The sequence below is a fragment of the Corapipo altera genome, unplaced genomic scaffold, assembly GCF_003945725.1.
Source record: "Corapipo altera isolate COAL_440 unplaced genomic scaffold, ASM394572v1 61, whole genome shotgun sequence".
Classification (NCBI taxonomy): domain Eukaryota; kingdom Metazoa; phylum Chordata; class Aves; order Passeriformes; family Pipridae; genus Corapipo; species Corapipo altera.
Window position 1 is genome coordinate 7,531,811 of NW_020884910.1, and position 138,715 is coordinate 7,670,525.

Here is a 138,715-nt window from a genome sequence, read left to right on the forward strand (position 1 = left end):
AACAGACTCGAAAGACAATGGTTGTTGATCAAAGTCTGCATGAGTTCTTGAAGGGAAAGTTATGACTTACTAACAATACATTCACAACAAGGTTACCACCTAGTAGTCAAAGGGAAGGCAAATGAGGGTGTTTTTTTTTTATTTTAGCAAAACTTTTGATTCTCTCTCTCACTGTATCCTGAGCAGTGCTCAGCATGCAGCTAGACATGCATATAATACAGTGGGGGAACAACTGGCTGAGGGGTCAGGCTCAAAGGGTTGTAGTAAAAGGGGTAACATCTAGCTGGTGGTCAGTCACTAGCAGTGCTCCCCAGGGTTTTAGGGCCTGTTCTCTTCGAAGCTTCTCTCACTGACCTGGACACAGGAGTCAGCCGTGCATTAAACTTGCTGATAACACTGAATTAGGAGAAGCTGTTGATTCCCTCAAGGGGACAGAGGCCTGACAGAGAGATCTTGATAGACGAGCATGCTCAGCAATCATCAGCCATGTGAAATTTAACAAGAGCAAATGCTAAGTTCTGCACCCAAAACAGTGTAACCCCAGATGTAAATACAGACTGGGGGACAAGAGACTGGAGTGCAGCTCTGTAGAAAGGGATCTGGGCATTTTGGCTGATGGCAGGCTCTGTGAGCCAGCAGGGTGCCCTGCCAGGCAAAAGGGTCAATGTTATCCCAGGGTGCATTAGGCACAGGATAGTTAACCAGCCAAAGGAAGCGACAGTCCCACTGTACTCAACACTGGTCCAGCCTCACTATGAATACTGTGTGCAGTTCCAAGCTCCAGGATAAAAGGATATAAAAAACATTACAATATGTCCAAAGGAGGGCAACAAAGACTGCAAAAGGCAGCGTGATTTACAAGGAGCAGCTAAGGATACAAGGCTAGTTCAGCTTAGAGGAGACGAGGGGCTGACCTCATTTCTCATCACCGGGAGCAGAGATGGAGGTGCTGAACTCTTCTCCTTGGTGTCCAGCAACAGGACATGATGGAATGCCTTGAAGCTGCATCGGGGGAAGTTCAGATTGGGTATTAGGAAAAAGGACTTCACTTACAGGGTGGTCAAGCTCCCCCAGGAAGCAGTCATCACCCCAAGACTGGTCTCTGTTCAAGATGTGTTTAGACAATGCTCTTACAACTTTTAGGTTGCCCTGTGTGCAGTGAAGAGTTGGACTTGATCATATTTGTGGACTCAGGATATTGTATGATTCTATGAATGTGATACCTCCAAGTCCTAAATCTTAGTATAGGGCAGCCCAGTGAGACAGGGAGGAAGCTAGCTCTTAAAGCAGACAAGATCTTGCTGTTGAAACCCAAGCAAAAAGAGAGTTAAGTCAGTGGAGGAAAATTTGTCTTATATTTTTGGCCAGGAAAGCAGTATGCATACATACACACATACATAGATATATATATCTACACACACAGTGTATACATATATATGCTTCTGTGACCTGGAAAAGCAGGTAAACCTACACTCAACTCTAGCACTTACAGTTGGCTAAGAAACCAGCCCTGGTCACCCACGCAGTTGTATGAGCATCCACACCTCCTCATTGTCTTCCCACCCTGTGATCAACCAGTGAACAGGAGAGTATTTCTCTTGTTCCTTTCCCTTCAAAATCCTCATTCTGTTTGCAACCAAGTAAAATCTCCATTCCACCTCCCCCTTTGCAACATCTTTTTTCAGGCACTAAGCACACTTAGACACAATATAAATTTGTTTTTCTTTTAATTTTTACAAATGTTTGAAAGCATCACTGAGCAGGCAGTGACACAAATAGATATTCCAGCAGTGACAGGCACCCAATGAATGGCATTTTCCTGAATTCAGTCCCAGGTTCTCTTGGGATCAAGAGTGAAACAAAATTTACTACAAAAAAAAGCCTGGTGCTGATGGCAGCAGAACTCCCTCACTTGACCAAAAGAGAATTCTGATATCCTACAGAAATCTAAAGATTAATGAAGATTAGAGGCAAATTACTATATCCACATGGGTTAATACCAGTCCCTTGTCTCCTCTCCAAACTTAACCAGTGGGGTGAGGAAGGAATTACAGCTGCCTACAGGCAAAGCCCATTCCTGTAACAGGAATCACCACAGATGGAGCAAGGGTACAGGGACCAAATCTGGCTACTGGATTAAAAACTTCAAAGTGAGGGCAAACAATGCTAGTGGAGGGAGTTCAAAGATCCTCACTCTTATCTTCTGCTGGTCAGCAACGCTGGTTCTAGGAGTCTTTAGCTTCTTTCATTTCTTTCCTTTGAGTAGGAGACTGTCACTGAAAGGGAGACAGACAGGAGTCATTAGTTAGAAAGCACAAACAAAGCCAAACCAGCCCCTCACTATGGATTTTAGGGTGTGGGATGTCACACCAAAGGATCTGGACTTTCAAGTCCTTCCTACAAGTATTTTTTTTTCAAAGCCCCTTAAGCCTTCTGGAATGAGTAAGACAGAATCTCATCAGAGGTGACAAAGAAGGATCTTCTCAGAGATCTCACAGAGAAGAAACCAGCTCTGGTTTCCCTTCTCGATTCTAAGAAATCTAAGCTTTCAGCTACATCTTATTTTAGCTCAGCTGGCACTGCCTTTTTCAGTAAACACTGGATAGATTAGGCAAAGCCATGAAATTCCTGCCAGCTCTGAAAGCAGGAAATGGAGATTTCTAGCATGGACTGGAAAGTTTTTGGAGAGTAATAAAAGCATCTTTCCTAGAGATCATTACCCCAAACTAACACAAATTCCTATGATCATCAGCCTGCCTTCTTACAGCCCTCTTTGCCACAAACACAGGATGTCCTGTAGACGCGTGATAGATCAGAGAACACTCCTCACTCCTGCCTTTGCCATGCAAGGTTCCTTATGGGACACACATGGAGCTCCAATTACTGAGTATCTCCTACTTGATGTAGATGTTTGTGTGGCCTCTGCAAGGAAAGCTTCAAGCTTCACATCACAAATGGGAAACGAGGTAGAGATGGAATAAACCTCCTGGGGCCAAAAAAGCCCAAGCTAGAAACATCCCAGGCACCAGGCAAAACAGCAACATCCTTGTTCCAAGTACTAACAAAATTATCAAAATATATAGAGTCTTACCTTCCTCTGTGTCAGCAGATGCAGTAAGGGGTGGAGGGTGGGGAAGAAGAAAAACAAGAATAAGTTGATTAGATTTAACAAAAATCTCCATTTCCACAGTAAGAATGACTGCTCCCTACTTGGCTGTGTCCTCTGGCATCAGGCTCCTCTCAGAGGAAAGATCCTGAGGGAGCTCCAGAGAGGGGACCAGCTTCCCAGGTAGGGTGCAGACAAATCCAGCCATCCAGTCCCTTTACCTGGTGAAGCCCTCATCCTGCAGGTTCAGTACCAAGTTATCTGCTGTGAGATACACACGGTTTTGTGAGGCAGCAATCTGAAAGAGAAATCCATTACGGAGACGGCATAAGGGACTATAAACGCACATGGGGGAACAGCACTAGGAACCTATCTCCCCCTTCAGATACAGAACTCCTGTTTTATTTCAATCGATGCAATTCCCCAAAACAACTCTGTAACTTCCTGACTTCCATCCCAGAAGCCATCAGACTTTCCAGAAGAAGTGCTCATTCTGTCTCTGCCACAAAGACCTTCGATCCCACACTTATCTGTCCCCCCTTCTCAGCCTGCAGGGAACCAGGAGCTTTTGGTGGTTGCAGCTGAGTGTGGGTGATGGAATCTGATGTGGATCTGGCTTTATCATATGAAGGGCATGAACTCTTAGCCTCACATCTAATTGCAGATCATCTTAAGCTCTATCTGAGCAAAAACAGCTGGGCAGGAACAAAGACCAGGACAGGGCAAATCACATTCGCCTTAAATTCATCACGTGGCCACTGGGCTGGGGGGACAGCACAAGGACTGCAAAGGACAAAGGGAATTCCGTGCTCACCGTTTTTGAGATGTTTTGAGCAGCTCGGATCTTACGTAGCTTGATGTAGCCTGGATTCCTGCTGAGAGCTTCCCCAAGGTGCAGAGGAACAAAGTTAAGGAAAACCTGCAAACAGAAGCTGCCTGCCCCCCAGGAATTCTTCCTAAGCCATGTTAAAAAACATCTTGAAGGCTAAAAAGAAATCTCTATCCAAATAACATGGGCCTTTGGGCAGGCATGTTTTTCCTTCCCCAAATCAAGAACATTATGGGTTATGGTCCAACACAGCCAATAAAAGTTAAACCTCATAGCAGGGAGTGAAGGCTCATGACCTTCTCTGCTCTGACCTGCAACCTCAGGTGAACCTCACTCCAGCCAACTGGAGAAGTGGGGGGAAAAAATAACAGTGACCTACTTGAAGCTTTCATCCGATCACAGTCTCCTGAGCGTGAGCTCAGTGTGACGGACTCTCAGGACTGTCAAGCTCAAAAGCCACGTCCCACAAAATCTCCCGAAGCAGGATATCATCTTGGCAGCTGTCGCTTCCCCCTCAGCCTGAACTATCTTCTGCTTCTGCTCCTGCTTGGCCTTCTCCACCAGGAACTGGGCGCGCTGTGCCTCCTGCTGGGCTGCAGGGAGAAGGGACACACGCATTGGAACCACATCTTGTCTTCTGAGCCATCAGAACCTGAGAGTGGAGGCCCAGGGGCTCTGCTTCCGAAAGAACCTATGGCATTCTGGGACCATATCCACAAGTACAAAACGTATTTGAGTGCACCTTACCTTAAGTAAAATCCACAGCATCCAGACCCTCCACAGGTAACCCCCACAGGAAGAAACATATTCCCGGCCTGAAGAGAAACCCTAGCCTTGGGAACTCAGTCCCTCCAACAGTCTATCCTATCAGCTATGGTCCAAAGCTTTCTGATAATACTTATAACGTAAACCTGTTCAGCTCCATTACTAAGGAGGCTGGAATTTATAACTCTGTACCTGTACTGATACAAAAGCAGCAACACAGTAGCCCAAATTCCACCTCCTTTTTTAATAATTCAGTGAAAGGGAAAAGGCAATCCACCCTTTTCAGGCACAAACAGAACTCACCCACTTGCTTAGCCTCCACAGCTGCTGTGTATTCACGACTGAAACTAAGCTCTGTGATAGCCACATCATCCAGGATGAGGCTGAAATCCTTGGCTCTCTCTGTCAGTTCTCGCCTAATGAGCAGGGACACCTGAAACACAAATACAGCAAGAAGAGTAGTACCAAGCACAGGGTGTTCCTGTGCACTCCAGAAGTGAAGGACAACTGCTCTTCAAGGTGTGGGGGGAGACATTGTCTAAGCCCAGCTCCAAACCACGAACATCAATACCGCCTCTGAATAACACTGTGTATCCATAGCTACACATCACATTTTCAAAACTACATTACAGCTTATTTATAGTCACTACTATGCAATTAACATTGCAGAAATAAAAAACCTTGAAAGCATCTTTGGCCTTCACATCCTACCACATCTAGTTCCACAGTTCCCATACGTTTTGGCAACAAGCATTTCCTTCTCCACCTTGAACCTGTCACTGTTTGCAGGCTGTCTTCTCATAATTGTATTCCAACATGGAAAAAAAGTGACCACACAATTTGTTACTTCTCTACTGTGGCTACTCCACTCTTTTTAGCCACTTTGGATGGGTGTTGCTGCAAGATATTTTGATTTATTACACGTTTAACTTGCCAGCACCTTTTTCAGGCAGGTTGACAAGTCCTGCACTAAATATTAACTTAAACAGAAACTATTGCTACAGTATCACATGCTTGGCCGGTCTAGTATTTGCTTTTACTCTTGCCACAGCTGTTTCTGAGCAGAACTTGAAAATAATGACACAAACCTTCACTGTGTGAACTGCGAGTGCCTAACTACATAAAGGCACTTCATTTTCTCCTGATTATCAACCCCCGCAACACACATCATTTCACAGTGACAAACACTAGTAAGGATATGTGAAAAGAAGGCAAATCCAATTCAGTTTGTTCAAAAGTTTCAGAGATCGTAGAACTACTCTTCTCAAAGATCACAGATGCTTAACAGCCTTTGCTTCCAATAAACCTGAACCCCTCACAGATACTCTTTGCTGTCACATCATTTCCACTCATTCCCTCTACACGTGAGGATGAACAAATCCCCCCAAGTGCACACCGTGTGGATGAGCACAAAACCCTGAAGTCCCTGCTACGGGTCAGTTCTCATAACAAAACCTGGACACTTAGTTCCTATCTTTGCTTCTTTTGTCACGGATCAGAAACTACCTAAGAGATGCTTTGTACTTCCACTGACAACTTTTCCTTTTTAGCACTCTACTGATCCTGCAGTATCTCCTGTAAAGCCTTTGAAAAGAAAAGCAGCACCTCCTCTCTCCCTCAGCTACCATAGGTGATGAGCACTCTCAGAATCCCTGGCAATCAAATTACCACAACACAAACTTTCAGACACAGGCATTTTTAAGCTAAATATTTCTATTATTTAGCAACACCCCTCCCTCCAGATGACCCTCTAATCTTTTTCTAATCAGTGTGTGCAGGGGGGGGTTACAAGAGGATGGATCCAGGCTCTTCTTGGTGGTGCCAATCAATAGCACAAGAGCAATGGGCAAAAAGTGATGCACAGGAAGTTCCACCTGAACATGAGGAAGAACTTCTTTCCTGTGCAGGTGACCACGCACTGGAACAGGTTGTCCAGAGAGGCTGTGGAGTCTCCCTCACTGGAGATACTCCAGAACCATCTAGACACAATCCTGTGCCACGGATGAAGCAAGATGACCCTGCTTGGGCAGGGAGGTTGGACCAGATTAATCACTGTGGTCCCTTCCAACCTGGCACATTCTGGGATTCTGCGCAGAAGTACTTGTTACCCTTTTGTAGCATCCATCACTGACAGGTTAGTGCTGTAACTGCTCATCCCCTTCATTTTTCAGACCCTTCAAAACTGTTTAACTTGCTCTGACAGACATTCTGAGACCCATAAATAGCCAGGTAATTTTTTTTTTAAAGCCAATTCTACTGTGAACTGTGATGTAAATCAGCTCTCCCTCCCCCACCTCTCCCACTGCGGTACAGTTTTGTCCTCATGTACCAATGGGTTCAGTCTTCTTCAGAAGCAAATGATACAACCTTAGTATTTGCACTGGAATTGAGCTGCAAGCAGGGCACAGCACCATGCTCTTTCCACTTGGACGCGTCATCCACCAGCCTGAGACATTCCTCCTTTACCTGTTACAACACTCCCCACATCCACAGCGGGGAGTGTTCAGCAGTTTCTTTGTGACCTGAGTGCAAGCCTGCCCCAGGCAGGGCTCACCTGTGCTCTCTGTGTGATGAGCTGGGAGGCATTGAACTTGGCCACAACGCTCTTGAGCACCTCGTTGACAATGGAGGGCAGGACCCGCTCCTCATAGTCCAGCCCCAGGCGCTGGTACATGCTGGGCAGCTCAGCCGCGTTGGGGCGCGTCAGCACCCGCAGGGAGATGTTCACCATCTGCAGGTCTGAGAGGGAGGAGAAGGGGAGAGGTGAGGGGCCTACAGGGAAACCAGAGAGCAGCCCTTCATTAGGGACTGTGATTCACATTTCATGGCTAGGCTTCGCAAATGAAGACTTGGGAAAAAAATTTAGGGCAGAACGACGCTCAGGACGTCCGCTATCCACAGAATCGAGCATGGTTCTGATGTTCCAGCACGCTACAGTTCATTTGGATGCACCTTTGGAGGCAGGTGTATATACCTTTGTCTTTTGATCTTTGTTTTACTATATTTGTAGAAGATGGCCGTTTTGACCCTCGCCCAGCTCTGTAAATGTGGGTAAGGCCTTCAAGCCTGCGCAGTAGATTTTTTTAGGTGAGACACAGTATGCGCGGAACTGAATACACCCTTTAATCCTAAGGTTAGGAAGGAATTCTTTATGGGAGGTTGGTGAGACGCTGGCACAGGTTGCCCAGGGAGATCGTAGATGCCCCATCCCTACCAGTATTCAAAGCCAGGCTGGATAAGGCCTTTGAGCAACCTGGTCTAGTGGAAGGTGCCCCTGCCACGGGCAGGGAATTTCAGATCCATTCTAACCCCCTATCATCCCTTGATCCCATGAAGGGGACTGGTGCCCCGGCAGGACTCCCGTCGCCTCCCTCCCTCCCGCCTCGTGGCCTCTCTCTCACCTTTGGAGCCAGTGGGGGAGGAGATTTTCCGCGGGCGCGCTCGGATGTCGTAGATGATGGGATACTGGAACCAGGGGATCCTGCGGGAGGCGAAGAGGCGTTACGGGCGCGGGCACCCGCGGGGCCAGGGAGGGAGCGGGGGGGGCCGTGCCCTACCTGAAGTGCAGCCCCTCGGCCAGGATGGTGTCCTGCTGCACGCCGCCGATGCGGTTGAAGAAGATGGCGCGCTGGCCGCCCTCCACTGCGAGGAGAGAGCGGGGGCTCGGTCAGCGCGGGCGACAGGCGCGTGGGGCACAGGGGGGCGGGGTGGGCACTCACCGATGAACACGGACTCGCGCACGCCGTAGGCCAGGGCGCCGGCGCCCAGCAGCAGCTTGAGCGCGGTGCCGACGCCGCGGGGCCCGGCCGGCAGCCGGCCCGCCAGGTCCTTCAGGTTCTGCGCCATGGCCGCGCCGCCGCCGCCCCCGCCGGGAAGGACACCGGAAGGAACCACCACCGCCGCGTTCCGGCGAGAAACCGCGGCGCCGGGAGCGCCGCCACCGCCCCCTCCCGCCCCCGGCGCCCGCCTTCCGGCGCGGCGGGCGAGCGCTCCGGAAGCGGGTCCGGCCGGAGCCAGATAGAGGGCGCGCCCCGGGCGCCATCTTGGGTGGCCGCGGCGGACGGGGCGGGGCTAGGGCGGGGCCGGCGGGGCGGAGTGGCAAAATGGCGGCGCCCAGGCGGCCACGTGGGAACGCGCAGGGGGATGAGAAGGATGAAGGGCTCCCGCTGGAAGCGAAGCGGCCCCGCGGGCAGCGGCGGCTCCTGGTGGTGCTGGAGGGGGCGAGTCTGGAGACTGTGAAGGTGCGGGCGGCGAGGGGGTCCGGCCGCGCCGCGGGCGCCCTCGTCCCTCGCCGCCCAACCTGTCCGTGCTTTGGCCGTAGGTGGGGAAGACGTTCGAGCTGCTCAACTGCGACAAGCACAAGGCGCTGCTGCTGCGGATCGGCCGGGACCCCGGGGAGGTGCGGCCCGACATCACGCACCAGGTACTCGCTGGGCCCGGCAGCGCCTGTGCCATCGGGGCAGCCCTGCAGGCGGCCTGGGGACATCGCTCCTCGGGGCTGCGGGCCTGCTTGTGCTGCCGAACAGGCTGTATTTCTTTAAAAAGGAGTCTATGCAGCAGCGGGGGAAAACGTTGACCTAATCAGCAAGCAGGGAGATTCAGTCCGTGAAACAGATAGCATCTAATAATTAAGCTCTAAGTGATGTCCATGTGTTAGGAAAACAAATTTTAGGCCTTGACGTGCTTCAGTGATCTCAGTCTTGGTGGGGGAAGTTAATATAGCTCGGGGAGAAGGATGTACCACTGATAATGGTTAGAATTTACTGGCGACAAGGGCATTTGGCAGGACTCCCAAGATAACGAAGAAACTAATAAAACCAGCTCAAAAATTTTGTTGAAATCAGCTCTGAGTGGGTAGAAGGTAATTCTGCCGTGGAGATCTGCGACCACCGACCCAGAGACCACTGACCCAACAGAAGACAGAAACTGAGCATGGGGACTAATTGGCATGAGAAGTGGGGGAATAATTAACCAATAGAAACTAGAATACCGGGTAATAAGAGAACTATGTAACTTGTAGCCAATGAACACTAATTCTGCTGTTTGCTAAAACGTGTAAATAGTTAAAATTTTTGATAACTGGCACATGTGTTGAGGGGTACCCCATGTGCCTCAGCAGTGAATACAGTAATGTCTGCTTTCTAACCTAGTAAATGGGTTGGAGGGTTTATTTCCTGGTTTTCAGTGACACTTGTGCCCTTGGAACCCAGGGGGTGAGTTTGGGCTCTTGTGTTGTGCATGTGGTTTTTGGGTTTAGTCGCTGTTTGAGTCTGGGCTTGCTTTCTTAGCATTACAGTAGAACTCCAGTAGTCAGATGAATTTTCAGCCTTAACATCGGTCTCTTCTGCAGTCATGGGAGCTAACCCTCAATTTACCCAAGAATCCTTTCTTGTGCCTTTCTGTTTCCACTTCTGTGTGTTTTTCACTTTCAGAGTCTCCTGATGCTCATGGACAGCCCCCTAAATCGGGCTGGTCTCCTGCAGGTTTATATCCATACCCAGAAGAACGTTCTAATTGAAGTCAATCCCCAGACCAGAATCCCAAGAACCTTTGATCGGTTCTGCGGTCTTATGGGTAAGTGATTCAAAATTTATACCATCCACAGAATAATGCAGGAAGCTGGCTAAGAGAGGAAGAACTTTGGGAAAAGTCAAAAAGTGGCACCAACCTTAAAACGTGAAACTGAGAAAAAAAGCAGAGAAATGAAACCATTTGTCTGTGATGTTCCAGGGTGCATACTCCCAGCTGTGTGTTCCTTAGCGCAGTGGTGAGTGCCTGCAGGAGACTGTGCTACCAGCAAAATAACTTGCTGCTCAGTACTTCTTAAGACTGCTTCAGGCAGTGCTGGGAAGTCTAAAGGTAGACTTCTTGTGTACCTCAGCTCTGATCTCCAGGCAGAGCATGGGATTCCTTCAGTAAAAGAACTGTCAGCTTAAGTAATTTTCTTCTCTTGTTTTCTCTTGTCAGTTCAGCTGCTGCATAAGCTCAGTGTTCGAGCAGCTGATGGGCCTCAGAAGCTGCTGAAGGTAAGCATTCTTTAACTATTCACAGCTAATGTTGCGACATTGTAGCTCTGCATCCTACAGCGATTTAGGAGGGATTTTTGGGGAGTTTTTTTGGTTGGTGTCCTGTTTGCAGAGAGGGGATGGAGCTTAGAGGTGCGTGGGCATGGTCACTATTCCATACCACCCCATCATTGCATGGGGCTGGCATCTGCTGTGGGAGCTGCTGCAGGAAAGGAACCCCAAACACTGCTGTCCTTGGAGCTGAGTGATCTGTTTCCTTGTGAGAGCCTGACTGCCATGGCTGGGCACTGACACTGGATAAACTGCAGGGACGAAGGTCTTGTCATGATATCGGATTCCTTGGATGGAGAATTACCTTTGTTGCTGGAAACACAGAGAAGCAGCAACCTAAGGAAGATGGTGATGATAATGTCGTCATCTTGGCAGAGAATGCTTTGCCCCAGCCAGCACATCTCCCTGAGGAAATGGGTCAGCAGGCAAGGATAGACAACAAGCAGCCATGCTTGGCCTTCCTCGCTCAGGGCTCTCTCAAACTTGGCTCAAGTATTATGCCAGAACAAGGAGCTGCTGGGTAGGAGCAGGACCTTACTGCGCTGCTCATCAGAGACAGAAGCAAGATTTCCAGGTGAGGAAGGAATATACTGAACAATATATTGAAGAATTAATCATGATCAAGAACTGCTGTGACATAAATGAACTTTGTACATCCAGATTACCCAAAAAAGGTAGAGTGGTCTTAGATCCCAGCGGCATCCTGCTTGCCAGCCAAGATGAGACAAAGGTGCCTAAAGTGGATTACTTCAACTTTTCCAAACTCATGACCCCTGGTACCCATCTTGGCAAGCTCCAGTTGTGCCTGTTCCTGGAGGAGAAGGGGGACTAAGGACCAGCTGGCATGGCCAGTGCTGAGGACCTGCCATGTCCAGTAGCCTGTGAGGAGGAGGAGGTGGTGCAAGTACTGACTCTGCCCCTACAGGCTCACCACGCCATGGAGAACATGGAAGAGTCTGTGTACAAGATTTGGGAATGGCAGTGGCTCATACAATGTGCTGTCTGACTGGCTCAAGGCCAAAAGTTACCTCCTGCATGGAGAGAGGCCCCCTATGCCCTCCTTCCACACCTGCTTCAAGAGCATCTTCCAGATACACACTGAAGGTGGCAACACACCTGCTGGGATTGTTCTGTTCCTCTGCCTGGGGATCCTGACCATGTTGCTGCCCAATGTGTACTTCATGGCTCCTCTCCAGGAGAAGGTGGTGTTCAGGATATTTTTCCTAGAAGCAGTGCTCTGCCTCAGCTTCTCCTGGATTTTCAGCACTGTCTATAGTTATTCAGGTGGTCTCACAGACTTTTTTGAAGTCAGATTATTCAGGAATTGCAGTGCTGATCACAGGGAGCTTCACTCTGTGGCTCTACTACTTGTCTTCTGCTCCCCTCAGCCAAGACTCACCTACTCCTCCATCATCTGTGTCTTGGGCATCTCTGCCCAAGCAGAGATGGCCTCAAGCACTTTTGCTCAAGGACCTGGGTGCAACTGGTGAGTAATGCAGAGGAACACGGAAACATGATGTGTACCTCAAGGGCATTTGATTTTTGAGTAAGAACAGTCTGTAATGTTGAATTGTGTATGTAATATTGGTTGCTGAATGACATATGTTACATCGTAACTACTGTGGACAGTGAGGATGGGCTGTTCCAGTCGCACTAGTTGTGAGCTCCTAGTGCAGTTTGCAAACAGTTGACAACAGCTGTTTGTTTGTTTGTTTGAAACAAACAATGGACCTAGCTATGTGGCCTTACCTCTACATCCCTGTGAACTTTCTGCTTTCTGTAGGTGATTAAGAATCCAGTCAGTGACCATCTGCCCGTGGGCTGTATGAAGATTGGTACCTCCTTTGCAGCGTCAAAGGTGACGGATCTGCGTGAGCTGGTTCCTGCAGCGGAGCCAGTTGCCATTGTAGTGGGAGCTTTTGCCCATGGTTCGGTAAGTGTGTGTATCCCTTATTTGGAGTTGTAAAGATCTTTATCAGCATAGATTTCAGTCTTGTTCTGAGTATGGAGGATTTACCTGCCCCTTTTTTCAGCTTGGCTTCCCCCCTGCCCAGCCCCCCATTTTCCCTCCAGACAGGCTTGTCAAAAAAGGCCCAATACTGTAACACTTGGGACTGTTCTCCCTCTCAAGAGAGGGCATTAGTGAGAGCTAACAGTTGTCCTGCTGGAGAAATACTGTGCCTCCCCAATTAATGGAATCACAGAATTGTTAGGGTTGGAAGGGACCTCTGGAGATCATGTAGACCAACCCCCCTGCCAAGGCAGGGTCACCTAGAGCCGGTTACACAGGAGCATGTTCAGTTGGGTTTTGAATGTCTCCAGAGAGGGAGACTCCACAGTTCTCCCTGGGCAACCTGTTCCAGTGCTGTGCCACCCTCAATGTAAAGAAATTCTTCCTCATGTTGAGGTGGAACTTCTTGTGTTTTAGTTTACGGCCATTACCCCTGGTCCTGTCGCTGGGCACCACTTAAAAGAGTCTAGCACCATCCCCTTGGCACCCACTTTTGAGATATTTATATGCATTGATGAGATCCCCTCTGAGTTTCTCTTTTCTAGACTAAACAGGCCCAGCTCCCACAGTCTCTCCTCATAAGAGAGATGCTCCAGACCCCTAATCATCTTTGTGGCCCTCCACTGGACCCTGTCCAGTAGCTCCTTCTTTTTCTTGTACTAATGGAGATAGATGGGGCTCAAGGAAAACTTGCAGCTTGATGGGGTTTTTTTCTATTTTTTTTTTAATCCCTCTTTTCTCTCAGGTCAATGTTGACTATACAGAAAAGATGGTCTCCATCAGCAACTATCCCCTCTCTGCTGCCCTGACGTGTGCTAAAATTACTACTGCCTTTGAGGAAGTCTGGGGAGTAGTATGAGCTGCTGCTGCTACTGCTGTCATGGTGGACTTCTGTACAGTGACTCCATGTTCCAGAAAGGCTCTCTTACTTGAGTGTGGACCTGGTGCAACTTTCTGCTCTTGGAAAGGAAAAGGCTTCAACTTTGTCCTTGTAGCTTCTGGAGCACTGAGACTTTAAACGGACTGCCTCACTGACCCTTTTTTCCTCCTATTAAATGTATCTTTTGATTTAAAAGTGCTTGTGAATTTTACTTTCTCATGCTTCATACGTGGGCAGGCCATATCCCTTTATAGCAGGGACTTGGCCCAAATTTGTCAAGGAACTGAAATTCTTAGCTGTGCCCTGCTCACCCTAGTGTCAGTCAGTCCCGCAGAATCACCTTGCTCAGTGGCATGTGACAGTTCACACTCCCACACCGAGGCACCTAAGAGGAAAGGAGCTGAAGCCGATGTGAAAAAGACCAGGAGCAATTTTTATCTTAGATGACAAACGTAGAAAAGTCAGAAGGTGGCTCCAATCCAACGCAGCACCTGCCGTAAGTGTGGTACAATCATCTGGTATCAGCGGAGAGACACGAGTGTCGGCCGCAGGGCGGCAAAGATAAGGCAACGGACAGAAGGTTGAGGGTCTCAAGGAGGCTTACTCGGATCCCCTCCTTCCAGGTCTCTGACCCTGTGCTTTCTCCTTCCCCCTCCTCGCATTGAAAAAAGTCATACTTCAACACAGCAAACTTGGCAGGTGATGCTTTGCTTCCGGAGTGTTAAATCGACTCCTACAAATGCACAGGTGGTACAATCTGAAAAAGAGAGGTGCTATATTTGTTTTGGTTGATTTTATGTTTGCCTTTTGCCTTGGGCTGTAACATTGCTGCCCCACTTCACCTCCTAGTCCAAGCACAGAATTCTGTCAACCTAGCACAACCTTACCTTTTGGCTGTTATTCTGCTCTTTTTAGCTTTTCTTTTCGTGGCACAATTAATCTGCGAATGTAAGGCAACACCAACAGTAAGGTGAAGAACAACACGTGGCCAAAGAAATAAATAGACCTGTACACCTGTAAAGAGAAGGGGAGGGTTGAGGATCAGCAAGGAGCTTTGAGCCAAGAACGTATTAGAGGGGATGGAGGGAAAAGGGTTACCACATGGGTCCTCTGTTCGTGGCTACTAAATACCTTCATCCATTTGTCCCAGGTGAAAAGGCAAAATGGCACCAGAGAGTAACCCATAAACATCCAGTGATTAGTCTGCTGCAGCACGTAGAAGATGGGCCGCAAGACAGTGATGGAGGCCAAAGTGCTTAGGAAAGGACTGTCCCGAACAAGGTTTATGAACTAATTTAAAGAAAAAAAACAGAATTCTCATCAGTTCGATGTCCTGTGGCTGTATATGTGGGCTCTGGGGCCGAAGTTCTCTATCCAGCTGTCTAAAATGAATTTTTAGTAAGTAAAGAAGTAGCTAAATACCTCACCTGGCTAAAGTTTTAATTAAGGAAATAAATTTTAATAAGCAATACTGTTCTCTCAGTACTGGGAGATTAGCAGAGGCATTCAGTTCATGTACTTGTGCTCCAATCTTTTCCAGCTGCCAAGTACTTCAGCTGCCCTCTGCTCATATGCCAAGTTCTCCACTTTTCTTCCCGTCAGCTTCTGCAATATATTTACGGTTTGCCCACGCAGAAGCCAGCAACCTACTGAACTCTTTAAGAACAAAACCCTATCATGTTTGAAAATCAATTCCAAAGCAAGCAGCTATTTTTCATATTTAATCCAAGTAAAGCCTTCACAGTTTCCAGACTCAGGGGGAAGGACTGGTGCAGGCCACCCCATTCTGGTAAGTCGTACAAAGCATACCTGTCTTTCAACGATGACTATCAGCAACTCCATTTGAAAGCACACCAGGTAGCCAGAGTGCAGCCCGTGCCAAATGGCCAGGAAGAACAGGGCCAGTGCCTGTGACACCAGTTTGTTACCCAGGAACTTCAGACGCTTGAAGATGTAGCTAGATCAGAAAAAGAAACAAAGTGCTTCCAGGTTATTGTCTGTCCCTCCCTGTTTGTGTCAGAGAGGCAGGGCCTGGGGGACCATATGCCTTTGCACACCATGTGGTGACAGAAAACAGCAAGACCAGAGCAAAACATACATCAGAACAGTCCTTAAGAAATCCCAGCTATAAGGGGGAGAAGGGGTTCATTATGTACAATTTAGTTGTGTCCCAGCAAATGCTGAACCAAAACCCAGTTGAGTTTGGCACAGGAGCATCAAGAGCCATGATGCGGGAACCAGCTGTGAGAGCAGTTCTGAGGCTGGCTGAGCAGGCAGGCAGCTCAAGGGCTTGCTGTAGTTCTGTTCTAGTCTCTGCTGCCATCAACTGCTTGCCTTTATTAATAAACTCCCCCTCCAGGTGAATTAAAAGATCTCTCTAACCCAGTAACCCCATAACCTGTTTCTAATGGCACAGCAGCAAAACATGAAAGAAAGTGCAAGAAACGGCAGATTCTTCCTCTAATGCTCCCGCTCAGCCGAGGATCTTGGTTCTGTCGACACAGGTGTTGCCAACACATTATAGAAGGGGAATTTTGTCCTGCTCACCGGGCTACCCAAGCATTGGTGTTGATGTTGAAAGAAGCAATGGTCCCTGTGAACAAAGGTGTTGTCTCATACAGCCAGACCTTCATGTTGGCACAGGCATTCCACAAAGGCTTCCCATTCTGGTCCTTCCCATTGTACCCCAGACCAACAAGGATGCAGACACCTTCCTATCAAAAAATACACGAGTAAGATAAGAGGAAAATATTGCCCTTTTTTTGTTGGAAAGGCAGAGCTGAGAAAGCTCTGACTCTCACTGTGTTGAGTGGAGAGCACCACTGCAGATGGAACAAATGGCTTAAAAACTGCCTGCTTTTTAGTTATCTAGTCTTGGCTAACTTGGAGCAAGCTGAATTGACTTGTACTGATCTCCAGATATTTGAATTTCTTCCATTTAGTGCTAAGTCCAAGAGCATACTAAGTACCTGCAAGGGTGTGACCTTTATTCATTCGTCTTTTGCCTCTGGAACAACATGTAGACTCACCGTAACAAGCCAGCAAGTTACATATTTGTAGAGTATAATTTTGCCCCAGATCAATATGTAACCACAACGGAACCAGAAAGGCTTCTCCTGCAGAGACAAGAGCGAAACAGAATAAAAATAAAAATGGGAGTTGAGTGGCCATAATGGGACAAGGTAGATGAGATCTCATCACTGTCTTTTGTTTTTATCTGATGTATGTGTTGAGACTGCTGTAGGGAGTAGGCTGCCAGGCTTATGCAAACTTATACATCGTTCTCCTTCCTTTGGTAATATGTGGCTGTACTGAAATAGCTACAGTTTGGGAAGACTCTGGGATTAGCATAATCATTGTGAAATTTACACTCTTATTTAGTCACATTGACACAGAAATGCTGATAATCTGCAAGTAGGAATTATTTGTTAGGAGTTTTCTAAGCACCTCCAAGATTCTGATGAGCATTGCAAGTTACTCTAGTGAAGTTCTTTGCATGTAATTGTTATTAGGAGGGTAATTAAAATATCATAAAATACATAGGTTTCCAAAACCAGCAGTAGCATCTAAGATTAATTATCTATTTGTAAAAGTTTTCATTTGGTTCAGTTCCCCATAACACATTCCTGTTCTGCATCAAAGAGAATCCACCAGATAGGCAGTAAAGCCAAATCAATTGTGGAAAGGCTTATCACTATTGAATGACTGAATTGCTGAATTGCTTTTAAATTGAGGGAAAGCTAAAAAAAAAATTTAAAAATTAACAAATTCTACTCTTGTGCCCACACCCCACACAACCAAGTCAATACATACCATATAGTCATCTGAGATGAGGTATTCATCAAAGACGTACAGACTTGATAAGGTATAGGTTACTAGAAACACAAGACCCAAACTCAGGCGCTTGAGAGCAGGCACAAAACTGAGAAAGAAAAATACGAAGGTCAAAGAAATGCCTTGGAAAGAGACCATCAAATCCATAATTTTAAAAACAGGTGGAGAAGAGGAGGTGGGGGGACAGCAATAGGGGGGTACCACATTCCACTGCAGCAGCTGCCTCCATTTGGAAGCTGGGATGCAAATATTACCAGTTTGGAACCGAGTCTGTACTAAAGATGTCAAATAATTGTTGACATTCATGCCCTGGAACAATGCTGGGACATTAAGTGGAGAGTTACAAGCAACTTTTTAAAGACTGCCTTGTCTTATAAATCACTTTTGGTCACAGTACTCCTGTGTCCAGGCAAGAAGGCAGTTTGCTGCAGGGAACATAGAGGATTCAGTGGAGGATTCAGCATTCTAGGATCGCAGGAAGGTGAGAAGCCAAGTCGCTTTATATTACCTATTGGGTCTCTGGCCTGGGACGTCAGTCATCTCACCCCTTGCCAATTTCTGATAGTCTGTCATGGAGAACTGAGGCCCAACCATGAAGGCACCATAGAAATAGGAGAATCCTGAGACCTCCAGGAAGGTAGGAACTCCCCGGACAGCAAATCGCCGCTGCTCAGGGGTCAGGAACTCCTGCACCAAAGGGAGTGGCATTAACATCATCCCAGGGAATTCATACTAGCTCTGGATGTTATGTTTTCAGCCTGCCTCCTTACTGGTCTCAGTTCTTGCTCTCCAGGTACACAGAACTTTAGACTTTGTATTTCTCATCCATTCCTCTCCCCAGCCCTCTCTATCCCCTCTCCCTCTAAACAGGAAGAAGATCCAATGGTTGAGATGAGTTGCACAGATCTCTATTCCCAAATAAGCTCAAAACATGGAAGGGATCTATTGACATGCATCCCTGTCAGCACAGTAGGCATAGCAAAAGGACTGTATCTGACTTATTCCGGTTCCTGACTGCAGTTGCATGTACTCTCAAGACCTTATCATACTACAATTCCTACTTCTTGATGAAAGAATTCATCATCTTTATATACTTGAAACTTCAGCTTGGGAAATTTCAGCTTGACCTTGTTTTCTTGCAGTCAGCAGTGATTCTATGGATGCTAAAGACTAGGTCAAGCCTCAAACACGAGGTGGCAGATCAAGACACTTGAAGTAGGATTAAGAGACTGTATCAAGTGCAATGCCCTCTCCCACACACTGTGCTGCACAACTTCTGTCACTGTTTTATCTGCTCTAAAAAGAGGGCCCTAACAAATGGTGAAGGGCAACTGTTCACCAGGGTATGCTAAAACTAATCAAAGAAAAGGAAGATGGGAACTGAGACCCAGTACTGATGGTGTGCAAGTTCAAAATGCACTACCCACAAGACACAGAGCATCAGGGATTGGGAATCTAACGCAACACATTTGGGGGAAAGAGATGGTGGGGAATTTGGAAGGGAGCAGGGTAATATTATGACATAATTGAAACAACTTTTGTCCATCTCTAATCACTACTGTCTCTGTTCCAAATTATTTCTTTCCACTCCAGAATTCAGTGCCCTCAGACACTCACAGAGGCTCCCCTCTCAGCTGTGGCTTTTACCAAACAATGCAGCCTGCTAACTCACATTCTTTGAACTTCATTTTCTGACCTCTAGCTTACTGAAGCAGCATGGAATGATGGAGAAATGGTCTTACTCACCAGATCTTTTCCTCCATCATAGTAATCGATGGCCAGACCTAGAGGTGAGAAACAGTTATTTGAATCCCTGGGATGGGCTGAATAAGCAAGTCCTCTCTTCCCTGAAGCACAGCTTGCAGAGTGCAAGAGATAGAAGAGAGGTGTCACTCACCAATTAACTTAAGTGTCAAGACACAATGTGGCATTGTCCACTTGATGTCATAATGTTCTGTGGCTGTGAAGTAATATCCAGCCATAAGGTATGTCTGAAAGAAACCATTGTTTGGGTTATTCAAACTAATTCCTCCAGCTGGTTTTGATCTGCCTCCACTTTTCCACCCACAGTTGCTACTGGGAAGTGCAAAACTGAACAGAGGGCTCCCTTCTACAAACCGAATGAGTAAGAAAGGGAGTTTTACCATCTGAAAGAAGAACGTGGTGAAGACAGCAGTGATTGTGCGACCCATTAGTCTCAGTATGAGGAACTGGATTAGGACACATATCAGGGAATGAAAAAACTGCATCCCTGTGGGACAGGAAAAGAGAGAGAGATAAGAAGTAGAAATTACATTTACAGGTTCTCCTAAACTGCAGCTCGCCCTGGGCCAGGCAGCTCTCTTTTCCCAAACTCATCTTACCAAAATTGAAGTAAGCAATTGACAGTCCTGTGAACACATTGTAGAGATGAATGAGGTAGGTCTCCTTCTGGAAGAGGAAATAGCGCTGGAACAAGGCAAAAGGATATCCTGAGTAGAGAAGAAAGGAAAAAAAAAAACAAAGGAAGAGTTAATAAGTTTAGACAAGTATTGGTAATGATCCGAACTACAGCTTTCTTGAACATGTTACTAGGAACATGTACTTTACATGGATACATTATCAACAAAGATCATGGTGTTAATTCCCGATACAGTATTTCCATCTTGGGAGACAGATGCCAGATAAATTACTCTGTATAGAAGAAAATACTTTAACAGGAACACGATCATATCAAAATTGACATTGAAGTGCAAGAAATTACAGGATTACAGTTTCTGGCCTCATTCAATACAGATGAATAATGCTTAAATACATGAATCAGACTTTAGTCTCTAATTCATTTCCAAATTCTGCAACAAAAACATTGAACATAGCAAGAAGCTATATTAAAAAAAAAAGGGGGGGGAGGGAGAAACTTTATGGTTAATACCATTATAATGTGCTGAAAAATTCAATCCTGCTCCCACCTCAATGAGTTCTTTCAGCTTTAATTTTGGAATTCCTCAAGTGACCTCCAGTAAGATAGATACTCTTGCTTTTCTAACTCTGCAACTTCAGATTTGCATCTGATTTGTGAACTGTTGAGTACACATCTGTAACTAAAATCCACTGGTACTATGCATGTAGTATTTTTTGAAAGAAAAAAACAGTCAGAAGCATATCATATGGAGCAGCTAAAATAAGTGGATGGAGTTTTTTCCTTGCGTTTTCTGTGTATTAACTCCTAGCCTAAATTAAGAATGCCTCCAGATTATTCATGTGTGGCTCAAGTGAGAAGCAAACATTTGTAAAACACTCTGGTAGTACAGTGAGAAGTGTCACACAGAACACCATGAGTCAACTAAATTCTGTTGTCTAGGTGAGTTCACATAGCATGCAATAAACACTGCCACTCATTAGACAATAAATATGTTATGTTTTAATACACAGTGACACAGGAAGAGTTGCCCATCTCATGGGTACATGAAGCCCATTCACGCAATTAGTGTTTCTAAAGGCACATGCACAAGGAGCTGAATTGGGATACCAGAAGCCACCTTAATTCTAGCATTTTATTGCTTTACTTTGCAAGACTGTGTTCTTTTGTCCTGCTTAAAAATAAACAAAAGAAAAAGGAAATTCATCACGTACCACAATACTGGCATCCATGCTACTTATTATCCTAGCTGAAATCTGTAGCAGTGGATAGATCTCTTATACTTCCACTAATGGAGTACTAGGAGCAGGAGATAGTCATGTTTTATATGGAGCAGTAATAAAAGGTGACGACATGCACATTCTGCCGAGAAGTGTATGATGGATGGAAGGTTTCCAATAAGCGAGGCCAAATCTAGTCACTGCTGTGAGAGGAAATGAGAAACTCTGTCATGCTATGTAAAATATATGTCTGGCAGTCTGTCAGTGGAGCCATTTTAAGGTCCTCTCCGTCCCCAAAAATCCCTTGGGAGGGAGCCCCAGGGTTTGGGACTTTTGGGCTCCCTTCTAGGTCCCAGATAGCAGCATGCTCTACTGAGTCCAGATGTGTACCTGCTGCTTCTTGAAACCGAACTGCTGCTCCCAATTTCCTCAGCCTCTTGCCACCCCTCTTTCCGTCTTCCCTGCCTCCTTGTTGCTGTTCCTTCCTCCTTTTGTGTCCCACACCGGTTTCCACACCACAGGCTGCTTTCTCAGGCTGAGCAGCCGGCCAGCCCCACATACCACGGCCCTTCACTCACAGAGCCTGGCAACCTCCCTCCTGCACACCCAGCCTGCTCTTCTCTTCCACAACAGCGGCTCCAAGCTCCCCTACAAAATGTCTTACCCAAACCATCCTCTCCCTGCCTGGTCCCCCATGATTTTTACACAGTGTTCTTTTCATTCGCTAACATGGCCTTCTATCCCATTTCCCCCATTGCTGCCCTGAACACCAGCTGATGGGGAAAGAGGGCATTGGCAAAGGGAGTTCATCATACGGGCTCTCTAGGGATACAGGAGTAACTAAAAGAATTAGAGAGCAATTCACATAATCAAAAAAAAAAAAGTTGTGTTTTCTACCAGCCTTTTACTCAGGAACATGCAGACGGGGATTCTTTGTTCATGTGCCAATTTTCCTGCTGAAGTTTAATAAACACAGGAAAAACTGGCTTTGAGAAATGGAAAGTGGTAAAAAAATGTAAAGTGTTACTATCAGATTAGATCAAAAGTTTACTGTGGAAAATGTTTCCCCTTTTTGAACAAGGGGAGAAAAATCAGATTACAATTACAGGCAAAGCACAATTTCTTGCTGTTCGTTGACATGGATGGTCTTAAAACTACATTTTCAAGGCTGTCCCACTCTCTCAAAAATCAGTAATATCTTGCAAAAAAGTCCATTTTCATGAGAATTTTTTTCTCTAGATATCTCTGTAGACAGAATTAAAGTATGACTGAGTACTATAATGTACGGCAAATTTCTAAAATTTCTAAAAGAAATTTTATCTCTTTTCTCCCATGCCCATCTAGAGTTCCTACTCTGAGAGAGCTGTCTCACTTGTCAGGCATACTCCTTTTTAGCTCGACATAGCAAATCACATCATGGTTTGGCTAATGATGCTCTGAAGGGAAAAGAACCCTGGCAAACAGAGAGCTACTAATATGCACAGCATATATGTTTTTAGAAAGCCACAAACAAATCCTGGTCTTGCACTACATGGGTACTGTTCCAGTTCAAAAGTCACAACATCAGCCTAAATTCTTCTGATATCCAGAGTAACTTATTAGTACTCTGGACTGCAATTTACCTCCAGTTCTGCTGCATGAGATAATTTTCTCAGTTTTACAACTGGGCCAGTTCCACACTGCAGATATAAACTTTAACCCCCAAATGGCAGTGGATACTGAATGTCAATGGTCATTCTGCTGTGGCCTGTGCCCTTCTGAACACTCATAAACTCTCTATTAAATAACAGGCAACTTCTACTGATAACAACGGCAGTACTCCTGCCCCACTACCGTGTTCCTGAAGCACAGCAGTTTTTGGAGTTATTTTGGAGTTGGCTGTCACCTTTGGATATGTCAGCAGCAGGACGCTGTGCTGCTTTGCTTCTGCCATTCAGTGCAACAGGACAAGAGTCCCTGGTCCTTGCTGCCAAGAGATCCTGCACAGCAGCTCCCACTCTGCCAACCTCCTCTTTCACAACTCCCTCAGGCAGAGTAGGCTGTAACACTCCTGGAGAAAACAGAAGGGAACCCCTGATCCCAAGTAATTCTTCTTCTCTACCCACCATGGAGTTGAAAAACAGTCTGCATACAGAGTTGGATTTTGCTTCTAGACAGACTTTTTATAGAAGGTAATAAGCAATTGATATAGAAGTGGCAAATTAGACATGAATGCTGCTAATGATAAATCCTTCCTTTTTTTTTTTTTTTTCAAACTTCGCAGCAACAAGAGGATGATCTCTGGTTAAGAGAACCCCTGTGATGAAAAGAAAGGACAAAGTCAGCTTTTTGGCCACAGCCATTTGGGAGAGTAATGGGCCACTGCACATCGCCCAAGTTGTCCAGAGACACAAGAATCTAACTAAGCAAAAGAAGTAAATGATTGAGAAGGTGGATCAGGCAGGATGAAAGTTCTAATATCAAGCAAAAATAGTGCCATCTTCTTGAACGGGTGATTAAGATGCCTGTCTTTTTCCAGATATAAAACTGCAAATAAGAATACCAGAAACATTCTTTTCATCTCTGCTCCCTTTATTTCCCCTTTTATATGCATTAGCTCTGTTTCATCTTCAAGAGAGTAGATCTGACTATTTTTCCCCTTCTTTGCTGATCAGTTAACTCCTCCTTAGTTAACATCTAGCAGGTCAATTGCCTTCATTTTCTTGTAAAAATGCTAAAACTAAAAGGAAGGGAACAACAGGAAAAGAAAGTGGTAAAATACCAGCCTTACCTAATATTTTGACTTCAAAGGTATTCCCTTCTTCTGTCTCTAATACTGCAATACTTGTTTAACACTGGGTGCATAAACATGAGTATTTTAATTCAGCTCAGGACTGCACTTTCAAAGTCCACTTACGATGCTTTAGTTTTCTTTAGTCTCAAAGCATGTGAACAGTGTTCTCTTCAGATGAAACTAAACTGAAAACACACTCCAGTGGGTGCTTAGTCCATATGACCAGACTGAAACAAATTGAAAGTAAATGCTCAAAACCCACAGACAAGTCTGCTCTATAGATCTGCTCATACTGTACCACTGTACCACTTCACTAATGTAGACACGGGCAGTGTGTAACATTACACTCCTTCCTCTATTTTTTTATTATTTAATGAACAAGATGTATTTGAAGTTAGAAGTTTAAACAACGCAGCACATGAGTGCTCTGTGAGAGGGCTGGTTTTAGACCCCGTGACAGGGGAGTGCTGCCTCTTACATCTTCTCCCATCTCTTACCCATCAAAACCAGTTGTTCGCCTTCCCTGCAGTAAGGTTCTTGCTTGTCTGACCAGCTGGGGACTCGGTTTGGGATAAGTCAACAGCTTTGGGTGACCACAGTGAGAATTTCACGGAGCTTAAAAATCTTCAGGATGCAGAGAGCAGGAAGAAACAGAGGATGTAAAAATAATGATGAAAGGTAGAAGAGTAGCAGACGACTGGCAAGCAAAGCAATAGGTTTCTGGCACCTATTAAGTAGGAATGTGTTAATTTCTGCAGGTCCCTGATATGTGTATGGATGAGGGAACACTTCCCCAGTGCTTTTCCTGGCAGGTCTGGGAAAATCAGCAGGGTCAGTTCTGGCTCAGGGGTGTAAACAGCATGTTGGCCCCCCTCCACACTGTGCAGCAGGACATGCCAGGTAGCTTGCAAGCCACTGTGTAATACCATGATCAGATAAATAGCTGTAATTCTTTGGGATCATACAGCCATGCAAGAAATGAGATCAACATAAAGTCTTAAATACACAGTGCCACAGGGCCCCCTGCATCCTGGCTTATGCTTTGAGCAGTGACAGCAGGAAAGAAATCTGTCCCCTCTCATGTGAGGACAGGAGGAGCAGCACAGAAGCCCTGTTCTCTTCTTCACACCATTAAAGGGCTCCTTTTTCCACCAAGGGGCTAGGACAGCATTGGTTCAGACCTCTTATTCCAGCAACTGGAAAGTAACTCTGTAGGGACAGAGCTGAGACCACTGGTGTCTTTGATGCTGACAAAAAGACAGAGTTTCTCCTGTGGGAACAGTGGTCCCTGCACCTACTGAAGAATGCAAGGTAGAGTACATCTCTCAAAGACACCTTCATATCATTGACAGACATTAGTGTACTGACACATCACACTTTTTTTATTGGCAGGGTCCAGAACTATGCTTCAGGTCTTACTGCTGTTGATAAAGCAGCCAAATTGCAGACTAATTTCTTCAAAGGCTGTTTACGCAAATTTTTACATATAGGAAGTCTGCAGTAAGTTTTTAATCTTGTACAATCTGAGTAAAGGACTCTAGTCTAGTTGTATTCTTTGCTTCAAAATTGCAGCATATATAAATGTGTCTGATCTAAATACAAAGCTGTGACTAAAATCCCCATAATTTGCTCAGCAATGTGCCATTACTTGTTCACTAAAACATTGTGGTGCCCTTTAGGACTACTCCAATTTTAGTTCTTGGATGCTCTTCCTTCCTCCTTTCTCATTCTCTCGTTCTCCCCTTTATTTAATTTTTTTCAGTTGTGACAGAATGTTAACAGTTTTATACAACCTCTTTTAGTTATTTCAGATTATGACTAAGTAAACACACTTATTCTGAATCAAGAGAGTCCATTTAGACTTGTTTCCAACAATAATTCAGCTGTCTCCAGAAATTAATGTAAGGAGTTGCAAAGTCCCTTGTGATTCTTCCTCTTTCTCAGAAAACTATTTTTACCAGTTTTGGTGATCTTCTGAACAGTGAAACCCTAGAAACTGTTGTCACAGTGTAGATGGGAAACTGCATCACAGAGCAAGAAAAAGAAACAACTTTTTAGTCCATCTTTGGAACAGAGATCTTTGAACAGCTTTGGAACCAAGTTTCGTCCTCACGGTCTTGTTCTGAAATAATTCAGCAGTATTAGCTGCAGCCAAAAAAATAGTTTTCTTCCTGAATCTATACAAACACCTGAAACAGAGGAAGTGAAGGAAAAGCCATACTTTTTCTGTCCTAATGCCACTTCCAGCTTTCAGAAATGCCTTTCATTTACACCCCATGCCATCCTATGAAGTGGTCATTTCTTTGTGCTGGGCTAAGGAACTCTTCTCACTCTCCTCTCATGTTGCTCTGGAGTACTGTTTGGCCTGTCCAAACAGTAATGGTATAATGCTTTACATTATACCATGTAATGGTATAATGCTTTACCTCCCATCAATTAAGCAGGAAAGCTGAAGTCAATCCCCTCTGCCCGAGTGGTTCAACCTACACGACCTGCAAGAGTGCCAAACTACAGGCAAGGCTATTTTGCATGCCCTGAAGCCTTCTGTCTGAAGTCATGCCTGCCATTGCATGTAATTAAGTGATACTGAGCTAGGGAGAAAGGACAGGGAAAGGCAGGTCTAGCCTCCTCATTTAGTAAATACATTTTAGTATGCAGGGGAGAGATGTGAGTGGTTTCCTAGTCCCTGATCTCCAGACTTTAATACAAATTACAAAAATCCACCAGGACCATGCAAAATAGATAGTGGCCTACCTCAGGAACAGCACTGTGCTATCTCAGTGGCTTAGCGTCAACACTGTACGTGGAACATTTGTAACAGCACACACAGATCTCATGCTTCCTCAATCTACCGACTGCAGCAGGCAGCTCTTCTTATCTTTTTAGGAGAATAACTATCTGTTGTTCATTTCAAAGAAGTGGTTTTGCTCACCCATAAGACACCGAGCAAGAAGCAGCCTTCCAATGTAGTGTACTAGCTTATTATTAATAAGAAGCAAGAAGGAACTCAGAGAGTAAGATCCAGGTGGGAATATTCTGCAGAGGCATCTCTCTACTGTAGCTATCTGCCTCCACACAAGCTTTCTAGGACCTTTTCTGCATAAGCACCTGTTAGACTAGTCCCTTGGTTAATTCAGTTGACTAACCTCGTAGTGAACTATCTGCTTTTTCTGGTTTAGGTTTCTGCCAAGCAAGTAAATTCAATCAGATCGCAACTAAAGTATCAGAGACAGACGCGGGAGAAAGGAAAGCAGGACTTTCCCTGTTCAGTTGTGGGGAGTTGCTAGACTAACTCATGCTGACTTGTGTGCATGTCTTGTATATGTTACCTATTAATTTTTTTTTCTTCTAGAAGAAGTTTGGTTTAACTAACTACTATGTGGAGTTCAAAATGATAATCAGTTCAGCCTCCTATATCTACCCTTGATGTGAGGAATGTTTTGGTTCAGCTTGATCTCGCACATCATAAACTAAATCAGGCAGAAATAAGTCTGGTGGAGACCACAGTTACAAAGTGACATAGTTTTTCTTGCTTGCATCTTTTCTTAAAAATTATACTTCTAGTTAGCCAAAGCAACTTTATTTTGACAGATCACACAGGAGCAGCTGCATCACTTCAAACATATTTTCAGGTTCAGCGGAAAGCTTGTATTTCCTTTCTGCTAGATGACTACACCCCCAAATGCTTTCACAACTTGAAGTTTCACTGAGCATCTGCAGATAGCAAGTATACATACACTTGAATTAATGTTTTGAGAGTCATAACCTCCCCCTCAATGGCTAGCTCACATCATAATGCTAGCCCTGCCTTACCCGTTTCACACGGGACTTAAGTATCTCATGTTTACATAAGCGCAGGCAGTGTGTGTTTTGCAACATGCTTCGCGTCGCAGGTGGAGCGCAGGACATCATCCCAGTTCTCCCCGCCACTGCGCTGGCAGGTTCTGCTCACCCTACCTGGCAGTGCCCGTGATGACACGCCACTCCCTCAGTGCCATCACTGCTGCAGACACCAGCGATATCTCTGGGCCGCGACCGCCCTGCACTCGGACAGGGCAACACCTGGGAGAGGCTGCGGGGATTCCCGAGCGGACACACACTCGCGGGGTGCGGGATGAACACGGGGCCTCGGGGCACTCTCACAGAGCCAGCGAGACAATCGCTAACAAAGTTCCTGTGCCCGGGATACGGGCCCCAAGAGGGGTCTTCCGCTGGCACCCCGCGCTCCTCCCTGCCCCACTCCTACAGGCGGTCTGACAGAACCGCGCCCCGACTTCCCGCGGAGAAACCGGGCGGAGTCCCCTCTCCGCCGGGACGGCTGGGGGCTCGTCCCGGGCGGCTGCTGCGGGGCACGTCCCGCGTTCCCCGGGCGAGGCGGGCGGTGCCGGTAGCGGCGGGGGCTCGCCCGCCGGCTCGCCGCGCACACGTGGCCTGGTGCGGCGACGCGAGCACAGGTGCGGCTCCGCGCCGGCGGGGCGATGCCCGGCCCCGGCCGCCGCGCAGCGTGGCACAGTGGTTGAGCGGCGGGGTCGCCCGTGCCCACGGCGGGCGCGGAGCCCCGCCCGGGGCGTCAGCCCCGTTTCCCCCCCCCGCCCTGTCTTACCCATGAGGATGGACAGGATGAGGCGCAGCGCCTGCTCCGACGAGCCCAGCGCCTCGGCCAGGCGCGCCAGGCTCCAGCCGGCCGCCGCCACCGCCATGTTCACCGCCGGCCGCCCCGGCGGCCGCTTGCGCCCCGAACCCGGCAGCTGCACCAGCCAGCGCGGCCCCCGCACCGCGCACCGCCCCCAGCCCGCCCATTGGCTGCGCTGCGCCCGGCCCCGCCCCGCCGTGCCGGCGATTGGACCGTCGGTGGCAGCGGGGCCGGGCCCCAGCGCACTAAGGCAAAGGTTACCCGCGGGTGGGCGGGGCCGCGGCCCGGCTCCGCCGGCCAGTGATTGGTGGAAGTACGGCAGGGGGCGGGGCGAGAGAGCGGCGGGCGGGGCGGGGCGGGCGCGCGGGGCGGGGCCCGACTCCCCATTGGCTGTGACGGGACAGGAGAGCGGCGGGGCGGGGTCGGGGTTATTCGCGGACACGAGGCGCGAGCGGAGGGCGGGAGAGCGCGTGGGGAGGGCGGGAGAGCGGGGTGGTGGCCTAGGCCTGGCTTTGGCCTTGACCTCAGCCATGGCCTCGGCCGCAGCCCCAGCCCTGTTCTTAGCCTCAGCCTCGGCCTTAGCTTCGGCGTGGGGCACTGCTTGAGCTTCCCCAGCGCTGCCAGGTCCACCATCCCATTTGTCCCTGGAGGACAGACCCCTGGTGCTTGACTCTTGTGGCCCAGAGGGATCCGTTTCCCATACCAGCGTTATGGCAACACCTGTTCCTTGCCCTGTCCCTGTAGCCACAGGGTGGCTGAGTGTGCCACAGTGCCAGGCACAGTTTCAGTGGTTCCCAGTGACAGGACAAGGAGCAATGGCCACAAACCAAAACACAGGAAGTTTCACCTCAGCATGAGGAAGAACTTCTTTACACTGAGGGTGGCAGAGCACTGGAACAAGCTGCCCAGGGCGGTTGTGGAGTCTCCCTCTTTGGAGACATTCAAAACCTACCTGGACACATTCCTGTCTCACCTGTTCCAGATGACCTTGCCTTGGCATGGGTGATTGGACTGGATGATCTCCAGAGGTCCCTTCCAATCCTAACAATTCTGTGACTCTTGTCACTGGGCAACTCTGCCCACACAGCCTCCTCATAACTGATCTACTGGATGACCTTCTCCTAGGTTAGGTTAGATATTAGAAAAAGGTTCTTCACCCAGAGGGTGGTTGGGCACTGGAACAGGCTCCCCAGAAAAGTGGTCACAGCACCAAGTCTGAGTTCAAGAAGTGCTTGGATGATACTCTCAGGCACATGGTGTGACTTGAGGATGGTCCTGTGCAGAGCCAGGAGTTCAATTCGATGATCCTTGTGGGTACCTTCCAACCCAGCATATTCTGTGATTCTATGTGATGTGTCCCTTTGTGCAGTCGTACGTGTGTGCACCCCAAGTTCTCCTCAGCTAAAGCTTTGGGTGTAGCATATGTGATCCTGTTTCCCTTGTTTGTTACCATTTTCCTGCTGGGTCATTCAGGTGAGCAGTAGCACCAGAATTTAGCTGGAGGGGCAAACTCAGGCTCACACAAAGATTCACATGAAAAGGGACCTCTGGAGGTCTCTGATCCAAGCCCCAGCTCACAAGCTGGACTCCAAACCTGGATCAGATTGCTCAGGGTGTTGCCTGGGCAATTTCTGTACATTTTTATGGGTGAAGATCTCCGAGCCTCCCCGGCGTCCCGAGCCAGTGCTAAATCATCCTCTTTATCCTGCTCTATCCTCTTTATCATCACCATTTAGACAGCAGCCCCAATGAGATCCCATTTCTTGTCAAATCTGACTGGAAGAGGGACTGTCTGGCAACATGCCCATCTGGACCTCACTTATATAGAAGACCAGGCTAAAGACCTTGCCTCCTCTTGCCCTTCTTTTTTTCCAGGCTAAACAAATCCAGAATCCTCAGTATCGAAGCTCTAGTCACCTATCCAGTGGTCCTCCACTGGGCTCTTTCTAGTTGGTTCACACCTCTCTTGTGCTGGAGAGTCCATAGTGAACGCAGCAAAGCAAATACAGCTATATCTGTACCACAGAGGGGAATAATTGCTTCTCTCCACCTGTTGACTCTGCTGCCATCCGTGTCACCCAGTGTGTTGTTAGGGTGTATCATGGGCTGGTGTGCCAACACCTCCAGGATCTTTTCTGCTGAGCTGCTCCTTAGCCCATTGTCTCCCAATCTGTGCTGGCACATATGATTACTTCAGGTGCAGGTCTGGCCATGAGGTTATGGTGTGGCTGTGGGGTGGGCTCACCTGCTGGGAACAGGCCCTCGTCGCCACAGTTTTCACTTTAAATGATGTGGATTTTCTCCTATCCTCCATTTCTTAATGGGAAAGGCACAGATCAAGAGAAGGAAGAGGATAAAGTCTTGAAAGAGCAGCTAAACTGCACATTGGGCTGTGCAGCAGAAGATGTAGTGAGTGTAGAGAATAGAACAGACAAGGGATGAAAAGAATGAAGGAGTGATCTGACAGAAACCTCAAAAAGTTCAGAAAACAAATGCATTCAAAATAATATGGGACTTGAAGTGAAGCTAAGGGAGAACTGAGCCAGAATAATTTCAGAGGTCCACAGTGAAACTGTGAAAAGCAATGACTTCAAGCTGCTGCAAAGGAAAGTTCAGTTGGACCAAAGGGTGGTTCACCATGGGAACAGGTGCTTAGAGAGGCTGGGACATCTTCATCCTTGGAGATGTTCAGAAGATGACTTTTTCTCACAGAAAATGAGAAAAATGGAAATGAAGAGTAATCAGTGCAGTAAGGAAGTGAATGAAGAAGGTGAGATCTCGGCCTTGATCTCCAGAGGTCCCCTGAAGACAGTGTAAGGTGCAGAGTGGCAGGTCAAGATGTTCAGTGGGGGTTTAAAAACCCTTCTGACTCCATCAAGTTAGACTTTACAAATAGGTTACTGTGTTTGTCCACCCTAACTGGTTACTGTTTGCCAGTTGACTTTCCAAGGAATATCTGTCTCTCATTTCCACATTCAATTGTGTGTTTATGGTGTTTAGGCCAGTTTCCTGAGTGAGTCCTATGTGATCATGATGACTGTCTATTCCTCCCCCTGTCATGTTTTACAAGGAATGATCCTCTCAAATTTCAACATTTGTAGAAGTGTAATGAAAGTGGAGAGCCAGATTACAGAAAGGCCTCTTAGCATCACCACTGAAGGAATCCACTCCATAACCAAGCTTCATCCCTGGTTTGGTATAATTAAATTATCCCACAGATTTAACACTCTGAGGGGATAACCTCTTAAAGTCTCTATCTTGCTCAGTTGTGCTGTTGTCCGACAGGTGACTATAGTTGTTATCATTATATTAAAAGTCCATGAATGAGTTAAAGAGTGATGAGAATATTCATGTAAAAAAGATCCACTGAGGACACGTTAACAGTAACATACAGATATAACTTCTGGCTCAGTAAGTCGCTACATTTTAGATAGCCAAAAATGGGAGAATATACCAGGGAAATGTCTCCATACACTTGCCTTCTCCCTTAAACCTCCACATAAGGTTTCTCCTCCCTTCATCCTTCCCGTTCCCTTCTCTTCCTCTTTTCATAAAAGCTTAGGTCATGCCTGGAGGATTACTTAGATTCTGTGGGCAATGACCTTGCTTTGAAGGTCAGACTGCTGTAACCTGGCACCAACCATGCCACTGTTGCTGCAGCCACTGGTACTCTGTTGGGCTTGGCACGAGAGCTTACAGCACTGGGCTTAGCTTTCTGCATGTTCTGCTGGTACACGTCCTGCCCAAGAAGACCTCTGTCTCCTGCAGACGCAGACTCCTGCTTTTCGAAAGGCAAGGTGCTCCGTCTGGTTTTGGAGGACACATTTGTAGCAGGAAAAATGGATTTGGACCACAGTCTCTCTCAAGTGGTGTCCTCCCGTAGACCCGAGGTTGCAGAAAAAAGGGAGAGTTAGAGGCTGTATGCTGGGCTAGCCAAATTCTGGTCTAGGACCTTTGTGTTCTGGAATAGCTGAGGCAACAACCCCCTGACACACTTTTTTTTGTGCAAAGAGGAACTTACTAGAAATGTCCACTATTTGTGAAATGAATTTTTTAAATACTGTAGTATTTTAATACACTTGAGGTTAGCTACATGTATGGTGAGACAGAGTGCATATGAACTTTCATTCTGTAATTTACTGCTGTCAGAGATGGGTTTCAGAAGCAGCATCTGCTCCTAACAATTTCCATTGCAAGATTCTGTTTTCAGTTGCTTGAAATGTTGCTATATTTGACCTGTCTAGATTAAATGCTAGATAGCCATTTCGGGTCAGAGCATAGTAGCTGGTTTTGAGACTTGAATCATGATGAGTGTACTGCTATCTTTCAGTAGTATTATTATTTTAATAATCATAGTGGTGTCATGCTGGAGAGGAGGGGGTGTAGCCAAAAATATTTATTTACTGTCCTGGAGATACACCGTGGTTTCATAACATTACACAGGTATTAATATGAAACTTGAGGTTCACATGAGCTCAGTGAGGCAATATGGGAATGGAGCTACTGCAGCTTCTGTAAATTCATTTCCATTGACTGTGTTCCAGTGGTTCATGCAGCTTTCCCACACACCACAACTGCACGAGACCCCAGATGGTTCCTCAAGAACTCTTGCAGTACGTTCTTTCCGGGACCATTTCTTGTACGCTGAGGAAATGAAACAGGAATCTTGTGCTCTGCCTCACTAGTGCCTCTTCTCCCAGGCAGGCACAGGTGCCTACCCTGATTGAAATGGCCATGGGAAAGGAGTGAGTTACCTGGGACAAGGTGACTATCTGGGGAGTGGGTTTAGGGTTGAACACTGTTGGAGAGGAGGAAGATACTATAAGAGCAAGAGTCAGAATAAAAATAGATAGGACAGAATGCTGCTGGCAATCATTGTGTCAAGAGAGAAGCACAGGGAGGATGGGGAGAGAAATAACCACTAGGAAGAGATGGAGTATAGAGGGAGAAGGGTGACTGCTTGGAATAACGGCAGGAGAAGACATGAAAATAAGTTTTCATTAGATGGATGAATAGGAGGCCTGGGAGCCAGTAGGGGAAAATTTCAGGAGTGGGTGAATGCAAACCAGAGAGACAGAGAAACTAGGACTCTGTGGTTTTGGAGGTGGAGAGAGAATAGTATGCTTGAAATCATGTCACCTTTTCACTCTGGAGATTATTGCACAAATTAATCTTAGAAGGAAAAAGTCTCTAAGGTCATTGAGTCTAACCATCATTCTAACATGGCCAGGTCCACCACTAAACCATGTCACTAAGTGCCACATCTACATGTTTTCTGAACACTTCCAGGGATGGTGATTCCACCACTTCTCTGGGCAGCCTCTTCCAATGCTTGAACACCCTTTCAGAGAAGAATTTTTTCCTAATGGCCGATCTAAACCTTGGCAGCTTGAGGCCAAGGTCTCAAGGTCTCCTCTTGTCCCATGCAATGTCAGAGCCTGATTCTCAGGCACCACCGGCTCCGCACCTGAAATCCCCCTCCACGAAACGGGGGAGCTGCAGTTCGTGGCCCCTGGTCCTAGTGGGAGGGCTCGGACACGCCGTGCCGGGCACGGGGCGTGTCACCCAGGGGAGTCACCCCCCGATATCCACTGCGGGGCCGGGCGCGGCAGCTCCCCAGTGTCTCCCCGGGGCCGGCCGGTCTCTGCTGCCGCCCCTCGGTGCCGCCGGGACCGGCGAGCTGTGTCTGCACTGATGGCTTCAGTCCGGCGGGGTCTCCTGCCGCAGGAATGTCGCCTTTCCTCTCATAGCAGCGGCTTCACCACGACGTTTTACAGCGTTGTGGTTTAAGGGCTGAGGGAGCTGGGGTTGTCCAACGTGGAGAAGAGAAAGGTGCGGGGAGACCTTATAGCACCTTCCAGTACCTAAATGGGGCTGTAATACCTGAAGAGAGCTGGAGAAGGACTTTTTACAAGGGCAAGTAGTGATAGGACAAGAGGCAGTGGCCTTAACCTGAAGAAAGGTAGGTTTAGACTGGATATTAGGAAGAAATTCTTTACAGTGAGGGCGTTGAGACACTGGCACAGGTCACCCAGAGAAGCTGTGGATGCCCCATGCCTGGAAGTGTTCAAGGCCAGGTTGGAGCAACCTGATCTAGTGGAAGATGTTCCCGCCCATTGCTGGGGACTGAAACTAGGTGATCTTTAAGGTCTCTTCCAACCCAAACCATTCCATGATTAAGTGGAAGTAAGCCAAAGTATTTAGGAAATTTTACTCTAATAGATGCAACTACTCCTCTTTAGCCACAGTTTCAGCTCTGGAACGCCACGTGTGACATGAAGATGGATATCCCTTGGAAGGTCGCAGCAGAACCCACACCAGTCATCCCATGGTGAGACATCTCAGCTGTGAGTCACAATAGGGAAAAGTAGGCATGACTATAGGGCTTCCATTTGTAGGAAATGTAGTGAGTGCATTGCTTGTACAGGCATTGCTTGTGCTTAACAGTCACAGCTGCTTGAAGCTACAGCCAGGGGTATAGGGGAAGGGAGCCAGGAGGCAGCACGCATCTCAGTGTGGTATAGTGCACAGAGCAGAGGCTCCCAGCTCCCAGGTTTTACTGGGACCTTTGCATTCAGACTTGGTGATGGAGGGAGTAAAAGAGGTGAACAGATTGGTGAAAATGCCCCCGGTACAGTAAGCAGAGATGGAAATCTATGGGTTATACTGAGAGGTTCTGAACACACCCGCACTGGCAGGTTTTCCTGGGGTTTACACAAGGCTACAAATTTAGTGACTGGTAACAAAACTGCCCTGGATCACAAGAGGGAAGTGGGAAGTGTAGTGAGCAAGAAACCCACTGAATCCTCTTATTGGCAGAACAGGAAACAGGCAAATTACTGCCAGGGTCTTGGTAGCTGGAGCATATTTTACTTGTTACTTACATATCCTTGACTCCCTCATGAAGGATTTCACTTAGTTAATGTTGTTTTCTCTTTTGATATTTACTCCCTTTACTTTAGGCACTGACTCAATGTTTCCAGATGGGAAAGTGTGGCTTTTCTTTAGAACTTGGGAAAAGCTTTTTTCCCCCCCAGTTTCCTGGGGGAAGACAAGCCAGTCAGGGCTGTTTTAGATGGTAATTTTGTGAAACCTGGAACGCTACTGTGCTTCATAACATCTGGCAGAAAGGTTGCAGCTACTCAACTCTGAGTCATCTTAAGAAAAGGTTTATCTTATGCTATTTGGGAAAAGTAGTATGTGGTCATGTAATTTAGGAATTTAAGAGAATGCATGTGCCTCTGAGCAGAATTATATTGTATTGACAAACTTAATATTATCATTTATTAAACTTAATGGCACAATTTTGCCTCTTTTAAATTGTTACCTGACGTAGTTGCAGTGAATTGTGAAATATATTACCTAGCTGTTTCATTTTACAAGTTGTAAAACCAACACAGATCTAAGCAAATGGAATCAAACGCTGTATATGTATTCAGTGTAAACATATACATAGATATTACCAGTCTTCTGCATAAATAGTTAGCATTATGCAGATATGTGACCAGAGAAAATGCAGCTATTTTTTTACTTAACTAACTTCAGCAATCTTTTTCTTAATTAATAGGTATATGTCTTCTAAAGAATTATTAATATTCACACATATTAATCTACCACTGCTACAGACAAGTTGAGTCAGGTTTATATGAAAATATACAATTCCCCTACGATGAAATGACATGCATAATATATCCGTCCGCACTCATTTGATTTCTGCCATGCCCATTCTAAAATATGATTGTGGCTCAAAGAGTCACTGACAGGGTTTTTACTTTGCTCAGCTCGCAGGAGAAAACATCTCCCCATGATTTGTTGTGTATCTTTCATCACTGTTTTCCTGATTCTCAAAATTCCAGTTAGAAACATCAAGCTGTGCTCCCAAGAGATATCAGAAGTGAGATGACACTGTTTTCTCTCTCTCTCCATTCTCAATTTGACATTGAAAACAGATAAGTCATGTTCTTTAAGCAAAACCTTTATCCTGACTACAATGAAGTCAGTTATGATTCATCTGTAGGTGTTTCTCTCCCTTGACAATATAAAAAACTTTCAGCCAGGCTTTGCTAATGCACTTTGCCTATGGTCTGCTAAAACTTGAAGCACTTTTTTCCTGGCTATAACAAGCCTTAGGGTGTGCTGTGCCGATTGTAAAGAGTAGAGGCTGTAATGGAGTTTTACATTTTCATTTATAGTCCAATCCTAGTGCAGCTGGTTTGTGAGGCGAGGGGGTTTCTGGAGTATTAGTGAAAGGGATTTTAGTTTGTATTTTAGTCTTGGCTTGTGGGCACTGTCTGGATTAAGGGTCCTACCTGGTGTAGCCTTTAAACTCCTTTCTGTAAGGGTCTTGGATCTACCTTGTTCTGGGGCTAAGTCTGATGAATGTGAATATGATGAACATGCTCTTACATGAAGTGCACTTGACAAATAAAGAGGTAGTTATGAATTCCTGGTCCTAAACCCTTACATGAGTGTTCCATACCAAATCCAGCAAAACCATGCACTCCCACTCCTACTGGTAGCCTCAGAGAGGCATAACATTAAATAGGCCACTATCTTTTGGGTTTTTTTTCCTCTTTAAAAGGGTCTCTGAAGCATCAAATTAGGAGCAGTGGGAGCAGCCCTATGGCCATCAGGTTGCAGTAAGAATGAACTTCAGCAAAGTGATCTCTGGACAGGATGATCAAACAAGTTTTCTATGCAGAAGCATTGGACTCTCCCTTTTCTACACCCTTTGGATGTTGTTCCCAACTTTTAAAAGGGAGGGGAAAGAGGAAGAGAGGGACAGCAACCGAAAACTCTATACTCCACCCTTTTCCCAAAAGTCATCTGATTTCCCGAAAATAGAGACGAGACCTGTGCACTCCCCCTGGCAGCCTGGGCCAGCAGGATTGTGCAACTATTTCTGGGAATTCCCCTTCCTGCCGAGAGCTGACAAGGCTAGCATCTCACCCGAGAGGGAAGGCTGGGAAGCCGCATCCCACAGATAGAGGGTGCTGCGATGTTGCGAATTAGAGCTCCCTTCCCCAAACCCTGCTTGGGTGCGTTTGGAGGAGGGTGTGCACAGGCAGAAAAAGCGAAAGGTTAGAAAGAGAAGCGAAGAGAGAAGAAAACCAGACACGAACTAGGGAGAGAAGGTAAATATTGCAAACATTAGAAATGAGAAAGGAAAATATTTCCGAGCATTGCTGTCTGACAGCCGGAAGAGTCAGGACAAGCCGCTCCCCAACCCCAGGGTCTTAGAATGATTTTTGAAGTGCTGAGAAGAAAGAATTGGGTGCCTGGGGGGGGGACGGGACGGGACATGTTTCTGTCTTAATTTGCTGTGCACCAGCATGGTGTCTGGACACCCTGATGGTCACAAAGACAGAGTGTGAGTACTGATGAGTACCAAGATAGAGATCATCTCTCCATTTTGTCAATATGGAGCTTAAGCATTCCTTCTTGATGCTTGGGATTGCTATATGCAGGAAGAGACAGAGATACAAACTTGCTTCTGAAGCAAAACATTGACCTGGTCTCCACAAGCTGGAGTTTTAGGGTTTTTGACCTACTTAGCAGACACGCAGAAGCACAGGCAACATTAATCAGTTACACTGTTTTTTGTCCCAGATCGTAACTCCAAAGTCCAGTTCGTGAAAGTTTGCAGAAAGGAAGAACTGCTTTTTCCAGATGTGGTGAGTTATTAAATCTCCAAGGGGAACTCAGGTTTATTAGTAATCTCATTTTATAAATTAGGTGTTTTTCCTGTAATGCTGTACTGATTGTCAGATCTGAATGTATCTATAGCCCAAGTAGCTTCAAGAACAGGACAATGAAGTAGGGAATAGGATTTAAGACCCTTGTGTTCAGCTCTTGCAGCATTACCAGCTCTTACAGAGCTTGAGAGAACCAGAGAGCACCACTGAGGTTGTACTCCTGTGTGAAAAGTCACAGGAGAAAGACAATCCCCACACAGGCCCAGCACTGGTCATTAAAACTCCAGAGCCAGGAGCCCTGCTGCATGCTGCATACAGTTGAAGACTAGCTTTTTCACTGGGGACTGTGCACGTATGTGGATGGAGAAGCCTTCTGCAATGCCATCTTCCTCTTTTCTCAGGTACCTTATCTTCTTCTCTCTCCCTGCCTGGGCTGATGCGGCCTCCATGTATGGAGAGATCTTGTCACCCAATTATCCTCAGCTGTATCCCAATGATGTGAAGGAATCTTGGGAAATCCAGGTCCCTTCGGGATACGGTATCCACCTTTATTTCACGCATCTGGATCTTGAACCATCACAGAACTGCGAATATGACTTTGTGAAGGTACTGTCCCTGTCCTTGAGTGAGAAAAAGACATGAAGATGGGTTAGAGCACAGAACAGCAAAACTGTGTACAAAGCTCAGAGCTGGAAAAGGAGTTAAGCACATCCTTCATGTTCCGAGCTCCAAGAAGCCCAAATAACTGAGTATATCTCCACTAACAGTCACTAAAGGATTTGAGTTTGCCTCATAACCACATGAGTGTTGTCTGCTAACTGATTGTCCCATTTATGTCCCCCCTCCCCATGTTTCTCCTGTATTCATAGGAAAAGCCTTCTTAGGCATTTCTGACACTTCCCTATTGCAAGGCATATTCTTACCCAGTGAACTGTAGATGTAAAATGACCGTTTTCCTAGGATAATGGTTGTCTGTGCCTGAAATCATACAGAATTAATCCATGAGTGGACATAGATGGTTCAATGAAATCAGAGATTGATTGGAAAGGATGGAGGTTAGAAACAATCCATCTGTTACGGACAGCGGGCACTCAGATAAAGTGCTGTGGTCCCTTCCACCATAGTTTTCTATGATCTATGTACCACAGACTTCTTAAAACTAGCTCTACTCCACATAAGGCACTAAAGATGGAACATTTCCACACAAACAGGTAGAAACAAGACCATTCTACCCTGCCATATCTCTGTGTGAAAAGGCGCGATAAGATCAGGTGTACTACCAGAAGGAGACCTTCAAGGAGGACTAGGGTGGGACTTGCTCTGTAATAACGTGTCCTTTTGCAACAAACAGATGAACCCGTTGGACTGCTCTTCAGACTGCCAGGGATTGGTTTTACCATTTTGAGTCACGGTGCTCATTTTTTATACAAGTGGCCATGAGGAAAGGATGTTAACAGAGAACTGTCTGGATTAATTTCCATCTGAGAAGTTAAGACAGGTATTTCTCAGCTGGGAAGTCAGTAGGAGGCAGCACTACTCAAGTGTCTCACAAATATCATGCAACTGGTTGTCTAGGGGCTCCATTCAGCTACACCTTAGCACCCATAAGCTGAAAGAATCAAGTGTTGGTAATCACACATGTTCCAGTAGCGAAGCAAGAGGTCTCTGAATTCTTCTGCAGATCCTGTCTGGTGACCATGTTGAGGGCGTGCTTTGTGGGCAGAAGAAACCTCGTGCCCCTGGATCCTCGATTGTGGAGGAATTTCATGTCCCTTACAACACCCTCACTTTGAGCTTCCAATCAGACTTTTCCAATGAGGAGCGCTTCACTGGTTTTGCAGCCTACTATGTTGCAGTAGGTAAGGTTAAAACAGCCTCCTCTGAATCTTTGTAGTGTGCAGGCTGGAGCAGGAAGAAAAACTGATAGAAGGGTTTTCCTTACAAGAATGCCTTATTTAAAAGAGATCCCAGCAGACAGGACTGCATTCCAACATGGCCAGTATAAATACTGTCTTAGAGATACCTTTTCCTTATTATCCTTTAGTGTTTGCTTCACTTTCTAATCTTTCTCTTGCCCTCAGGGCCCTCTCCTAATTTTGGCTGATTCCACTTTTCACACTTGCAGACTTGGATGAGTGCACGGATTTTGTGGAGGAGCCTTGCAGTCATTACTGTAATAATTACATTGGAGGTTACTTCTGTACCTGTCCACCAGATTATTTCCTCTATGAGGATAACAGAACTTGTGGAGGTGAGGCATCTACATGAGCTGTGGTCAAAAGCAAGAGTTAATTTAGGCCAAGTGAGATATTGTACTTGGAAGACCTTCTCTGCCATTTGTTACAGGTATATTTTGGGGAAAAAAACCCAACCCAGTACAAATCTGAACTGCAGTAGACTGTGATTTTGGAAATTTCTATTAACATATTCTTAACATTCTTATTTTTATTTTTGTGTCAAGGGAATTAAGAAACTATTAAATGACATTCTATAAAGACTGTGATGGAGACCCTTAGTGTACTGCTATCTTTGAGTCTTTAAATCTCTAACAAAACAGGGCAGTTCCATAAAGACACAAAAGATGGCCAACGGCCTGCTTGGCTTGAATCAAAAAGTTCCAAGGTCACAAACGGTGCATGTTGAAAGGAGTATAATATGAGGACCAGAGCATGATGAAAGGAGCCTAAATTGCAGGTGGAGGGTAAAAAGGAATTAAAGTCTGGCTAACTGGATAGACAGCGGACCTGGCTTCAGTTTCTTGGAGAGATACAATGTTGTGACATGGTTATTGCATGAAGCAGTTTGTCAGCAGCGCACCTGGACCGTTTCCTTTCTGAATCCTGCTTGCATGCCTTCCTTAATCCTAGTGAACTGCAGTGGAAATGTCTTCACTGAGCTCTCAGGGGAGATTGCCAGCCCCAACTATCCCAACCATTACCCAGAGAACTCACGGTGTGAGTACCGAGTGGCTCTGAGTCCAGGCTACTTCGTGGTGCTGACCATACGCAGCGGGGACTTCGACGTGGAACCAGCCGACTCAAATGGGACTTGCCTCGACAGCTTAACAGTAGGTGTGGGGAGGGAGTCAGGGAGCTCTGGATCTCCCATCAACCTCCTCATATTCAGAAAACTCTCTGACTGTTTAATTTTATTTTCAACTCTGTTGCCTTTTGGAGTTTGTGAGAATGCATTTGAATATGTACATATTGAGCATACATTTTACTCTTTATCTAAATACATTTGATATTTTTCCTTTATTCTTGTTTGTTATTTTCCCAGCTTGTCTCTGGAAAACAACATTTTGGTCCCTATTGCGGCAGCAAATTCCCAGGTCCTCCTGAAATCAAAATTAGGAACAACATTCTTGACATAATCTTCCAGACAGACCATGCTGTACAGCACAAAGGCTGGAAAATACGCTACTATGGGGATCGTGAGTAAACGCTTAGGAATGCCTTCACTCTGCTGCTGAGTTAGGGAGAGGGTTTGTTCCAGGTCAAATTCATGGTACAACACCATATTAACATGGTCACTGCTGCTGATACTGAGTAAAAAAGAGGATACCTGTTTACTAGAGAAAAAAATCACTGGGAGAAAGAAGTTGGGAGCTGGAAGGAAAGTAAATCTTGAACCAAATAATCACTGATTTCCACTTATCTTTTCAAAGCTGTAACCTGTCCTCTGAGTGTCATCCCCAACTCTGTTCTTGACCCAAAGAAGGACAGGTATATCTTAAAGGACAGTGTGAAGGTGACCTGTGTGGAAGGCTATGAGATTGTGAGGGTAAGTTACATAAAAAAGCATGTGTCCACTCTGGCCCTCTCAGCAACATCATGAGGCCATTTCCCATCAGGTGCCCTGAGTACCTTTGGGGACTCAAAGTTTTCAACACAGCAGTAGTAAGCAGAAACCTCTTCCAGCCACAGCAGTATTTTAAGGACACTCCATGGGAGCACCTATATCAGATGTATTTCATGTCCAGAGACTTACATGGATCATGTGTTCTTTTTCCTAGCAACGAGATAGCATCACAAGTTTTCACTCCAGCTGTCAGGACAATGGTGAATGGAGCAACTCCCATTGGAGCTGTGTTCGTAAGTGACCCGTCTCTGTACTGTGGGAAGGAGACTAGAATGGAGTCTTTAGGCTATAGATCCACTATATCTCCAGATTGGGTGAATGCTGAAGGAGTGGGAGGTGAGCATGCTAAAGGGACAGAGAAAGTGAGCACCTATGGCTGTGCAGGGATCAGAGAAGCTGAGTGGTTCCCCATCATACAGAATAATGATATTGTTGAGTGAGGATGCCCCTTTAATAATTTTTGTTTTGTTTCTACAGCTGTGAACTGTGGTGACCCCCCTCCTGTTGACAATGCCCAAGCCTTATATGTCTCTGAACTCCATGAGCCTCTCTATAAAGCTGCTGTCCGGTATCAGTGTGATGCACCTTACTATACCCTAGAAAACAAAGGGGATGGTAAGTATTTCCTCTGCTACACAATCACATTTCTTTGATCAAAGGCCTAAAAAATGGTTCTGGTATTGTCATGGGGCTGGTGTTTTATCCCATCAGGTCAAGACTGGGAAAAAGTTCTTATTGGTGTGGGGTTGCAGGCAGTAGTTTTGTGTTTAATACACTCTAACAATGTCTGTACGTGGACTGTTGACCCTAAATGCATTAACAAGTCCTCTCTCATTTGCCTTGTGAGTGAACCATGGAGGTTTTTGTCACACGTAGCACAGATTTCTGGTAGAAAAGTAAAGGACTCAAGAAATGTATTAAATGAGGTCTCTATAAAAAAAGGGAAAGAAGCACCGTGGTGGGTAGATAACAGCAATGTTTACCAAGCTGTGCTTGCTTAGGAAATGAGAAGGTTAATGCATCATATACAGTAATGCTACTTACCCTCTCTTCATCTTGATTATATCCTTATGGAAGTCCTTTTTTTTCTCATGTTTTCAAAGTGGTGTATCAGTGCTCAGCCAGTGGAGAATGGGTCAATGAAGAGATGGGAACAAAGCTACCAAAATGTGCCCCAGGTACTACCAAGAACTGTGTGTATATATGTGTGGCCTGTGAAGACCACTGCTTCTTTCATCCCTGTGTTTTTAAACTGTTGAGCCTGAAAGTACAGTTGATCCTTTCATGTTTGAGTCACATTGAACAGGGTATTTCTGAAAGTTGTGGGCCCCATGAGGCAGGAGAAAGAAGCTGGAAACAGAAATGGGCAACATAATAAGACATCTGGTATAACAGGGCCTCTTCAAGCATCAGTGTGTGTTTCTGCACCAGTTGCCCCACCTTCAAGTGTGCATATTCTCAAGTTGTTCAGTGCTTTAGATCTCCATCTTCATTGAAAGTAGCAAAAAGGCTGACAGGCCAAAAATGTATCTGACAATGCTGGACCTCTCTGTCTTCAGTCTCTCCAAGGCTACACTGCAGCACTATAGGGAAAGGCCTTTCACTACTCTGACTGGAAGTCATAGCCTAATCCCTTAAGGAAAAAAAAATTAAAGAGCAGTGTTGTATTTCTAAGAAATTAAGCAAATATTTTTTCAAAGACAATTCCTTCATGTAAAGGGCATAATGCAGCAAAGGAAAAATGCCAGCTAGAAAGCAATTAAATGGTGTTACTGGTGGGGTGACAACTGGTTTCCAGAAAAAAGAATTTGAGAAAGAGTATTTTCAGTTTAAATTGAGTATTGATAGTAGTTTTGATAAAATTTTCTTTAATTTCTCTGTAAATACTAGTTGTGACCTCTGTGGCATAGAATATAAAAATTGGTTACTCAGAATCAAAAATGATTTAGAGGACACAGGAAAGAGGCAACTATGGGCTCTTTAGCAGTATCAAAGAACCCCCTGTTTGTAACTGCTAATTCTCCCATCTGGTTCCTCTTTCTTTTTCTTTTCTTTCCAGTCTGTGGGATACCTAGTAATCCCATCCGAGACAAAGCAAGGATTTTTGGAGGCACCCGTGCAGAAAAGGGCAACTTTCCCTGGCAGGTGTATTTCCATGACCCAAGAGCAAGTGGTGTACTCATCTCTGAAAGATGGGTAATGACTGCAGCTCATGTTTTGGAGGGATATGAAGAGCCCACCATGTACGCTGGGGTAGTCGATGTTAGTAAAGAATCTCTGGACTATAATGCCGAACGTCTGATCCCAAAAGCTTCATTCATCCATCCTGGTTGGAAGGAGGAGCCCGAAGAAACCAGGACCGATTTTGATAATGATATTGCACTAGTGAAGCTGAGGGATCCTGTGAAGATGGGTCCAAACATCTCACCCCTCTGTCTTCCCGGTAAATCACCCGAATATGAGCTGCAAGAAGGAACTCTGGGCTACATTGCTGGATGGGGCCAGAGAGAGAGAGGAAAACTACCTAGGGATCTTTGGAAGGCCCAGATTCCCGTGGTTAACATGGACAATTGCCGATCTGTGAAACCAGAGGGCTACGATGATTCTGTTGTTTACCTGTTCACCGACAATATGATCTGTGCTGGTGGGGGCAAGGACAGCTGTCAAGGGGACAGTGGTGGAGCCTATGCTATCCAAGATCCTCTTAATGACACACGGTACTATGTTGCGGGGCTGATCTCCTGGGGACCAAAATGTGGTACCTTTGGTCTTTACACCAAGGTAGTGCGTTATCTGGACTGGATTAGAGAGACCATGAGCAAGCATGAGGATGAAGAAGCTTGGCAGAAATAGCTCTTTTTCAGCACACGTACCCTAGTATGATGGCTATATGTTTGGGTTGGCTGTGATCCTGTTCACTCTGTGTATATAATGGGCAATACATAACACAATGTAACTCATTGTGTCTATGCTGAGTGGAGAGTCAGGAATATGTATCTGTTTCTCTCACTGTCCTCATGTCTGGGAAGGGAAATTCTCTTTTTTCTACTCATAATAGCTTAAGAGCAATATGTTGTTCTGAATAAAGAGCTTCCTTTCAATTTTTTCTGTCCTATTTTTTCCCACTTGGAGAAGACCTGGCCATGGCTCACCTAACGGCGAGATTTCAATGAAGACAAGAAAGAATAATTGTTGGTTCACAATATATGTTCAGAGCCTGGTTTCTGATTTATATATTTCCTTTACTGTTCAGAATATCTAATAGCATTAAAAAATGTCCAAACTGCCTTTTGTGCAATGTGCTATTGTGTGTGTATTGCCTTTCTTAGTCTAGACCTAGTTCTCCTCGAACTCCCTAAATTGTATATCTAGTCACACTCTTGGTGGCAGCTTGCACCAAGCTATAACATGTGCTACCTCACCTCTCTACCTGAGAGTCTTTATGAAGTTCTTCTGAGATGGTTGCATCTCACTGATCAACCATTACCAGCAATGAGGTCTTCAGACTTCTCAATCAAGCTAAACAGAACAGACATCTTTCAAAATCCTTTCATTCACCGGTCCTCGGGCTTTATTTTTTCAAACTTTATGGAGTTAGATAAGAAATGAAGTTTGACTTTTCTCCCACAACACTCCTTCCCTTGATTTATGGCAGGTAGTGTTGTGGGAAAAGATTACCTGACATGTGTTAGGGGTATTTTCTGCTCCAGAAGATCCCATATTACTCAGTTCAGGACAGCAGAGGACAAGAAAAACAGAAATATAGCTGAATGGTCCAGGAGGAAGAGACAGGAAAAATACTTATTTAGCTAGGATTGCTATTCCTAGGAGGTTTTCAGATTCCTATGGGGATTTTAGGCAAACAATCTATTCTCCATGCCTCAGCTTCCTAAATTTTCCTAGTCTCCTGCAAAGCAAGAGATTCCCTCTCCCAAACCAGGGTTTATCTCTTGGTCCTGTAAAACCCTATTTTTCCCTGCTCTTGTAGCCTCTCATGCTCCCTTACCCAGACAGATGGGAAAAATCAACAGAATCCTGATTCATGGAAATCATGGATGAACTTCTATCACCTGTGCACTTTCACAGATCACTTCCTAGGGCATATTATCTCTAAAGCAAATGAGATATACTGACATCTGAGAAGATCTGTAGCTGGATCTCACAGAAAACAGTGCAAGAAGGTAACTATGACCTTACCCCCAGAGTTCTCCTGTCAAGTTCTTGCAGACTTCATTTCTCTCAGTGACTCACAAGAAAATGGTAGGTTATTCTGCAGTAGTAAAAGTAGACAAGAAGACAACTCCAGAGAATAACCACAACACAAGAGAGGTCACCTTCTCTTTGAGTTAGCATCATTTTAGAGCTGCTGTCCTGCAGTTAAAGCTTTATTTCATATTATATAAAAAATCCACCCTCAAATCTTGATCAGTAAAGGCTCCTAGACTCTTTTCTCCATGAGATTGGTTGTTGTCTTCTCTATCTTTTTGAATGTGGCATCACACAGACAACTTCTTTTCATCTCCCTTGAAGTCACCTGGGGTTTCAGACTGGGTAATCTAACAGTATTTTTTGACAGGTGAGCAGCTGCCACAGGGCATTGTGGAACTGGAAACACTTTAGGGGTAGGTAAAGCAATCCCTGTATAAAGTCCAGAAGTTGCTTTCAGTGGTGGGAATATTCAGTCATCATTAAAAACAAAGACAGAAAACCATAACACACCTGGTTTCTCAATTATTTTAATATTTATAGAATCTCAGTGATGCCAATGGGCAAACACACACTGTACTCAGCGCAAACCACATCTTTCAAGAAAGTCTTCTGCCCTGCAATCTTCCCACACAATAGAGTACAAAAGTAGACAACAATAGTGTCACGATATTGTCAGCATTTCAAACAATAACATGTTTGCTGTCCTGAGATTTCCTGATATTATTAAGGCTTCATCCAGTAATAAGATTTGGAAGAACTAGAACATCCACAAAGGCATCCCACAAGCTGCCAATGGTACCGCAGTTTTGGTAAGTTTTGATGGTGCCACCAAGAATACATCAAACAGTATGATGGCTTTCAGAAGTGCTTATGATGAAGGTTACATGGTTTGCCTGTTTGAAAAGCCTTTAGGATGTCATCAGAAGCTTTGGATATGATTTGCTGTATCTGGAAATTGGTATGCTAGCAGTGATCCTTCAGCTAGTAGGACAGCATCATCTAGAGCTTGTCCTCCTCTACTATCCCTTTGATCCAGTCCAAATAGCTAAGGATCTTGGTGTAGAAGCCATAACCTTGGGCACAGCCAATACCCCAAGAAACTATACCGGTAGCCACCCAACGACCACTTTCCCTGTCTAACGCTGTGAAGACGCTCCCACTATCCCCCTGGCAGGTATCCTGTTTGCCTCTGGGGAAGCCAGCACAGAACATATTCTCAGAGAAAACCATAGGGATGTCTTTCTTACTGTCCAGCCAACTCTGACACTTTTCTCGAGCAACTGCTGGTAGGCTCACGTACTTCAAATCATTTGAGATGATGTTTTTATCCACACCAAAGCCGCTCACATAGCCCATGTGCCCATCCACATAGAACGTGGTGTTGGTGGTATCTGGGAGACAGATGGGCAGCAGGGTAGGGCCCAAGGTTACTGGGTGTTTCAGCTCCAGCAGGGCTATGTCCCCATTGAAGTTATATTCATCTTTAGGGCTGTAATCTGGGTGGATAAAGATCCTACGTACAGGGTGGTTACCCATCTTGTGCAGCTCTTCCACATTGGTGTGGCCGAGGAAAACCTCAGCCTCCTCTGCTATCTGGTCCAGGCTCACGTTGTTCCTTACTGCTCCTTTGGGGAAGATGGTGTGGGCAGCTGTCAGGATCCAGCGATCACCCAGGAGGGCACCACCCCCTCGCCCATTGATGCCAGTCAGAGCCTGCCAAGGAAAATTGCCTGTCTTTGCTGACAAGCCACCCAAGATCCGCTGGACTTTAATAACAGGATGGACCGGTTTCCCACACACTGTAGAGAAATACAAGGAAAAAACATGAAAAACATGACACCCTCTGTTGCCCTAGCTTGTCTCTCTGTTTCCTACACCATCACTGTTTGATTTCACCTTATTTTGGCTTCCCGGATAGACTTCCCTGTCAGCCCTCACTGATACCATTATTCTCACTCCCCTTTCTGCATGTTGTCCCAGTTTTGTACTGATTGTAAGCATGAGATGGTAAACACTAGATGAAGTCAGAGTTCTTACTGACCTGGCAAGCAGGCAGGAATCCTTGCCTGGCCATCTTGGTCCAGCCAGGTTCCCTCAGGAGAACAGGTGAATCTGTCTGTAGGATGAGAGAGAAGGAAATGAGACCCAGGCCTGCAGGGTCTGAGGTGGGAAAATAGAACAGAATGGAACAAAATAGTATAGAATAGAATAGTTTTCAAGAGGTTCCTTTCTCCAAAGTGTCCCACATACTGCACTCAGCCCTTCCATGCCAAAGCATTCTTTCCTGGGAAAAGCTGTCTGTGGTACAGTATGGAATGTTTCTGTCTGTGCGTCTTTAAGCACCTCAGTTCCAGGAGACCAGTAAAGTTCAGACACTGCTTCTGTAGAAGAAAAGCCTGAAGGGCCATCTGAGGGAAGTCTTAACTTCACTCAGTCCACGTGTGTACGGAGCACTGTTTGACCCAATTTATCCCAAAGAAATGAGAAGAAGTAAAGACATGGATTTTAGATTCAAGTTTCTGGTCTTTGTAGTTTGCAGAGAGTAGGACAAGGTGTTTGTTTCAGAAATGGGAACAAGATGTACATGCTCAGTACCTATTTCTGAGCTGATGTTGCAGGTTGGCTAAACTTGCACGTCACCTCTCAACACAAACTTCACTATCTCCAACACTGTTGCTTTTCTTAGAAAGTTTGTTCTGATGACTAAAAATAATTGTTATACAATTTATCTTAACATTGAAGTAAATGCTTCTAAGAAAGTGTTTGCTGTTCTCTTTCAAAATTGACTAAATCACGATGACTCCCCATCAGAATTTGGCCAATGCTGATATTTACTTGCTGCTGATTTTTTTTCTGATGAGACCAAGCTCTGACTCTATATGAAGGAGTTAAACTCAGATGCAAGAATAATCAAATTCAACATTAGTACCAACTTAAAGAACTCCTCAGCTGCTTGCTTCTGGCTGCAGTGGTAGCATGTCACCTCTCTCCAGAATGCTGCGTGTGTGCTGGCAACTGTATCCAGCAAACTGATTCATTTTAAAAAATCTACTGCCTTTTTTTTGGAAGGGGGGGGGGCGAGGAAGGCTAAATGAGCAGCCAAGGGCAAGGAAATCATGAACTCCTTGGGCTGTTCTTGGAATCCAAGGTCCTGCATCATCAAGTTATGTCTTGGGTAGAAAAAGAAGGCGTGTGAATAGTTTTGAACAGTGACTTAATTTTTCTGACCTGCTGCATAAAAACATTTTTCTGTAAGATTTTATTTAGTTCTTAGATATCTCTGCAGCTGAAAAATATTTCAAATATCTAAACAGAGTTATAGGGGAACAGAGTGTGAGTTTATTTATTTGTGCCTGTAGCAATTTTGACCGATGAGGTGAGTTTTTTGAATTTTGATGATTCCCAGACACCATGCCTCAAATTTCAGTGAAAGAATGAAATCCACTACAAAAGAATGAACCATGACTACAGCTGAGAGAATAAGTCCTTCTGCAAATGTTAAGAGGAGCATGAAAGAGGGATGTAATGGACTCTGGGAAAGAAGCAGGGTGGGAATAGGTTGAAACAACAAGCCTCAGGAGATATATGCAGAGTCAAGGAAAAACTGTTGAGTCTTCACAGGAGAAAAACATGAGCCCTAAGCCTGGGGAGAAGAGACAATTCTAAATGGAAACCTGAGAGGGCTCTTCATGCACAGGTTTTCAGTGTGGGATTGGGACTCACCACCGCCTGTTCCAGTGACGATGTGATAATATGGCTCATTGCATCGGTATGAGATAGTTGACTGGTACTTATTGTTTGCAAGTTCATTAACATAGCTGAATGCCCCATTGGTCAGGATTTTAGGGCTGCCACAGTTCACAACTACAAAAAAGGAAAAAAGGGAAAAAAAAAAAAAGAGATGACTCAAACAAACTCATACTGCCTGCAGGTCTAGGCGCAACTTGCATTGTGGCCTTTGTGTGAAGGACCAGTTAGGAGAGTTGGTAGAGAGAGATTGTTCTAAAATGGATCCCAAATTGGAATCTTTTACTTTTAGATGTTACAACATTATTGCAAATTTTGAGTGATATTTTATGCATTTTTGTAAGGGGGGAAAAACATTTAAATTTTTGCAAGTGGAAAAATGTAAGTCAGTGGTGGACCTCCACAGGTCCTTCCAGCCAGCACATCCATAAGTCTATGGCATGGATGAACTGAGTCACAGAGGCTGAACCCCCCATTTTCCTGGAGGGGGAAAGCCACAGCAGAGTACACAGTCTCTGTTCTCAGATCACTCACTTTCACAGCGCGGCATGGATTGATGCCATGTCCCATCAGCCTGGCAGACAGCAGTGAAGGACAGCAGCTTTCGGTTGCCCTACATGGAAGAGGAAAACAACTGTTGTTCGACAGAGCCTTTCATTCCCTTTCCCACATTAAAATATTATTCTATGTTCCCATCTTTTCACTGCCATCCAGCATTTGCCCCTCTGAGGTCTGTTCCAATTGCTGTCTTCTCCCTTTGATGCCTTCCCTCTATCCTGTATTTGCCACAGCCTGCACATTCTTCATAGAGGCCAAGATATCAGCAGCCAGCAACCATAAAACCATGACAAGTATGGGGTGCTATCCAGTCCTGGTAATGGGATGGCAAGGGAGGCAGGTAACATCTTCTGCTTCGAGTCTGATTTTATATCCTTCCAAAGAGGTATCCTTATTTACTAATATTTCCTGGGATTTTTGTTTCTCGTCTTCTACTAGGGTTTCATGAAACAGTAACTGCATAAGGAAGAGAGCTAGGAAAAGAGAAACCACTGGAAGACAGCCAAGAGAAGCAAGGAAGAAACAGAAATTTCAAGAGGTTGTCATGAGTGAAGTCTCCAAAGAAAGTCTTACTGAAAGATGAAAGACACAAACTGAAGAGAAGCCAAAATATGGCTGAAGGGAGTGGAGAAGGAATCTCACCTCCATTAGGTTATACCCAGTCTTGCAGCTGACAACAAAGTAATCCTGAAATTGATACACAGGTTGCAGGTCTCTGATAATGGTAAACTGATCCCGTGGGACAGGCTGTGGACACCGTATTTCTGTGAGAGAGGGACAGTTTAAATTGGGATTAACAAACAGTGTCAGTAAGCTGTAGTAGCCTGTGGGGGAGAAATCTCTTACTCTCCGAGGTGTAGTGGATCTTCCAGCCACGACTGAACCCTGACTCGTCAGTGAGGAAGAGTATGTCCACCTCATTGCTGTTGGTTTCAATGATGCCAGGTGATTCCCTGCCACAGAATTCACCAATCTCTCTCCCTCGTGCTTGGATCTGATGAGAAAAACAGGTATCACAAGGACAGAAACACATAAGCTTCTCTGCCCCAATATCTCTATTTCAATCCAGACCAAGTTTAGCAGAGCGCCTATGACAGTCAATAGGGCTGGTTGTCTGACCCATCTTCACTATGTCTGCACTGACAGATCAGGACTGACCTACCACATGCTCTGCTTCTCCCTTGTCATGGCAATCAGAGTTATCAACCCCTTCAAGTCCTGAGATTAAATCAAAGGGAGATTAAACTGGAAGAAGGAGGGGTATTTTTTTCTCTACTCACAGGGGCCTGTGACCCAGAGTCTCTGACCTGAGGACAGTGGTAATTAAGTGCACTGAGGGAGGGACAAGTGCTCAGTCCTTCCTGCTGGGACATTCTCCTTGTACTGATCCCATATTTCTCATCTGAATAGTGGCATCCACACAATTCCTGTCCAGGTCTGGCAGCAGGGCTGGAAGCAGAGTTTGCTAATCTCCAGTACCTTGAGTTGGTCATAAGGACAGTGGACTTGCTGGTGTTCATCAATCTCAAAGGGTTCCAAGAACGTGAGGGTGATAGACAGGCCCTTTTGCAGACGGATGCTGTAGTTACACCGAAGGTCTTCGGGATAGGGCTGGGGGTACTCAGGACTGCTCAGGTACCCAGATGCCTCTGTGAACAACTCACTGCTGCACTCCACTGGTGAAGAGGAAGAAAGTGGAGGTCACATCATGGGGCTGTGTCTTCTGTAGCCCCATCATCTGCTTGCTAAGTCACTTTTCTCACCCTTCCTGAGTGAAAGGCTCCTTCTCTGGAACCCTCTAATCTTTTAGAATTTCTATTTACCTTGGCAGGAGTGGTGGTCGCTCTGAAGCTGGTAGCCAGTGCGGCAAGAACAAAAGTAGCCACCCACATAGTTGTGACAGAAGTGCTGGCACCAAGGCCTTTCATCATTCTCAGCAGCATTATTAAAGTCACATTCATCCAGATCTGAAGACAAAGGAAATGCAGGGACAAGGGGAGGAAAGTGTTAAACCAATCTGCTTTATACTGGAAGTACTTAGAGATCCAGATCCTTGCTTGAAGCTTCTCTTCATTTGCCTGGCAAGGAGGAAAACTGGTTGGAGCCACACAGGCTTTTCTTTCCACATGTTGAGGATATTTCCTACTCACCCACAGCTTTGTAGTATGCCAGGAAGCCCCTGTAGGGAATCACTGTGCCATTGTCTTCATTGGAGAAATCAGAGTGAAATTCCAGGTGCATCCTGTTCCCCTTAGATACAAACTCCTTTCTTCCTGGGTGACTGCCCGTGGTTGACCCAAGCTGGCCACAATATCGGCCCAAGTCCTTCTTGTCTGCTTTGATCTGTCAAGGTTAAGGAGAAATCAGCCTTGTAAGATTGAGTGTGCTCCATGCACATGTATTACCCAACCATGAGTTGCCAGTACCTGCTCCACCCATTTCTATCTTTAACTCCTTCCCTTTCCTTTGTGGGAAGCATCAGAGGAGGCCTGGTGAATGAAGAGCCATTGCATGTGGTGGCCACTAGATTCCCATCTCCATCCACTCCTTGGTGCAGGTATCTATGCACATACCTTAACATAATCATAGAAGCAGGACTCAGATGGCTCCAGATCAAAGTATTTAAAGGTCAGCTTCACCACATAGCCTTTTGGGACCTGGATGTCCCAGATGCTGATGTTATTGTTTGGATATGGCTTGGGATAACCAGGGGATCTGATCTCCCCATAAAGCTTTTTTGGGAGTGGACTGGAACTGATCGCTCCAAAAAAGAGGAAGGCCCATGGGAGACAGGGAACATGCCTGTGAATATGACAAATAAATGATGACATTGCATAAAATTAGGTCATTCAAAATCAGAAGAGACTTGACAAGTGACTTGTCCACTGTCTAATGGAATGCAAACACAGGAGGTCTAGTTGCAGGACGAACTACCAGGTTGGATCACTCAGGAACAAGGGGGACAGCTGAAGCAAGGACACCAGCATTAGCAAGATTCCAGCAAGACATTGTGATCAAGCCAGAGAAATTTGAAATTCATCAATCCAGGAAGCAGCGTGAAGAAGCATGGGTGAATTCCCTGAGCAAGGTCTGCATGTTCCCAGAAGTTATGGGGCTATTTCTTATAGAACCAGAAGTTTGTTCCCCTTTGGCCCTGGGCCAGCGGGTCATTTCTGGTTATTGCTAGTTTTAGGGTCATTAGTGAGGGTCTGAAAATCTCAAGCTTGGTTTGCTGAGGAGCAATCCTGCCAATGTCTCCTCGGCAGCCCTCTACCCAGTCATGCCTCGATCTCTCTCTGCCAAAAGTTGGAGCTCAGTTTCTTTTTTCTCCTCATGCTGCAGATCCTCCCTCTTCCCCTCTGTGTTCCTCCGAAAGAAGCTCACGGCCCAGATCTCAGGCAAACATCAGTCAGGAGGATTCTTTTATGTGCTAGCAAGGTTTTCAACGAAGGGACAGCGAGCAGCAGCTTACCCCCCTTGACCTCTTCTCCTTCCTGGAGGGGTCTAACCCCCCGATCCCTGCCCGCAAGGCTGTGCCAGCGCGTCCCCCTCCACAGAGCCCCGACTCACATCTCCGTGCGCTCCTGCCCGGCCTGAGCTGCGGAGGGGCAGCCCGCGGGAAGCCGGGGGGCGGGCAGGGAGGGGGGAGGAGGAGGAGGGAGCGAGGCAGTAGCGGGGAATAGAAAGCCGGGCTGCGAACGGCCTGGCACCGGACCAGGTCCGCGGCGCCCGATGTCTGCTGCCCTCTGCTGCCGGGTCCCGGTCCGCGAACAAGGCAGTGGCGTGGGGGGGCTGTCCTGGCCTCGCCACGCAGAGCCGAGTTACCTTTTCTGGGCGAGGAGGCAGCAAAACGATTGTTAGAGACCCCTCCGAGGGTTTGATCTGCAATCCAGTGGCTGCTCTGACTTTGTTCCCCGCGAAAATATCCTCCTAGGAAGTCCACTCCCAATCCTTCTGGGCTGTTTTCTGGTATAGAAGACCAGAAATCTTATAGTCTTCCCAAATTGATTTAAACTTAAAAAAAAAAAAAATCAAACCATCAACCCCTCCAAGTTTTCTCAATTCCGGCCTGCTGAAGAGCACTTCTGAGATTGTTTTGGGGTGGGAAGGGAACTGGGATCTTCTTCAAGGAAAGCAAAAACCTCAGGCACTTGAGTTAAATAAATATTAAGAAAAATGAGAAAGTCTACAGAATTAAAAGCATTCTAAGAAAAAAAAAAATCCCTTTTCAAGGACCCTTCTTGCTGTTTCTTCTGCAAGAATTTTTACAAAAACCAAGATAGATAGATAAGGCCCTCTATTTAACGGGGAAATGAGAAAATATAGCTACTTACAAACCCATTTCAGGCTTTTAACAATGTAGTGCCCAAGACATATATTGTGTGTCCCCAGCTTTATGAAGTTCAAAATTTCTTGGCTTTCAGACTTTTGGTGTAAGAGATAAAATGCCATTTTGGTGTTTTTCCTTAGAATTATGGGTGGCTTCAGAGAAGTTAGCAAGTGTCTTGCATTGAAATCACAGGAAGTAATTCACAGCTACAAAAACATGTGGAATGAAGACGAAAATAGTGCTAAAAAGAATGAAGAAAGCATCTCTGGGATATTTATGGAAGTGTACTACAGAATCTGCTCATCAAACATCTTTGAATTATTATCTGAAAAAGATCACATAAACATGCAATTAGTGCCTCTGTAATAACACCATATGCCCCCATGTAGCAGACATAAGATTGAGTGAGGGGCATTATCCCAGTACTTCTGATGTCCAAATATGCATGATGAACACACTTGGGCAGGATCACTGCTTTGCTGTGTCATGCCAGAGTGGGTTCTGCTGGCTTACTGTCTCATGAGAAGGGAATCTTTTACTCAGAAACCACATCTGGAAAGTAGCTAGGAAATACTGGAAGCTATTGTTTGAGAGATCTGGTATGAGCCAGTCACCAGTGGGAAGAGTGTTCCCTGGCAAAGCACAGGCGGACAGAGGTGCCTGAAGATCATTTGTAAGGAAGCTGATAATTTCACTGTGTCCTTGACAAACAATCTTATGAGTATCCTGTGACACTTTCAAGGCACATCTCCCATGTCTTCATTTCCTTCTCCCACCCCAACAACATAATCTGTGATAACAGGAGAGTACTTCAGCTGGTGAAGCAAGGGTGATTAGCTGGGAATACGCCTAGCCGGAGCAGCCCACCTCTAACACATGTCCCATAGACCCACCTGATTTAGACAATACAGCTGCATCCTCAGTCTTGCTCCAGTGCTCCCACTGGTGGCGTTCCCCTTCAGATGCCCTGTGCGATCTTCATGTGAGATAGGCGCCAGGTAATACCCGGGTACCAAATTTTCCTCGGGAGGATGATGTTTGTGCTTTTCTGTGCTTAAGAGCAGAACTCATGTAGGACCATGGAATACATGTAGGAACACGGAATGCCAAAACTAGTACCTGTTTGCAACCTCCTTGACTCAGCTGGTGACAAGTGGTCTGGACAATAAATCCAGACAATATCAGAGTAAAGTAAAGAAACTGCAGATCTTCAGCATGGTCAAAGGTGCCAACATCCTCTCATGGAGCATGACTCCTACTTTGAATACAGTGTGTTGCAGGAAGTAATTAGAAAGAAACCTGCTCTACAGCCTCAGAAGCAACGAGATTATCCTCTGAAATGCAGACCAGACCCTTTCATCCACTGAGAAGAAGAGTTGGATACTTTACCCTCAGACCTGAAGCAAGGAGGACAGAGAACTACCTCTGTTTGGCCTCCTACACCACCTACCCTACAGCACACCAGGGCCATAGACTCAAGCTCCCTGTAAACACTGAGTTGCTTTCCCAGGGCACTCTACCTTCAACCCCCTTGGCTGACTACCCAAAGTACCCAAATGCTTGGTTTGAGCCATTTGGGGACACTCTGCCACTAGCCATTGGGCTTGGGCTTCACACAGCCAGGTCTGTGCTGTCAAATGGCTCAGACAAATCATGCCACTCCTGCAGCTCTGGCTGATATGGAGAGGATGACCTAGACCAAAATAAGGTTCTTAAAAGACTCTTAAGAGTGGGTCTTTCCCCTGATATGAGAGGGTGAGCAGCTACAGCATCTTGGTAATCTGCTTCTGTGTCTTCTAAATCAAGGAACAAAGCCAAGTGTAATACCCCAGGAGGTACACAGTTCTGCTGCATTACCACTCAGCATGGAGCATGAACAAAGACAGTGTCATCCCAATATCACACTTCATCCCCTGCCTTGCACTGGCACCTCATTTCCCACAGGTTCATGTCTCAGGAATATAGTAATGTTGCATAAAGTCACCATCTGACTTGGGCATCACACCTACAACATGATTACAAAAGAAAAAACAATGAATTACTAGTTCTGGTAGTTACTATCTGAAGCTCTAGAATAGGTTGGAGTACTATCCCTTCTGATTATTATTACTGTGGACCACATCAAGTGTGTATGATTCTTATCTATGGCTCTGGCACAACCAGATGCTTCCTGAAGAAGAGAGGCTGTTGCGGATATATGATAGCTGGCAACCAGTCAGAAGCAATCTACTCAGCATGTCACCTCACAGGCTTGCATGACAATTACATGAATGGTTGGCAGGCCAGTGGAAGAGTCTGGCTAATCACCCGAAGGCAATAGCTGTCTGCCATCCAATCAGAATGTAGGCTCCAGCTTGTGGTCCAGGACCTGAAATGAGTTGATTACTTGTTGATCACACAGTCTGGAAGATACCAGCCTGGACATGGTGAAGTGAGCTTGGTATTGGGGATCAGAAGCAGCCCAGAGGGGCTCTTGTGGTATGGAAGAGTGCGAAGAGGGTGACAGCTGAACCAGCTTCAGCTGCTGTTAGTCAAAGCTCTGCCTTTTGCAACTTCATGATACAACGAAGATCACGCAGAGGCTCCCTGTGATAGAATGATGGATTGAGGAGGTCTGCACAGAGCAGATAAATGACATGCTGGATGGCATGGCTACGGTTGCTCACTGGTTTGATTGTGGCAGTCTTGTCCTGTGGATATTGACAGAGTGCTCCCATCTCGTATGTCCTCAGAGACAACTGTGAAGAGCCAGAGGTTGACATTGTAGGCACAGCTGCAGCTCCCCAACCCTTTACTTATCACATGTTCTGAAGTAATGCTTTTCTCATGGCACTCAACTTTGCAGTTCCCTGAAAAGAAGCTCTTCAGAAAAGACTATTTTTAAATGAGCTGCTGGAGGGGGGAAAATGCATTTTCTCAGCTTGAAAAGGATCTGTATTTTCAAAATCTGCCAATATCTTGGTTCTCTGTGGTGTCAGCAGCAACACATTTTTGCGTCCCCACCCTTTAATCTTTTGTTGGGGGTAATCACAAGGATTGTTCAGAAACAACTGCATGTGGGCTCGTGCCCACCCCATGAGGTGTCATCATTAAAGGACATCTCTCTCTTTGTCCCTGTTCTGGCTTTATCAGGGTACTTCACCTCCTTTGGTTTTGCCCCTTGGTCTCCAATTCCAGACAGCTGTGAACCAGGGGAGCTGTGATGGTCATGGGGAGATGCTACCAAGAATGCCAGAGGGAGTGTTGGGGCTAGAGGGCGTAGCCATGGTTTCTTACCCAGGAAAAGAGCCTGAGCCTTCCTCACCCATGGGACCTTCTCAGGAGTGCAGTGAACATGGGTGTAGTTGCTCCAGCCCTCAGATTTCACAGCATTAAATAAGAATACCTGACTCTGAAGGAGAAGTGCTGTTTTCTACCCATCCAGCTTGAGGATCTCAAGAAGTTGTGGCTACCCCACATCTGGAAGTGTTCAAGGTCAGGTTGGAGGGGGCTTTAAGCAACCTTGTCTAAGGGGAAGGTGTCACAGAATCATTTAGGTTGGAAAAGACCTCCAAGATCATTGAGTGTAACCTTTGACCGATCACCACTTTGTCAACTAGATCATGGCTCTAAGTGCCATGTCCAGTCTATTCCTGAACACCTCCAGGAATGGTGACTCCACCACCTCCCTGGACAGTCTCTTCCAATGCTTGACAACCCCTTCCTTGAAATTCTTCCTGAATTTGTCCCTGCCCATGGTGGGGGTGTTGGAACTAAATGATCTTTAAGGTTCCTTCCAACCCAAACCATTCAGTGATTCTGTAATGCCGGGACTCCAAGAAAAATGTGGCACCCCTGGAAGACAGCAGGTGTTGGTGGCTGCCGAAGAAGGGGCAGCCTGAGCCACCCTTGCCCACTCGGGCACCGACCCCCGCATCCCCGGGGAAGCTGGAGGGCAACGCGGGGTTCGGCTGCGGCGGGGGCGGCAGGAAGGGCGCTGGAGCTGCGGGGGCCGGCCCGGCCGTGGGGCAGCCCCTGCGCCGCTCCTCCCCAACTGCTCTTATTCTGAAAGGAGCCTCCGTGCAGCCGGCGGCCCATCGCCTCCCCCCGCCCCGGCCCATCCCGCTCCCCGCCTCCCGCTCCCCGCTGGCCCGGCCCCGCCGTGACCCCCGGCCCGGCCCGGCCGCTGCTCGGCGGGGGGCGAGGCACAAGAAAACACACTGCTCTGGGGGAACTCGGCTCGCTCGGGTCTTGTTTCGTTTTCTTTCTCATACTGAGGAGCGAGGGTCCCGTCCGGGCATCCCTCCGGGGAACGATCACTTCACCTTCTGGAAAACTTGGACGCAGATCTCATCTTCAGCAGTCATGCGCTGGGGAAAGCGGGGTAAAAGAGGAGTTTAGCCTAGATTCTCTCCTCTCCCTCCCCAGCTGCCTCCGCTGCAGTCCTGCCAGCCCTCCTGCTGCTGGCTGGAGCCTCACAGACCACACGCTGCACAGCCGACCCTCCCAAAACCTCAGTGGGTCCAGCTCCAGAGTAGGGAAGGGACATTGCCTTTGTTGACCTGTTTAACTTTTGAGTTTAATTTTTAAATCCTGGAGGCGGATGTTTGTGTGAAGTGGTGGCTGTTCCCGGGGAGCTGTGGATGAAGTCTGAGAGGAGCTGGAAGGAAGCTGCAGGGCTGGCTCAGAGCCCACAGCACCCGCACTGTGTTCCCCCCACCCGCCACAATTAGGATTTATGAAGTTGTGCTGGACCCCTTCTCACCAGATGCAGCTTGTCCCCCTCCAGCCAGTGCCTCCAGCCTCGGTTCCTCTTCTCTCCTAGCTGCTCACACACCAGCTGATCCCCCTCCCAGGAGACAGTTGTCTGAAAAAAAGGAGGAAAGGAGAAGACACAGTCCAGAGACAAGTGGATCTTGGCAATACAGGTTCCCAGAGATGTCACTGGCTGTTCCTCTCAGACACAATTTCAAATGCAGTCCCTGATCTGGTGTCTCTTTAGTGGCTTCTTGGGACTGATGTTTTCCGTGGGAGGTGAATGACCCTCTGGCTTCCAAGTGCAACAACAGAGTTCCACCAAGTGGGCTGACATTCTGTCTTTTCAGGGCTTTGCTCCAAAGGATAATATCCTCTCGGTCCCAAAGTACTGGCTTTCTGGCTCTGTAGTGATCATCCCCCTTTGCTGTGAGTAATTTACTCATAGAATCACTTACTCCTGGACCTGCAGGGGCATGCCAGCTCTGGGCTGGGCTCTCATCTGGTTTTTGAATCAAAAGCTGAGCAAGTCCCTGAACTTCTAGCACACCCCAGTCCTCTGTGAAACTGCACTTCTTGGGTTTCTCACCTGGCATTTGCGTCCATCCACAGGTCCCAAGTCTTCCTCAAACTGGACTCCCAGGTCAAAATCCATCACGTAGTCCCTCAGGGAGGTGATGGTGCGGATGACCATGTGATCTCCCGTGTGAATGATTTCTTTGTCAGGCTTCAGTAGGCAAACCAGTTTTCGCAGGACCACGTTTATATCTGAAGGACGAGAGGGAGAGAAGATGTGTGGACGACCTGGTCCCTTCCTCCAGGAGAGCTCCTCCACTGTTAGCCAGAGAGCACCAGCCATGGTACCTCCTTCCCCCTACTAGCACAGCTCAAAAGTGATGGTCACAGACAGAAGGACCAGAGGGTTCCCAAATACCTTCCTCCGCTTCCCAACTCCTGACTTTTTGGAGATAGAGGGGAGCGTTACGTGGAGGAGGGAGCGTGGTGGGGAGGGTGGCATTACCTAAAGCGCGCAGGTAATTGTCCATGTTCTCCTGGGAGACGAAGCGGTAATAGCCGGTGAGGTTGGGAGGCATCCTGGGGCAGAGGGACGGGGCGGACGGTGCGGAGGAAAGAGCGCAAGGAGCAGGGCAGACGGGCAGCCGGCACAGAGCTGGCTCGCAGGGCGGCCCGGACCCTCTCCCGCGGGGAGGGGAGCTCTGCGGGGCGGCCCGACTCCCGGGCTCCCCGCCGCAGTAAGAGTCCCCATGCCGGGGGGCGCGGAAAGGGCGGGACGGCCCCTGCTCCAGCATCTCCGCCTCGGCTGGGCAGGACGTAAGGATGGCAGGTTGCTTCCTCACCCTCCGCGCTCCTCGGGGGCTGCTCGTATTAATAAAATCTGGGCTTCCAACCAGCGGCAAGGAACACTTCCCGCCGGCCCTTTCTCACTCCCTTAACACCGGTGGCTGCGAGCTTCCTCGGAGCAGTGCCCCGGCCTGCGCTCCCCCCACGCCCGGACACCCCGTCGAGGAGAGGCGGCGGCAGGCTGGCGGGTCCGCCCTGCCGAGCTCGACCTCGAGCCCGAGCCCGAGCCCGAGGTCCGGATGCGGTCTGCAGCCCCTCGCTCCCGCATCCTCTGATCCTCACACCCCTGCACGTCCCTTGGCAGCCGCCTCGGTTTTGAAGCCCCCCCACCTTCCCAGGCGCGCTCAGCACTCGCCCCTCTCCGCGCCCTGCCCGGACCGCAGTGGGAAGGCGCGGAGCGGCTCCCGCGCCCCGCCCCGCATCCCCATCCCGCAGCACCTGGCGCGGCGGCCCCGCGCATTGGCTGCCGCCCCCCGCCGGCCCGTGACGTCATGCTGCAGTGCGGGGCGGGGCCGGGCGGGGCGCGGAGCGCGGTGCGGGAGGTGCCGGGGGTGCCGCCGTCCCTGCGCGCCGCCGCCGCGGGAGCGAGGGCGTGGGTCGCGCCGGGACCCGCCGCCGCCGCCGCGATGGGCGACCCTCGGCCCCGCGCCGCCGTCCTCCTCCCTCTGCTCTGCCTCTGCGCCGCGCTGCCCGGCAGCGCCTCCAACAAAGGTGAGCGGCGGAGCGCCGTGGGCACGGTCCCAGGCGGCGGCGGCGGCGGCGGCGGCGGCGGGCGCTCCGCTGGAACCCCTCGGTCGCCCCCCGCGCCGGGGCTCTGGAGGGGCACGTTGGCACGTCCGCCCCCGCGGTAGCGGTGAGGCTTCGCGCTGCCCGCCGCCTTCGCCCAACACGTTTTCGTTGCGGCATCTTCGGCATCTTCCGGCGGCTTTGGCGTTCTTCGCCCCTTCGGGCGTCCTCATGCCATGCCATCCCATCCCCATTCTCTACTTTCTCCATCTGTCATCCTACCACCGCGTTTTTCTCCGTTCTTTCATCTCCTTCTAGCGTTCCCTTCGCATTTTCCCCTTTTCCATGCACTTGTCTTGATTTTGTTTAGTTATCGCTTTGTGGATTTACGTTCCCTTCCCTTCCCTTGCATGCTGAGAGAAAATATGTTTCTCCACAGACCCCTGCGATCTCTAAAACACATCTCCTATCTCCACCTTCCAATCCCAGTTCATCCATCTACAGTCTGTCAATAGGAATTATTTTACAGTTATGTGTTAAGGATGCAGGTTGCTTATATAAAAGAATATTTTATGTGATAAAGATAAAAGAAAACCCAAACCACCCCAGTGCTACAGCTGTAATGTTCTGAATGCAGATGTTCTTTGAGCACGTATAGTGATGTACAAAGATGTAGGTTTCTAGATCTGTGGCTGTAGAGACAGGCATGAGAGATTCATCTGAGGGGAGTCAGTGCGTCGGTAATCTGACAGGGTGGGGGAATCTGCAAACATTTAAGGTCTTCAGGGGTCATCAGGGAATGTGACACCTTAGGGTGCTTCCCGTGCTTTGGAAGAGGTAGGGCTACAGGGCGGGTGCACCGCAGAGCTGTGTGTACATTGACATTGGCAGGGGCATTTATTTGCACTGCTCTGGTTCCATGCGGCCCGGTGGCAAGGAAAGGCCCCTCGTGCTCTGGATTCTCTCTCTCCTTTGTGAATTTGCACTTGGAAACATCTACCCACCTTTGGCAAATTTTTTTACATTTACAGGAGCTTTCTTGAAGCTGGTAGGAGTCCATATCCTAAAAATATTCCCGAAATGTTTTTCTATTCTCCAGCAACTCATTTCCTGAGAAATCAGATTGGTGATTCCCAAGTTGCAGGTGGATGCAGCAAAGGATTTATCTCTCTACCATCAGCTTGTTACCCCAGCAACAGGGCACATTTGGCATTTATAGCTATGGATTTCCACCTCGGTGGTGTGGCGCATGGACTAGAGCCGTAGAGAATGGAAGCTGGAGGGGACAATGGAGGGGTAGGGGGAGACGTGGGCACTTGCATACAGGGAGGATTCCACCTGCATACTGAGCAGGATGGATGTTTCTCTGGGTTTCCTACGCAATGCTTTATAATCTCAATCAATACGGTGATGGAGAAGTGCCAACCCACACTCTTCGCTGCTACGCCAGGCTGGGTCTGCCCACTCTGCCCTGCTGGGGACATCCCCACTCTGACCTGTCACCCTGCCTGCTGGCCCACCACCCACCTCTGGCAGCATTCCCTGGCCTTGGAGTGCAGAAGGGCTTGGTTGTTCAGGATACTGCCCCTCTTGAGTCAACACATCAGGCCATGCCAATACGGCATTTCAGAGGACACTGTGCTGCAGAGAATGGGTTCACATATTAGAAGTAGTGCCCTTGAGGGGAATGGCTCTGTATCCTACTCTCCACCAGCTCTAAGCCATGCTATGCTCAAAGTATTGCTGGGTTGTAATAAACCTTGGTCTCCAGGGGGTGGGAGAGTGGGGGATTATCTGGGAATAGGGGTTGTAACTAGGCCATGTAATATAATCTCTGAGGCCCATTTGGCAGGGAGTGGGCATGGGGGAGGGGTTTTTAATTTGTAATGATTTTTTTTTCTCTCTCCCCTCCCTTCCCTCCCCCCACCCCTTTATTTCTCCCTTTCCCTGCCCCGGAGCCTGTGTGATAAAGATTAATTTGCTATTTCTGGGCCTGTGACATTTTTCAGAGCCTCCTGCTGGCTGCTGCCTCCATGCCAAGCCTGGCTGGGCTCCAGCCAACAGGATTAGCAAGGAGGGGCCAAGGGAATATGGTGCTCACCATGGAGTGGGGAAGGAAGGAGCAAGGCACTCTCAGAGGAGGTTATTATGTGCATAGGATGTCTGACTGAAAGTGTACCTGGGTATATGTGTGTAGGTCCTGGGCCTTAGTCTAGAGGATGCACACACAAGTAATAATGGCTGCATGCAAGACTTGTCCCCTGGGAACACCCCAAGGGAAGATGTAGCCTAGATCCTTTAATTATGGCTTCATTGAGCTAAAGGATTTAGCATTTGGAATATGTCTCCAGGGTCAGGCTACTTCTGCCTCTGGAGTTCACTTTCTTTTTTAACTACTCCAGCTTTCCTGGGCACCCATATGCCTCTCTACATATTTCTGATAAGATAGTAATGAGGAGACCAGAAGGAACATGTTGTTTCTAATGAGTCTCCCAAGAGCAGAACTAAATAAAGATAACTTCTTCCTCCCAGCCTATTTTAGACTTCTTTATTTCCGTAGAAGAAGGTGGGGAGGGGTGGTTGTTACTTGCCACTGGATAATTTTCTGCTTGTTTTCCACTGAATCTGCCACTGGTGGCTAATACATTCCTGTCCTCCATCCCTTGCCCCAAATCCACTTCAGCAAACAAGCACAAACCCTGGATTGAAGCCGAGTATCAGGGCATCATCATGGAGAATGACAACACAGTCCTGCTCAACCCACCACTATTTGCTCTGGACAAAGATGCTCCACTGCGCTATGCAGGTAGGTGGATAAGAGCTCTGAAAGGGTGGGAGGTAGGGAAAGACTTATGAAGAGGCAGAGACAGGGTGACATTCATCCCTGTGCTGGATCCTAGCTCTATCCAGGAAACGATCACCTCCAGACCTTGTTCCAAAGGAGGTCCCTAGTGAAGTCTGGAGGCAATTTGGGCACAGCTTGATTTAGGATGCTGTGAGCTGTTTCCTTAGGGAGAGAAATTGAAGGTGGAGTCAGCTACTTTTTGACGCAGTTCTGCTATTTCCAAAGATCACATGCACAGCGCTGTGTCTGTGAGCCCTGGAGAAAGCTGGTAGGGCACACTTGGTTGGCAGTGCTACATCCCCTCACAGTAAGCACAAATGCCTGTTACAACAGATGAGGTTTTACAAGGGTTATATTCCTAATGCTTGCTTAGGCCATGCCTGGAGCTTCCTCACACATCCTCTCGCAGCTTTGGGAGAGGAAAAGTGGTCCCTCTGAGCTGAATTTTAGGATTTAGTGACCCTATCTGCAGTTCCCTGCGGTACTCTGCGCCTCCTGCATGTGTGGGTGGATGAGACATCATGGATCTACATGCTCTGGCTGTCTATTTGCAGTATATGGCCTGTTTTACCTCACTGAGGGCTGCAAAGGAGAGATAAGGTGCTCCCTCAGGACTGTGGCTGTGTAGCACTAACACATGTAGTTTGAGCCTTGTAACCTCTAATCCTTTGTGATGCTGGTCAGTGCTCCTTGCCGTGGGAGTAGTCTCCAGTAGATGGCAATCTGCACCATTAATGGCTGTAGGGGATAGTAGGAGGAACTCCTAGTGAACTAAAAATTGTTCAAAATGAAGGGTGATAATGAGGAAGAATGGAGAGTGCAAGTTAGAAAGGAAGAAAATATGGAAAAGGAAACCAAGGGGTCTGATGTGCTCTCCTCAGTTCTTTTCTTTCTCCCCTTCTTCTCTGCTTTTGTGTGTACCAGGTGAAATCTGTGGCTTCAGGATTCATGGGTCAGGGGTACCTTTTGAAGCTGTGATCCTGGACAAAGCCACAGGTGAAGGGCTCATCCGGGCCAAGGAACCAGTGGATTGTGAAGCACATAAGGAGCACACATTCACCATCCAGGCTTATGACTGTGGAGAGGGACCTGATGGAGCAAATACCAAGAAATCACACAAGTAAGTTCATACAGACATTGCTGCATGTTACAAAGTGTAATCTGTCACAGAAACACAAAGGAAAGTTGCTGTGGAAACACTTTCTTTAGCCAGAAGTATTTTTCTCTATCCATGATACTATAACTCAACATGTTAAGAAGACCCAAAGAAAAATATTCATTGACTGTTACATGACAATATACTAGAAATGAGGGCTTTCTAACAGTGGTGTCTAAGGGTGACGTTTTATGTTGCTGCATATGGACAGGAGGTCCAGATTGCATTATTATTCCTTTACTCTTTCTGTGGGGTTGGAAACCATTGTCCAAGCTCCTGTATGCCAGCATTGCTGCATTGAAACCAAGGTCTCTTTCCTTGTCCTCGTTTTTGACAGATGGAAATCAGACTGGTGCACTTTAGGGGACTGATTTGAAACTTAGGTGTTGTATGGCTCCTAGCAGCCCATCAGTTCTTATTGGTGTCTCTCTGTGTCAGGGCCACAGTGCACGTTCGAGTAAACGATGTGAATGAGTTTGCTCCTGTCTTTGTGGAAAAGTTGTATCGCGTGGCAGTGACTGAGGGAAAGCTGTATGACCGCATCTTGCGTGTGGAGGCCATTGATGGAGACTGCTCACCACAGTACAGCCAGATCTGCTACTATGAGATCCTGACCCCGAATATTCCCTTTCTGATTGACAATGACGGTAAGAATCCACACCCACCATGTGCACATCACTCCCTCTTTCCTGCTTTGCTCCTTCTCTGCCAGTCCCATTTACAGGCAGAGCTGTGCTATGTGAATTTTCTAGCACTGCTGATATATCCTGGTGTAGAGATGCAGCAGCTGTTTTGTGAGATGCTATAGCTTGTTACGGAGTGGCATTGGGCAGGGGGAATCAACCCCTTTTTTGGTTGTTTTTGTCATTGATAAAAAAAGAGTGATTTTTAGAAGGAACATCTTAGAGGAGACTGTCTTTCCTCTCCCTTGATCTCTTTATTTTGCTAACCAGGGAACATTGAGAACACAGAGAAGCTGCAGTACAGTGGAGATCATGTCTACAAATTCACAGTGACAGCCTATGACTGTGGAAAGAAACGAGCTTCAGATGATGCTGAAGTGGAAATCCAGGTGAAACCCACCTGCAAGCCCAGCTGGCAGGGTAAGAAACCTCCAAACACAGATATATCTTCCCTTTGCTTTTGCTTAACTACTACTCAGTTCAGCTCATCGCAAATGTTTGTACATACACCTATAAATTTGTATGCCCTTTGATATGGTTTAGTTTTAGCATCGACCCATCCCCATCAGGGGATACAGCAGACATCTAAGTCTGTTGCAAAGCCATTGAAAGGCAAATTCTGACTTTGGGAAATCATTCCTTGGATCACTGTGAGCTGCTATGTGTTTAATAAGGTTCATAGGCTGTCTTCAACGGGGCTGCTCATCTTGAGGATATTTGGCTTTTCTAGGGGTGTTGTGTGCCTGCAGGCTCACCTTAGTCTGTAGAATTAAGGGGAAATTGAACAGCTAAACACCTACTCTGCCTGATAGGAGAGATTGACCAACCAAGGAGTGATGCCACACCAGTACAAGCTGTAGAAGCAGAGAACTTGGATTCTGTACCTCTAGGAAACCTTCTCTTGCATTGATGCCAGCTGCATAAAACTGTCTTTCCAATGTGAAAAGGGCCAAAAGCATGGACTACTTTTTAGATGCCACTTGTGTGCGTGCCAAGTGTTCTGGCCTTGGGTCCTTGGCAGTACCTAACCCCTCTCTTTTACTCCTCTTCATTAGGCTGGAACAAGAGGATTGAGTACACCCCAGGTGCAGGCAGCCTCGCACTCTTCCCCACCATTCACTTGGAGACATGTGATGAGCCCCTGTGGAACATCCAGGCCACGGTGGAGCTGCAGACAAACCATGTGGCCAAGGGCTGTGACCGGGACAATTACTCTGAGAAGTCACTGCGCAAACTCTGTGGTAAATTGGTTCTTTCCCATTCTGAGAGCAGCTGTGGCACGACACCCTGCCCCTTCCTCTGCAGGGGTTTACACTGGTAGCTCTGTGCCTCACACAACAGAGATGGTGTGGGATGCATTCCTCACATCTGTTGTGGTCAGTGGAGCTGGGAGGACACCTAGCTTGCATGCTGCATTGAGGGGCAATGGGCATTACTGCCTGTATTTCATAGAGTTGTGGAAAGGTGTGGGCTGGAAGGGACCTTAAAGGTCCTCTAGTTCCAACTCCTCTGCTGTGGACGGCAACAATTTCCACTAGATCACGTTGCTCAGAGTCCCATCCAACCTGGCCTTGAACACTTCCAGGGATAGGGCATCCAAACTTCCTTGTTTTATAAGGGGCTGCCTGTGCTTTCCTTGCTGGGAAGCCAGAGGTTTCTGTGCATTGCCCTAGTATACAGAGTCTGCGGGACCTCCTTCAGCATAGATGGAAAAGTCAAAATCCTTCTCCAGGAGAAGGCCTATAGACAAGTCCTCCTCTCCCTATGCACTGGGACATTACGATGAGTCTTCTAGTATCCTCTTCATCTGTTCCCCTGTTCTAAGTCTCCTTATTCTCCTGTGCCAACACTCTTGACTCCTTTCCTTCTCGGTAGGTGCTGCCTCAGGAGAGATTGACCTGCTGCCAGTGCCCAGCCCCACAGCAAACTGGACTGCGCGGCTCTCGGTGCACTACAGCCAGGACAGCAGCCTCATCTACTGGTTCAATGGCAGCCAGGCTGCCCAGGTGCCTGTGGTGAATGGGCCGAATGCCCATGAGGGCCTGAGTGACCACTTCACCTTGTCTGTATGGATGAAGCACGCCGTGGTACCTGGCAAAGGCAGGCGGGAAGAGGAGACAGTGATCTGCAGTACAGTGCAGAGTGGTGAGACACTTCTCCTGGGGTGGTGACACTTCTGCCCTCTGCCTTTGATTTGTTAGAATGGATTGTCCCTGCAGGGGCAAATCTCTTGTGTGGGAGCAGGACCTGAGCAGGGGTCCCTCCTTAGGAACACAGCTTCTTTAGGTGTCAGGTTTTTTCTGGGAGCACTCAAACCTACTGTGAACATATGGTGCTGAGCGCCAGTTGTGCAGGATAGAGTGGGCTGCTGAGTTCTGGCTAGTGATACTGCTCAGAGGTGTGATGTGTAACTCCCTGTGCTTGTCCCTGGCAGAGGAGGGCTACTCGCACTACTCCCTGTCTGTGCATGGCTGCCGGATTGCTTTCCTCTACTGGCCATTGCTAGAAAGTGCAAGGCCTGTGAAATTCCTCTGGAAGCTTGAGCAGGTGAGGAATCATTTGCCTCTTCCCCATGTCCCTACTACTCCTCTGCCCTTTGCTGATCCCTTCCTCTGCTGTTGGCTGTAGGTCTGTGATGATGAGTGGCACCATTATGCCCTCAACCTGGAGTTTCCCACTGTCACGCTCTATGTGGATGGCGTCTCTTATGACCCTGCCCTCATCCATGACAATGGCCTCATTCACCCGCCACGGCAGGAACCCTCGCTCATGATTGGAGCCTGCTGGACTGGTGAGTGCCCACTCCCCAAACCACACTCCTCCCATGTGGGGAAAAAAGGGGAGAAGATGTGAAAGAAACACCACTCAATACTAAATGATGCAAACCACATTGCAGCCAATTTGCCTCCTTGGCACCAAAGCCAATGTGGCTCCTTCCTTCCTTGTGGATCAAGGTTATAACAACTCAGGGAAAGGTGTCACTGGCAGCTTCATGGACAACAGCCATAGAATATGCAATGGGTAACCAACTTTCAGGCAGAGAAGAGTTGAAACTCTATACCTCATTCAGACATGGGCATTTCTATCAAAGCCTTTCACCAGAGAGCAGGCAGTACTATTTATGCTACTGATTGTATTGATGGGGATTTCTGTGTTTTGAAGGTCTATATGAAGAAGACACAAATCATTCTGTACAGGAATTGTGTTGGAAGGCAAAAATCAGGTTAGGAACAAAGTTAGGCCACTATCAGATTAAAACCTGTTCTGTGGAGATGTAAGGCTGCATTTCCCAGGTCTTTCAGGTCTCCTGCAAGACTGAAGCAGAACAGAATAAAGGGAATTTGCCTGCTGCTTGCCTTCACTCTGACAGAAATTTCTAGCAAGATCAAATCTTTCCTGTAGTGCTGCTTCTCCCAGGTCAGGGATCTTCCCACAGCTCTGTGCTCTCGACTGGCCTTTTGCAGACCTCTAAATCAGATACTCATCCTACAGTCTCACTATCCCCTTCACGAGAGAGACTCTGCCTTCTTTCATCTGTGATGTGCTGTCTCTAGGGTTGAAGGGTACACTGCTTGGCACAGAGCTGTTCCTGTGGACTGGCCAATACAGGCATTTGTGTTGGTATTTTCTTGACCCTGTAACTACCATCTTCCAATGCCTTATTGCTTGTCTGGATGTTCTCTTTTTGCAGAGGAGAAAAACAAAGAGAAAATCAAAGGAAGTGAGAACTCCACTGATATTGTACAAGGTAGGGAAAAGAAAGAAGATGGTTCTCTTCTCCTCTTCACTGTGCATGACTGTCACATCTTGCATGGTGCCTTCCTCATACAGCTTCCCCAATCCTGTCCTGCCACCTCCCGCTGCCTTGGGAGGAACCTCCTTATTTGGCAGATTGGTCCTTGATACCTGTGGAGCATGAAAAGGCTGATGGAAGGATTGCAGCCTGCTTTGAGAGATAGAGTATGCTTTTCATGTGGAGAAAGAGTCCTCATGCCTGATCATTAAAGCTACTCTATGAAGAACACAATAGCCATTAGAGACATCAGGAGATGTCACCTCATCCCTAACTATCTGTGGAATGTATAGTTTCTTTTACAAGCCCTCACAGGAAGCAGAATGAGAAGGGGACAAGAAATTGTTTCCATCTGGCATTCAGCAGTGTGGCAGAAACTTCTCTATGCTACCCACTGTTCACTGCCCTAGTCTTTCTGTTGGTCTGTTTTTCTCACTTTCCCCCATCTGGAATTCAAAAACTCATCATCTCTTTTCTTCAGCATCCCTCGTCTTTTTTTTTTTGTCTTTGTCTTTGCTTTTCCTTGTCCTGTGCAACCCTCTGTCTCTCCCTGTTTCCCTTAACATCTGTACGTCCCTCATATTTTGCTTTTGTCGTGTGGGCTTTTCTGTGCCCCATGCACCCCTCTCTCTCTCTCTACCTCCCTTACAGTGTAAGTCCCTCACACTGTTGCTTTTGTGGTTTTGCTCTCTTCCTCGCCATGTCTCTCACACCCTCCACCTCCCATGTTTCCCTCAGGAGATCCTCTGTCGATACACCACTACTTCCATGGTTACTTGGCTGGCTTCACTGTGCGCCCTGGTAGCTTGGAGAGCCGGGAGGTTATTGAATGCCTGTATGCCTGCCGTGAGGGGCTTGATTACAGTGACTTCGACAGTCTGGGCAAAGGGATGAAGGTATGCCCATCTGCCCAGCTTGCATGAGTTTCCTCCACTCTCCTCCCCAGCCTTGCTTCCTAGGACTTTGCCTGCTCCCCCACCTCTGACAAGTCCCCGCCTTTCTCCTTTGTGTCTCACTTAGCCTGGACTCTGGGCATTTGCCAAGGAACCATGAGTATTTTCTCTTCCACTTGTAGGTTCACGTGAACCCCTCTCAGTCCCTGCTGACCTTGGAGGGTGATGATGTCGAAACCTTCAACCATGCAATCCAGCACGTGGCTTACATGAATTCTCTGCGCTTCGCTACCCCTGGGGTCCGGCCTCTCAGGCTCACCACTGCTGTCAAGTGAGTGGACACAGCATAACCTCCAGCTAAGTTCAGCAAGAGTGTTACCTCTTTTTGGACTGAAGTTACACGCACTCACCTTGTATTTTAATTCTAACTGATAGTATCAAAATGGGTAAGAGTCTTCCTGCAAATAAACATTAAAGTATCCAATATCCAAATGAATACTGTAATACTGGTTCCTAGGGTCTATGCATAACTTCTGCTTTCACTCACAATGTTCCAGGCTTGTGGACTGGTTTTAATTTTCTCTGTGGTGTGTTGACGTGACCAAGCCACCTGAAACCCAGTGGTGTCACTCCTACCACATGACTCTGTCTTGCACAGCAGGCTATAGGGAAGCTTTAGGGAGACTACTGGAAAAAGGATATTCCTTTCACTGGAAATAATTGGCAGGAGGCATTGTCCATAATGTTGTTGGTGGAAGCTTGAGCCAACTGATGCTTTCTACTGCTCTCCTTCAGATGTTTCAGTGAAGAGTCCTGTGTCTCCATTCCTGATGTAGAAGGCTATGTTGTGGTGCTACAGCCTGATGCCCCACAGATCCTGCTGAGTGGCAGTGCCCACTTTGCTCATCCTGCATCAGACTTTGAGTCTCCCGATGGGATCCCCCTGTTCCCCAACCTCCAGATCACCTGCTCCATTTCTCACCAGGTGGAGGTCAAGAAGGATGAGAACTGGCACGGTACCGGTGAGTATAGGGCAAGATATAAAAGACAAACTGTAAAGACCTATGAGAGTTGCGGTCCTGCAGAGGAAGTAGAGCCCTATAATTACACCTGAAAGAGAGAGTTTACAAATATAGAAGCAAGGCACATTGTCTGTCAATATGTAGGCTAATCGGCTCTTATCCCTTTCTGCTCCTCCCTGTACTTTTTCTATCCCCTCAGTTCCTTTGCCTCACTCTCTCCTAATTCTTTCCCAGGCTGTTCATTCCTAATCCCTTTTACATTTTACCTACATTTCTCTTTATTGAATCCCACACCAGATGGATGTCCTGCCTGTTACCCTCTCTACTCCTGCACTTACTTAGGGTTCTCCTACTTCCTTCCCTCCTGCTTTCTTCCCTTATTTCTTGCCCCCTCCCTTCTCTTCCTGCATCATTTATATCTGTGAATTCCTCAGTTTCATCACACCCTATAATATCTTGTTCTTCAATTTCTCTCCATCATCCTCAGATTATTTCTCCGCACTCTATGCTCTACGTGTTCTTCCACTTCTTCCGTATCTCTTCTGGTAATGAGATTTTTGGCTCCTAGTTTTCTGTTTAGAAGCTTTGCCTTTCCTTGTGCAATGAGTTTCTCGACTTAGAGCAGATTGGTCTCAGCCCTGCTGAAGGCAGATAATTATTGAATGTGATTGCCATTTTAAAGAAGATAAGATTTCAACTATGGTAACCAGCAGTCATGAGACAGGGAAAAGCATGCAGGGCCTGGGAATGTGTGAGCATTGTTCTTAATTTGCACATTGTCATTGTCAACAGAGTACTTACAGCCAAGATGTGTTATCGTGAACCAGTCTGATACTAGTATGTTGTTCCAAAATAAAGTGACTTTATTAAATGCATAAATAGTGTCATTAGAACCAGGGGGACTCCTGCAACAAGTAATTAGACTGACAGTGATTTTACTCAAGGTCAGTGCTAGCCAGAGCATTACATATGATGTGAGCACTTTTAAGTAAGTGGGTACCACTCTTGAGTAACTCCTGCTTTCACTGATGGTTGTCTGGCTTTCTGGCCGTGTCTTCTTTCCATTTGCATCTCAGTGACAGACACACGAATGTCAGATGAGATTGTGCACAACCTGGATGGCTGCGAGATCTCATTGGTAGGAGATGACTTGGACCCAGAGAGGGAGTATCTGCTCCTGGATGGGGCACTGCTGCAGCAGCGGGGCCTGGAGCTTGTTAACACCTCTGCCTACCTGACCATCACAGGTACATCCTCTCCTCGATCACAGCTGTCTAGTTATGTCTCTCTCACTGCCTGTCAGACATCACTGCAAGGAGCACTTAACCTGATGTTAGAGATGTGTTGGTGTACTTTGTAACACTCTGGGATGTAACCATTTGATGAACTCCTGGCTTTTGGAAGTCCCATGCCATTTCCTTGGGGAGGTGGCTTCTCCTCCACCACATGGTACTGAAGCATAGTGTCCACCACATGGTACTGAAGCATAGTGTCTGAGTGCTCACCCAGGCTTGTATCACTCCTCTGGACTTACTCCTTGGGGTTTGGTGTTCTCAGGTGTCAGCAACATTTTGCATCACGTGACTGAGGGACAACATCCCACAACTTGTGGACTGGTACAACACTATTGTGCTCTCCAGAACTTAACAGGGCTGTTGCTCTTGGTCCTTCCTTCCCTTCCACTTGTTTTATCAGTGCAAGCAGGGATTTCATCATGTCCTTAGCAGCAAGCTCCATCTTGGAGCCCCTCTGAAAATTAATGAACCCAGCATTGCCTTGGATTCCTCTATAGCTTCTAGTTGCTATAGGGTTATGATGCCAGATGACTTTGAAGAAGGAGGTTCCTAACCCCACACTAATTCTCTCTTCTTGTCTCAGGTGTGGAGAGCATTGCAGTTTATGAGGAAATACTACGCCAGGTCTCATACCACATCAACCACGGTGCTGCTCTTTATGAAAGGAAGTTTCACCTGTCCTGCACTGAGATGAATGGGCGCTACTCCAGCAATGAGTTTACTGTTGAGGTACAAGACCAATACATGCACATATAGGTTCTTCTGCAGGCATGGAGAGGACATGGTGGATGGGAATGCACACAGCGTAGAATGTACCATGGACACAGGGCTGAGTCCTCTCACTCTGGTCTTTCTACAGGTGAATGTCCTCCACAACATGAACCGGGCTGCTCATCCTAACCATATTCTGAGTTCTCAGCAATTCGTGCACCGAGGCCATCATTTACCCCCAGAGCTGTCTGGGCACAGTTTGGCAAGCACCCATAGCAACCCAAGTATGTAACACTGTCTTTTGGGTTTATTCCTTTAGGTCAAGATGCTGATTTTCATATATCTTGGCAGAACCTATAGCAGAGGATTCCTTTCAGGCTCCCTATACCCATTACTGGGTTCTCATTATACTGTCCTATCCCACTTGTCATTAGCCAATGGACTGCAGTCTGTGTCAAATTGTATTTTAGAGCACGGTGCAACAATCCTCCTCTTGTGGTGTGTTGTTTTCTTGATGTAGAAGCAGCCTGAAACCTACACCTCAGAGGTCTATAAAGAACAACCGTGAGCTGGATGATTTCATTTGCACACCTTATAAAGGTGTTGTGCATGCTTGTGTAATTTCAGAAAGAAGCTTCAACAGCAGGAGAGAAACAAGTGAGTCAAGACTGCCACTGCTCTAAAAAAGAGATGTGGTGGGCAGAAAGGCAGAAAAATATAGGAAATGGCACTACAAAGACAAGAGGAGGATTCTTGCCCCCAAAACAGAGGAGAAGCCTGAAAGCTACACTGGTTGTTGGTTTGTGCTGGCAGCTCTGTGCCGCAAGCATGAACACAGTCCAGTTGGTTCCTTCCAGGCTGTGAAAGCTCAGGACTTTTTACAGACATTTTGGTCCCATGTTGTAAGGTACAAACAAGGCACCTTTAAGCTATCTTTTGCTGCAGCTTCCTGCAGCAGCTGATTCCAAGCCAGTCCAGTCCTGCAGCTGGCACTTCAGAGACAGCCTATGTATGTGCCAGCCTTTGTCACTCTTCTCCCTAGCTCTGCCTGATGGCAGCAGAAAACTTGTCATTGCTGTACAGAGCCATAACAGTCATGAAGGGCCTGGATAGATTTTGCAGAGAAAGTGGCTATCTGGAGAGTTAAGGCTCAGCCTACAGGCCTAGAACAAACAGGTGGGAGTTGGGTTAAGGGTCTTAGATAAATTTAAAGTTTTATCCTGTGGAGAAGCCAGGCTTTTGCCATGCACTAGCCAGAAATCCATCATAGCCTTGTCATCTTCCCTGTGTGCAATGCAGGCATCTTTTGGCTTCTTGCTTTCTCTACTGCTTGCACAGAAATGACACCCTCTGAAAATCATCCTCAAGCCCTTAAAGGCTGTCCTCAGCATACATTTCTCCCTCCCAAGAGGGGGATACAAATACCTGCTGTGCAACATATTCTGGTGAATTCTGCAGACAAAGACATGCAGAGTCTAAAGGCCAGGCCAATATCAGAGGGTGCCTGGACCTACGCATCCTGGAAAACCATGCAGCCCTCAGGAGAAAACACAGGAGTTGAAGGCAGGAACTGCCTGTGCCCAGGGGATCAGAAAAGTCAGGACATGTTCCTGCCTAGGCCAAAAACCCAAACTTTGCCCAGGAATCTCAGCTCCTGCACGTCAGGTTGGAAATGCATGTTTCTGTGACAGACTCTAACCATACCTTCTCACTTTCTTTCTAAGTGGTCCCCAGTGCTGCCACTGTCATCATTGTGGTGTGTGTGGGCTTCCTGGCACTTATGGTGATCCTCGGCATCCTTCGCATCCACTCTCTGCACCAGCGGGGAGTGGGGCAAGAGGTACCTGGGGCTGCTGAATCAGGGCACACCAGCACTGGAGGCAAAGAGAGCGACATGTTTTGGGATGACTCGGCCCTCACCATCATAGTCAACCCCATGGAGGTGAGGAGCAGCCACAGTGGTTGGGGCTGGGCAGGCAGCTTGGTTGTCAGATCCTTTCACTTACTGCATGTCTCACGTCCCCAGTCCTACCAGAGCTGTCAGGAGAGGGCAGCAGGAAGCACTGAGGGCAGAGCTGGTGAAGGCATGGATGATGAGGACGACAGCACTGACTCGGAGACACCCGACTCCCCGGACAGCAACGACGTGGATGATCGACACATCATCGGCAAAAGCAATGTCTCTCACCGCTACTAGGAGCTTTAAAACACCAGTCCAGTGGATCCCCCCCCAAACATATGGCTGGAAGGAGGAGGTGTCTTACTTTCAACTTCTTCCCCCACTGTGTACACATGTGCTCCTCCCTCATTTGTCATTTCTGCCTCCCGTGTTCCTTCATCTTCTGCCATTCCCGTTGTGGACATTCCCCACATTAATGACCCCCCATCTGGCTCTCTAGAAACATGTGTTAGGGCACTTACACATGATCGTGGCACGGTTCAAACTATGATCCAGATGTTGGAAAGAACAGAAATCTGAAAGGCAGAGCCAGCCATAGGGCTCAGAGTGGGGTCTCTCACAACCCCTACCCAGATATTATATATATATATTGTATATTTTTTCAATGTTGTCATTTGAGGTTTATTCTCGTTTCATGCAAAAAAAAAGAAAAAAAACAACCAACAAACCACTGCAGCTTGTGTCGCTTTGTAAAATTGTCAATACTCCTAAACTAAAGGAATGAAGGTAAGAAAGATGAGGAAACAAAGTGGATTTTAAAATAAATGGATTTCAAATAAAATATTCAGGGCTTTTTCAGTTTTTCACTACAAGCAGAGAAAGAAACAGTGTAGGCTCTAATGTGAGGCTGGAGGTTGTCCAGAGCACTGAAATTACTTATCTTGGGGAAGGGTTACATTTTTTAGCATATGTGATGAAACAAGAAAAAGACATCACTCCTGACTGCACCCTCTGCCTTTCTGAGATTCAAAATACGCTTTGTAAACACAATGTAGCCTTCCCCAGGAAACAGGGTTAGGAACCCACAGAGGAACAGAAGGCATCCAAGCCTGTCACATGCAAATGTAGCACGTGCAGGAAACTGAATTCTTGATTATGGAAAAGAATAAATAAGACTCTTTCATCTCTTGATGATACACTTAGTGTATCATCAACAGAAACAGGCCAAACCTCCTTAGCTTCATCCATCTTCTCACCTGATCTGCTTTTCTTACCAGCATGAAAAAGTATTTTTTCATATTAGAGGTTCCAGCTTGTATAACAGCTGGAACAGAGCATAACAGAGCACTTCTGAGGGAAGGAGTGCCCTCCTCTTTCTGCTGAGAAGGGTGGGGATGGAAACACATCAGATACTGGGAAAGCATGGCTCTGAGCCCAGCAGTAGCATGAGTTTTTAGGGTAGTGCTTCATAGCAGGTTGTGCTTCTTCCCTTGATATACTTGGTCTGTTTTTTCAGACCTTGCAAGACAAAAGCAGGCTGTCAGCTGGCTGACACATCTTGAGGCAATGGCAGCCAAACATTAAGGACCCAAAGGAAAATTCTGCAATTTGTTGGCAGCCAAGGTTGAGAAATCCTCCCGAGGAGCAAGAAGGCAGCACAGTAGGTGAAAGTGGAAGAGCCCCTCTGAGGACATGAAAGGTTGCAGCACAAGATCTCTGCTTGCTGCAGTTCTCAAATGTCTCAGGTCTAGCCTGTCTTCATGCCCCACTGTATCCACATATGCTTGTTACTAGGTCCAAAAGAAGTGAACATGCTAAGGCTAAGATACTTTTATGCTTTCTGCTTTGTCTCCTTCCCAGTAAGTTCCCTGCCCTTGTTTCATGCAGGGAAATTACAATAGGCACTGTCAAACCAGTGCCCCTGACATCTTGAAGCACTGGAATAATTCAAGTGTCCAGAAAGAAAAAAGGCTGCATTGTGCACACTGGAGCAAAAAATTTGGCACAAAATAGTCTTATGTCCTGAGAATGCCTGACCCAGTTCTGATCTGCAACAAACCCCACCACCTCTCAGAACACTGAGAAAGACCGGGTCTCAGGACCACGAGGTCCCTGTACCTCTACAGCAGCCTCAGCCAGGAGCTACAGCATGCTTACAAGGTGGAAGAGGCCAAATGTACAATGACTTCGTAGGTAGCCATCATGATGGCTGCGTTTGGGATCTGGCGGATCAAGTGAGCCAGGAGCCCTCGGTATAAAGCTGAGGGTCCCTCTTCATGGACCACAAGCTGCAGAGTCTGTATAAAAGAACGGTATCGTGACCCTTCTTCTCGCAACCGTGTCCGAATGACCTCTGGAGAGACAGGAAGGGAAGCAATATATTAGCAGATGGATCCTACGGACACAGCATCTCCCATCAAGGGTAACAGAATCAAGGAGAGGGGACCACGAAACACTCACCATGTGGATACGCAATGCATGTAGCACATGTTTTGGAGACAGCAGCAGCACCCATTAGTCCAAAGAAATCATAGTTGTTTGGTGAATGTGTGAATGGTCCGGAATGGGAATGATGGCTGTTTCTCAGCTCCTGTTTCAGTTCTTCATAGATGACAAAGTGTATGATGGTCTCTGACACTCCAGCGTAGGAGGCAGTGACACCACGGTAAAATCCACGAAGGCCTTCAGTGCGGTACACGTGCATGGCACACTGGAGAGCATTGCTGGCCATCTCACCCTTTGCCCTGTCAAGAGGAGGGAGGGTTCGAACGTCACACTGCTCCGCTGACCCAAAATCCTGTTGTGAACACAACCATAAGACTCTTCCCCAGTCTATGACTTACCATGTTCTCATGGCAACTCACAGACCATTCCCTACCCAACCCCACCCCCAAACTAGTCGTGATGTGAGACAGAGTGGCTCTGCATTGCTGGCCTGCCTTACCTGGCTTCCAGCTGCATCCTGGTTTTCACTAACCAAATAGGGTTGGTGAGTGTGGCTGAGCTCATGCCTAGAGAACAGAAGAGGATGACAGGCATGAGCACCAGGATCATGTTGACAGTTTGTGAAGAGGTGCTCATCTATCAGCTCTCTGAACTCTGCTTGGCAAGCTGCAGGCATTTGCAATTTGAGAATGACCTTGAGAAGAGATATTTAGGGCAGACTATTTGATTCTCTTTCTCCCCTCTTCCAGCCATTGTCTGGTGGTAATCAGCCTCCAACAAAACCCTGCTACAGGCCCCGGCGTTACAAAGAGGCAGGAAGCAGCAGGCTAATTTTGCAAGAGTGGAGGATTTTGTTAGAGATCTGGGATATATCAAGAGAAAGATTCTGTGAGTGGTCTAAATTACACACTGCCTTCTCCCTCTCACAGCTGAATGAAGCTCTGATAGCAGCTGAAGACGTAAAGAGTTTGAAGAGGTGAGCCTAAGAAGAACAAAGAGCGAGAAAACACTTTGGTTACCCAAACTCATTTCTCCAAATGTGGAGGGAGAAAACCTCAGAGAGAGAGCAGGACTGATGGGAGCAGCAACAGAGAAGGAATGAAACCTGTTGACACTTAGAGATCAAAGGACCCCTCAGCTCTGATTTGAGACAGAAAAGGCTCACCTGCAAAGGCTGCTGCTAGTATGTGTACCTTCTTGGACTCAGGCACAAGGATAGCATTGAGCCTCTCCTTAATACCAGAATAGGCAGCAAAATATATAGCCCTGGTTGGAAAGAAATACAGAAGAGGTTACAGCTCCTGTATGAAGAGCAGAGACACTGCTGTGGGTCTCACTCCAACTTTTCTTAGTCCCAGCATAGGTTTATCAGGTTTGTTTTGTGACATCAGATAACATTTAATCCAGGCCCACAGCAATCATCTTATCTTAATACTATGATCTGAAGCTCCAGAAAATGTCTGTGTGAAGGCGTCCTATGGCACATAAGCACAAGACTCAGACTGCTTTCAGAATGTGGAGCAATAGCTATCACAGAGATCCCTTAAAAACCGTATAACCTGAGCCATTGTCAAGGAGGAGTACTCACCGGGAAGGAGCAACCCCAGCAAGGTTTGGACCCAGACCTCGGAATAGGGATCGCAGGCCTTCCTTCTCAAGAATGGCCCTACAAAAGGAAATGAACAGAAAAATCAGCAGAATAACTAAGCTAGGGGCTCTCCTGTTTCTCCTCCTTCTTCGTTCTTCAGAATTTTTTGTAGCATCCTCTCCTCACCTCCCATGTTATCCTCCTTCTGCCCTTCTCTCTCTTTCAGTCATAGAATCATACAATGGTTTGGGTTGGAAGAGACCTTAAAGGTCATCTAGTTCCAACCCCCCTACCATGGGCAGGGATACCTTTCAGCAGTCATTTCTTCGTACTCTGGCTGACACCATCTTTCTGGGTCTGATCAAACCACTAGCTCAGAAATTCCTCACAGTCTCCAAAGCTGCCTTGTGGACAGCTTTGTTCAAATTTGTTCAAAGCACAGATCAACAGTGAGAAGAAGATGTACCTGTGCTCTCATGAAATCTTCTGTCACACTCGCAGTATCCAGAGCCTCAGCTCAAATGCTATTTCCATTTCTTTCTCTCTCTCCCCCCCTCAACCCCTTCAACTGATGGCCAACTCTCACCTCCCTGGTGCTAACATGCACATTGCTCTATCCTACTCACCTCAGCAACTTGAGGACTCCAGGAGATGGTGGGGTGGGATTAATCATCCTCACGCTCATCCCCGGCAGCTGTACCTCTGAGAGGCACAGAGGCCGCAGTGCCAGCTGGGATGACTGTAAACGTGTCTTCACCACTTCCAGGGGACAGGTCAGGATGGCTCCAGCTGTGCCACCACATCTAGGGCATAACAGCACACTTAAGAATGACTTCTGTGCCATAATAGGGCAATAATTCTGACCCTGAAGTTGTTCACAACTTCTCCCCTCTAGGAGAAGAGGTAGGCTAGGTATCCCAGCCTGCGTCACACATGACCTCCTGCTCTGACACTGATTAACGTAATAACAGCTGAGCTTGGGACATCATCTGGCAGCCTCACTCTGAAACCTTACTCAGTATTTGACACAAACAGTCCCAAGTCCATTGGGACTCAGCAGTCCCCCAGAGAAAATACTTCTGCTGCCCAACCTCACAGCAATGCTTTCTGCTGAGATCACCAGGCACCATGCCTCGACCTCTCCACAGCTGCACAGGCTCAGAGAGGGGCAGCACAAAACTCCTCCACCCCTCAGCCTACCCGTGTCTTCAATCCATAACCCATTCACATTTCCAAATTTGCAAAGCCCTGCAAGCAAGATCTGTGTTTTCTGCCAATAGCCAGGCTCACCCCAAGCCTGACTTGCTTAATGACCAAGGACCCTGATCTTCAGCAGACAGAAGTTATTTTTGGAACTCGTGAGCCATCATCATCAATCAGTCTAGTCACACTGCAGGAATGCTGGAAGGACACATATTCCTTTTTTCCCTTTCTACCACCCAGGGACTAGTTAGAACCATTGGTTCTCGGCTTCTGCCACTTCAGATCCTTAGACTCCATTCTAGAAGAACTCTGTTCTTCTAGGGGATGCTCAGTACCTGAAAGACCACTTTGAGATGAATTTGCATGTAACAGCCATGCAAAAGGCTTTGACAAATGGACAATTGTTCACATGTGCTACAGCCAAAGCTGCTTTGTTTCACAAGAGATGGAGGCTTAAAAAAAAAGAGCTTACTGTGCTCCAAAGAAAGAAAAGCTAACCAAAGAACTATAAGATATCAGGGAAGAGTCAGGTATATTAACAGAATTACATGTGACCATACAGGACAGCAAATGGCTACAGTTCTGAAGAATTATTTTGAAAAAGTCTATAGAGCAGCTCAACACACATATACATTGTTCTCCCAGGCTTTGCTCCTAGGGCTTCATTTATTATTGCCTACAGGTTAGGGAGGGGAAACAAAAGAAAGAGGCCTGGATGCCTATTGCAATGATGTACAAGAGTTGAAGATCTCACAACTAGAATATTATGCAGATAATGATGTCAGCAAATAGTATGCTATTCCATAACACTCATGCTGCTCTGTCAAGCCCTTGGCAGCGGTGATGAATTGCAGAGCAGCCAATCAGCAGCAATTTCCCTTAGGAGATATGATGAGCAGTGGGAGTCTGGGAACATGAGCCAAGAATTTAACTCCAGCTCAGAAGACAACACAAAGTAGAGCAGTAAACATTCTGGCTTAGATTCTCTGGATGAACAAGCTGATCAAGCACAGACTCCAAGACATAGCCTACATAGCAATTCAAGAGTTGCATGAGGCAAGGTCTCCTTTTACAAAGGTCATGTTGATCCTTCCCATATAGACCATACTCACTCAGGGTCCCAACAGTCCTGTTATTTACCATAGTTTCCACTCATTTGTCTGATACAAGCTCCAGACTTACATGCCTATTGTTTTCCTGATCAGAAGGGTAGTTTCCAGTTCAGGAGAAGATTGAGCATACTGGTGACAGATTAAGATGTCTAAAAGGTCTGAATAGACCAGTTTCAACTTTTTATCTAAAAGCTGAGCAAACACTACAACAGGACAACATTTAGAAAAGCAATTGCTTGGTATACTAAAAATTCTTATCTCTAACAGTCCATAAGAAGGCACAACTGTATGTAATGTTCTTCTAATATCTCGTTTCTTCAAAAAGTCCCTACCTGCGATGGTCAGGATACGAGTTTGAACCCACGCTTCAAGTATGTATAAAAGCTTCCTGAGTTCAAGTTCCTCAAGCTACTGATACATATAGTTAGTCAATAGAGAAGAATTATAAAAGCAATAAGAGTTTAAAAAATTGTTACTCCTTAGCATGGTGGTAATTTAATCAGCAGTAAGAGAGTTCAAGGTGAATGGGGACCTCTGAGCCACTATGGCTCAATGGCAAGACTAAAGAGGAGCAAAGAACACTCAAAGCCAAAGAAATGAGGTGTACTAAAACTAGAACAAATCTCAACTATGTTGTCTTACCATGAACTACATGATGATACAGCTGCTCACAGTGTATGAAAGGCATAGGTCTGCAAAATTCTTCTGTTTCAGGAGAAATGGAAAATTATGTGTCACTCTAGAAGCAGAAACAAAAGCAATTCCTGCAAAATATGACGAAGAGCAGCAGTCGACAACCAGTACAACATGTACTCTCAGAGAAAAGCAGTGGCAAAAAGAGCTAATTGAAGAAGGAAGGTAATTTTACCTTAGAAAATAGTACTTGCCTTAGATATTGCTTTCACATTTTAAAAGGAAACCTGGAAATTCTCAGGTGACAGAAAAAGAAGATTATTTGAGAAATACAAAAAACACCGTCAACATTTTTTCAGTGATCTGAAAAGTGTCTAAGCACATGCACAGAGGTGACAAGGTTTACTCGTAATTCTAAGTTTAGCTCTCTCTTAGACTAGTCAAAAATTGAGATGGCTTGAAGATCTTAATTTAAAAATAACAATGCTAGGTCACACAACTCTATAATTAAACCAGGCTTCTGCCTAGGACATGGGCAAATAAAGGTCACCTAGAGAAGAGTACGAGAAATATTCATCTCCAGAACACTTTCCCAGTTTCCTGCAATTTTCAGTTCAGGGATTTTCCCAGCCAGAAATGTTGCCTTGCTTTTAATAGCCTTCAACACACTCTTTTTCATTCATCTTTTTAAAATGCTTTCTGGACACATAAAAAGCCTTTAGGCCCTACTGTCCTGTGGCCAGGAGTTCCGCAGTTTAGCCACACGCTGTGTTAAGAACTATGTTCTTTCATTAGTTTTGAACAAACCTCTCACAAGTTTTGTTTGATGGTCCCCAGTTCTTGCGCTAAAAGATAAAATGAACAACTGTTCCTCATGAATGAGATCCTGTTTCATTAAGCAAAACAATAATATTAACTATATATGGCAGCAATAAACTGAACTTCTCATTAGTGTCTTACTTTCTTATCCCTTGGGTTTTAATTAATTGTAATTCAAGGATTATTGCTTAATGGAAGAGGACAGGATACAGACTGACAAAGTTCCACTAATGACATTCTTGTCACTACCCAAACTCTCATAGTTTTTCAGTAACCAAGGTGGAAAATGAGGATGAGGAAAGGCTTAAGAAGAAAGCTAAGAAATAAGATTACATTGAGAAAGGCTAAGATGCAGTAACTATATAGTTCAAAGGATAAATTAATAAAAGAGAATAACATATACAAAATAACACTGGGAACAGAGAGGGCAAGTACATATAAACAAAGATTGCCATAGTGTAACAACTGCATTAGCTGCAGAAAACCGAAAATTTGCTAATTAAGAGCAATTAAGTAATCGCGTGTTATTCCATGTGCTGTATCACAGGTTTCACTGTCACAGGGACTCCAGCGGGCTGGTGGGATTTGGAAAGGCATTAGGTGGCTGCCTAAGCGAGGGACTTCTGCAGTTACTCAGCAAAGTCCAGAGGACCACAATTATCTTCTGCTTTAGGGCATCAAAAACTTGAAGCTCGTTGTTTTGAGACTTTAAAGAGAGAAAGGGCGAAACGCCACTTGAGAAGGGACTTGCTCAAGGGCACGCTTCGAATTCGGAGAAGCATTGCTGGGATCCAACCACCTAACTCACCAGAATCAGCCGCACTATTTAAAGCCAGAAAAGACACACAGGAATGTCAGTCATGCAATGCTGGAGAGCTGGCTACTCTCCCAAAGACATGGATGCTCCACCCTTTGCTCCGCTGGAGAGGCCTCGTGGCGCCTGTCATCCCCCCCGTTCAGCCCCTCCCGTTCAGCTTCCCTTGCCCCCCATCCCCGGCAAGCTCAGGCTGGATAAAACTCCACGTCCCACAGGGAGGCTCCCCTTCTTCCCAAACTGAAGAGCCAGACATTCACCCCGGCGCTGCGCGGCTGCTCCAGGGCAACGAAGCCCACACGCGAATCCGGCCCGGCCAGGACGAGGCGGGCGAGGATCGCGGGGCAGGGGCAGCGCGGGGGCTCCTCTCCCGCGGCTCCTCCCCGGAGCAAAGTCCAGGGTCCGCCGGCCCCGCGTCCCGGGGCCACTCACCCTCCGGCGACCAGATGCAGCAGCGTGCTGTGCTGCTCCATGGTTCTGCTCCCTCTGCCCGCCCGCCGCCGCCCCGGGCCCCCCCCGGGCCCGCCCGCAGCCCCGCATTGGCTCCGGGCCGGACGCGGGAGGAGCCCGTGGGAAGGTCGGCCGGGGCGCTGGGTGGGGAGCTGGGTTTCCCTCCTTACAGATTTCAGGGTGCTAGTTCACACAGCTCGCAAAGCTCCTTTTGCCCAGCCCCTCAGGCTCTTCCATGAAAAAAGAAAAAAAAAAAAGAGAAGAACAACATCCCCAGGCACACCACCGCCGCCCAAGCCCACACAACTAAACAAACTAGTATTTGTTTTGCAATTAGGGGAGCCAAGGCAGAGTGCCAAACTAATTTTTTTTTTTTTTGACTACAGGGAAGTGATGGGTCCAGGAGCAGAGTCAAGTAGTTCCTGACTCCCATTGTCACTCATGGGACCCATAGATGCTTCCTTGGATGTTTGGGTTCATATGAAAACAGGCCAGTGCTCTCCAGACAAAAAACCCACCCAAATTAGACCCATGATTTTGAAATCTGAAGGGTCAGTGTGTCAAAGACAGGAAATAGTCAGGGCCAAAAGATCCTCTGTTGCTTTTGCAAATGCACAGTTTCAGAGTGTGTCAGAATTCATCATCTTCCTTACAAAAAGCAGAACGTACATCAACATCATGCTGTTGCCAAAAAGGCACACATCATATCAGTTTATGTGTTTAGAAGGATAGCCTGTACGTCAGATGAAATAAGCTGTCAGATCAACTCTGTACTGCTGTGACTTCACTCACAGCACCAAGTGGCACAGGACGAGTGTCCAGTTTGGACACATGCTGCTACAGCACAGGCAAACATGCCAAAGTGAACCTGCAGAGGGGAATAACTACTTTGGCCATCTAAGCAGAAGGATTGCAAAAAAATGCAGTGTTTGGTCTAGAGAACAAAGAATTGAGGAAGACATGGCAACTGACTCCAATTAAACACAAAGATACATCAAAAAGGAAATGAGTACCTCGTCTGCGGTGGAGAAGAGCAGAACTATCAGCTCATCAATAGTGCCTGTCACTACATTAGCAGTGAGGGGAAGATCAGTAAAAAGACTGGCTTTCTGGTCAGTGAAATCAGAAACCGGTCAAAGATACCAAGAAGTTGCAAGTATTTTTCACTTGTCTTCACTGTGATAGTGGCTAGGTGAATATCTTAAATAGCACCAGCTGCAAGTGGGGGAAAAGTCATTCTAGATTTCTAAACACTTATGCAAAGTCAGTGTTTTCAGACCAGTTAGGCTTGATGAACTTCATTTTGTGATGGTTAGAGAACTGGCTCAAGCAACATCAGGCTCACTGGCAGTTATCTTTGAGATATCTAGATAATGGAGAGATCCAGAAGACTAGAAAAGGCCAAATATATTGGATACTAAATAACAACAACAATAACAATAATAATAATACCTGATTAATTATTGTCCAGCCAGCATCACTTTACTGCCTCCCCCTGTGATACTGGAACAAATAAACATTAAGTAGACCGCTCACATTTTACATTTGCCAGAAAAAGAAATCAAGTCAAACCAATCTTTCATGGCGGACTAACAGGCCTTTTGGATAAGGAAGTAACAATATATGTTAAATATTTTGACTTCAGTAGGGATTTTTATTCCATTTCATCTGACAGTGTAACACGTTAGGAAACATGGGAAACTGATCTACTGAAATTAGTGTTAGGAGAGTCTGATGCTGATTAGAAAATTCTAAGATTAGATTTTGATGCTACGCTATCTATCTGGAGAAAAATATCAAGAAGCAGTCCCACAGAGATCTTTTTTCAGTGTGCTATTAAGTTTTTTCAGTTATTTATACAGTGGACTAGAAAGTGTGCCTATTAAATTTGCAAACAACACTAACCTGAGAGGGGTTGCAATGTATTTGGTAGAGAAAATTCTTATTCAAATTATCTTGATCAATGGGAGGAATAGCCTGAAAGACTAGAACACCATTTAATAAAAGCATGTGCAAAGTTCTGTACTTGGAAAGGAATAATGAATTTCACAAAGTTAGGAAGGGGAATAACTAGGCAGAGACCTGCATTTTGTCACTAGTCCCCATCAGGTCTAGGAAATTCAGCATAGTATTGAGTACTCAGACTGACTGAAGGATGAAGAGCCTGGAATAGCCTTTTCAGGAGCTATACAATTTGCTTCTCTCACGTCTCCAAGAATTATTGAGGCTCCCTAATATTTCACTTCTTACTGCCAAATTATTTACACTTCACATGCAAGAGTCCATTGATTTTGCTTCTTTTGCTGCTGACTGTAGATCCAGACCTTTTGTTTTCTGTCTCTGAACAGAAATAGTTGTGGCTTCAGCAGGACACTTATGCACCATGAGCTATAGCTGTGGTTGTCCTGGATGCTTTTCCACCATTGCCGCTTCTGGCCCTTTCAGTATCATCACATTCTTTTGAGACTATAAGGGATATATGGGGCCATCCAACTTTTCCTTTTTTCTCCTTTACTCTGGGTCTAAGACCTAGAGAGTCTTGTTCTGCGAGGTTTCTTTCTGTACCTTCAGGTGGAGGGGCACCCGTGCCTCACTCTTAAGCAATGGTAAACTATGACTGAGTCACAGAAGATGTTTTCTGAAGGGCTCCTACAGTGCAGGCTGTCTTCAGCCTGGTGCAAATGATATCACAACATTTTCACTAGACCAAAAGATTGCTCATTGTTGGAACTGGTTCATCAATGAGTGCTGCTTTACAAGACTCTTGGTGAGCCTGAAGGCCATCAAGAAACAGGAAAAACTGTCTTCCCAGGAGAAGAGAAAGAGGGGAAGAGAAGATGATATATTTTTCTTTAGTATTTCTCGTCTCTGCAGGCAGCAGCGATGACCCTGGGTGTATTCTCTACGGGACTGTTCTGGCTCCTCAACCGTGCTGCTCACAGAAGGGAGGCTGTGGGGACTTTTTTTACAGGGCAGTCTTTCCAAGTCCCTGTCCTGAACCAGTAAGCCAGGCTGGACTGGTATCATAGGCTGGTGCAATAGGCATACCCCAAAGACCTTGTTACAAATGTTTATAAATTAGAACTGCTTCATCTTGACTTCTTCACTGCTCAGTCTGTGATGACTTTGTTTTTTCTGTCCATGCCTTGCCTCAATGCTTATACTCCTGCTCTCCATGTTTTTGTGTGGTCTATTGGTTTTACCTACGAGCAGCATTGCTCACCTGTTCTTCTAGAAAGTAATTCAGGATTCTGCCCCAAAGCCTCCTTCATCTTTCTCTCTTCAAGTGCTCTTGTTAACCCTTGATCACACTGAGTGTATGTAGGATTGCCATTTGGTAATAGAGGGCGAGCCTTGCTTTGTCCTTCCAGGGGGTTCATTCTGGAAGGGTTGGGTTAGTGCACTCACAGTCCTAGAATGACTACAACTTACAGGAAGGGCGGATGATAGGGCAGACATCTGGAGGAGTGGAATGTATTGTGCCTGTGTTACATTGCATGTGCAACTTGGTCTCCATGTGTAAGAGTAGTTATGTAAATGGCTTTTCAAGCATCACCACCTTAATGCTGCTACCTGTCAGATGTAGGGCACTTCCACATCTGTGCCTGAATGGGTATCTGATGTGGTCTTTCAAAATGAATCTTCCAGTAATCCCTGCTTGCTGGGCTTGGGCTTGTGCTGCAGAACAGTCTCAGTGTGCAAACAGGATTCCTTTTAGGTGGCGCTAAGATAGTGTGCTGCACATAGGAGACACCTCCCCAAACCTGTTTGGTGTGGATGTTGTATTTTCAGCCTCAGCTCTTATAACTTTAAAGATTTGCTCCTGTTGAGCCATACTGCTTGCTAGCACAGAACTGGCTGTAGATGTCACATGTGTTTCAAAGCTGTAAGCAGAGCAGTCAAGAAGACCTACTACCAAAGAACTGTGTCTAAACCAGAACCAGATGTCAGTGTTTGGACAGATGAACTGCACCTGGCAAATCTGGAGAGGACCATGCAGGGTCCTTTGAAAAGGAGAAGATGGGATTTGATTCTGTAAACAATTTATTTCTAGTACCCTATTGTAACAGGAGGCAGTCATGGCTAGGCTTTGCGAACGAAGATTTGGGAAGGCACTATCCACATTTGCTACAGGCATGCTGGTGGCTTATGAGGCCAATACGTGACAGACATATCCGATTCCAAAAGGCACAGCAGAAAGACTCCTTAGATGGTGTATTCTGCAAGACACGCTTCTTTCTGCCTTGCCTTTTTTCCTCGAGAGTGATCCTGTGTGTGTTCTCGAAGGAGACAGCTGCGTTATAGATGGCGTGTCTCCAGGCCTCCCGATTTGAGGCCAGAGTAGACCAGTTATGTTGATCAATATGGCCAAGGCTGAGATGTTGTTTCAGGGAGTCCTTGTATCTTCTCTTCGGGGCTCCTCTCATGGCGGCAGCCAGCGGCAAGTTCACCATAGAGCAGGATCTGAGGGAGGCGGTGGTCCTTCATCCTTGAGACATGCCCGGCCCATCGCAGCTGCGTTCTCAGTAACATAACAGGAGGCAGTACACATCATGCAAACCCCTCCTTGTGCTTTTCCCATTCTTTTAGAGGCTATACACAAATGACGTCTGATTTTCCAGGTGGTTTGACCCTCCTGTGGAATCACGCGTGTAGAAGGATCAAGGCTGTAAAGGAGTTGACGTTTCTATGGCTTATCTGAAACCATCACATACTTTTCAGTCACATGCAGGCACTTTTGACCTGTGGCTGCCAGTTGCAACATTTTATTGATCCCAGAGCAAACTATAAAATATTAGTCCATCAGCTGGATGAGCGTGTTCTAATACAGTATACGTTCATTTACGTATATATGCAAATATATACAGGTACGTACCATATCCATCTCGTTGAAAATATATACATGAATATATATGTATGTACATATATTTGCAAATACAGAGATGCATATGGTACATAGCATATATATACATAGCATATATATGGTACATAGCTTGTATATACATATACATCCATATCTCAGATAATCATGCCATATACATACCTCGCATATATATACACATACATATCTCATATATACATACCATATACGTCTTGTATATACAGATACATGTATATCTCAGATATAAATACCATATACATCTCGTTGTATTCGCGGACATATGTATGTATATATCAATATATGTATATATAAATATACATATGTATGCATTTATATATATATATTCAACGAGATGTGCAGGGTGCATACCATGTACATGTACACACTGCTTCGCTCCAGCGGCGGCCAGCAGACAGGGGCACATCCCTCGGGAACCGGCCCGGGAGCTGCGGGGCGGGGCGGGTCCAGCGGTCGTGCAGCGGCCGGGGGTGTGGTGCCCGGCGGCCAGCGGTGACAGGGGCGGTGACAGGGGCGGTGACAGGGGCGGTGACAGGGGCGGTGACAGGGGCGGTGACGCGGGCGGTAGACCCCGCGGGACTCTGCCCCTTTAAGGCTCCCCGGTGCGTGTCCCTTTAAGGGCTGGCCCCGCCCCTCCGCGTGAGCCGTGCGCGCCCCGGCGGCCCCAGGTGCGGAGCTGGCGGGGGGAGCCCCGCGGCCCGTCCCGGCGCTGCCGCCGGCGCGGGGCGGGCGGGGACGGGACGGGACGGGACGGGACGGGACGGGACAGGGGTCCCGGGCGGTGGGAGGGAGGGGCGAGTGGGGGCGTGGGGCTGGGGGCGGGCGCCGCGGCCTTGCCGTCCTGGCGAGCGGGTGTCCGTCCTCTCCCGGGCCGGGCCCGCGGGGCGGGCGGTGCTGGCGGGTTGCGGTCGGGTCGGGGTCAGCAGGTCGCTTCGCCCGGCGCTCACTCGGTGTCTGTGCCGCCCCGGTGCCAGGTGCAGGCGCGGCGGCGTTCGGCGCCGACCCTCCCTTCCTCCCTGCGCGGCGCCATGGCCATGAGGGAGCTGGTGGAGCCGGAGTGCGGGGGCTCCAACCCCCTGATGAAGCTGGCGGGGCACTTCACGCAGGACAAAGCCCTGCGGCAGGAAGGGCTGCAGGGCCCGCTGGCCTGGCCCCCCGGGGCTACCGAAGCCGCAGCCGTGAGTGTTGCTCCGCTTGCTGGGCTGGGGCTGGGCCGCTCGGCTCGGGTCGGGGGTGGGCTGCGAAGGCGGCCGCGGGGTGAGCGCTGCGCCGGAACCGTCCCTGCACAAAGGGGCAGTGGGACATTTTTCTGAGGAAAGAGGCCGCGGGGTCACCCGGCACAGGGCTGTGGGGTGAGGGCATGTTTGTGGGCGCTCAGGGGATGCTGGTGGCTGTGGTGAGTTGTATACCTTGCTGTCACCGTCCTAAGCCAGACAGTGGTGGGAGGGGGGTTGGACAGAATCCCTCAAAGTGTTCCTGCTGCTTTAGCTTTAGCAGGCAGCTAATGCAAGAAAATGTTGACAGCCTTGAAGGAAGAGGAAGATGTAATCTAATTGGGTCACAGTGTGTGTGTGGAGGGGGGTATGGGATCAGAACTGTTGACACAATTGCCCACTGTTCCCTGCAGGTATCCAAACCACTGGGAGTGGCCACCGAAGATGAGGTAAGAACAGATTAATTCATCTCCTTATAGCTTTTCTGATCAACACTATTTGTTATTTTTTTGCCCTACCTGATGCTAGTATTTCGTTCTGACAAGCCCACTTCTTTCTCTCATGCTCCATGGATCTGTCTGTTCATCTTCTATGCAACGTTTGTAATCCATTTCTGTCTTTGGCAGCTGGTTGGCGAGTTTCTGCAAGCACAGAATGGCCCTTTACTATCCCGTGCACCCCAGACCTTTAAGATGGATGACCTGTTGGCTGAGATGCAAGAGATTGAACAGTCAAGCTTCCGGCAGGCCCCTCAACGAGGTGAGGGGAGATGGAGTAGGTAGAGGTCTGGAAAAGATCTTGGTGTTATGGTTAAGCTCCTAGCAGTGTGGTTCCCATCTACTCAGCACTTTTGAGATTGTATCTGGAGTATAGTTTCGATATTGGGCTTTCCAGTACACTGAGCGAGTGGAACAAGTTCAGTGGAGATCAGCAGAGTATTCAGGAACAGGAATACATGTTGGAAGAGGAAAGGCTGAGGGAAATGGACATGTTTAGCCTAGGGAAGAGTCTAAGGGGCAGGGGAGTGGAGCGTCTCATTGCTGTCTTCAGCAGCCATGGTCAGGATCTTCACAGCGATAGACAGGAGAAGGACAAGGGGAAATGGATCCAACTTGTGGAAAGAGAAACTGAGTAGGTGTATGGAAACATTTCTTCCCTTGGAGGGGGCAGTTCAGTACTGGAACAGGTGCCTGGGGAGGCTGGGGAATTGCCAACCTTGGACAAGTTCAGAAATTACCTGATGAATGCCCTGGGCAACCTGATCTCTAGCTTTAGTGTTAATCTGCTATGAGAAAACTAGCAACCTCCAGAGATTCTTTCCAAGTGGAATATTTCTGTGATTTTATTCTAACAAAGAGAAGGGGAAAGGTCAGAGGTGATGCGGGCCAGCCTGGAACACTTAAATGATGCCTTTGAGTGCTCCAATCCTCACTTCCATTTTTTTTCTTCATGTAGCTCCAGGTGTGGCAGCCCTGGCACTGTCTGAAAACTGGACCCAAGAATTCTTGGCTGCAACAGATAGCACTGGTGATGTCTCTTCAGATTACAATGAGGCTGACTGGTCACAGGAGTTCATTGCTGAAGTGACAGGTGAAGTGTCCCTTTTGGAATTACTGTCAAGATGAATGTCAGTCACATGCCTGTGTATAGTGAAGAGTTAGTGAATGTGAAATTGGGAGTCTTGCTTTGGGCCCAGCAGTCATTGTTTCCTGTAGCAGCTTTAATGGGGTGGCGGGTAGGGAAGCTGCTTTGTGATGGCTTAGCCAAATTGTGAACAATGTGGTGTAGAAGCCTTTATTTAGGTGTAAGGGTCTTTTGGTTTTATCTTAGATTACTTGGAGAACTTAGGAGAAACACTCTATTTAAGCTGCTTTTATAAAAACTGTGATTCAACTGATGCAAGTTGGAGATGGTTTGGTACTGCTTCTTGCTTTCATGTTCTCTAATTCCCTCTCTTAAGGCTAAATTTTTCTTTGGTATAAAGGTGAGTCTTTGACCAATATTTTGTGTCAGTTAAATGGAGGTAGAGGGGAGTTACACCCTGGAAATGTGCAAAGTGAATGTTTCTGTCCCAAAAGTTAAGCTTCTTATTTAAAGCAAACCAGTGCTTTATCTGAAAAGCCATTCTGCATTGTGTATAGAACTGTGTCTGGAATAGGATCCTGTTACCATCCATGTCCTAATCTGGAAATTATGAGTAAGATTTAAATAGATCCTATTCTATTCTCCTGGTGTTGCCACTGTAGAAAACTGGGTAGTCCCATTCCTTGACCCTCAGTCTTTATGTTTCTGGGAATATAAATTGGCATTTATGAAGTCCTGTTGAAAACCTAGTGCTTTGTAGGCTCTGCTTTTGACAGAGACTTGTAATGCATTGCTAGTTTTCTTGACCTACATAGTATTGCACAGAGAGCAGATGAATAAATTGTGATATTAAAGTAGAAAATCGTAAGTTTATTCTCACTACAGTGGCATCTGTATTAATACACTGTCTGAACCTAAGGCTTGATTTTGAGATCAGAATAAACAAATACAGAATTAGCAAATAGAAACAGAGGTGTAGTGGTCTACCTGTCTTACTTTTCTCCCTATTCCTCCTGATGTCCTGTGCAGATCCACTGTCGGTGTCTCCTGCCAAGTGGGCAGAAGAATACCTAGAGCAGTCAGAGGAGAAACTGTGGCTTGGGGAATCAGAAGATCAGTCTTTGGCAGATAAATGGTGAGTCTGACTTTTCAAGGCTAGCTGTTGCTGCTAGGTACTTGCGTCGGTGAAGTTTGGATAGATGATACAAGTCTGCTATGGCCTGAATGCTTTTGAGTCTTTTAACCTAAAATGATGTTCTCAGGCCTTTGGTTTCAGAGAGAAGAGGAAACCATACTTGGAGACTGCAGTTTTTAAGAGATTCCAACTTTTCTGTTCTCTAGTTCCAGGAAGATACTTTGATTGTGTAGGCTAGCTCAATCTCATGCCTAATGCAAAGCTCTTTATAGTGATTTCAGGAGTGAGCTCAGGAAATTTTTTTTAGCAACAGATGCTTTTTTAGATTTAGAGATTTCAAGTACTAGACTCTCCTAGTTGTAAACATTCATCACTTTATTCTCACTATCTGACAAACCACTTCCAACCTTTCCTCAACATGTTTCTGGATTCAACTGTCCAGATATTATTTCAATGTGTTTTTTTCTGGTAGATAAAAGAAGGGTCTACTACTTCAGATCATCTCTCTGTAGGTACCTGTTGAGTACAGTCAAATTTTTCAATTAAAGAAGCAAAACACACACAAGCAATTTGGGCCTCTTAGATCTTTTCCTAAAAGACATTTTGCATATTTGGATTCTCCTTCCTCTCAGCTCATGCCTTTCCTGATACCTTTCTGCAAATAATGGATATTCCTGAGTTATTGCCACCAGTTCCAAAGACTTCCCCAAGTGGTAACACCTAGAACTGGTCCTATCCTGCTGTAAGCCAGACAACATATTGAGTTGTGTACTTACTGTGAGCCCTCAGTCCTCTGTGGAGCTGATGCTTTTCCAAGACACTGTTTTCCTCTTCAATGGGCATGACCTACTTTCTTTGTTCATAGATATATGACCTTGTTTTTGGTAGTGCTAAAACTTGCAGTGTCTGATAGCATGAGAGCTTGCCAGGGAATCCAGACTGCTCTGCAGAACTGTGCTGACTCTGTGATTGTTTAATTCTGATACTGTTTGCGTAAGTTACTTGCACAGTTAACTTAGGACTAATTTTGAATTTTTACAGATGGATAGTGGTACTGAATCACACAGGAAAACCCCAGAATCTTTGAGGAGGGGTTGTATCCCTCAGTACTGTTGTCTGGCCCATTGTGTACACTGTGGTTAATGAAAGAGTTTGCTGTTGCCTGGTATCAGGCCACCTCTTTCCCTTTTACTGCCTCTGAACACAGGTATGAGGAATATCAACCTGAGGAAGATCTTAAGAAAACTGTTACTGATTTCCTCTCTAAAGTGGACGATCCAAAACTCAAGAACACTGAGGTGAGAAAGCTTCTGATTTTGGCTGAGAGATGAATTAGTAATTTTATAATTGGTAGTAGTTATATTACTGTGAGTAAGGGGTGTGTGGAATTGAGAGGGGTGAAGACAGTAAAGGAATAAAGCCTCCTGTTGTCCCATATTTCCGTTTCTTCCCTGATTCCTGGAAGTTGAATCCTACAATCCACTTTTAGATATTATCCACCTCTACAACACGACTCTCCTCCCCACCTTTCTGGGCCTTTTGTGCTCACTTTGCAGAGAGAAGCCCTCTTAGTGAAGGAGGGGGGCATGGGCAGAGGGCTTGTTGGCACAACATCTGCCCAGCTCCACCCTTGTTTCATTTCTCTGCTGCAGTTCCTAAAGTTTGTCCGCCAGATCGGAGATGGGAGGGTATCGATCGAAGCTAATCAGGTGACCCACAGAGACCAAGATCAGGCAGAGCAATGGGCAGCTGAGTTTATGCAGCAGCAGGTAGGAGCCCCAGGCCTGTATGCTCTGAAGGAAGAAAGCTTTTTGCCACAGTGCCACAGTCTGGGAGCAAGGGAGAATGGCAAATCCAACTCTCAGCAATGCTGAGGGAGACAAGGGAGGGGCTGTTGGGCTCTTAGCAGAGTCTAGCCAGAAGCTGGGAATGTATGTGGACAGTTTGTTTTCTCATCTCCCATAGCATCTGGGAGGAAGAGGAAATTCAGATGAACTCTTTTCCACTTAATAGGCCATCAGTTCTTACTGATGGGGAGGAGGGGTAGTCACAGACCCTCCTGCTGTTTTGGGATGTGCCCTAAGGTGGCCAAATTCTAAAAAGAAAAGTGTGTTTCTGTTTCCGAACTCCCAGGGGGCATCCGATGCCTGGGTGGATCAATTTGCGCGATCTGGGAACATGTCAACTCTTGATACGGAATTTGAGCAGGCAAAGGCTGCTGTGGAGGTAAAGCTGACTGAAGAGGAGGGCTGGGGTGCCAACTGAGTGCCCATAGTAGGGTTACCTCTCTCCTTTGCATGCTATGAGGAGGGCTGGAGGCATTTTAGAGGGAGTTCTCCGGCATGTATAGATCTGAGTTTATGGTTGAGTTACTCTAGTCACATTCTGTTCTCCCTTCAGTCAGATGTGGACTTCTGGGACAAACTCCAGGCAGAGTGTGAGGAGATGGCCAAGAGGGATGCAGAGGCTCACCCTTGGCTCTCTGATTATGAAGACCTCAGCTCCTCATCATATGACAAGGTAATGGAGAAGAGGGTCTCTCAGCCCTAGCACTGTGATAGGATGCCTTGAGGAGGCTGGCAGTGTGTCTGGCTCACGTGTGAACTCCACAGACCCTAAAGCTGATAGGACTCCTCACACTGATCTTTTACTGTTACTTAACTCTCATCCCAGATCAGCTAGGAGTTAAATGCTGTTTTCACTTAGGCTTGTCTGCAAATGCTGTGTGGTTCTTGTCCAACACCAAATACCAGTGAATGCAGGGATTCTATGCAATGGGTACAAGTGTTGTGGCCCCTGACCCTGTCCATGCCCCTCTCCCCACCCCTCCCAAGCTGATAAGATCCATACCAAATGTTTCGTCTCTGTGGCAACTTGTTCCAGGTCTGGTTTGGGAAATTTTTCAGCGCAGAGCAGGCAGGAAGAAGAACCATTCTTCTCTGATCTGCTGCAAATTAGCAATGAGGACGAGATGCTAGCTGGTCTGCAGTTTGATTGTTCCTGATGCAACAAGACTAGATCGTGCTGTGCTTTAGAGAGTGCTCTTCTCCCTAAGCCTGTCTCCTAGCGTTAGCCTTGTCTGTCTTCCCTGCTAGGGTTACCAGTTTGAGGAAGATAATCCCATGAGAGATCACCCAGATGCATTTGAAGAGGGGCGGAAGCGGTTAGAGGAAGGTGACCTCCCCAATGCTGTCTTGCTCTTTGAGGCTGCAGTGCAACAGAAGCCAGATCATATGGAGGTGAGTGACAGCGGAGGTAACAGGCAGAGGTGTCAGGGTGAGTGTAGAAAACTCACTTCAGTGTTAGGAGCTGTGCAGGATGTATGAAAACACCTCATTTTTTTGTGGCTCTGGGTTTGTAGCTGGTATATGTGGATCCCCGGGGGGGGGGCTGTGAGTAAAGGAGGTTTATGACTTAAGGTCAGTTAGAGGAAACACAAAGGCTCTGGCTCAGAGTTCTAAAATCTTTGTAGCACATGATACTGAACATGGAGCCAAGACAACTTCTCATCTCTTAAGTTGCTTCTGTGAAAGTCTTTATTGGCATTGTAAGATTAGAGATGCTTATGGCAGATAACTGCTTTCAGTATTTGTATTGAAGTCTAATTCTGAGCAGCTCATTAGATTTGGGGTTCTGACTAAGACTTTCATCTAGATGCTGGGAGAAGATGTAACCCAAAAGGGTTGAGGGAGGTGGCTTGGGTGTCTACACAGTCTTCATCTGAATTTGTGGGCCAAAGAATGATTTTTACACTGAAGACAGATTTCCAGCTCCAAATTCAGTGAATACTTTTTTCCATAAATCATTTCAACTTCTGCAGGATGAATCGAGAAATGGAATAATCTCTGTGCCTTTCTCCAGAGGTACAGGACATGGGTGTTCTCAGGAGGAAGAATGCAAATACACTTGTGTTGTCTGTTTCTGGAGTGTCTGCCTCAAGGACTCGGGGCCGCTGAATTATCTGTGTGTCTAATTCAAGCCCTGCTAATTGTATGTGATTGGACATACATAATTTGTTTCTTCTGAGACTTAGATGAGTGACACCTTGTAACAGAGGTTCTTGCCTTCGGGGAATAGACATTTGTCTTTTTAGGATACTGGGAGTAGGTGAAAAGTAGGTTTGAAGGTTTGAAGTAGAAGGTTTGAAGATCAGCTTTAGCTTTAAGGTGGTTGAAAGGCATTATTAATGGTCTTTTAGAACTGTCACTTTCTTCTCATAGGCAGTGTGGGCTGTAGGCTGAGCATGATGGAGAGCTAGTAGAAACCTTAGGGGTAGAAATCTTGGTCCAGTTCTGGCTGGCTGTATTGAAAACATTCTGAATTCTTCTACTATGACTGCAAAAAAGTACAGAAGTCAAGACTTCACAAATGGTACTGTGATCAAATAGACATGAACAATTGCTCTGAAGGAAACGTCAGGTTTGCTTTGGTCCAAGTCACAACTTTACCTTGAATCTCAGCTCTTCTGCTGGCAGAACACTATGCAGTTGTGTTCAGCACTTCTTGAGTTGCAGCGAGCTGTATGGTGAGGCATTAGAAATTCAAGACAGTAGATTGCCTTCTGCTTGTGGTGGCTTGTACAGCATTTCTGGGTCTTCACTAATGAAACAATTTCCTTCTGTGACGCAGTGGATGCTGCATTTTGTGACTTATGTTCCAAAAGCAGGTAGTTTGTGCTGACAGTCCCACCAACTGTGTAGTCTATTTTGAAGCCAGGGGTGTGGACATCAACATAAAGTGTAGATAAAACACGTGCTTTGGATTTAGTGCCTTAGTTAAATATTCCCTATATCACCTGCCTGGAGATGGAAGTCATTTTCATGTACTGGTGTCACGATGATTGAAAATTCAGTAAAATAACAGTGCTTCTACTTTCAGGTCTGATAGTCAACTCTCCAAGATTGCCACTTGCTAGTGGACCACTGCACAAGTACATACAGCTGCCTGCCTCGGGGGTCTTCCTATTGTTAGCACTGCTGCTATGCTGTGTTGTTCTTGGGAAATAAGAGATCGGCATTTTCTTCCTCCCTCTGCAGTTTGACCACAGTTAGAAGTTAAAAGTGGAGATTCTGTGATTTAAGTGTAAAACTGCCAACAGTTGCTTTATGATAGATTTCCAGGTAGACATTCACTTCTTTTCACTATAACAATGCCAGTTTTGTTGGCCTTGAGGACCTATGTACCATGACATCTGTGTGTCTTTTGAGAGGAACTTATACCTGTGGTTAATGTGTATATTTTGATATATTTGGGTTCATTTTTAAAATGTGTAGGATAATATAGTGGATTTAATCTCTGTGTCTGTGGCTTATTGGCTGATCTTTTTCTCTGTGAGTAAGTTGGACTTTATACATCTTTATCTTCCCCAGGCCTGGCAATATCTGGGAACTACCCAAGCAGAGAATGAACAGGAGCTTTTGGCAATCAGTGCCCTCAGACAGTGAGTGTTGCAGAAGTGCTCCTGAGCATGGCTCCTTGTCTTGTGTGTGGTGCCACAAGGACCATATGGTTCTCATGGTGTGCTGCTCTGTCTCGATTGTGTTACCTCCTGTATCTGGGTGTCTCCTGGACTGATTTAATATTGTATTCACTTCTCTTTCTTTGACCTACAGGTGCTTGGAACTGCAGCCTGGGAACCTCACAGCACTTATGGCTTTAGCAGTCAGCTTCACCAATGAGTCCCTGCAGAAGCAGGCATGTGAGACCCTGCGGGACTGGCTACGCCATAAGCCGGACTATGCCCACCTGCTGGAGAAGGAACCAGAGGACAGTGTCTCGGGGACAAACCTGGGGCCTTCCAAGCGTGTCCTAGGTTCCCTGCTGTCTGAGTGAGTTAGGGTGACAAATTTCTGCCTTCAGCTGACAGGCTTCTTGGAGGGCTTGGGCTGGTCCAGGCAGGAACAGAGCGAGCAACCCCAGGCCAGCTCTTTCCACAGTACACCAGCATCCTGTTCTGTGCTTTTCCAGCTCGCTGTTCATGGAAGTGAAAGAGCTGTTCTTAGCAGCTGTGCGCAGCAACCCCTCAACTGTGGATCCTGATGTTCAGTGTGGCCTGGGTGTCCTTTTCAACCTCAGTGGCGAGTACGAGAAGGCTGTGGATTGCTTCAGCGCTGCACTCAGTGTGCGCCCCAATGTAAGAAAGGGCAGACTGTGGATGCCGGATGTTTATGGGTGAAGGCTTGGGTGGAGGTGCTCTGTGTAGGAGAGGTACATATTTGGAGTACATATTGGAGGAATAAAACAGACACACGAGGAAGGAAAGCTTGAAGCTTAAAGACATCCAGTTCATGTCAGTCCCTCCTCTCTGCTCATTCCTGCAGGACCATCTTCTGTGGAACAAGCTTGGTGCCACCCTGGCCAATGGGAATCGGAGTGAAGAAGCCGTGGCTGCGTATCGTCGGGCACTGGAGCTCCAGCCAGGATACATCCGCTCTCGTTACAACTTGGGCATCAGTTGCATCAACTTAGGCGCCCACCGGTGAGCACAGGATGGACAGATGTGCTGTGACCCAGGAGTTTGCATGTGTTTGTGGGAGACAGGCTGCAATAGATTACTAGGGCAGTGCCACACTGCCTATGCCTCTTGGCATAGGAGAGCAGAGCAGGTGTGTGGACTCTGCCCTGAAATCAAAGTGTCACACAGTTACAGTTGGAGTAGAGGCCATCTGGACTTCCGATTCTTTTAGAGAGAAAAGGGGGACCTCTGGTTCTGGAACGGGGCAGGATCTGGTGAAGAGGAGGAAACTGTTTTGGGGGGGAAATACTTTAGAAGCAAATGGGAGAGGGAGCATGAGATGTACCATCTTTTCCACTAAGCATGTGTGTGTTCTCGTGTTGACAGTGAGGCTGTGGAGCACTTCTTAGAGGCCTTGCACATGCAGCAGAAGAGCCGAGGTCCGCGGGGGCAGCAAGGAGCTATGTCTGACAACATCTGGAGCACCCTCCGCATGGCCCTCTCCATGCTGGGGCAGAGTGACCTGTATGGGGCAGCTGATGCCCGAGATCTTCCCACATTGCTTCAGGCATTTGGCCTCCAGCAGTGACTCTGGGATGGGCTCCTCTGTGAGTGCAGGGTTGGCCCAGCCCAGCAATGAGTGACCTTTCTTAGAGAGAAAATGTTCACAAGGGTTCGCACACATCTTTGCCCTGGTAGGGCAGATCATTGGCAACTGTTTTTTTTTCAAGGTCCCCCTTTTGAAGTGTGCAACTTTTGCAACCTGTCTGTTGTGGCTTGAGCATCTCTGAGTGGTTCACGTTATCACCTCCTTGACTGACTGACACTTAGCTGGTATGCAGATCATCAACATGGGGAAGATAGCAACATCCAGCCCTCTTGCCAGACTGCATTTGCAGTAATGCCCAACTTGGCCGTGAGACTTTGTGATAGTCATTCTGCAGAGACTGCCTGCAAGGGTGTATTTTGAGTGCAGGTTGCTTGGGTGGGGTGGGATTGCCATTTGGTGAAAGGGTGAAAAATTCTGGGTTTTGAGCATGCTTCCCCATGTATTTGCTTGCATGTATGTATATATGGATTGCTAGGAAAAACTGGGGCAGTAGTCCCCTTTTCTGCCACTGGTAACTTCATGGTACAGACAGATGCTGGTTTCTCAGTGTCTCTTCATGAACCTTTTAAGACAAGAGTATTTACTTATGCTAGGGACACGGGTGGAGGCTCTTACCCTGTTAGGGTAAGAGGAGATCCCAGAGTTCAGGCTTGAGAGATTTTGATAGGAATAAAAGTCTAAAATGTAACCTCCCAGAATATGGTGGGGAAAGGGGTCAAGTCTTAATTTTCTCTTGCTCACCTGTCATTGTTTTCCTTTGTGCAGAAGTTTCCCATCTTGTGTGTAACTGAATCTTGTTAATTATAAATATCTGTATATGATTCTATTGGGGAAAATGTTTTTTAATTGTAAAGTATTTTGTATAATAAAGGTATAAGACCACTGGTTTTCAAAAGATAGATTACAATCTCTCTCAGTTTCTGTCTCCCTTTTTGACCCAGGTTTTGTTTTTTGGATAGTTTATCCAAATGAAGCTTAAAGGAACTTGTTTTGCTGTAGCCCCAGGCTTCAGTTCAGTGAGCCAGCAGAAGAGCTTCCCTGTGCCAACAGCTCTTTTTCCTTACTTAGGTTTAGAGGTCAGTGACACACTTTTTTTTCATCTTCTGGCCATCTGCAGTGAGGGAGGTTGTGTTACATTTTATCACCTCTTTATGGAACCTGACTGCTGCAGTAGTCAAGGCTGGGGGCTTTCGCAGGGAGGACCAACCCTTTCTCTTCCTCCAGGCACCTGTTTCTTCATACCTCTACCTCTCAGGCTTGGTTTTCTCTTGATACTGTAACAGTCAGGAGCAGGAAGTCTGTGCAGGGAATAGTTCTTGCTGTATGTTTTCTGAGCTTTAGTTTCCCCAGTGTCTCCCATCCAGCCCTGTGTTCTCCAAGACCTACCTGCACTGGTCTGAGATTGCTGTAATGCGGACAAAACAACTTGCTGCTTGTGCAGCCTAAAAGGAAAGGAAACACTACTTTTGTGTCCTGCTCACCCACACTGCTCCTGGTCAGAGATGTGTCTTTTGGTTTTTACTGATCTCAATCTTTCTGTCAGATTCTTCTCTGCTAAGTGAAAGAAGGCATTTGCACCTATGCTATACCTCACCTGCTCTCCAGGTGTTTTCCCTTCCCCTGTTCTCTGCTGTCTCTCTTACCACTGATTTCCTTTGCCTCTTTGCTCCACCACTTTCCTCTCTATTCACACTCACATTATAACTGCTTGACCTTTCCTTTTTCTCATCCTCAGGTTTCATTAATGCTTCTCCTTTCCTTGGTTTCCTAGTTGCCTCAATTACCCTTGCCATTTGGCTTAATCTCTTGACTTGGTGCTTGGTATCCTTCCCTATCACACACTCCTCTGTCCCTGCAGTTAGGGTGAGCTGTCACCATTTGTTTTCTTTCCCCATAAATTCTTCTCACCTTTTTCCCCCTCCCACCTTAAATCATCTCACAGCATGTGTGCTACCTTTGCTGAGGATGAATCTTCACCTAGGCACTAGTCCTTATTTAATCTCCCAGGGCTGAGCAAAAGCTGAGCTGCCTTTTTCCAAATTGTGTCTAACCTTGTCCTATTAAGAGCTGTCTTTGGAGGTGGAGTGTTGATTCAAGGAACACCAGGTGACTGATTGGATCTGCATTCTGGTTCCAATTCACACCTTTTGCCTACCCTCTGCAACCACGTCTCTGGTCTCCAAACCTAGCTTGAACTGGGACTCTGTATGTATCATGATCCTAGTTTGCATTTCCAGCCACATCCATGTCTTCTGTTAGCAAGCCCAGTTGTACAGTGGGGGTGGGTAGCAGGTGCTGAGCATTTTAGATTCACAGATAGGTAAGGCACTGAGGGATGTTTGGATGCCCCTAATCCAACCCCCTGCTCACAACAGGCCTGACCCTAATGGTAGATCAGGTAGCTGAGGGCCTTATAAAGGGTCGTACTCTGCAATTTTTGTGCTTTCTGTATTTTCTCCTCTTGTACTTTTCCCAGTGCCCAGGTGAGTGGCAGGGCTTATCACCACTGAAAACTTGTGAGGGATTCCAGTATGCCCTTTACCAAATCATTGGTGATTACAGGGCACAAGCTAATCTTTCATAGGGCCCTGAGCATGTGGTCAAATGGGATAGTTCAGTATGTGTTCTTCCACCTGTGCCTCTTGATATGTTTCTGCTGTTTTTCTTCCTTCAGTGTTTTATTTATTTGCTGCTTAAGGCCCCGATAAGTCATAGAATCTCTTGGTGTTGACCTTAACATCCAGACAGAAAATGAAAATGTGCTTTGAGATCCTTATATTTCTAGCTGCTGTGCTCCTCATTAGCTGCCATACTTTTCAAGGAGGTGGTTGTGCTGTCATTGTATACTCTGCTTTGCCACTGCAGCTTCCTCATCCTGAGCTGCTGAGCCTCCTTATAATTCCAAGTTCTCTTGAGTTAACCCCTGAGCTCATGTATTGGGTCCCAGACTCCTACCTCTTTTGCCTGTGTGTGCTGAAAAGTTGTATGAAAAGTGCTCAGACCAGTCCTTCTCTAGAGGAATGCTCCTGGGGTGGTAACCTGAAGTGGGTCTTCATGGAAAGAGCATAAGGGCAAGCATATAGTGGCTACTCTCATATTCTCTAGGAGTCTGCTGTTTGAAAGACTGCCTGACCCAGAAGTTGCATCAGTATGTTTGTTTAAGAGCCTTTGGTGAATTTACACTCTGCCTGTGACTTTTTAATTTTTAAACCATGTGGTGCTTTTGGTCTTTATGATGTCGGGTGGATGCACACAAGAACTGTGTTTAAATACCTAAAGTATTTTCTTTTGGTTTTTTTTTTAAGCCTGCTTTCTCTTCTTTTGTGGTCTCCTATTTCAGGTGCTGTGAGGCATAGCAAATGAAATGGTTCTGTTTGTTCCCTACCTCTGTACCCCACACTTCTGTATCTTTTCTGCTTTTACTGTATTCTTGCCAGTATTTCCTTCATGCCCTAGCCTGCCTTGGGGCCCTGACCATAAACAACATGCCTCTTTTTCCTCCTCAGAGTTGGCCCCTGATGCTCAGAAATCTTTTGGTAGGCAAGGAAGGACTGAAAGCAGCACAGCAGCTCCCCCACCAGCAGCAGCACAGCAGCAATAGAGACAGGCCAGCAAGACACAGTGCAGTCAGAGCAGGCTCTGGCAGCTTCTCCATAGGGTAGCCCCTTGTTCACTGAGGGAGGTGTTCCTTTGCACCCACAAAAGAGAAACTTTTTGTAGGTCACTGCTGTGCTTAGTATGGCAAAGTATTGTCTGGTATTTTCTGATGCTTTTGGATGCCTGATTTGAGATATATAAAACTTTAAAACTCTGTAACTCTCCATTACTTTAGGAAGAGTTATAGGTACAGAGGTCCCCTAAAATACCTGATGCCGGATGGGTTGGGTTTTATTTTGAAACTTTTCCGTTTCCCTGTTGCATTTATTAAGCAGAAGTGACACCTAGTGTTGAGTCGAGGACAGGTCCGTGTCTGTCACACTCATGCTTGGACCAGGACACTAAAGGGTTTGGGAGCACAACCTGCTAATCAAACATGAAAGGAACAAAATGCTGGATGCATTTTCTGAACGTGCAGCTTTTGTGAGCTGGAGAGGCTTTCCCAGCCAAATGTGCTGTGAAGCCCCTGCTTCTCCCTGGTACTAAGCATCTAATTAATCCGGGTCTTTGTGTTTGTGGAGCCCAGGCTAGCAACTATGCCATGGATACCCACACATTCATTTATTATACAACCCAGAAAGCAAGCTGGTTGGGTTTCCGACATTTTGAACTAACAGTTATTGACAGATGATCTGTCGCTTTTTTTGTTTGTTTGTTTGTTTGTTGCCCCTCAAGGGTTTGGTAGTAAATGCATTTTGGTCTGACTTTGTGAGTGGGCTGTTCACAGCTTGGGATTCTGTGGTCCAGTTGCATGTTCCTATGTTGCATTTTTGGGGACTGTTTTGTTTGAGAAACAGAAGTCTGAGAGACAAAAGTGAGACAGACTTCATCTATGTGGTGAAGAATTACTTTACCAGCCCTAACAACTGCTAAGAATGTAAAACCCAAAAAACTACCCCCTCCAACCACAAAAACTCCTCCAAAACAAAGGAACCAGTGTCCTACTCCGTTGAGTTCAAAACTACCAGACAAAAAAAAAAAAAGCTATCAGAAACTGGGGAGGTGCAGTTTATGTGTGATTTTATTATTTTTTTAATCCTCTTGTTTTAGAGTAAGGAATAAAACAGATGAGTAATTCTTGAGATACAAACTAAGGTATCCACTGTGGTAGAGCAGGATGGGAACACAAAAGGATCTGGTGGGTGAAGGAGTTTGCTATTAATTTGATTTTTTTCACCATTTTACCTTTTTGAGCACTGTGAAGTGGGTGCATACAGAAATCTACTGCTTTAAGTGAAATTGTTTTATCACCCTCCAATAGTCTCTAAAAAAAGGAGAGAAAACCAGTTTTATGAAAGAGATAAAAATAGTTTAGTCTTTGCTTGTTGAAGTGTTTTTTGCATATTTACTCATTTTCAAAGAATCTTCATGTTCATCATTCATCTCGCTCCTATTGATTTTTGTCTGAGGGCAATAGAGAAAGAGGGGTTTAACCCTTTCCTCTTGGAGTTTTCTTCTCTTTCACTTTTGAAACAAACTTTCTTTTCCAGATTTTGAGATACTGCTGTTTCTGCAGGAAGGGGATAAGGGGAAGTTTGGGAAACCTGGTCTAGTGGAAGGTGTCCCTGCCCATGGCAGGGGGGTTGGAATTAGATGATCTTTAAGGTCCGTCCCAACCCAAACCATTCTGTGATTCATAAAGAAAAAAAGCAAACAAACCCAACCCACAAAGAAAACTCCATAAGTATTTCCAATGTCAAACCCCTAACCCCACCCTGTGCTATTCTCCTATTTTCAGTGGCTTACTTCCTTGTGCATAAAGCACCATACAAGTGAGGTTAGCAGCATTTAAATCCATTTAGTTTTCAATCCCAATAATACTAGGTCATCAGAACCAAGGACTCATTTTTTTCTGTGAACCTGGGAGTATTTGTATAGAGACCCTTTGCCATCTTTTTGTATCAATATATCTCATCATATATCACCTTTTGGTTTTCCTTGAAGCCATGAAAAGCCCCACTGCCAGCTTTGGTGCTCTGCAGAGAGTATGTGGATGATTTAGGAGTCCACTGTTGCCTTCATCACCTTATAACATAGTTGAGATACATTCAGTATTTGTGATGCCTTCATGGCTCACACGTTTGGCCAAAGGGCTTTTCTGAGTATGCGGGTGCTGAGAAAGATGGGAATGTTTAGTTCACAATTAATTATGTCATATTATGTATATATATTTTTTTTTCAGGAACACAACTAAATAATTTCATGAGTAAAACACATTAGCAGGCTAAGAAGAATGACTGTTGTTCAATGGCCACATAAATCCATCCTGTTCTAGGCTGTTTTAGTCCTTCTTTCCAGCATTCCTCGCACTGGTGTGCTCATTCTCCCTCCCTTCTCTTACCAGACACTGAACACAATGGTTGAAGAGTGGAACAGGGCCTTCCCCTTTCCAGCAGCACTGAACTGTAGGTGGAGGTCAGTGCAACACACAAAACCATACCCTCACAGTGTGATTGTGTGATTTGCCTGTACAGAGAAGTGATTTCACATATAGCTGCTGCTATAAAGTAAGGACCTGCTTCTCTCCAAATCCCAAAATGAAAATTTCAATTGCTCTGCTTCCAGCCTCTGCAGAGCAGCAAAAGAATTAACCATGTGGAAAAAACCCAAAACCACAACCATGTATTTTAATGCTGGCTTAGTTCTGTGATCTGGCACACCATGGGCTCAGCCAAGCACTAGTGAAAGAGATGCAGCATGAGGATTTGGCTGGAGCTAGTGTACAGGCTGCTTGTTTTGGCAGGGATAAACTGTCTCCCTTTCCAGCTCCCCATCTTCTCTAGTAACTTCCTACCTGACAGAGCAGGGATGCCTGAAGCATCCCACAGCAAACTAATGAAGATCCCATTGCTTCATCCTACTGTAGTACAGCTTTCTGGCATGCTAGCCAATGAACCCCTCTAAAAATACATTACAGAGTGAACCTGTCTTGTGAAAAAAAGAAAAAATATTGCCACTGCAGCTCTGCTGCAGCCTTCTTGCCCCACTTTACCAGCTCTGCATCTCTGTGGCTGCTCAAAAGGCAACATAGGTGAGAAGGAGGAAGAGAATTTTTAAAAACCCTGCTTAAATGCCACCTCTGTCACCTGGATATCTTCCATTGAAACTCTTTGGAAAATTAATGTTGTTCATTATAGGTGCTTCCCAGCTAAGCAAAATATAAACTGCAACCAGCAGAAAAATCTACAGCCTGTATGTCATGAAATACCTCAATACATTTTTTGTTACTGTGATTCATCTGGCTTCTGAAGAATGAGGACAAACAAAAACCAAAGTTCTAAGGTTTTATCAAGATTCTTGTGCTTCAACAGACCTTTGACCCAGAGCAATAAAATGACTGGTTGTAGGAAGATCAAAATTCAAATGAAATAGTTAATGAGTTTTATTCCCTGAGAGTAATATTAGCCACTTCCCAGTTCTATTGACTGGGGTGTTTCACAAGACTTCTGTGCAAGCTATAAATGGAGACAGGTGAGACGCCTTTCACAAACAGCCGCCCCGGACTGCAGGAATTGTCCTCAACTCTTCCCATCCCTGAAGCTGACATCAAGGTGAGAGGCACACTTTTTACATGAAAACTGTAATGATTTCTTGGGCAGGTGCTGTGCAATGCAGTTGAAGAGAGAGGGGTTTTAGTGTTGAGATGAGAGCTGCAGGCACATGTGTGAGAGTCTGCTGTCTGTATCTGTGGACACTCATCCCCATCTTTCAGGTGATGAGAAGATGGCTGCAGGACAAACATACCTTACAAAGGGAGAGTGTGGAGAGGGCTCTTGATACATAATTCCGAGGGTAAAATGAAAATACTTTACAAATTTATCTTGGTCACAGGATCTTTATGCTGTATCAGCAAAATTAACTGGCTTACTATTATTACTTTTTCTACAGGTAGAAGGTAATACTGCTTAATCAATCCATAAGTTAAAGTTCAGGTTCCCTCAGCTCCCATAAATTCTATTGCAACTGTGAAAAAATGCTTAAGTGTTTTTAATCACTAGTGAGATTTTCTAAAAAGGTTTAAGGGACTGTGGGAGTTTTACTACTTATTATGATGCACATTTCTTGCAGTATTAGACTGGCTTTTAATCTTACTGGGCACACCTGGTCTTCTCTCATCCCTTCTCACAATCAGCTAGAGGAACTGCTTTTTTGCCTCAGATATATTTGCCCTGAAATCTAAATCTTTGCTCTGATGACTGTTATATGATTTAAAGAGGGAGTTTTTACCATAACTGGTTGCTCATGACTGTTTCTGTAGCTGTTACTAATAAATACTATAGGTCTGAATCCAGATGACTGTGTGGAATTAGATACGTGTATTCCTAACAATGTTAGAAAAAGGTATGTACAATCTGAAATTTAGTCTGATTCAAAGAGTTGTTGCTTAGAACTTGATTGCTTCTCAGTATATGCCAAGAACAAGAATCTCTTGATTTCAGTAAAATTTCATATAAAAAGAGAAATAAGGTATTTCAGTGAGTCTAAAGTTAATTTCTGCCCTTAAAAAAATAGCTTTTTTTTTCCTATTTGAAGTTCAAAATGCACTTTCTTTTAGAAATTAATTGTATGTCTCACTGCTTTTATATTGTAATCTATGTGGATCATGAAACCTAGTCCAAACAATGAGGGTCAGTTTCTAAAATAATTCTCAATTGCAGCATCAAATACCAACTGATTTATCACCATCTATATATTTTATTTCATTATTATTTTGTGTATACCAATAAAATGTTAAACTAAATGCACAGATGTCCCTTGCACATACGCAAAATCCAATACGTGCAACTAAATAAAATGGATAGTTCCGGTGTACGTACCTCATTTTGCTTTTTTCCTCCAAATTCAGATTTCTGTGTCATGTCCTCGCTGTTTCACAGCTGTTGCTATGTTTATCCTCTGCTAAAAATGTTTTCTTTTTCTTTTTTTTATCTTTTGTCCCCTATGCTCTCCAGCATTTCGTTTCTAGTGTGTAAAGGCTTCTCACAAGCATTTCTTGTTTTCCGTTTTCATTTTCTGCAGGTTGTCATCCAATTTCTACAGCAGAAAATCTGAACTCTAGAAGTCCTACTGAGATGGGAAAAATCATCATTTATGAGCATGCCAACTTCCAGGGTCTGTCCAAAGAATTCTTCACTGACATTGCCAATCTAAAAGATGTAGATTGGAATGATTGTGTCTCCTCAGTGAGAGTAATTGGCCAGCCTTGGGTGGCTTATCAGGATGCAAACTATTTGGGCAATTTAGTGGTATTTGAGGAGGGAGATCATGACTTTGTTGGTAAAAAGATGAATGATAAGATCAGTTCTCTGCGGGTGATCACTGAACATCTGCATGATCCTCAGATCACTCTCTATGAACATGCTGATTACCAAGGGAAGAGCAGAATAATAAGAGAAGCCACCAATCTGGCTAGGGGACATGACAATGACACCACATCTTCTCACAAAGTCCAGAGAGGTGCCTGGCTGTTGTGTGAACATAGTGATGGAAGCGGATTTCAATACATTGCACGAGAACATGAACACCTTCCAAATTACAAGGCAATCAATTTCAATGACAAGCTTTCTTTCCTGCGTCCCCTTCTCCCGGGTCTTTCGTGTCATCCGGGTCATCCAGGTCATCACTGTTAGACTGCAAATCCTGCAAGACCGAGGGAAGATTCAGCCCAGCAAGAAGTTGGAGACCTAGATCTCTGCCTCTGCTTGTGTTGCTTTTTTCCCTTGTGACACAGGAACAGCAAAGATGCAAGAGCTCCCTGCTGTGCTTCCCTGCAGATCTGTACTTCTTAATCCTGCCTTGCACTCTTCTCCCGCCCCATGAATGCAGAAATTTTCGTACTTGATCATATAGAAGAGACTTCAAGCTAAGAGACATGCCAGGAGTGTGTAAGCCATTGCACTCACAGCTGGCAATACCCTGTACTATGTGATATAGAAGCATTGTATGTTGCCTCTGTTGCCAGGTACATAAACAAAATGTGAATATGGAACCAGTATCACTTCCTTTGTAATTTGTTTTACAATACCCTTGCAATACTATGACCTCTGCCATCGCCTGTAATCCATTTTGTGTTGATACCATTAAAAATCCTCTTGCAAGCAACAGTGGGTCTGTTTTATGCATTGTTTATTATGGATAAATATTGCTGTTTCATGGTGAGATATCTCTGTGTATCCTGAAAATGATCCTTTGTAGGCATTTTTCCTGGATCTCTCCTAAAAGATTTTACATCTTTCCAGTTTATTTTATCTCAAGACATTGATCACACTGATGATATAGTCTTCTACTGCTCAAATTATAGGTAGCTTCTGCTAAACTTGTATCCCAATCTTTGAAGGTCCCACCACCCACTGCTCTCAGTGTAACTCTTAACAGACCATTGCATCGTTCAGTTTCTCCAGAGGCTGGTGCATGACAGGGGATGTGGCACACTCACTCAATGCCATGTTCTTTAGCCCAAGTATCCATGATGTTGTTTACAGAGACCCATGGGAAGCCTGACTGCCAGTGAAGACGGAGACAAATAACTCATTGACTTCCTCAGCCTTCTCCATATTTGTTGGTACCAGTTCTCCCTTCTTGTTTATCTGGGATGTACACTCTCCTTGGCCTTTCTTTTCTGACCTTTGTACTCATAGGATCCCTTCTTGTTAGTCTTCACATCCCTTGCCAAGTCCCATTCTATCTGTGCCTTTCCTTTCCCAGCCAAATCTCTACATGTCCAAATCATGCCCTGGTACTCTCCCCAGGCCACCCGTCCCTGCCTCCACCAGCTGTTCATTTCTTTCTTATGCTTTAGTGTGAGGAGCAGGTCCTTGCTCAACCGTGCCAGATTCCAGCCTGTCTTATCTAATTTCCTACACATGGGGTTGGAGAGCTCTTGTACTTTACGAAAAGGAACCTTAAAGGTTGCCAGGTCTGGTCCCCACTGGAAGTGAGAACAGTTTTCAAGGGGATCTCATTCACCAACCCCTTAAATAGCTGGAATTTTGCTCTTTCAAAACTTGGGATCTGGACTTTGCTCTTTGCCAGGTCCATGTTCCTAAAGATAACAACCTCACCCAGGGCATGGTTGCTGCAGCCCAGGCTGCAAAAATGTGCTGTGCGACACTCTTGCCTGGGAAAGACTACAGCGCTGGCACATTGATCTGCCCTTCAATGCAGGGTTAAACAGCCGACATCAAGGTGAGAGGCACATTTTTACCTGAAAACTGTAGTGTTTTTTTGGGCAGGTGCTGTGAAATTCAGCTAAAGACAGAGGGGGTTTAGTGTTGCAGTGAGTTGCAGCAAGTATGTGAGGATCTACTGTCTGTATCTGCAGAGACTTATCCCATCTTTCAGGTGATGAGAAGATGGCTGGGGGACAAACATACCTTATAGAGGAAGAGGATGGAGAGAGCCATTGCTACATATTTCCGAGGGATGAAAGGGAAAATATTTTACTTATCTGTCTTAGGCATATAACTAAACCAACACACACAACAAAATAAAACTAGACTGTTGTGGGTACATAATGCATTTTACTTTTTTCCTCCAAATTCAAATTTCTATGTCACACTCTCACTCCTTTCCAACTGCTGCTGTGTTTATCCTCAGCTAAAAATGTTCTACTTTTCCTTTTGACCCCTATGCTCTCCATCATTTCGTGTGTTTTTCCTAAAGGCTTCTTACAAGCACTGCATGTTTTCTCTGTCCCTTTCATGCAGGCTGTCATCCAGCTCCTACAGCAAGAAATGCAAACTCCAGAAGTCCTACTGAGATGGGAAAAATCATTCTTTATGAGCGCGCCCACTTCTAGGGTTTGTCCAGGGAAATCACCAGCAACATTTCCAATCTAGGAGCTGTGGATTGGAATGATGTTGTCTCCTCAGTGAGAGTAATTGGCCAGCCTTGGGTGGCTTATGAGCACATAAATTATATAGACCGGTTACTGGTACTTGAAGAGGGAGAACATAGCTTTGTGGGTAGAATGATGAATGATAGGATCAGTTGTCTGCAGATGATCACTGAACATCTGCACAATCCCCAGATCACTCTCTGTGAACATGCCCAGTATCAAGGGAAGACCAGGATAATAAGAGAAGCCACCGGTTTGGCTACCAGATTCGACAATGACATCATATATTCTCACAAAGTCCAGAGAGGTATCTGGCTGTTGTGTGAACATAGTGACAGAAGAGGATTTCAATACATTGCACAAGAACATGAACAACTTCCAAATTACAAGGCAATCAAGTTCAATGGCAAGCTTTCTTTCCTGCGTCCCCTTCTCCCGGGTCATCACTGTAGTTAGACTGCAAATCCTGCAAGACCGAGGAAAGATGCAACCCAGCAAGAAGTTGGAGACCTAGATCTCTGCCTCCGCTTGTGTTGCTTTTTTCCCTTGTGACACAGGAACAGCAAAGATGCAAGAGCTCCCTGCTGTGCTTCCCTGCAGATCTGTACTTCTTAATCCTGCCTTGCACTCTTCTCCCGCCCCATGAAGGCAGGAATTATTGTTCTTGATCATATGAAAGAGACACTATGCTAAGAGACATCAGGGTGTGTAACACATTGCACCTGCTGCTGGCATTCCAGAGTCCTGGACTTTGGAATGTAGAAGCGTTGCATGTTGCCTCTGTTGCCAGGTGTCGTCAGTTCACTTAACCAAAGAAATCCTCCAGCTCAGAAAGCTTCTGTGATCTACATTTTGGGCATCCTGCTGTCCAGTCCATTAATCAAGTTACCATGGTTGCAATTTGGAGTCAGATGCAAGTTTTTTACGAAGTGCTGGGCTTCACTCCCATACTTCCCTCAAAGTCTTTGCTTTCCAAAGCTGTGGTTCCCACTCAGGTTTGTTAGCCGATGACTTCCAGAAGCAGGCTTATGTATTCCAATGCTGGGATCCTCATTCTGTGAAGTCAATCCACTTCACAGTGCTTTACAATAATTTTGGATCAGGAAATGGCAAGCCCATCAAATGTAGCTCGTACTGTACTCCTGTTCTTCCAGAAGGTCCAGGACTCAGATGTTCACAGAAGAGGGGCGCTATAGTTATTGATCCTGCAAGATTCTGCTTCATACCTCATCCTTATCAAAGTCATTGTTAGGGACCAATGGTAAGGCAACTCTCCACAGTCCACATGTGATCAGCTCTCTCCTCAAGCATGGGGCAAGTTCATTTCTTGTTTGCTCGAACAATACTGTCGCACAGTCCTCTATGCTTCAGCTTACAAAAACCTGTTAAACAAAAGAATTGTTTAAGCTGGACTATCCTTTGCACAGCCTGAGGACCATTCACACTAACTTTCCTAGGGTATCAAAACTTTGAGAGATCTCAGCTGTAAAAAAGATGAATGTTAATAGTGACAAAATGGTAGAGTAACAGACACAGTGCAGATGTAGCTATTTGTTGGTAACTGCATCCTCTGAATTTCCAAATTGAGAATTACAGTTTAGTAAAAAAAAAATAATTCTGGAGGCATTTCAGAACTTCCTGTTGATAATATCTGTAAAAACAGCTTCTATAAAATAATTTATGTAAAGTAAACCTTGAATAAAAATCATAAATGTTCTCTAATCTATTTCTCTTAGTAACTTTGTGCACTATATAAAACTACAGGCATGTAGTTTAAATATAAATACAACAGTTTTCAGAATAATTGGATTTTTAGATTAAGAAATTAGAACACACTAAGGATTTATCAGACATGGAGTATATTATGAAGGTTTACATAATGGTAGTTCCTTAGCTAGGAACTAGTAGGTGCCAATAAAAATCACACATGGTCTAATTCAGATAGGGTTTCTGCTTCTGTATGCTTGGACAGCTACTGAGACAAATGCAAACTAACTGATCTGAATTTTGTTTTGATGTCACTGCAATGATGCTGTGCAAAACCCTGAATTGAGGGTCCTTCTAGGGACTATTTGTGGATTCAAGAGATGATTAATAAAAGTTCATTTATTATTTCTGCATGTTTGCAGGTGGAGATGCAGGGAAATAATTGCTCTGAAGTAGATAAGCTCTGCTATGACAGGATGAAAAGTTTTATTAAGGTTCACTGTGATCTTTGTGTGGCTCAGGATGATGGAAGATGTACCTAGCTGTTTCATCCAGAAATAATCTGTACTGTACAGCTGAAGATCAATCAAGACCTGGATGGAACTTCTTTTTTGTCTTAATACATGAACAATCTACTTTGGGGAAATTTTGTATTACTAGGCAGCCAATAGAATAAGATAAACTTCTGTAAAATATAATTCAGTCTAAAACCTGCCATGGTGAATGACAAAACTATAAATGAAAGCACAGTTGTGCAAATTCCCCACGGGCCTATCATCTCTTTGTAGGTCTCGTGTAGAATGAGAACTGAGTTACTGTGATCCCTAATGGGAAAGAAACCTTGAAACAGCAAAGATAGGATGAGGCTGTGAAAGCAGTTGCAGAGAAAACATCTGTCAAGAGGTCATCCTTGCGTTTTGAAAATGTTGGTTAGTCATGAATGAAAACTTACTGTATTATTGAGCCATTAAGCATATTTCTGAGCATTTAGGTATAAAAAAAAGCAATAAAATGTATTTCCAGGCGATCAAATGTACTTTTACAATCCATTGCATAAGTTTTTAATTTCTCTTAATCTTACACTGTTATACATCAGTCTACAGAGACTGCAGGGTTTTTTGAAAGGGTCCTAGTTTATTTGTCGAAACATAGGAACCATAATTCACAATGTGATCCACTGTAGTTCAGCATTGAAATATCTGACTGCCTGAAGACCTGTGCAAACATGGAAAAACTGAGTTCAGTCTCCCTACCTTGCTCATGTCACTCAGAAGTCACCACAGGACACCACATGAAAGGAATTGCAGATGGGTTGAGTTTGAGAGCTCTGAGGAAAGGCCAATGGTTGTTTTGGGAAGGAAATGAGACAAACATTTGTCTAGATTTCTAAGTTACTATTCTAGTTGCTTCAAAAACCCTGAGGTATGCTGTATCCTCACCCTTTTGCTTAAAGAGGGACACAGCTTCATTTTGTGAGAGGATAGACTTTCTTTAGCATGCTTGTGGGTGCCTGTGGAGCCAAGTGGCAGTATCTGGTGGTGAGCAACACCCACTTCCTTCAGATTACCTGTTTTGTCCCAATTACGGTCTCCTTTCTTGCTGAAATATATTATAACAAAGACTTTTCAGGTTATGGTCCATAATGAGAAACATGTTTTGGCCATCTACTGGCTCCAGTTTAGCTGGAGAACCTGCTCAAGATGGATTAGGCACATGAGACCATTGCATTTCCCATAGGCATGCCATTAGGACTGAATGTTTTTCAAGCTCTGTCCCCCCAGCCCTCCTTCCATGTTGTCAACAAAAGCACATAATTTGCTTTGGAAGGAAGATAATTTTATAAGCATTTAATTTAATCTCAATATGGATGTGCTTCACATTTCTTCCCTATTTTTGCTACCATTTGACCTTGACAGCAACAACTACCTGTAAAACAAGAGCATAGTTTCTGTGTTGGTGCCTGTGGCATTACACCTCAGAGAATGAGATCAGAAGTGTTCCAAAAATCCAGCTGGGACAGAGAGGGGTTTTTTTTCAGGGGAAATCAGTGCACAGGTGTGTGTATTTCTCCCTGTGGAGAAGGATTCAGTTGCTAGGATATTGTCTGGCCATGTTGCTGGACACAGAGGCAGGATGTTCTCATGGCCTTCTGTACGCTTCTATTTGTGCATCTCCACGCTGGGTATATAGATAGTTATGCATTTATTTCCATCTATATAAATTTACACTGCAATTTTTAGATTGAGTACTGTGTCCCAGGCTGTGGTATCTTCTGTACCCGCACTGTGAGCCTTCTCAGGCATTTCACACTGCTGACAGAAGAGGCTAGAAATGTCACCTGTGCTGTTAGTCTTCACAATCCATTGATCCTTCTAGCAGCTTCAGCAGAAACAACCTTATTCACCCTGTAAAATTATGGGCCCCATGTCATCCTGTAGAAATACCACATTTCAGCCAAACTTTCAGCTCCCTTAGTTTCTACTCTGCTGTGGGGGAGAGGCTGAGGGGAAGGAGACAGCCAAAGTGTGTGCTCATCTCACTCCTAAGCCAATGGATCAGTTCTGCTGTGACATTCACACCGAATACCACCATTTCTGAGAGCCCCATTACCCCAGTTCACAATAGACAGTGGACCCTGGTGTGGAGGGTGTGAACAATATCATATATAGTAGATAATACATATGATATATGAACTATATATGTATGATATATTGCATATACTGCATAATGCATAGTATATGATATGAAATATGAAACATATAATACATATATAATATAATATGATGTCTTATGATCTTGGTTCTCTGCAATTTCTCTTCTTCAAGAGTGGGATATCTGGGAAACCTGAGTTCTTTTAAGGTAGACAGGAAGCTTTGGTGAGAGTGTTGCTCCTTTCAAGACCAGTTCCTCTGTCTTGAGATCCCTCTAGTTAATCAATATTTGTCCAAACATGATATGGAAGAATGTAGTTTGATTCCAACTTCACAATACCATCTTTTATAAGTGATGGGGTTACTTCTGTTGTCAAACTTGATCTTGTTGCCAAAAATGTACTGGAGGTACCATTGCTTCAGTTATCATGCATTAAGTGTTCACCCATTGAGCTGGGAACACTATTGCCTGAGGAACCAGCTTCAGAAAACAAACTATTCCAAAGAACTTCATTTAGAAGAGGCTTTCTGAAGTACAATTTGTTCAAATGAGTAAAAAATAAACTGGTACAAACAGTTCACAATTTAATTTTTCATCTTAACAAGAAGAAAATAATCTAAATACTGAAATCCAATTTTAAAATTATAGGAAACAGTAACAGGTGACCAGCCTTTCCAGTGCTGTGTTCTGTCCATACTGTAGTCACTAAACAGTGTGTGAAGACCTCATTCCACCTGCAGGTGGAACCTTGGCATTAAAACCAGCTCAGTGACAAGGAGAGCACTGCTTTTGGTACATCCTATCTTTTAGCAGTCAACTATTAGCATCCTGCACATATATTTCAAACATACATACATTGCAAAATAAGGGAAGCAGGTATGCCTGTTTGTCATCTGGTTTCCAGGTAGACAAGATCTGACCTTGAGCCCAATTTGTACATTTGGCAGTGAGCTAAACCAGCCCAGTCTTGCTCTGTGGTTGTCTCTACCTGTGAAATATTAATTCTTTTTGCCACCTGTCTGAGGACAGGTTATCTGCAGGGTGCTTTACAGGCTGTACAGGCCAGACACGTTCAAGACTTACCCTGCTAAGACACCAACAGAGGCACTCCCATGACTCACCCCAGGGAGCCCTGTGGGCTAGTGAGCACACACAATTTGGGAATCTGGCCTCAGCGGTGCCAATGGGTTTGCTTTTACATGGCAATACAGCATGGCATAAAAAACTGCTCTGGAGCCTAAAGTGAAGGAACATGCAAGTGTAAGGCTGCACCTGAGTCAATTAACCTGTTGTAAATCAGCCCCTCCTAGCACACTGACTGTGCCCTACTGCCATGTACACACAGTTGTGTGTACAGGATCCAAGCTCGTGTCTTTTTTTAGGGAGGTGCTGTGCCCTACAGACACAGCAGATCATGATGGCCCTTTGTCAGATGAACACAACAGTGTACACAAAGACCGGCCTTTGAGTGGGCAGGTGAACAGGGTGATTGGTATGTGAACTGTTGGTTGGACTGAGGCAACAATCTGCACCTAAATCATGATAGGCCTCTTAACCCTGTTTGGATGAAGACCCAAGTCACACAGGATCTTATCTGTACAGTGCTGTCACTTTTCAACAGCTAGATTTTTCAAATGCTGGTCTTAATAAATCTTCTTTTTCATTAGTTTAAGTGTCAAAGTCTTTGAAAGTTTTGCACATTTGCTATGTAAGAGAGGGAACCTTTATCCTAGAGGAAGGTGTTGAGAGAAGACATCGGGAAAAAATCTCTTTCTGAATTTCAAGGATGAAGTATGCTTCTCCCAGGGTCTTATAACTAATAATTTTGACAACTGAGAAACTCCCTAATGTTCCTTATAACCATGGATGAGTGACAGGTTTGTAAGAGTAGAAAGTGATGCTCTTCCATCAGGCTACTGCATTGCCACCTGGGTCTTTGTGTTTGATACTTCATAAACCAGCAGGATTTACGTCCTTGTATTTATGCTGCTAAAATATTTCACACATTTTAATTATTGATTCTTTAGCAAAGGATGGGCCATGGACCAGAATAAAAGAGTGCTGACACTGTTTCTTGCAGATTCTCTTCCCTCTCTTGACATACGGGATCATTGCCCTTTTTTGGGCTGCCCTTTTCCAGTTCCACAGATATCACTTTTTTGATGGCTTGTTCAGTAGGACACTTCCCCTCATGCCCTTCAGATGGAGATTTGCAGGCCCCATGTATTTATGACTGAAAGACATAGGCTGCAGGAGGTGATGGAGAGCTTGTTAAACAAATTTACCCCTCAACAACAGAGCTCCAATACAAAGGGATCTATAAGGCAAGAGGAATGAGCTGGTGAGATCCTTATGAAATTTCAGATGGACAGCGTCCTGCAACTGGGAAGGAAGAACCCCTTGCAATGACTGTCTGGGGAGCAGCTCTGCTGAAAGAGACCTTGTGGTCTTTGTAGGCACCAAGCTGAATATGAACCAAGTCTGCCCTGGTAGCAAAATGACCAGCAGCATCCTGGGGTATATTAACAGGAGCCTAAGTCAGTAGATTAGGGGGCTTACTGCTTCTTTGATAGCATTTAAAACACTGCTTCTGGTTTTGGGTCACCTAGCAAACTGATGGAGTTCTATATAGGGCCATAGAGGATGTCAAGGGATTGCAGCACTTTTGCTGGGAGGAGAAGCTGGGGGACTGGGCTTGTTTGTCCTGGAAAAAATGTTTTGATGTGACTTAACAACAACTTTCCAATACTTACAAGTAAGTTACTGAGAAAATGAAGTCAGGCTTTTTGGAGTGCATATCATGGAAGGATGAAAAAGTGATAGGCATGAACCGAAAAAAGAGAGCTTCCAACCGATATAATGAGAAACTTTTCCCCTGTGAGTTCAGTAAATTTTAAATCACACCACCCAGAGAAGTTGGGTAGTCTCTGTCTGGAGGGGTTTTAAAAATCTGACCGGATAAAGCCTAGAGCAACCATAACTCACCTCATAATTTTCTCTATATTAAGCAGCAGATTGGACCCCATGGCATCCAAAGGTAACTTCCAACATGAATTATCCTATCATCCCGCAGTCCTCCTGGCTAGCAGAATCATTCAAGACACAAGACTGGCAGATCCTAGTACTTCCTAATCCATATTATTCCACAGTAATCTTTCTGTAAATAAAGGGGATTGATGTCCCTTGTCCATACCTTCTTTTCAGCCATGACAGTATGTCCTAATGGGGGTTTATGTGCACTAACATTGACTCAGTGAGTCTAAGGAGCTCCTTTGCTTTGTCCTTGCACTCAGCAATCAATGCATCCCTGCAAATTGTCTCTGCTCAGGTTGGTGTTTGGGGAATTTTATTGCTAATTTGGAGTTTTTTAAGGAATTTTTAATGATGTGGTTTTACTGCTTTTAAGAGAGCAGATGTAGAATAACATCCTACAACAACTGCCAGAAAAAGGGAACTGACATAGCATCTGCTGATATTGCAGATGAACTTTGCACTGGTTTCAGGTCGGTCTATCTTAGTTTCATATTCCTCTTTTCACATCTACGGTAACTTCATTGCAACACTCTGAAACTCTGTATATCAGCACAATAAGGTTCTACAGCTTCAAGCATCAGCAAAATGTTATGCTATCCATGGGTGGCTGAGGAGAAAATCTACCCTATCCTAATCTGTAGGGCCGTGTAGACCAAAGTCTCTGGTAAAGCTTTGTCATTTTTACATCTAAAGCTGGATGGTTTACAGTTGTGGGATTAAAGGGTGAAAGAACAGTGCTTATAGCTGCTTATTAGTCATATAGTGGATAACACCTGAATGTTGTGAAGCACAGTGATATGGAAGGAATTCAAGATTATGGAGTGGTTTCTTACCATGGAAAAAAAATGAAGATTCAAGAACATCCTCGTTTATACAATTTTCTAGTTTCTGACACTAGACTTGTGTCACACTTGTGACCTGAAGATTCTTGCAATGTCACATTTTAGTGTGTAACGTATAAACATTTAGTTTATCTTTTCATGGTAGCAGAAACTGCACTTAAAATGGTCCTTTGGGCTTATTTCTCCTGCTTTTAATTGGAAATTATGAAAGGTCACATGAGTTAGTTACGATTAACCTGGCAAAACCAAGCTAAAGGGATTTACTTTTCTTCAGGTATATTGAAGACTGGTTATATTTAACTTCAGAAAGGTTTAATTTACTTGAAAAGACTCTAAAACTACTCTCACTTGTACTTGTGAATTCTTGGTTTTGCATTATTTTTGCTTTCCAAAGAGGATGGATATGTCTGAAGGACACCACAGTAAAAATGAGGTTTTTTATTAAAACATTAACATATTTTTAAGGAATGGTTGACCAAACTAAGTTTGTTTAGCCTGAAGGAGTTAATAAGGAGAGTTGATAACAGTCTTCAAACAGAAAAAGAGGATGTTAAGAGTCGTTCTCTGTTTCCCTGATAAACACTACAACTATTACTGGAAGAAGCTATGGAGGAGTTTTTAGAGGTGGTACATGGATTTCACAAAATCTCCATCCTGCCAAGACCAGGAGCATAAAGTAGAAAACCATAGAGGCACTTTCCAGCCTAAATGCTTCAATAAGTCTATACATGGCTCTTTGGCAGGTCGTAGGCACAACTGTCAATGCACCACAGAGGAGTGTGGTCCGTCCTACAAAACAGCAAAGTTTTAAGGAGGAATATGGATGGAGGTGCATCAGAAAATTTGCATATGCTATTGCAGAGCTTTTTCAGTTTTGTTTTAATCAAAGACAAAATATAAGCAAATGCAGAACTGTCAGGTCCAAAAATCTAGCAAAGGATTCTTGAAAGTCTCTCAGTCATAGCAGCATAAAAAGTAAAGGTGCAGAAGGACTTTGACCCTTCAGTGTGTAGTATTACATTTGATAAAATAGCTAGCGAGAGCCTGTGGAGGAGTTCGGAGGGAAGTCTGACCCTGGGGAAGTGGAATTTATAGAGGTCCAACAAGTAACCCCCAAGTTATTGTACATACGACTTGAAACGAACATGAACCTTTCTCATTGCAATTGAACAAAGAATCAGATTTGCCAGAGAGTGACAAAGGCTTTTTAATCTTCATTAGAATCACTGACAGAAAGATTTAGGCTAGTATGGTCCTCCCTAGTCCAAGCCCTTGTTCACAGCAGGGCTACCTACAAAAATGATGAGGCTACTCAGGGCCATCTGAATTGGTTTCTGAACAACTCCAAGGGTGGAGATTCCCCAGCTTCTTTGGCCTTTCTGCCAGCACTGAACTACCTTTTCTTCCCCCATTTTTCAATCAGAGTTTCCCTGCTGCCAGTTAAGACTCTTGTCAGTTATTCTTTTGCTGTGCACCTCTGGCAACAATTGGCCTTGTCTCCTCTATGGATGAGAAACTTTTCCCCTATGAGGTCAGTAAATTTGAAATCATACTTCCCAGAGAAGCTGGGTAGTCTCCATCTGCAGGGGTTTTCAAGACCTGACTGGATAAGGCCCAGAGCAACCATATCTCACCTTGTATTAAGCAGCAAATTAGATTTGATGGCATGCAGAGTTAACTTCCAGTCTGAATTACCCTATGATCCCATGATCCTTCTGGCTAGCAGAATCATGCAGGCTCATTACCCAAGATCAAGACTGCCAAATCCTACTGTTTCCTGAACCACATTATTCCTTTAGGAATCTTGCTATAAAGAAAGATGATCAATGACCCTTATCCATCCTTTCTCTTCAGCCATGACAGACTGTCCTGATGGAGATTTATGTGCACTGACATTGACTCAGTGGGTCTAAGGAGCTCCTTTGCTTTGTCCTTGCACTCAGCAATCAATGCATCCCTGCAAATTGTCTCTGCTCAGGTTGGTGTTTGGGGAATTTTGTTGCTAATTTGGTGTTTTTAAAGGAATTTTTAATGATGTGGATTTACTGCTTTTAAGAGAGCAGATGTAGAATAACATCCTACAACAACTGCCAGAAAAAGAGAACTGACATAGCATCTGCTTATCTGTAGGATTTCGACACACAAGATGCTCTTCCATGGCAGCCCATGATAGTTCCTGCAAGTAGCTGATCAACAGTAAAGAACGAAAGAGTGAAAATATATCACAGAACAAGGACAGAAAGTAAAAGGAAAGTACAATAATGTTACACAAGGGTGGTTTTTTTTTTCTGTGGGAAAACACCAGTTCCAGAGTTTCTTTCCGACCAACTTTTCAAGTTCAGTGTCCAAGTATAGTTAAGGGATGATCAGGGTTCAGCTCCAGTAACTCCTTCTGCTTGGCTGCTGGATCTCAGCCAGGGTCTCTGTTGAGGGCAGGTTTTCATGACTGCTGCTCCCCAGGTTGCAGGTTCAGCCAGCCCGGGTGTGTAACCCAGAGACACACATACAGATGTCCATGGAAAGGTCATGGACTGCACAGGCTGCCACAGACAAGGTGCTGCCTTCAACAACCCCACATATAACACGACCAGGACTGACATAAAATGTGAGTGTAGACAGCCAAGTCTCCTTCCTCCTCTCCAGATGATCAAGATTGAAGTTCACTAGAGAAAACATACACAATTTCACTCTCTAGGTCCACAAGTGCATTCACAGGTCCTTCAAATATGACTATGAGCCCTCAGCCTGACCAATATCATGCCTGGATCTTGGCACTCTGACCAAAGAATATGTGCCTTCTACTTGTTGGCTGGTACAGCTTGTTGCTTCCTAGCTAACACATACACACATCACACACTTGTCTCAAACATTCTCGCAGTCATGGATGCCTTGAATACCAAGAGGAGTCTTCTGCCTATGTGATATCCCTGCCTGGATCCATGCCCTAATTGATGGCTTGAAGTTTGTTAGAAAATTACACCACTATGGCTCACTTTGAACCAAAATGGTCTTTGTTTGATAAAATTAATGAAATAGATGCTGCATATTTCACACACCCTTACAAGTTTGACTTTCCAAACTCTGAAATTCACAACTGCTACAAGCTTGCAAACACTAAGAACAAATGAGGGAGACACCTGCAGAACTAGTGACCGAAGCAGAAGAGACAAGGCTCAGCAGAACAATTCATTTAGGTTCAGACCAGTGCAGGGTCCATGCCTCTTACATCTAGTCTAGCAGACCCTATATCCTGTAGCAGCCTCTCTGTCATGTCACTGCATCTTTTATATCTGAGGTTTTAATGCAAGACCAGCTTCCCCGTCAAAGCATCACGCATTTCTCTGTCCCACACAATATTCAAAGCTTGATGAAGACAGCCTCAGACCCATTAGGACCACCTAGTGACACAGGTCTCATAGGTCTCTCAGGCCTCTCTAGCTTTTCCTGTCCTTATAATTCCAAGAATGGTCAGGCTACTGCAGACAATTTCCTCTGAGTTGACATCAGTAGTGTATGACATTCTTTCAACAAAAAAGGCAAGCAGAAATTTAAAAGAAAGCCAACTAAACGATCCATCATCACTTTTTCTTACTTTTGAGCTAAAAATTCATTTTATGCTAACATAGGTTTTCACAAATGTTTTACCTAATAACAAAGGACATTTTGTGAAAACATAAACCAGAAATATTTTTAACAACTGACAAAGCAACCAAGGTTGGAAGCTGACTCTGGGAATTGTTTGAGTCATGACTTTGTAATATTGTCCAGAATGCCTGTTAGTTAATTTCAAGATTAACCATTAGAGAGGAAGCATACCCTCCAGTAGCCTGATTCTGTAAAGTAACTTCCTAGTGATTAGTGATGTAAGGCAGACAGTTAAAACTTATGAGGAAAAACGCTGAAATACAGCTAATTCTGCAATTCACTCTATGTTTAATTCAATTCAATAACTCATGAGATGATCTTTCTGGTGGTTGACAATTGGTCAAGTACACCAGAGCAGAAAGCGGGAAGTCAATCCTCTTTGACCCTTGGAAGATGGTGACCAGAGGGAAGATGGGTTGAGTCTTGAGGACACACTACAGAATTCACTCCAATAGAGTTTAAGGTGTTCTGTTTTCTGCAAAGAAGAGTTTCAGTAGGACTGCTTGAGAGCAAAGTCTGGCATTTGGAAGAACCAATAACTTGATGTAGAAGAATACTTGTGCCCATGGGAAATGAAGAGAAACAAGACCAGTGGTTCAGAAATTTCAGAAGACAGAAAAATAAGCTGGGGAACAACAGTCTAAGCTTTTTTGTTCCATAGACAGAAATGGAAACAGTTGATGCAGGAAAAGTAGTAAAAAGAAATACTATATCAATCATTTACTTCAGACTGAACTGGGAAAATGTTTGGAGTCATATTTAGCAGAATAATATTGCAGGTTAACAAGGGTGTGAAAGAAATTCCATCTCTAACCAGATTCAATTATTTAATTTCAAAACTGACAGTATAAAGCACAATCTACAATATTTGGTATTTACTGAAAAAAGTGTCTGCAAATATCCATGTTTCTTTTCCCGTGCCTCAGCTTTGAAATTTGGACTTTTAAGCTACTTTTTAAGCCATACTAATAGGCCTCTATTTACACCCTATTTCTAGGTTCTACACGGTGACCTGCTTTCTGGTTTTGAGACAACAATGTTGGTGCTTTTGGTTATCATCTACAATAGTACCCTTTACATCTATGACTATACATAAAGGTGTGTATGAATACATATGTCATAGAATCAGAGAATGGTCTGGGTTGGAAGAGACCTTAAAAAACACTTCTAGGGATGGAGCATCCACAGCTTCAGCTGGCTGAACATGAGCCAGTAATGTGCCCAGGTGGCCAAAAGACCAATGACATCCTGGCTGGCATCAGAAATGGTGGGTCCAGCAGGCCCAGGGCAGTGATTGTCCCCCTGAACTTGGCACTGGTAGGGCCACACCTCAAATCATGTGTTGGGTTTTGGGCCTCTCACTGCAAGAAAGCCGTTGAGGTGCTGGAGTGAGTCCAGAGAAGAACAACAGAGCTGATGAAGGGTCTGAAAAACAAGTCTGAGGAGGAGAGAGCTGGTAGTGTTTAGCCTGGAGTAAAGGAGGCTCAGGGTGGACCTTTGTGCTCGCCATAACTGCCTGAAAGGAGCTTGTGGTGAGGTGGGGATTTGTGTTTTCTCCCAGGCAACTTGCAATGGGACCAGGTGAAATGGCCTACCCCATGAAAGGTTCAGGTTGGATATTAGGAAAAAAGTATTCTATGAAAGAGTGGTTAAGCATTGGAATAGGCTGCCAAGAGAAGTGGTGGAGTAGCCATCTCTGGAAGTGTTCAAAAAACATCTGGAAGTGGCACTTTACAATATGATTTATTGGGCATGGTGGCATTCTGTCAATGGTGGGACTTGATGATTTTGAAGGCCTTTTACAACATTAATAATACTATGGCTCTAAGAGAGAAAGGAGATTTAGAAAAGAAAGTTACTTAAATGTTGATGGATATCTCCCATCAAAACTCTTTGGAAACTAAGGTTGTGCATTAGTTGTGCTTCGCAGGTGTTGCCATGGGATTTATGGTGCTAAAAAAATCTCCCAGAGCAGTTAATTAGGGGTGAGATAAGAAAGGGTTTATTTTGCCAAGGCAGTAGATGTTACACGATGTGCGCCCCTGTGCCTAAGAGGTTACATTTTATAATACCATGCATCCAATCCCAAATGTGTCCACCCTGTGGCCTTTACTCTGGACCGCCCCGGGTCCACCCCCTGAAAATGGGTCTGGAGTGTATTTTGGGACCCTCTGTTCATCCCATCTTCATCTTCTTCAGAGCACAAAGGGTACATAGTTACCTAATTCTTGACTTCATTTTGTTGTTCGGACCCTGATATGCTGTTCTGCCAACAATCTAGGCCTTGCCTTGACAAAAGACTAAACATTTCTACTGGATTCAGGAGTAGGGATGATATAGGGAGCATAGAATGGGGTAAGAGGGTTAAGGAATGTGTAAACAAGGGTACTACGGGGAAAGGGATGCAAGGGAGTGAGGGTTGCTGTTTTTAAAATCTACCTATAAAACTTACAAGGCTTACAAATATTAGAAAAATAAAGAAAAAAACATTAGGGGTGTAAGGCATCACAGGTAAGCAAAAATGTAAACTGCAATTAGCAGAAAAATTCTACAGCCCATGTGTCAAAAAGTACTTTAATGTGTTCCAACTACTGTGGTTCAGTAAGCTTCTGGAGGATAAGGACAAACAAGAACCGAAGCTCTAAGGGTTATCAAGATGCTCATGCTTCAACAGGCTTTGAACCAGAGCAGTGAGGTGGCTGGATGTCCTCGTAGGAACATATGGTCAATGAAATTTGATCCCTGAGTGTAATATTAGCCACTTTCAGTTCCATTGACTGGGGTGTTTCACAAGACTTCTGTCCAAGCTATAAATGGAGGCAGGTGAGATCCCTTTCACAAACAGCAGCCCCGGACTGCAGGAATTGCCCTCAGCTCTTCCTATCCCTGAAGCTGACATCAAGGTGAGAGGCACATTTTTTACATGAAAACTGTAATGATTTCTTGGGCAGGTGCTGTGAAATGCAGTTGAAGAGAAAGAGTGTTGGGATGAGAGGTACAGCACATATGCGAGAATATGCTGTCTGTATCTGTGGACACTTATCCCATCTTTCAGGTGTTGAGAAGATGGTTGCAGGACAAACAGCCTACAAAAAGAAAGGGTGGAGAGGGCTATGGCTACACAATTCTGAGGCGTGAAAATGGGAGTATTTTACAACTTAATTTTGGCATATACCTAAACCAACACTCACAACAAAATAAAACTGGACAGTTGTGGGTACATAACACATTTTACTTTTTTCCTCCCAGTTCAAATTTCTATGTCATGCCCCCACTCTTTTCCAGCTGCTGCTTTGTTTATTCTTTGTTAAAAATGTTTAATTTTTCCTTTGTTTCTTTTTCCCTCCTGGCTCTCTATCATTTTGTTAATTTTCCCTAAAGGTTTCTTAAAACACTACATGTTTTCTCTGTTCCTTTCACACAGGCTGTCATCCAGCTCTTGCAGCAGGAAGTCCAAACTCCAGAAGTCCTACTGAGATGGGAAAAATCATTCTTTATGAGCGTGCCAACTTCCAGGGTTTGCCCAAAGAATTCACCACTGATGTTTCCAATCTAAGAGATAAAGATTGGAATGACATTGCCTCCTCGGCAAAAGTAATTGGCCAGCCTTGGGTGGCTTATGAGCATGCAAACTATACAGGCCAGTTTCTGGTACTTGAGAGGGAGAACATAGCTTTTTTGGTAGAAGGATGAATGATAGGATCTGTTCTCTGCAGATGATCACTGAAGATCTGCACAATCCTGAGATCACTCTCTATGAACAGACCCAGTATCAAGGGAAGGAGAGGGTAATAAAAGAAGCAACCTATCTGGCAGCGGGACATGATAATGGTATTATGTCTTCTTACAAAGTCCAGAGAGGTGCCTGGCTGTTGTGTGAGAACATCGATGGAAGTGGAATCCAATACCTTGCATGAGAAAAAAAACACCTTCCAAATTACAGGGCAATCAACTTCAACGACAAGCTTTCATTCCTGCGTCCCCTTCGCCCTGGCCGTTCCTATCAGAATGCAAATCCTACAATGCCACCAAGAGAAGATGCAGCCCCAGCAAGAAATTGGAGACCTAGATCTCTGCCTCTGCTTGTGCTGATTCCTTTGTAATTTGTTTTACAATGCCCTTGCAGTGCCTTGGCCTCTGCCATTTTCTGTAATCCATTTCTGTTGATGCCATTAAAGAATCTCTTGCAAGAAATAGCAGGTCTGTTTTATGCACTGTTTAGTATAGACCAATATTGCCCTTCCATTATGAGATGTCTCTGTGCATCCAGAGAATGATTCACACAGTCACTTGCAAACATTTTTCCTGGATCTCTCCTGAAAGATTTTATCTCCTTTCAGTTTCACGGGTCAGTAACAGCAGGTTCAGACTTGACTCAATTAGACTAAAAGTCTTGGTAAGCATGTTGATTATTGCTGTGATCCTGGCCCAAATTTCACCTGCAGATTGTATTTAACTATTACAACTATGATTGTATCTCAAGGTATTGATCATACTGACAATATAGTCTTCTACTGCTCTAAATTACATAATCAAACAGAAAGCTTTGATAAATCGGAATCAGCTAAATGATTGATCTGAATGGGAAAGTCTGTCCATTCTTTTTTAAACAACCACCTCACTTTCATTTCAGTTGTTGATGTTTCCTTTAATTTCTTCTAGGTTTTCTTTGTCAGAATATTCCTCCCCCTTACGCTACTGTGTTTTCTTGACAGAGTCTTATATGACTTTGGGTTAATCAAAGCAACACTATGGCAAAGTTTAAATGAGATTCTCCATCCTTGTAAATCAAATCTCAAAAAATGCAAAACGTTGCTGAAAAAAGCGATAACAAGAGACCTTCCTTCAGAGATCCTTAGAGATCATCAGAAGAACAATTCTGACAGTGAAATGTGTGCAACTGCAGCAGGTTATTCCTATGAGGAATTCCCTCCTTGAACCAAACTTGTCTTTGTCATTTTTACTGTCACAAAGCCCTATTCCTGTTCACACAGTCCCACATATTAAGAGTGCAGTTCACCAAGCTAAACACCATCAGCCCCAGAGCTCAGCACAGACTCATCTGGGATCCCCCAGGCTCCTGGCCTGTGTATGATCTCTATGTCCCATAGGGAGGCTCACTCAAACCAGATCTGCTGCTTGAGACACCCTCCCAGAGCAATGTGACCTGTGGGGAATAAAGCAGCTTATCAATCTAGAGCTAAATAAGTATGTAAGCAATAGCATCACAGAATTATAGAATGATTTATGTTAGAAAGTGTCTTTAAGGATCCTCTAGTTCCAACCTCCCTGCCATGGGCAGGGACACCTCCCACTATACCAGATTGCTCAGGGTTCCATCCAACATGGCCTTGAATACTTCCAATGAAAGTGCATCCACAGCTTCTCTGGGCAACAGGTTCCAGAGTCTCACCACCCTCACAGCAAAGAATTTCTTCCTAATATCTAATCTAAATATACTCTCTTTCAGTTTAAAGCCATTACTCCTTGTGTTATCATTGCATGTTCTTGTAAGAAGTCCCTGTCCAGCTTTCTTGTAGTCCCTTTAGGTACTGGAAGGTACTATAAGATCTCCCCAAAGCTGTCTCTTCTCAAGGCTGAATAATCCCAGGTATCTTGGCCTGTCTTCACACCAGAGGTGCTCCAGCCCTCTGACCATCTTCATGGCCGTCTTCTGGACCCTCTCCAACAGATCCATGTTCTTCCTGTGTTGGGACTCCAGAGCTGGATGCAGCCAGCATCCAGCACCTGGTGGGGTGTCATTAAAGTGGAACTGAAGGGGTGAAATCACCTCCCTCAGTCTGCTGGCCAGCTGCTTTTGATGTAGCCCAGGATGCAGTTGGTTTTCTGGGCTGCAGACATTTCGATTGCCAGCTCATGCTGAGTTTCTCATCAGCCAACACCCCCAAAGTCCTTCTCTGCAGGGCTGCTCTCAAAATATTTTTTGCCCAGCCTGTATTTGTGCTTTGGATTGCCCCAACTCACATGCAGGACGTTGCACTCGGCCTTGTCATGAGGTTCACACAGGCTCACCACTCCAGCCTGCCAAGGTATCTCTGGATGACAACCCTTTCCTCCAGTGTGTCAACAGCACCACACTTAGTGTTACTGGCAAACTTACTGAGGGTGCACTCAATCACACTGTCCAAGTCACTGACAAAGGCATTAAACAATGCTGGTCACAATACCAACCCCTGAGGAATGTTGTCTGTTGCAGTCTCCACTCGGACACTGAGTCATTGACCATAATTCCATGAGTGTGACCATCCAGCCAGTTCCTTATCCACCGGGTAGTTCATCCATCAAATTCATATCTCTGCAGTTTAGAGACAAGGATGTAATGCTATAAAGCTTCAAATGCTTTGCACAAGTCCAGATGGATAATGTCAAACACTTCCCCTTTCCACCAGTGCTGTAACTCCATTGTAGACATATTTTTTGTTGATATAGACATTTATTTAGAGACATAGCATTTTCATTTTACTCTCACCATCTTTCAGAAAAATAATCTACAGGTAGTACAAGGTATGTTCACCTTTAATCAGCACTGAAATTTCCTTATCTAACAAATTTGCCCAGCCTGTGTTTTATGCTAGCCAGAGCATCCATAATACACTTTCCATTGCTTGCTGAAATAAATACATTTTATTTTCAACAGGCAATCCAGTGCTGTGGTAGGTTAGTTTTTCCCAGTCCTTTGAAATCCCAAGTTTTTCTGAGAAAAGCAGGAAAGCGGCACTCCTTGTACAGCTTCAGGAGGTGCAGGACCAGGGTGCAGAGGACTATGAACACCGGGTGGCATCCAGGTGGGACTCTCCTCATCCTGGGCATCCACCAGGGCAGCCATGTGGCTGGGGTGGTTACGCTACTCTTGCACTGCTCACTGTACTTTCTCTTGGTGTTACCTCGGAATACTGACCAGATTTTTTGTACTGCTGAATAATACTACTTTATTCCAAGGGATCTCACCTGGATCCCTTGGGAAGCTTGCTTAGATCAAGCCTGGAAATAGCAGGGAGCTCAGCAGGGTCTGAACTTTGGAGGTTGGAACTCGTTGGTTTTGAAGTCCCTTCCAACTTAAACCATTCTGTGATTCTATGAACCAGGGTGGGGAAAAGATCCTTCAGATCAGATGAGCTCTGCTGCCATCCTCTGGAGAGGGACAGGATGCAGCTGCAGCAAGCTGTCCCTAAATGGCTTCCTTTGTTCGGTTGGGGGGGATTGCTGTTAGTAAGAAAACCTGGCCTTAATTTGGGCAGGGGGCAAGGGATGGGACACTGTGTTACCGTGGCCCTGATTGGAACGATGTGGGCAATGAAGCTGGGTCCAGTGTGCCCTGAGGAACTGGTTACCATGATGTGCAACAGCCTAGTACCTTTGGCCCTGGGACCAGCTGCAAAAAGGTTTTAAAGAAAGGGGACTTAGTATAAGAAACTCCTTTTTACTTATAGTCCTTGCAAGAGAAGTTAAAAAGTAAACCAAACACTTCAAGAATATCAGTATTTGCATAGCTGACATAATTAATCTTTAGCTGGACTATTACTTGCAGACTTCAGTGGCCATTATCAGATTATTGTGGTCACTATGGCCTGAATATCTGCTTCCTAGAAAAATAAATAATATCAATCATTAAAATGAATGGGGAGGAGAGGGGATGATAGGCTCTTTATCAGGGTAGGGTTTTTTTTATTGCATTCTTGCAGTATTTGAAGAAAACTGCTATACTTGCCTGGAATTTCATCAGAACTCTCTATTGCACTGTCATTACAATTAACAAGATGTCAAGGACTAATGTTAAGCAAAGATGTCATGGTCTGAACTTCAATATATCATCGGATATGCCTCTCATCTGATAGTGAATGAATATGACAGGAACATAAAGGAGGGTGGTGGAAATAGCTTCCAGTCAAGCTGGGAAGGGAAGCACATTAAGATAACCTCTGCATGAGAAGCTGGAGCTGTAAGCACAAGTAAGTATTCATTTGTTATTTATCAGTTGCTCATGGATTCCTGTGTCATAAAATCAGTGGTGTATTGTTCAGAAATTCTACTTCAAGTGAGACTATCTGCAACACCATGTCAAGTCACTGTGACTTTATCTGGCTAAGTGTTGAAAATATTGATGAAGTAAATATCCTACATCTGATCCTGTGCTTCACAGAGTCCTACTGAAAAAGTTTTTCTTAATGCCTGGCCCAACCCTCCCAAACCACATCTTGTGTCAGGATAATTATGAAGATGGATGAAGACTTGTGCAAACACCAGAAGGGTATGATCGTTAAATGACATGCACTGAGATTATGGTTAGCACAGTTGGTGGAAGCCCTTGTGTAAACACTGACTTTGTGTGAGGGTTGTCCACCCCACAGTACTGTATTTCTTTAATTTAGGACTTCCCTACACTACTAAAGGGTAGGTAGATGTAGCTTTTTCTCTCCTCCAAGGAAAGGTACTGAGTATGATATGAGGAGTGTATAAAAAATATCTCCCTCAGCAACTCAGGAAAACAGAAGCTGCATGTTCCTAACTGATGTAACTATGCTCTAAACATAAGGGGATTGTGATAGTTTCAGTCTAGGCCTTCCTGGAGACCAGCTTGTAACCAGGAAGGAACTAGGGAAGTGACCAGAGAAGTATTCCATGCTATTCCTTTATGTGACATGAGGTATAAATAAACCTGTCAGAGAGACCTTTCTCTCTCCTCTTCCGGTGGGGTTTGGGAACGGTAGGTCCCTGTGTTGGTCTTGCTTATCTGGAGCTGAGGCCTGCAGTGACTGCTGTTGTCTGCCATGCGTGAGGGGTGGGTGCTGGGCTAGGTCTGGCTGTCCTGCTTTTCTCAAGGGAAGTGGCGAGATTTTGCTAGTTCTTTATTTTGTTGGTTACAGGGTTTTTCAATTGTGCATACCTGTTTTGTTTTTGTTAATTTTTGTCCCTTTCTGTCCCTTTTCCCTTTCCCTCTTTCCCTTCTGAGAGCGATTTGGGGTTCCTGTGTTCATATGTACACAGTACCTTAATTGTATATATGTGATATATGTAAAATATATATATTTTATATAGCTTTTGCTATTCCGGTTTTTTTCTTCTCTCTCTTCTGGGAGCTTTTCTTCTGTAGTCTGTGGGGTTTGGTGGGAAGCCAGCTACTACCAGCTACAGGGGATGGTATCAGGAAAGCCAAGGCACAGCCGGAACTGAATTTGGCAAGAATAATAAGAATGGCTTTTATAAGTACATTGACCAGAAAAGGAAGATTAAAGAAAACGTCATATCCCACCCCACTAATCAATAAGACAGGAGAAATGGTAACAAACTGATATGGAGAAGGCTGAGGTACTGTGCTGGTTGAAAAGTAAACCGGCAGGAGAAATGAACCCAACTCAAGAGAGATTACAAGCCAGAGTTACAATTTACTAAAAAGGTTACAATAAATGCAATGACACTGAGAAAACTGGTTTTAACCCACAAAAACAGATGTACAACCCAGCTCCCTCAGACAAGAACAGAACAGTGTTCATTAGCCCCTGTGTTGAGCACCACATGGCCCCCAGAGTGCAAAGTAAAAGCAAAGGAAACCTGTTGGTCCAGATGATGGTCGCAGCTCTGTCAAAGTTCTGGTCCTCTTCTGGATCCGATGAATGGTACCAGAAGTCTCCAAACCCCAAGATCATATATGTTTAGGTTCAGGTGGGAATGCCCAGTGCCTCCCCCAGGATAGGGAGTTTCAGAATGGATAATTTAACTTTGTGAGTCATGGGATAGTTTTAGAATCTTTGATGGTCTAGGTCATTGCAGCTGCCTATTATGCCAGTCCATTGTGGCCCATCAGCAGAGATAACCCCTCAGGCTGGGTGTGAAGGTGCTTATGCCTCCCTGGAGAGGAGTTGTCACAGCTGAGTCATTGGTGTGAAGACAAAGAAACACTCTCCTGCCTCACAGGATTTCTTTAACACTCAGCTTGTAGCCTGAGGTGTCAGGTGTGCCCTGGGCAGCTGCTGCAAATGATCCATTTATTAACAATCCATCAGAAATTACATAGAGGGTGTAGAATACACAGTTTTGGTTATACCCACATAGTGATAAACTGATCCCGGCCCCTGTAACTAGGACATTATCCACCCCTTATTCTATACCGTTTATGCCATGCCTAAATTAATACCTTTTTTAACTATATATATATACATTTGTATATATATAATGAAATATTACAGTCAGTTCTCACTCAAAATTAGGACCTCTTGTGGTACAAAACGTGTTTCCCCATCTTTCTCTATTACCCACTAAGTAAAACCAGGTCCTTGAGCAAAAACAATCCCACTGATGGGTTTGCCTTTACTTGAGGTAGGACTAATCCAATAACATACCTCTTATATGCACCACGGGGACTTCATCTACAGTATGTGAGGGTTCTGATTGGGCAGGGCCAGCTCAACTGATGGAGCCTCAAGTGTTGACCAACCAGGTGGCCTTTGCTAAATGCAGCTCCTAATGCTTGACAGTCCCCCCACCCTCAGTACCTTCAAGGTGGTTTCCAGCAGTCATGATATTTAAAGGTCCCTTCCAACCCATTCTGTGATTCTACGTTCAGAACTGATGTGGACAAGGCCTTAAGGAATCCCACCTAACTAAAGTCAGCCCTGTTGTCAGCAGGAGATTGGGCTAGAGGCTTTCAGTGGTCCCTTTCCACCTTATGGTATTCGGTAAATCTGGTTTTTATTTTTCCTTTGTGAAAGGAATTTTTCCAGATCTTTATTGTTTTTGACATGGCAAAAATAGAATAACATCCTACAACAACTGCAAGAAGAATAGAACTGAAATATTATCCACTGTTCTGTAGGATTTCAACACAAAACATGCCCTTCCAAGATAGCTCATGGTAGTTCCTGCAAGCAGCTGATCAGCAACAAAGAATGAAAGGATGAAAATATATCACAGAACAAGGACAGAAAGTAAAAGAAAATAACAACAAAGTTACACAAGCTGCTTTTTTTTCTGGGAAGAAAAAACAGTTCCAGAGTTTCTTTCTGGCCAAGTCACTTTTCAAGTTCAGTGTGTAAGTATAGTTAAGGGTTCAGCCCCAGTAACTCCTCCTGCTCAGTTGTCAGCTGCTGGAGCCCATCCAGGGCAGGTTTTCATGGCTGCTGCTCCCCAGGTTGCAAGTTCAGCCAGGGCTGAGTTTGGGTGTGTAACCCAGAGACACGCACACACCCGTCCATGGAAGGGACATGGCCATGGTCAGCTGCACAGGCTGCCACAGACAAGGCGCTGCCTTCAACAGCTCCACATATAACACTTCCAGGACTCAAATAAAACAAGTATAGACAACCAAGTCCTACATTTAAATGCAATGTAATTACAACATTGCAGAGTTGCGACATCAAGAACAGCCTACGTGTTTTTTGCAGTCATGGCTGAGGTACTTACCAATTCTCATTCTCGGTTTGGCTTTGTTTTACTGGAGAGAAAAATCTTGTGTTTACAGTTTAAATAACATACTCTTTTGAAGCCGTTCCTGAACTGAAGTGAATCTCAAAAAAAATCAGCCTAACAGAGGAGGTTGTTTCTGAGTAGAGATGGAACACCTGCCTAATGTTGCCAGCACATCAAACATCACAGACACAGTTGACTAAAGGGAAACATCTGCTTTTGTCTTATTATCTGAATTTCTAGACTTTTGTTTTTTCTTCCTCAGTGTAGTGGAAAATGGTGTTAGTCCATTTATCTGCCTGAATGTCAGCACACTGTTTTGACTATTGACCTTCCTCTGCAACAGAGTTGTCAAAATTCATGCTTTTCCACAGGTTTTCTGTGGAAATATCCCAGAGACAAGTAGCAGTGCCCAGGCTTGGTCTGCTCCCAGTTTTATCACTCTGCTTTTGACTAGGGTCTATTGTTGTGGGACATTAAAAAACCTCTATTACCAATGACTTCACTGTTCTCAATGTGGCCTTGTGCCCTTTTTACTTTCCATGCCATGCATAACTAATGACATGTAGAGCTCTATTTTGTATCTTGCATTCTACCCACCATTCAGACATTTCCATTGTTCCACAGTCCTCAACGTCTGGACACAAAATGGGTACTATTAAGTCTAATATGAACTCCCGAAGTGAAAAATTCATAGGAAGGTTGTTGTCTGGGAAAACAATTGTGCTTCTGGGAATAGTCGTGGAGCTTCCAAATTGAGACTTGTGATTTCTCAAATCCACAGTAGTGATTTGAGAAAATATGGATACTGTTTCTCCACCCTGAGTAAAAGTTAAAGCCTTGGTTTGAAGTATCTTGAAAAAAAAAAGTTTAATTCTTAGATACAATTATATGCATTACTTAATTCCAGTGAAGTTGATCTGATTTTAGTGTCCACGAGTAGTGTTGAGAAACACATATCAAGACTCCTGTCTCAGTGACCTAATTTATGCAACATTAACATTGTTCCAAATTTTGGGCAACACAAGGTTGTTCTATTCATCAAAGCCTGAAACAAATAAAATCAGTTTTTAAGAGCATGCACATATTGCAGAGTTTCAGTGATATTTCCAGCTGGCACTTAATAAATTTCTTTGACTTCACATCCTTCAAAGGTATGGGTGGCCTATCGTTATCATAACTGTCAAGTGCATATCTGCATCTGTTACAGTTACATCTTTCCCAGTTGACTACTCACCTCTTGAGACTGTAAGAGAGAGCTGTTGTAAGAGGCATCATCTGTCCAGATCCTCAGCAGAGAGGAAACTGTTTACATTAGTGCACTTCCTATGACAGAAAAAGAATGGATTCCTAACTTTCCTTTCATTTATCTCACTAACCAATTTTCATATCTGCAGCCCATTTGAACTGACTGCTCTGATATTCTGATATTCTGATGTCCTCTGTGAACTTAAAGTAGTGAATGAGAGAGATATGAAGATTGATGAGGCCATATGGGGTAAAAAAAGCAAGCACAAAAGAAAAATTATAAACAAAGCTTTACTACCAGTGTCTCCCAGCAGTACAAGATATTTGTCATACACACACTCAGTTGCAGATGGGTCCTCTGTCCATCTGTATGGAAACCAAAATGGAAGTCAGGATATACTGGAAGCTGAACTCTGTTTCACTGCACAGCTACCTACGGTCAGCTCAGCTCAAGCCATTAGCAATGCAGTAGTCAATAGGCTCTGCCTGCCAAGCACTTGCCTCACACCACAGCAGACAGTAGATTTCATGTTTTTTATTTCTGTGCCAGTTCAAATGCAGTTGCTTAGCAAAGAAAGACTGCTGGCTAATGAGCACAGCAGTTCAAAGGAAGGCATTGTATTTACATGATGCTTACTGCAAAGAAGGTCTCCTCTGCCTCTCTGCTCCTTCAACTCTTTTACCTTGTGACTTTGTGCAAAAGAAGAGTAAGGAAGACTGCTTTGTCTTTATGCTGTTCTAACAGGCTGTTTTCCAACATTGTCTTGATGCACTGATCTTGTTTTTCCTCCTTCCTGTCCTGTTCCTCTTTGCCCCTCACCTTCCAGTCCCAAATAACAGAAGTTTATTACAGCTCCATTAAATCAACAGTAATGGTAAATAGCTCTAAATCATACCTTGGGGAGTTCTATTTGGCATTAGGAAAAACTTTCACCAACAGGCAGCACAGTACTGGAACTGGTATCCAGAGTGGTGAAGTCGTCTCCAGTCTTGGAGGCTTTCAAGATGCAACTAGACAAGACCATCGTTATGGGAAGCAGAGTTAGTGATACTCCAGCTCTGAGCAGGAGGTTGGATCTTCCAAACAGCTTTCTTATGTTTTTGTGATTCAGTGAAGAGCTTTTGTAGCATGGGAAAATGTTTTGGTATCACATCCACTTGATGCAGTTTCATTACATTTCCCATTCATACTCAGCTGAAAGAACAGCTGAGTACTTAGCCTGGTTTGTTGCTCAGGCTATCACAAGATCTGCAGCCTATATTCCCCATTCTTGGAAAATGAGGTTTTGCTAATAAAGGAAACTTGCTAAAACTGAATATGGAGGAAGCTCTTCTCAGTGTTTGAATATAAAGGAAAGGGCATAAATATGCACATCAGCTAGCGTGTGCTCTAACAAGCAGTTTATTTCTGAATACAAGCCTTTGTACCAAACAGATCCACAAAAATACAACTTGGAAAACATTATGGGCACCAGAGGTATCAGGCTTTTAATCATGCATCCAAGGACTGGAGCTGCTGTATCGGTCAACAAACATGTAAATATGAGAGGTTTTGTTTTTTTTTTCATGGCTAGGCTTTGCAAATGAAGATTTGGGAATGCAAGGAGCCACAAAAGGTAAGAATAGAATAGAATAGAATAGAATAGAATAGAATAGAATAGAATAG

At 45.5% G+C, this 138,715-nt stretch overlaps 9 protein-coding genes and 1 pseudogene across 12 annotated transcripts; 5 read left to right on the forward strand and 5 right to left on the reverse strand.

Moving 5' to 3' along the window:
- Positions 1 to 1,710: 1,710 nt before the first annotated feature.
- PHB2 (prohibitin 2) lies at positions 1,711 to 8,568 on the reverse strand. The gene is made up of 10 exons (XM_027653486.1): positions 8,420 to 8,568; positions 8,258 to 8,342; positions 8,102 to 8,181; positions 7,255 to 7,439; positions 5,004 to 5,133; positions 4,425 to 4,528; positions 3,921 to 3,998; positions 3,328 to 3,404; positions 3,092 to 3,097; positions 1,711 to 2,276 (listed from the first exon to the last, which is right to left on the reverse strand). Exons 1-10 carry the CDS (start codon positions 8,544 to 8,546, stop codon positions 2,246 to 2,248), a joined length of 903 nt encoding a protein of 300 aa, XP_027509287.1. The 5' UTR covers positions 8,547 to 8,568; the 3' UTR covers positions 1,711 to 2,245.
- Positions 8,569 to 8,779: 211 nt separating this feature from the next.
- On the forward strand, positions 8,780 to 13,863 carry EMG1 (EMG1, N1-specific pseudouridine methyltransferase). Its single transcript, XM_027653488.1, has 6 exons — positions 8,780 to 8,941; positions 9,022 to 9,123; positions 10,133 to 10,274; positions 10,668 to 10,726; positions 12,561 to 12,710; positions 13,534 to 13,863. Exons 1-6 carry the CDS (start codon positions 8,804 to 8,806, stop codon positions 13,645 to 13,647), a joined length of 705 nt encoding a protein of 234 aa, XP_027509289.1. The 5' UTR covers positions 8,780 to 8,803; the 3' UTR covers positions 13,648 to 13,863.
- Positions 10,737 to 12,554, forward strand: LOC113951904 (annotated as a pseudogene).
- A 316-nt stretch (positions 13,864 to 14,179) lies between the features above and the next one.
- Positions 14,180 to 28,637, reverse strand: LPCAT3 (lysophosphatidylcholine acyltransferase 3). Its single transcript, XM_027653487.1, has 13 exons — positions 28,497 to 28,637; positions 19,866 to 19,973; positions 19,647 to 19,753; positions 19,400 to 19,493; positions 19,249 to 19,286; positions 18,011 to 18,189; positions 17,482 to 17,590; positions 16,698 to 16,784; positions 16,216 to 16,382; positions 15,478 to 15,625; positions 14,800 to 14,958; positions 14,556 to 14,682; positions 14,180 to 14,425 (listed from the first exon to the last, which is right to left on the reverse strand). Exons 1-12 carry the CDS (start codon positions 28,591 to 28,593, stop codon positions 14,566 to 14,568), a joined length of 1,410 nt encoding a protein of 469 aa, XP_027509288.1. The 5' UTR covers positions 28,594 to 28,637; the 3' UTR covers positions 14,180 to 14,425; positions 14,556 to 14,565.
- An 8,849-nt stretch (positions 28,638 to 37,486) lies between these two features.
- On the forward strand, positions 37,487 to 45,380 carry C1S (complement C1s). The gene is made up of 12 exons (XM_027653673.1): positions 37,487 to 37,660; positions 38,136 to 38,200; positions 38,623 to 38,827; positions 39,903 to 40,080; positions 40,347 to 40,472; positions 41,089 to 41,288; positions 41,501 to 41,654; positions 41,889 to 42,004; positions 42,237 to 42,315; positions 42,560 to 42,697; positions 43,186 to 43,260; positions 44,142 to 45,380. Exons 2-12 carry the CDS (start codon positions 38,196 to 38,198, stop codon positions 44,933 to 44,935), a joined length of 2,070 nt encoding a protein of 689 aa, XP_027509474.1. The 5' UTR covers positions 37,487 to 37,660; positions 38,136 to 38,195; the 3' UTR covers positions 44,936 to 45,380.
- A 1,410-nt stretch (positions 45,381 to 46,790) lies between these two features.
- Positions 46,791 to 54,239, reverse strand: C1R (complement C1r). Its single transcript, XM_027653441.1, has 11 exons — positions 54,167 to 54,239; positions 53,170 to 53,398; positions 52,747 to 52,939; positions 52,420 to 52,563; positions 52,076 to 52,272; positions 51,443 to 51,590; positions 51,239 to 51,360; positions 50,573 to 50,651; positions 50,015 to 50,155; positions 48,333 to 48,407; positions 46,791 to 48,090 (listed from the first exon to the last, which is right to left on the reverse strand). Coding segments are annotated over exons 1-11 (2,130 nt in total). The 5' UTR covers positions 54,169 to 54,239; the 3' UTR covers positions 46,791 to 47,290.
- A 4,901-nt stretch (positions 54,240 to 59,140) lies between these two features.
- Positions 59,141 to 60,887, reverse strand: RBP5 (retinol binding protein 5). Its single transcript, XM_027653464.1, has 4 exons — positions 60,682 to 60,887; positions 60,250 to 60,428; positions 59,671 to 59,772; positions 59,141 to 59,275 (listed from the first exon to the last, which is right to left on the reverse strand). The coding sequence occupies exons 1-4, from the start codon at positions 60,752 to 60,754 to the stop codon at positions 59,222 to 59,224; spliced, it is 408 nt and encodes a 135-aa protein (XP_027509265.1). The 5' UTR covers positions 60,755 to 60,887; the 3' UTR covers positions 59,141 to 59,221.
- A 606-nt stretch (positions 60,888 to 61,493) lies between these two features.
- Positions 61,494 to 76,887, forward strand: CLSTN3 (calsyntenin 3). Its single transcript, XM_027653424.1, has 18 exons — positions 61,494 to 61,733; positions 64,432 to 64,554; positions 65,518 to 65,713; positions 66,188 to 66,396; positions 66,703 to 66,852; positions 67,488 to 67,673; positions 68,308 to 68,577; positions 68,867 to 68,979; positions 69,061 to 69,223; positions 70,124 to 70,180; positions 70,964 to 71,121; positions 71,301 to 71,449; positions 71,914 to 72,140; positions 73,217 to 73,387; positions 74,019 to 74,164; positions 74,295 to 74,430; positions 75,871 to 76,088; positions 76,173 to 76,887. The coding sequence occupies exons 1-18, from the start codon at positions 61,514 to 61,516 to the stop codon at positions 76,341 to 76,343; spliced, it is 3,063 nt and encodes a 1,020-aa protein (XP_027509225.1). The 5' UTR covers positions 61,494 to 61,513; the 3' UTR covers positions 76,344 to 76,887.
- Positions 76,712 to 85,162, reverse strand: LOC113951886 (solute carrier family 25 member 36-like). Of its 2 annotated transcripts, XM_027653460.1 has the most exons (8): positions 85,093 to 85,124; positions 83,037 to 83,099; positions 80,706 to 80,882; positions 80,080 to 80,157; positions 79,657 to 79,757; positions 78,991 to 79,057; positions 78,507 to 78,790; positions 76,712 to 78,399 (listed from the first exon to the last, which is right to left on the reverse strand). In XM_027653460.1, the coding sequence occupies exons 3-8, from the start codon at positions 80,762 to 80,764 to the stop codon at positions 78,200 to 78,202; spliced, it is 789 nt and encodes a 262-aa protein (XP_027509261.1). In that variant the 5' UTR covers positions 80,765 to 80,882; positions 83,037 to 83,099; positions 85,093 to 85,124; the 3' UTR covers positions 76,712 to 78,199. The 2 variants fall into 2 exon arrangements, with proteins under 2 accessions (XP_027509261.1, XP_027509260.1); XM_027653459.1 differs by lacking the exon at positions 83,037 to 83,099 and having other exon boundaries at positions 85,093 to 85,162.
- A 5,502-nt stretch (positions 85,163 to 90,664) lies between these two features.
- On the forward strand, positions 90,665 to 101,904 carry PEX5 (peroxisomal biogenesis factor 5). 3 transcript variants are annotated; one of them, XM_027653451.1, is made up of 16 exons: positions 90,665 to 90,678; positions 90,985 to 91,188; positions 91,638 to 91,673; positions 91,851 to 91,983; positions 92,680 to 92,814; positions 93,838 to 93,943; positions 95,151 to 95,241; positions 95,596 to 95,712; positions 96,077 to 96,169; positions 96,344 to 96,463; positions 97,039 to 97,182; positions 99,313 to 99,383; positions 99,556 to 99,771; positions 99,911 to 100,076; positions 100,264 to 100,421; positions 100,785 to 101,904. In XM_027653451.1, the coding sequence occupies exons 2-16, from the start codon at positions 91,039 to 91,041 to the stop codon at positions 100,984 to 100,986; spliced, it is 1,938 nt and encodes a 645-aa protein (XP_027509252.1). In that variant the 5' UTR covers positions 90,665 to 90,678; positions 90,985 to 91,038; the 3' UTR covers positions 100,987 to 101,904. The 3 variants fall into 3 exon arrangements, with proteins under 3 accessions (XP_027509252.1, XP_027509251.1, XP_027509253.1); XM_027653450.1 differs by lacking the exon at positions 90,665 to 90,678 and having other exon boundaries at positions 90,957 to 91,188; XM_027653452.1 differs by lacking the exons at positions 90,665 to 90,678; positions 95,596 to 95,712 and having other exon boundaries at positions 90,958 to 91,188.
- The last annotated feature ends 36,811 nt before the right edge of the window (positions 101,905 to 138,715 follow it).

Bases quoted from the DNA above. Each gene is read 5' to 3' on its own strand.
- LPCAT3 (XM_027653487.1), bottom strand. From the start codon at position 28,593: ATGGCGGTGGCGGCGGCCGGCTGGAGCCTGGCGCGCCTGGCCGAGGCG. The intron at 19,287-19,399 runs GTGAGTGACACC...TCTCACCTCTAG, and splicing joins CTTGACACTTAAGTTAATTG to GTCTGGCCATCGATTACTAT. The intron at 16,785-17,481 runs GTATGTATTGAC...TTGTCTCTGCAG, and splicing joins TCATCTCAGATGACTATATG to GAGAAGCCTTTCTGGTTCCG.
- C1S (XM_027653673.1), top strand. The intron at 41,289-41,500 runs GTAGGTGTGGGG...TTATTTTCCCAG, and splicing joins CTTGCCTCGACAGCTTAACA to CTTGTCTCTGGAAAACAACA. The intron at 43,261-44,141 runs GTACTACCAAGA...TTTTCTTTCCAG, and splicing joins GCTACCAAAATGTGCCCCAG to TCTGTGGGATACCTAGTAAT.
- RBP5 (XM_027653464.1), bottom strand. From the start codon at position 60,754: ATGCCTCCCAACCTCACCGGCTATTACCGCTTCGTCTCCCAGGAGAAC. The intron at 59,773-60,249 runs GTGAGAAACCCA...CCTTTTTTTCAG, and splicing joins TGGATGGACGCAAATGCCAG to ACAACTGTCTCCTGGGAGGG. The intron at 59,276-59,670 runs GTGAGAAGGGGT...CGCTTTCCCCAG, and splicing joins AGGGGGACAAGCTGCATCTG to CGCATGACTGCTGAAGATGA.
- PEX5 (XM_027653451.1), top strand. From the start codon at position 91,039: ATGGCCATGAGGGAGCTGGTGGAGCCGGAGTGCGGGGGCTCCAACCCC. The intron at 91,674-91,850 runs GTAAGAACAGAT...TGTCTTTGGCAG, and splicing joins GAGTGGCCACCGAAGATGAG to CTGGTTGGCGAGTTTCTGCA. The intron at 97,183-99,312 runs GTGAGTGACAGC...TATCTTCCCCAG, and splicing joins AGAAGCCAGATCATATGGAG to GCCTGGCAATATCTGGGAAC.
- PHB2 (XM_027653486.1), bottom strand. From the start codon at position 8,546: ATGGCGCAGAACCTGAAGGACCTGGCGGGCCGGCTGCCGGCCGGGCCC. The intron at 7,440-8,101 runs GTGAGAGAGAGG...CCTCCCTCTCAG, and splicing joins CTCCCCCACTGGCTCCAAAG to ACCTGCAGATGGTGAACATC. The intron at 3,999-4,424 runs ATATCCTGCTTC...GTTCCTCTGCAC, and splicing joins AAGCGACAGCTGCCAAGATG to CTTGGGGAAGCTCTCAGCAG.
- C1R (XM_027653441.1), bottom strand. The intron at 50,156-50,572 runs GTGAGTGATCTG...CCTTTTTTGTAG, and splicing joins ATCCATGCCGCGCTGTGAAA to TTGTGAACTGTGGCAGCCCT. The intron at 48,091-48,332 runs GTCAGTAAGAAC...ATTTCTCTACAG, and splicing joins GATTCCTGCCTGCTTGCCAG to TGTGTGGGAAACCGGTCCAT.
- LOC113951886 (XM_027653459.1), bottom strand. From the start codon at position 85,133: ATGGAGCAGCACAGCACGCTGCTGCATCTGGTCGCCGGAGG. The intron at 78,791-78,990 runs GTAAGGCAGGCC...TCCTCTTGACAG, and splicing joins AGGATGCAGCTGGAAGCCAG to GGCAAAGGGTGAGATGGCCA. The intron at 78,400-78,506 runs GTGAGTGTTTCG...CTGTCTCTCCAG, and splicing joins ATGCATTGCGTATCCACATG to AGGTCATTCGGACACGGTTG.
- EMG1 (XM_027653488.1), top strand. From the start codon at position 8,804: ATGGCGGCGCCCAGGCGGCCACGTGGGAACGCGCAGGGGGATGAGAAG. The intron at 8,942-9,021 runs GTGCGGGCGGCG...CTTTGGCCGTAG, and splicing joins CGAGTCTGGAGACTGTGAAG to GTGGGGAAGACGTTCGAGCT. The intron at 9,124-10,132 runs GTACTCGCTGGG...TTTCACTTTCAG, and splicing joins GGCCCGACATCACGCACCAG to AGTCTCCTGATGCTCATGGA.
- CLSTN3 (XM_027653424.1), top strand. From the start codon at position 61,514: ATGCTGCAGTGCGGGGCGGGGCCGGGCGGGGCGCGGAGCGCGGTGCGG. The intron at 67,674-68,307 runs GTAAATTGGTTC...CCTTCTCGGTAG, and splicing joins GTCACTGCGCAAACTCTGTG to GTGCTGCCTCAGGAGAGATT. The intron at 76,089-76,172 runs GTGAGGAGCAGC...TCACGTCCCCAG, and splicing joins TCATAGTCAACCCCATGGAG to TCCTACCAGAGCTGTCAGGA.